The sequence below is a fragment of the Corylus avellana genome, chromosome ca2, assembly GCF_901000735.1.
Source record: "Corylus avellana chromosome ca2, CavTom2PMs-1.0".
Classification (NCBI taxonomy): Eukaryota; Viridiplantae; Streptophyta; class Magnoliopsida; order Fagales; family Betulaceae; genus Corylus; species Corylus avellana.
The window spans coordinates 40,597,021-40,719,854 of NC_081542.1; the positions used below are offsets into that span (position 1 = coordinate 40,597,021).

Sequence of the window (122,834 nt, forward strand, 5' to 3'; positions counted from 1 at the left end):
TTTGTAATTTTTTATTTTATTATTTATAATAAAAAAAGGATATTTTGAGAATTTGGCAGGATTAAACAAAAAAAAACTAGCGAAATGTGACATTGCAAAAAATTAAGAATTCAATACACTAAATTGAGAGTTTTTAAACTTTAGGAGAATACTTGCAAAAATGATAAAAGTTCATGAAAGTTAAGTGAAGTTTCTCCTAAATAATATCGATGTCCATCTTAAAAAATATTTACATTTTGTAAACCCCGAGCATATATATATATATATATATATATAAAAGAGACTTTTCTTCATCGGTTCATCTTAATCTTTATTTTTCTTGATAGTCATCTTAATTGCATGAATTGTTTTCATATGTTAAAATTATAATTTATCTAAAAACTTTAAATTGATAAGAAATAGTCGACTTAATCATTTCTTTCATTTTTTTTGTTTGACATATTCATACAAGAAGGTGGAGATTCAAACGAGTAACATTCACTTTATGAGACATGGTCGCCAATTGATTGAGCTACCCATCAATCTTCATGAACATTTTTCTTTAATATCAAGAGTAATGCTTGAGACAAAAAAATAATAATAATAATATAAAGTAATGCTAGGTAATGGTTGATTTTCATTACTACAAAATACGATTACACTCTAGGGAGTTAATTATCAAAATTAAAAAAAATGTGAAACACAGGGATTAAATTTAATTTTCTGTCCCTTTTATTCACAAGCCCTTTCATTTTAAAAATATATTTCCATTATCATGAGATTCAACATTGGTTGAACCAATGACGGATGACTTTTTATAAATTTTAATTTTTTATTTCTTTTTCTTTTTGCCACTGACAATATTGAGAAGTAAGTAAAGACTTGAAACATGGGCATCCCAGAAAAAAACAAATTAAGAGTTATTGGATTACGTAATAGATTTGATTACATCCCATTTCTCATCCAGACAAATAGGTGGGAACAGAAAAGAAGAGGTGACTAGAAAGGAAATAGGAAGAAAAACAATAAATATATATATAAAAAATAGTGCAGAGTTGCAGAAGATCCCACTCAGTACTGCAAAGATTTAAAGAGAGGGGGAGTGGGGCATGCATACGTATGAACAAGTGTTGAACTACTTTCTTGCTATCAATATTTTTGATGGGATTGTATTCCCAACTCTCTGCTCACTTTTCCTGTCTGTCTGCCCCACAGAAAGAGAGAGAGAAATACGACCTTTTTCTTTCTTTTTCCCTCAATTAAAAGGGTTCTTTTCTTTTTCTTTTATTTATTTAGAAGCTTGAATGCGAAGAACTTTATAAGGAAATGAAAATTAAATAGAATGGCAGAAAAAGAGAGAAAATGGAATTAAAAAAAATATATGGATGGTTTGGTGTTAAACACTTTATATTGACAAGAGATTATTATGTATGTCATTGATGACCTCTTTTCTTTGTCATGGGCAAAATGCAATTTACACATCATTGTAAAGCTGACTGTCGGCTTATCTTTCCTTAAATGTTTAAAAATAGACTGTTAAAACAGTTTTTTTACGTCTAATTCTGACCAAATTGTATTTGCACCAAAAAAAAAAAAAAAATTGTAAGTAATGAAACCGATTGGGATTGCGGGCAGGGATAACTCTAATGCTTAAAGTCAAAAATGTTTGAGAAATGTGAAATATAAATACTTTGAATTGGAGTTTTGAGTTAGGGGCCAAAAATCTCTCTTACGTTGAAAGGTGATTCTAGTGTAATTGTCTTCACTCGCGTTCCAACTTTTACTTTTGAGTGATCCCACGATGGCCTAGGCTTAAGCATCATGGATGTGAACACATTTACAATCCGGGAGCGCACTTCATTGTGTTGGAAGTGAATTCTCTGCTACACTGGTAAGATAGAATAGAGCCAAGGGACCGATGTTAATTGGGCCTCATCATATAAGATAGAGTAATTTTAGAAATCTCTCTTGTGTTACTCTATAAATGAGGTAATTTTTATAATCATTATTTGATCAAAATTTAATAATGATCAATCATAAGCTCAATGATAATTTTCGAAGCCACATCATTTTCAGAGTGATACAAGAGTGACTTCTAAACTGTGTATACTATAAGACAATTCTCAACCGAGACAATGCTACTTGACAAAAAGATCTCTGTTTTTTTTTTTTTTTTTTTTTTTTGTGAATCTCTTTTAGACATTGATTCAAAACATGGTTCATTGCTTGGCTAAAGAAAAAGAAAGAAAGAAGGAAAAAAAATACATGTTCCCTTTAAGCCCAAAGTACAAACATACAAAACGGTGTGTAATCAGACGACAAAATCTTCTTGAGCTTAATTACAATTAAACACTTTGATTAGCAAAATTCCAAAACCTTTACGTGTCTATATATGTGTGGCAGAGAGAGAGAGAGAGAGTCACAAAGGGAAGTTGCAGGAGAGTTGGTGGACAAAGGAGATTTAAAATATAATTTGAGTGATTGAGTAGATGGCACGCATGCACCCAACTTCGGTGTGAGCGTTGCTTTGCATATATGCATGTCGGAATCGCACCGACACCACTTAATTTTCTAGTCTCTTTCAAATCTCTCTAGCTAGCTACTCTTTGTATGGGGAGTTGGATACTCTCTCAACGTGAGTAATTTTAAAAAAATTTCTAGTGTAAAATTATTATTGAATTTACGATTGATTAATATTAAATTTTAATTAAATAATAATTTTAAAAGTATTTTATTTTTTTAATAGATACACAATAGTAACTTTTAGAATTACTCCTCCTATCATACACGCACGCCCAAGAGATTTTATTGTTTTATTTTTTTTTACAATATCCTCTCAGTTAAGCTATGAATTCAAATGAAGATAGAAGACAAGGTAAACATTATCCTGTCCACCTCAAGCTAGCTATTACCACTTAGTTCGATCGAGGATGGAGGTTGGAGCCACTATCGATCGCTCCAGATCCAGACTCTTCAAGGCATGGAATATGTAGGATCAATTGATCCTTGATTATACATAATCACCTCATCCTTAACAGAATTCATTTTGTCTCATGTTGAATGTACAACGTCCAAGGATGTGTGGTAGACCCTTGAACGCATGCATGTTCACATCCATGGATGTGTGATAGACCCTTCGAATAATTAATTAATTGGTAATTAATTTCACGGTTCGCCTTCCAGTTCTATTTTACGAAATAATAAAATCAAGGGATCTCTATCCTCAAAAAGAGGATATTACGTAGCAGAAACATATGATTTCTATTATTTTATTAACATTAATCATTACAACCAAAGTATTTATTAAGAATTATCACATTAACTGAAATTATACTATACATACCATCATTACAAAAAAAAAAAAAAAAAATTCAGAGTAAACTTTAATATATAAGCATGCTTCAAAACTCTAAGAGTCTACAATATCACTCAAAAGTATTAAGTATCATGAGCAGCCAACCTAATATCGCAATAAGTCTGTAAGCGTCCACCTGAACGATTTCATTACACCAACCAAATGGCTGCATCTGCGTTGAGGTCCATCTCGAATCCAACATCTAAAGGTAGTACAACTATAAAACAATACATGTTTCATAGGTAAAAAATATAAAAGTGTAAGTCCTTGACTTCGTGAGTAAGTACCACATGGAAATAAATCATGCAATAAGCCCTTGTAATATTTTACGGTTTGAGTTATTTAACAGCTGGATTAGCAAATGTTTATCACGTGTAATAATGAACTGGAGTGTTAGTTAAGCTGGTTAGAGAAATTGTTAAGTAGTTAATTTGTTTAACTGATTAGTCGATTGGTTAAACTCTCAGTTAATATGTTTTTCCTTTGTAAAAGCGTGTAGTATAAATACTGAACAAGTGTATATTTCTCATTAATGCAAATGATCAAAAAAGCTTTCACAGTTTTCTCTCGAGTTCATCTGCATTTACATATTGCACAATACTCTGTTTTGTGATATGGTATCAGAGCAGGTACTTTTCATCATCGTTCTCATGTGTTTCTTACTTCTTTCCGCTTGATTCTCATCTATTTTTAGTTCAATCTTCTTTGTTCTTCAATATTCGTTTCAAACTTCTATTCTTCATTCAATATGTTTGTTCTTTGACAATGCCTTCGATTCCTTTTAACACGGCTGTTAATACTTCTATTAACGCCCCTAGTGATTGTGTTAATTCTATGGACACTGTTCCACCAAATTTTTTTCCACCAAACTCTACGCATTCAGCTATAGAGTTTTTCAGTCCTTTCTATCTCCACCATGGAGATAGTTTAGGTACTTTACTTGTTTCCCAACCTTTGGTTGGAAACAATTACCATACTTGGAAGGGATCCATGTGCATGGCACTTTCTACCAAGAATAAACTTGGTTTCATTGATGGATCTCTGGAGAAACCAGTTGTGGACATTCCTGAATACTTTGCATGGGATAGGTGTAATAATATGGCACTTTCATGGATTCTCAACTCTGTTTCTCAAGAGATATCCTCCAGCATCATCTACATTGAGTCTGCTGAAGAGATGTGGGATGACATCAAGGAGCGTTTCTCATAGTCCAATGGACCTTGTATCTTCCAGCTGCAAAAGGCCATTTTTGCTCTTTCTCAGAGCAATAACTCATTGAGTTCATACTATACTTCTCTCAAAGGTTTTTGGGACTAATTGAACAATCATCGCCCCTGCCTTTGTGTTCTTATGGCACTTCACGAACTGTCCTTGAATAGCAACATCGTGAGTATGTGTTTCAATTCCTGATAGGACTCAATGAGTCCTTCTCCCACATCCAAGGTCAGATTCTGCTCATGGATCCGTTGCCATTGATCAACAAAATTTTCTCAACGGTTGTGCAAGAAGAGTGTCAAAGAGAGATCACTTCCACTTTCTTTGCTCCTCTGACTCATGCTCCGGCTGCAATGGTGATAAAGTATACTCCACTTTCTTCATCACGATATCAAGGTACAAGGACACAGTATCCTCGCAAGGAGCGCCCACTCTGCACTTACTGTGCTCTTCTTGGTCACACAATTGTGAAATGTTATAAGCTGCACAAATATCCTCCAGGGTACAAGTTCACAAAAGGGAAATATGTTCCATCAGTAAATCAGGTTTCTGATTCTCCCCTACCACACATTCCAATCACCTCTGAACAATGTCAACAAATATTGAACTTGCTCAGATCTAAAGCTGCTGATGAAGTTTCCTCCTTTGCTCAGACTGTTAATAATGATAACCAGGATCATTTGTTCCATGAGATGGCAGGTAATGCTTCGCATTCTTTTTGATTTTCATCATCTGTCAAAACATCTACTCTAGAAGAAAAACATTTTGTTTTTTCTTCAAATTCCCTTTTTCAATTAGTTGTTAAGAATGCTGCTAAGTATCCATGGATCATTGACACAGGTGCAACAGATCATATAGTCTATTTTGTTTCTTTTCTCACCACAGTTACTTCGATTGTTTCTAAGCAAGTCAGATTACCAAATGGCAATTCTCCTGTTGTCACACATATTGGCAATGCTAAGATTTCTGCAACTTTGACTCTGACAAATGTCCTATGTGTTCCATCTTTTTCTTTTAACTTGATCACTGTCAGTAAATTGTTTAAACTCCTGGTTCTTAATTTTTTTTGTCTGAATTTTGTTTCATTCAGCAATTGTCAGGCTGGAAGACAATTGGGCTAGGTAAGGAAGTTGGTGGCTTATATCACTTACTACTGCATAACTTGGAAGGTCTCACTATTTCAAGTGTTCTTATTTTAGATTTCCTTTCTGTTCCAATAAAACCAGTTTCCAATTTTGTTTTCAATTCTGTATGCAATTTGAATTTAGTTGCTTCTGTAAAAGTTTCTGCCAATGTTTAGCATTCTAGATTGGGAAATTTGTCTAACTCAAGATTGCAGTTACTTCAACATGTAATACCTGATTTCTCTTCAGCTTCAAATAAAACTTGTTCTGTTTGCCCTTTTCTACTCCTCCCAATAATTCTAATTTCTTTCTTACTATAGTTTTTTTTTTTATTATTCAAAGTGGGAGAAGGGGAATTCTTACTATAGTTGATGATTACAATAGGTTTACTTGGGTGTTTTTGATGCAAAATAAATTACTTGGGTGTTTTTGATGCAAAATAAATTTCAAACAAGATTACTCATCAAGTCTTTCTTTTACTTAGTTGAAACTCAAATTCAATCTCAAAATCAAATACTTAAGAACTAACAATGGCAGTGAATTTAGCATGACTGACTTTTTCTCTTCAAAGGGGGTTATTCATGAACTCACATGTGTTGAAACATCTCAACAGAATGCAGTGGCTAAAAGAAAACACCAACACCTTTTAAATGTTGCTTGTGCCCTTAGATTTCAAGCCAATTTACCTTTACATTTTTGGGGTGAATGTGTTTTAACAGTTGCATATCTTATAAATCGTACTCCCACTCCACTCCTTGCAAACAAAACTCCTTTTAAATGTTTCTATTCAATTCTTCCTCAATACACTCACCTAAGAGTTTTTGTTTGTCTTTGTTATACCTATACCATTTCTAGGGATAGATCTAAGTTTGATCCTTGGGCTCGTGCTTGTGTATTTCTTTGATACCCTTATGGTGTCAAAGGTTGCAGGCTGTATGATATTTCTCTCAACCAGTTTTTCAAATCCCGTGATGTTATTTTTCGTGAGGACATCTTTCCTTATTCTTCATCTAAGTTTTCATCTTAGTCCTCATGCTCAAACCATAATGTCATTCCTGCATTTATTCCTTCTATAGAAAATTCTGTTTTAACATCACATCCATCTCATTTACCAGATTCTACATCTTCTTCATTTTCTCCTTCATTACATGATGTATCACATCCTTCTCTTTCAACAGATTCTACATCTTCTTCATTTTCTCCTTCACTACATGATGATAGCATATCTTCCATACCATCTATTCCTCCTAGACCACTTCGCAGGTCCACTAGATCAAGGTTCCAACCAAGTTATTTGCAGGAATATCATTGTCAACTTGCTACTACTTCTATGCCAGCTCCATCTTCTTCCAAATCCATGACAATTGGTTCTACATCAGGTATTCCTTTTTGCTTATCATCTTTTATTTCTTATGATAAGCTTTCTTCTAATCAAAAGTGTTTTAGTCTTTCTGTTTCTTCACACTTTGAGCCACAGTTCTATCACCAAGCTGTCAAGATTCCTCATTGGTGCGATGCAATAAAAGCTGAGATTGATGCCCTTTAGGCAAATCATACTTGGCAGCTTACTTCCTTACCACTTGATAAGAATGTCATTGAATGTAAATGGTTTATAAGGTGAAGCTCAAGGCTGATGGTTTCCTTGAGAGATATAAGGCCCGGTTGGTGGCAAAGGGTTACACACAAAGTGAAGAGCTTGACTACTATGAGACTTTCTCACTTGTAGCCAAGTTAACCACTGTGAGGTGTTTGTTGACAGTGGCTGTAGCCAAGAATTGGCATTTGCATTAGTTGAATGTCAATAATGCTTTTCTGTACGGGGAATTAGATGAAGAGGTTTATATGGAGTTACCTCTCGGATTTGGCGATAAAGGGGGGTCTGGTCAAGTTTGCAGATTGACCAAGTCACTTTATAGCTTAAAACAAGCCTCCCGGCAGTGGTTTTACAAGTTTTCCAATACTTTGCTTCAGCTTGGTTTTATTCAGTCTAAGAGTGACTATAGCTTGTTTACTAGGTTGAAGGGTTCTTCTTTCATTGCCTTATTAGTTTATGTGGATGATATTGTTTTGGCAAGAAATGATTTTGAGGCACTTTCCCCTTTTACTCATCTTCTTAATCAGAAGTTCAAGCTCAAGGACTTGGGTGATATGAAGTTTTTTTTAGGGTTGGAAATTGCTCGGAATTCTACTGAAATTTCACTCTGTCAACGCAAGTATGGTCTTGAGATCCTAGAAGATTCTGGTTTGCTTGCTTGCAAACCATCGAAGTTGCCTATGGATCCTAATCTTAGACTTTCTCAACATGATGGTTTGTTATTGGATGATCCCACTACCTATAAAAGATTGGTTGGAAGACTTTTATACCTTTCACTTACTAGGCTTGACTTGGTCTATTCAATTCAGGTTTTAAGTCAACTTATGTGATCTCAACCTCGACAACCTCATCTAGATGCTGCTCACAAATTCCTTCATTACATCAAATCCGCTCCAAGCCAAGGATTGTTTTTCCCTGCTTCCTCTGACTTCAAGCTCAAGGCTTTTTATAATGCAGATTGGGCTGCTTGTCTAGACACTAGGAAGTCTGTCACTGGGTTCTGTTTGTTTCTTGGTGATTCTTTCATTTCTTAGAAGTCCAAGAAACAACAAACCATTTCTCGTTCCTCGGCAGAGGTAGAGTATCATGCTATGGTTGTTGCTTGCTGTGAGCTTATGTGGATTACTTCTTTGCTTCATGATTTTCAAGTTCATTTATCTCAATTAGCTTTATTGTTTTGTGATTCAAAGGCTGCACTTCACATTGCTGATAATCCAACATTTCATGAGAGTACTAAACACATAGAAATTGACTGTCATTTGGTTCGGGATCAAGTCCAGAAGGGGGCTGTTCAAACATTGCATGTCAAGTCTGAACATCATTTGGCTGATATATTTACTAAACCTCTGGGTTCTCTTTCTTTTAATTCTATCACTTCCAAGATGAATCTTCTCAACATCTATGAAGCTTCATCTTGAAGGGGGGTTTTACAGTTTGAGTTATTTAACAGCTGGATTAGCAAATGTTTATCACGTGTAATAATGAGTTGGAATGTTAGTTAAGCTGGTTAGAGAAGTTGTTAAGTAGTTAATTTGTTTAACTGATTAGTCAATTGGTTAAACTCTCACTTAATCTGTTTTTCCTTTGTAAAATCTTGTAGTATAAATACTGAACAAGTGTATATTTCTCATTAATGCAAATGATCAAAAAAGCTTTCACAGTTTTCTCTCAAGTTCATCTGCATTTACATATTGCGCAATACTCTGTTTTGTGATATAATATGCTCAAAATGAAATTTTAAAACATCATGCCATTAGGGAGTTTTCACAAAGGTTTTCATAAATGTTTGCTAGAGAATGAAAAATGAGTGTTTGATAAAGTAAGGCGTGATTTGTGACATTTTCATCTTGAGGCATAAATACATTTGAATTTAAGTAAAGCAGTGTTCCATATATCATTCTTCTAATCGTTATTTTGTCATAATAGCATACCCGTATATAAATCCTCATACGGTGGAAGTTATTATAATTATAATATACCAGTACCCGCCCCACAAGGTAATGTAAACATATTTGTACTTTAACCCTTGTACAATTGAGGTTAGCAAAACATATCGGGTCCCTAATATTGGTGATCTGTAACATATCGTCACCCCACCACAAGGTATTGTAAACATACTTGTACCTTGCCCTCGTACAATTGAGGTTGGCATATATATATGTGTATGTGTGTGTGTGTGTGTGGGACAAGATTTAATAATTGAAATATATTTTGGGCTCTCAACATATTGAGAAAATCATCATATGTTTAAGAAAATCTATAGTTTTCATTTGCAATATAACAGAGTAAAGTTTTTAATCATTTCCATGGTGGGTTTTATTCATCTGGGTCGTAGGGTTCCTCTACAAGGTCCTCCTAAAGCTCCACACCTTCGAAACCTAACAAAGGACCTACCATTAGTTCTAACTTCTTTAGGATAAATGAGTCCTAATTCCTAATATGCTAAAAATAGGCTTACTGCCCGATCATCTAACATTCATACAAAAGACGCTGAACATCCAATACTGGACAGAAACTTATTCCGAACCAAAATCCCTACCCGACCTTATTCCGACATGACCTAAGGTCCTTACATGGTCTCTAACGTGGTAATAAATATCATTTTCGTAAGAGAAAATGGAAATTATTAATGGATGGGTCATATTGCAAATTTTTGATACTTTGTTGGGTACATTGTAATTTTGTAAACATTGAAGGTCAAATTGCAAATCGGGTGAAACTTTGGGAAGGGTAAAATGTCATTTTTCCTTAAAAGAAACATTATTTTATATCTTGTGTCGTCCAAATGATCTAGAGACTTATTTAATCATAATGAAAATTAATATTTAGAATTTTTTCAAATGATGATATGAAATTTGAGACCTTTTTGGGAAAAAGTCTTTCATCCGGAAAACGAAGAATCTTAGATGGACTAAATTTATATTAAGTAATGCTAAATATCCTTCCAATGTCCCTTCAAAACTGATGTGGCTTTTAAATTCAATAATAATCTATTACAAATTCAATGGTGATTTTAAAGACATCAGTTTTGAAGAAACAAAAGATTGACATAAAGATGACATCTAGCATTACTCTTTGTTATTTGTTATAAGTTCCTTAATATGTTTTGATTTATATTTAATTATTTGTTTCTTTATTTGATATGGACATTAAAGAAACATTTGACAGCATTTTAGAGTGCCACTTGTCGCAACTTAGCCTATTACATGATATGGACTCTCAATAATTCTCCATTAGCTAAAAGGCAATGGAGGCCTAAGCGTAGCGCATAAAACAATTTTGCCCTAAAATCAACGATGAATGCTACACTTACTCTCATTTCTTTATGTAATTTTTTTATACCCATATGTGGCTTTTAAAATTACCATTAGATCAAAATCCAATAAAAATCCATCTCATATCAAATGATGGTATTAAAAGCCACACACACACACACACACATACATATATATATATATATATGGATGTGAAAAAATTATGTAAAGAAATGAGGGTAAATATTACATTATTCAAAATTAAATACCTCTGTATGATCAGTTGTACAAGTTATTTTGTGGCTACATAAGCCTACAAAAGAAATTGTACATGCCTAAAAGACTAAAACGGTAAAAGCCTTAAAGAAAAAATAAAATTACAAAAATACACCATAGTTAATTATATTTATATATGTATTTGCTAAAATCATATACAATTCCAGTCAATGGGGTCTTCAGTGCCAAAAAGTATCGATCCCCCTAGTCTAGCTCTTATGTTAGGAATTAATTTAAAATTGGTACCGAACTTTAGGATTTATCGAGTAATATTGCATGCCCTTAATTTATATTAATTAATCATTACCAAAAGAAAAAAAAAAAAAAAAAAGTAAAGAAAAGAAAAGTTGATCACTTGATAAGCCTACAAGATAGGAAGAGTTTCTCTATCTATGCATTGATTTGAGTCTGTTGGTGCAAATTTGCTGTTTAATTTAAAAATTAATTATAGGTTAGCGGATTTTGTTTGATTCTAGAATGTAATACGTCATCTTTGACACTTGTAACTTTATAACTTTGGCTATGATTGATTAAGAGTTTTTGTTCTGTATTATTTTATCTTTATGTTCGTTTATCAATAAATAAAACTGAACTGATTCCTTTAAAAAAAAATAAAAAAGAAAAGAAAAGAAGAAGAAAGATTGGAAGAGTTTCATTGGATGACTTTTGGCCTCTCTTTTTTATGAATGCTCATAATTATTTCAATGTGTAGAGATGAAGTTAACATGTAAAATTCATTGATTGCTTAGAATTATAAAGTTATCATTTAAGGAATCATTTCTCCACCAACCCTAATAAAAACTGCCAAGTTTTTTTCATAGTGCAAACAATTATTCATGGTTTATTATTGGTCTCAGGTAACTAATTAGATCCTAGCTAGTGACATTATTATTTTTCAAGACTCAATACTCAAATTAAAAAGAAAAAACTTGGAATACATAATAATAAATAATGACCCTCGAGTCAATCCAAAACCCACCTTAGTTTGGCCAGAATAAGCTAGACCTGCAATTATGATCCCACCACCGAATTCCAATCCATTTCTACGTGCCCTTATTGACTTTCAAACACCCCCACCCCCCATTTATTCCTGCAACAACCGCTTCCCATTAGAATAATCCTCCAATTAATATCCCCTGCGAGCAACCCAAATGAAATGTCCAAAAGAAATCTAAAAAGAAAGGCGAAAAAGACAGTGATCAGAAGAGAAGAGAGAACCACCCCCACTTCTCTAAAGCTATAAAAACCTTAGCATTAACAGCTTCTCTGCCATCTCTGAAGAAGATTCTACTAAAGCCCCCAGCATGTGTTCCTTTCCATGTTCCCTTCGCTTCTCTTCCGGGGGGAAATGGCTTCTACTTTGAGCATTTATGTTTTAATGCGAAAGTGCAAGCAAGGGATGGGAGACAAGGTACCACCCTCTCTCCTCTCTTTAAATCTTTCTCCCCTTTTTATTTATTTGGGTTTCCTTTCTCGTATATCATTTCACAGGCGATTCCTGTTGTGGGTTTCGTCTCTTTTATATTCACATCTATTTTTTAATATTATATACTCTAATTTAATTATGGTGTACACTTTGGTAGGTGCAGATCAGGCTATAAGAGAAGTCATGTTCATGTTCCAAAAACAAGACCAACAAAAGGGCTGTTTCTCTTTTGGTTGGCTGCTTAATTAGCCATCATCATCATCGTCATCATCATCATTATGGCTTCATCTAACAGGCACTGGCCTAGCATGTTCAAATCCAAGCCCTGCAATTCCCACCACCAATGGCAGCAGGACATCAACTCATCTCTCATCACAAGTGGATGTAACAGAACAACCCCTTATACTAGCTCAGGTAATTAAAACCCTTTTCAGTTTTCCCTCTAGATCCCTCAAAAAAAGTTTCAGTTTTGGAAACTTTCGCGTGACTCAAAAGATAATTAATGCATTTGTTTTTTTCCAAACAGTTAGTGGGTGTGAGGAACGCACGCCGGAGCCAAAGCCGAGGTGGAATCCAAAGCCGGAGCAAATTCGCATTCTAGAAGCAATTTTCAACTCCGGCATGGTGAACCCTCCTAGAGACGAGATAAGGAAGATCAGAGCTCAATTGCAAGAGTACGGTCAAGTCGGTGACGCCAACGTCTTCTACTGGTTTCAGAACAGAAAATCAAGAAGCAAGCACAAGCTCCGCCATCTCCAGAAGCAAATTACCCAAAACAACCCTTCAGCTGCAGCCACCGCCGCACCTTCATCCTCGTCATCATCTTCCGAGAAATCATCTCCCAAGAGCACCACCTCGATGGGGTTTCCAAATGCTAGTAATGTTTCGAGCTCTCAAGGTGGCTCGGTGAACCACACCTATTTTCAGTCTCAAGGCGAGATTTTTCCAGAGCCTTTCTTCTTCCCGGTGCAACCGGCCGGAGGGTTTTCGTTTTCTGAGCTTTCGAATGTTGTTCAAGTACCCGAAAACACGGTTGGACCTTGCACCAGCCTCTTGCTGAGTGAGTTGATAATGAGCCATGGCGGTGGAGGTTCAAAGAAAGATGAAGAACAGAAAGCCATTAAAGTCCATGATCATCATCAGCTGGATTCCACTGTTATCCCTCCCTCTTCTACTGCTGCTACTGTTCCATCGCCCATCAGTCAAATTCCAGGTAAAAAGAAAAAGTTCAGTTTTCAGAGAAGCAATGAGAGTGAATATTTTACCTGCGGTGAAAACGGCAGTACATGTTGACAAGAAAAGTCTATACAAAAAAAAAATTACAAGCGTTTTTTCAAGTTGATTAAGTTATAGTCTGATTTTATTTGAATTTGACCACAAAACCTTCTATCCAATAAAGTATTAAGAGTTAACCCAAGAGTTCTGATTGATTATTTACACTAATCCCCCTTCTTCACTGAATAAATATATAAAATATATATAGTTAAGAGTAAACAAGGTAGAATGGAATATATGTTTGTTCTTGTTAATACAAAATAAAACACAGTGGCACATCGGATTAGGTGGTGGACGTGATTGATGTATGAGCTTACTGGTACGGACGAGGGAAGGACATGTTTGTCATATTAGGAATAAAGCGAGGATGTTCTGGTCTTTAGGGTTCCGGCATTTACGATCTGTGTCTAGATGGACGTGTGCATGGCTTGGGATTATTAGTCTTTCTCGCTCGCTAGTTGTTGCTTCACTGTTCCTCTGGGGTTTGTTTTGTTTTGTTTGGTTTTGACATACAAATTTGATTGTTTGTCGTGCTGACAGGTGTAGGTGGCCCGGCGAAATCAACGGTGTTCATTAACGATGTGGCCTTCGAGGTGGGCGCAGGGCCGTTCAACTTGCGTGAGGCTTTTGGCGGTGATGCGGTGCTAATTCACTCCACAGGTCAGCCGGTTCTCACCAACGACTGGGGCGTCACCGTCCAGTCACTCCAGCACGGCGAATTCTATTATCTGGTGCGTACGCCCTCCCTCGTATTACGATCATGCGCCTTAATTAACTTTACAAGTTTTAATTTTGGTAGTAATTATTAATTAATGTGTGTTTCTTGGGTTTGCAGATATAATACGAGAGTGTGGAAGGTGAAGAGATGGGAGTTGCTAATTATGCTACTAGCTATGGTTACTGTGCGTTTTATTTGTCTCATGTCTTTAATTTATTAGGGTTGAAAATAGGCCATGTTTGGATAATATGAAAAGTTGTGGACGGATCGGACTAGTGTTTAATGTTTATTGTCAAAGCAATTTAAATAGAATGGAATTTGCTCTTCTTTAATTAATCCTATATATATATATATATATATATATATATATATGAGAATCGAAAATTGGGTCATGAGTAAAGGAATTGAACACCTTTTATATATATATATATACGCAATAAATGCATGTGAAGTGAAATCCAAACGAGGTGATATCATTCATTCTCGCAAATTCCGCCAGCTTATGGGTTGTTCTACTTGTCGGCCGGAACCACCCGGTGGTTTAAAGATTTGGGAAACTCTGGATAACAATTGAATGTTTTATTTTTTATTTTTCAGACGGGAAAAGTGGAATTATAACCCGTGATTTTTGCCGCTCTTAATTATGAGAGAGACAAGGAAAGATGAATTTTTGAAAACGTACGCTTTCAAACATCAAATGAGAAGTAGTTCATTTAACAACTGAGTGTATAAATTGGTATATCTAAAGACCTTTGAAGAGGTCAAAACTTTAAAGAGGCTGAGCTACTCTCGGCTGGTCCTAGAACTAATGGCCTTTGTTGATGGCTAAAATGGAGGATAAGGAATCGCCTTAAAAAATGGAGGAGTAGAGCTGGTTGAACAAGAAGAAAGAGCAGCGGTGGCCTCCCCTACAAACACCTCCAAGTGAAACAATCTCTGAGTACGTGCTGCCACGATTCAACCACTATGGTTGCTAAGAACAACTGAAGCAACACAAAAAAGAGGACGAATCGTTACATCACGATTAACTTTAAAAGATCCAAGAAGAGAAGGAATCCAATGCGATGCAAAGAGAGTGTCCCGAAGTTTGAAAGTTGCATTGAAACAAGTGGTCGTCATTCTCTTGATGTGACACTATATTTGGCATGTCAACCACTATAAAATTAGGTTAAACTGTTATACTTGTTACAATTTATAGGGTACTTATCATGTTTACAAACTAATATTATATCAGTTGATATGACGCATTCGTAAAATATTGGCATACAAATAAATTTATTACATAAAATCATCTTAATATATACATGCCTCCATCTTGCATAAAAAGGGTAGTGCCATAGTCTATAGATATAGAATATTTGTGGATACACGTATAAATTATATATTTGTTGGTCTAATAATGTGGACATGCAAATGGACCGATATATGGCAAGTTCTTCGTTGAAAAAGTAAACAAAAATCTAAGGAAATTAAAAAGATGACATTATCCTTATTTATCAAAAATGATATTACTTTTGAAACAATTTCCCATAACATTAATATATTTATGAAGAAGGGGGTGATGAATCTAGTAATTAAGATTAAGTAAATTAATAAATGATGTGATTGATATATGAAGGCACTAGCCAATTAATGTAAGCATAGCCTCGAAGTGTCTTCTTTGCTGATGGTCAAATCTCATGACCAGGCTCTTTCACCGAGCCGATTGACGACACTTCTACGTTAAAAACTAGTGTTGTCTTTACGTCTTTCCTCAATGTCTGATGTGTGTGTGTATTTATATATATATATATATTTTCTTTGTTCCAAAGCCAACATTCGATTGAAGGAAGCGAAACAGAGAATGTGTGATGTATTTCCACTGATGATCAGTTCGCAGGGATGAGAAGAAGAAGAAGAAGCAAACAATGCATGCATAAATACTCAGGATAATAATAGGTTGTTCCATTAAGGTACAACGTCTAAAACATAAATAGCTCAGAAAAAACAAAAACGAAAGGAAGAACAAGACAGTAATAGTCATGGAATTGCGGTGTCTGATCCCATCAGTGCTGCCATTGCTTGCACGAATCAGATGAGCTGACCCAAAACGGAAAAGTACTAAATGTTTGAAGACAATGAGCAGTTGTTTTAGGCATTTAATAAGGCAAATCTTCCCGGCTGCTGATCTGAAAATATATATGAGATAGGAGTGGTCATTGAGATTGCAGATTAATTACGTGCACACTGGTGTCAACAGTGTTTTACTATAACTCCGATTTGACTGAGCGATTTGGATTTGTCAAAATTCCTCTCTACGTCACACCCATTACTGTGGATTTGCATGAACCATCACGTTTGATAATCATCACTCCCTCTCTCTCTCTCTCTCACAGGTGTTTGTTTAGAATCCGGAGAAGAAGAGAGTTGCAGAGGTGAACATGGCAGATTTGGAGTCCTTGAAATGGTTACGTGGCGTGAGATAAGTGGGTGGATGCCCATCTGCGTGCATGTGATCCCACGAGGGGATTAGGTATTGGAATAGTCACCTTGATGGGATTGTTCTTGTCCTCCAGATCTGATTAATCTGCAATATTTTTTTTGTTTTTTCTGGACGAAATGTGATCATTTGATATTAGAACGCCAGCCTAGACACCTTCTTTTGAATCCCAGTTTTCGTAATTATTTGTATGGATGGTTATTAGTAATTTTATATGAAATTTATTTATTTGAGTAGGTGATTGAGCATTTTAAAATTTATTTGATCACATAAATCTTATATATATATATATATATATATTTATTTATTTATATATAATTTTTCAATGTACTTGTTAAACTACCATTTATTTTAAAAATTTAAGTTTATAGGAAGAGATAAATTTAATCACTTACTTTAACACTCTCCCTCACGTGTATGCTTAAACTCGCTTTTTAATAGATAATGCCCAGCATGTGGAATATTTAATTTAAATAGAGGTGAATTGACGAAGTCAATGTTCGATCTTAAAACAATTGGCTCTGATACCATGTAGTAATTCGTGAGTCTAACTCATCTAAAAAAATCAGTTCTATAGGAGTGAGTTGTTCATTCTTTTATAAACATGTACAAGGTCTTGTCTACAAACAATATTTGATTATTCCTCAACAATACCTATTCAATTTAATTGTAATTCAAGCATGTAATTGCTATAGATTCTTATTCCTTAACCTTAATTAAAGGTGGAGAATGGTATTATCTTCATTTTGAATGAAAATATTTAATGGTTGAAGTTTTGTTTTGTTAAATTTAACGGTATATACAGAATAATGTTATTAAAAAATCTAAATAATGCGACAATGTATTCACCCCCGATACTTATTGGGGGTGGCCAAGACCACCCTTGGTAAGAATCTGAGGTGGCCTAACCACCCCTGATAAGGGTGGTTGCGACCACTCTAGAGGGCTTTCAAGGTGGCTAGGACAACTCAAATTCTTATCGGGGGTGGTCTTGAATGGAGGTAGCATAGCCACCCCCACAATTTGCTGTGGGTGACCGATCACCAATTTAACCAACTTTTTTTATTTTATTTTTAAAACCTTATCTATTCTGTCAAAAATACGTATTTGTCTTTGTAAGTGAATAGCTTAGAATAACTATTCTTAAGAATAGAACGTAACTAAACAAAAAAAAATGATTATTCCATAAAATTAATCATTATAATTTAAGAGTCTATTCTGCAAACTTTTTAATAGACAAAAACAATGCCGTACAGACTTTAAGAAATAGAAAGTGTGCATTAAATAGGTAAAATCAATTCTAAAGAAATGGTTTTTTGTTTTTAATCTGAATCCCGAGTTAAAGAGTCTAGTATTATCCATTAACTAATTATCCTTGTCCAGGGAAGTGTAGACCCAAGCCCATATATAAACAAAAATCATTTGCATACGGTTTTGGGCCTAGGATTGGCTGAACAATGCAGACCGTATTAAGAAAGGCAACAACTGTATTGTACAGTGTTGATATAAAGCAAAATTAATTTCTACATTAAAAACATTTTTCAATTGAATTCCTTTAACAAAGAAACCCATGCACCACTTCCATCTTAATTTACAATGGGATTAAAGATTTGGCCATTCCCATTACTTGCTATTGTCAATGCTCCTATAGCTAGGGTTGTGCAAAAACCCGCCCAACAAACATCTACCTTGCCCCTAACCCGGTTTCAATCGGCAAATTCCAAAATGTCATATTCAAATGTTGGAAGAAATTTTAAAATTTTTAATAAAGTCGGGTTAAAAGTTGGAATAGGATAAGATTAATATATTTAGGATAAATTATAACTTGAAACGGTGTTGTATTGACACACCTATAAAACCATCACTTTCTCACATTGTTCTTGCTAAATATTTTTCGCGATCAATAAGGATTTACAAATTGGAATAATTAACACCGATCACATGTAATTATTGATACTAACAATTAGACAACAAGTTATTGTCACTGATAATGTTGTCATTGATTATTACTATTGGCCAGTATGATGCTTAAGTGTTTTGGTCTATGCCTGAGCCAACCCTAGGAACGATGCCCGTGTCGTATTGTCATTCAAGCACTGTGCTAACTCCAAAACCATGTCTGTCCCATGGAATAGGATCCCCTCCATTTCAAGCTTGTTTGTTTAATTTTTTTCAAACACAGGCTGAGCTTGAGCTTATCATCAAGCGAGATGATCATCTATTAAAGCTCAATTCATGTAATTTTCAAACGAATTTAAGTTATATATATTACATTACGAAAATAATTTATTTTGAGAAATGATATAATTTATTTTATTTTTAACCATCTCCACAGTAAATTGATGAACACATCATTGAATTTGTATAGAATCCATATGAATCCACAAATCTAACAGTTGATATATTGAATTTTTATGATGAAATAAGAACAATATTGACGTGAATCCTCATTTATTTTTATGTTTTTAAATACTTAAAAGATGTTTGCAATTAAAAGTTAAAAATAAAAAATAAAAAATAAAAATACAGTTATACGAATTTATACAAATTTGACTCGTTTAATAAACGAGCTTAAATTTTTGTTCGGGTCGGTTTATATAAAATGGAGCTGAAGCTATTTATAAACATTTTGATTAATTTACGTGTCTGTCCAAAATTAGCATAGAAAACTACCAAAGGTGAAAAACCAGATGAAGAAATGCAACTGAAAAATGTTCCATTGCCGGTAAAAACAACTGAAAAAAGTTCAAAAAAGTAATTTACCAAAAAACCATTTTGCCAACTAAGGAACCCCATATTTCCAGCTCCCTCTTCTTCTCAGACTCTCTCACCAGGCCACCGCTTTTCACACAAAGAATGCTTCTTTGACACCAAAACCCAATTTTCCCGGAAAAATCATAACTTACTGCACAGCGATTTTCTTTCTTTCCAAACGGCTTTTAAAGAGAGAGTTTGTGCAGGAGATGGGGGCGTACAGATCAGACGATGATTACGACTACTTGTTCAAGGTGGTGTTGATCGGGGACTCGGGTGTGGGCAAATCGAACCTGTTGTCGCGGTTCACGAGGAACGAGTTTAGCCTCGAATCCAAGTCCACGATTGGCGTCGAGTTCGCCACGAGAAGTATTCGGGTCGATGATAAGGTCGTCAAGGCCCAGATTTGGGATACCGCTGGCCAAGAAAGGTTCTCTTCTCTTCTCTTCTCTCCCATTTCATGTCTCGGATTCTCTTTTATGGATTTGGGTTTTTCTGTGGATCTTGAAATTGCATTTGGGTCTTGAATTTTTGGGTGTTTCGTGGATCTTGAAATTTCCTTGGATATTGTTACATGGGGTTATATAGCGTATATGGATTTCATGTGGCTACCATTTTTCTTTCGTCGACACTTTTTTACACTTTCTGAGAAAATTGAGGGAAGGAGAAGAAATGGCAGCTGGAGTTTGCTAATTAGCACAAAGGAAATTTTATTAACTTAATAATTGTGCAAGATTTAACTGGGTTTTTTACGATTTTCTATATGGAACCGATATGCAGCCTTTACAAGACAAATGAAAACACATTATGTTACTTTCTCCTGTTCGGATATGAATATTTTCTTGTCATGGAAATCCGTGTTCAGGGCATATTTTCGATATTATATATTGGTTGGTGGCATTGTTGCATGAAATTCTTGTTCATATAGACTGGATCCAATTGTAAGGTACTAAATTGAAAGAGTAGAGGAAATAGAGAAATGGAGGCTTGATTCTGGAGTAAAACATAAGATATTTCAATTCCTCCTGTTCCCTACTGCTGAGACTAGTTAAAATAATACTCTAATTTTCAACAACTGCCCACTACAGGTTAGCTGCCCATAAGCAATAAGGCCCATAACATACACCACCCCTTCAAAGCACCTTGCCCACAAGTTCATAAGCTCAAGAAGATTGTCCAATTCACTCCCCATCTGGCAGGAGGTCTCTACCATTTGTGCTTGAATACTGAGTCTAATCTTCATACAATCTCAAATTTGGCTCAATTGTCGGGCGAATTCCTCCAATGTCTGCCTAATTTCTGGATTTCCTTCTTCTTGTCATTCTGTTTTCTAGTTTTCCTTGATTTAGATTCTTTATGGTGTTTGGTTGCTTAGGAAACTGACTATACGAAAGAGCAATTAATTCTTTGGATCTATGGTTGATTTTGTAGTTTTTGGTTTTAGGAAAGCAAATATCTTGCATAAGCAAAGCCAAACATTGAATCTTTTTGTCTGTTTTCTTTATGGGATTTTGTGTAAATTAATAAAAAGCTCCTAACAAAGCTTAAAACTAGCAGAATCGTATTCTTTTGAACATGAACTTGGGTGCATCGTTCTATATTGAGTTGGTTGAATCATAACACTTGAATATATTCATCTTATTTCACATTTTCTCTGCTAAAGGTATCGTGCAATCACGAGTGCCTATTATCGAGGTGCTGTGGGTGCTTTACTAGTCTACGACGTTACCCGACATGTTACATTTGAAAATGTGGAGAGATGGCTGAAGGAGCTTCGGGATCACACTGATGCCAACATTGTGATCATGCTTGTAGGAAACAAGGCAGACCTGCGGCACCTGCGAGCCGTTTCCACCGAAGATGCCACGTCTTTCGCTGAACGGGAGAGCACCTTTTTCATGGAAACATCTGCTCTCGAGTCCATGAATGTTGAGAATGCATTCACGGAAGTGCTGACGCAAATTTATCATGTTGTAAGCAGGAAGGCCCTTGATGTTGGGGATGACCCAGCAGCCTTGCCCAAAGGAAAAACAATCAATGTCGGATCCAAGGATGATGTATCAGCTGTGAAGAAAGTCGGATGTTGCTCTGCTTGAGCATGGAGAGGAGATGTAAAATTTTATTATATTTGAACTTCTATGCCCTGTTCATATCTTTGTAGAGGTCAGCTGACTGAGCAAAAGTGCTGTCAATAGATCATTTATTTGTTTCAACGTTATTTATTTCTTGGAAACAAGAGAGAACATGTCTATGTTTTCATTAACTATTTGCACTTCCTTTTTGTATTAATAGGATTACTAAGCTGCTTCGATTTAATGTCAAGTATGGTTTGTTGCTGAAAAGATAAAAACTAGTTTCTTCTTTTCTTTTTTTTTCATGAGCTTAATACTGGATTATAAACTTTGTTGAATTCAATAAAAAAATAAAAAAATAAAAAAAATAATTCAATGAACTCCAAACCGGGATTGAAACTTTTTTGCAAAAGAAATATGAACCTTTGATAGGACACCCTATCGTACAATTGCTCAAGATATGAGCAGTTATATACATCACACGGGTGTGCATGATACACGGGAATGCATGAACAATCATGCACGTCCGTGTTTAATTTTTTTTTTAGAATTAAAATATTAAAATATAATATTTTAATTATATTTATAATTAAATCACACGGGCGTGCAAGAACAGTCATGCACACCCATGTTTAATTTTTTTTTTTTTTAATTAAAATATTAAAATATAATATTTTAATTATATTTTATAATTAAATCACATGGGCATGCATGACTGTTCATGTACGCCCGTGTGATATATATAACTACTTCTCAAGATGAGCAGTGATATACATCATGTGTGCCTGTGTTTAATTTTTTTTTTTTTTTAATTAAAATATTAAATATAATGTTTTTAATTATATTTCTCGATGATAAATCAGCGCGTCGTGGCCCATTCGTGCGTGTCAGATATTGATATCCTATCTTAGCGATTGATGCCACATGTACGAAACGTCGTAGGGCAAATGAAGTGAATGGGTGTTCATTTATTATTATAATTAAAATGATAAAATGTAATATTTTAATTATATTTTATAATTAAATCACGGGGGTGCATGGCGTTTCAAAAGTACGCGTAGGTGTGATAATATCACTACTCCTCGAATTGGTAGTGATATGCATCACTGCGGCGTCGAACGGTCATCTACTTGCTCCGATGTTTATTTTTTTTTTTTTAATAATTAAATCACATTGGCGTGCATGATTATTTATGCACACCCGTGTGATGTATATCACTATTCCTCCTGTGTGATATGTATCACTGCTCCTCAAGTTGAGTAGTGATATACATCACATGGGCGTGCATGAACCTGTGTTTAATTTTTTTTTTTTAATTAAAATATAATATTTTAATTATATTTTATAATTAAATCATGCACGCACGTGTGATATATATCACTGCTCCTCAAGAAAAAAAAAAAAAAAAACTGAAATCTGAAGACTATCAGTATCCACAACATTTATTGCTGCACAACCTACAAACAGATCTCTCCCATTACTTGAAAACGAACCATGTAATGTAAGATACCTTACCAAAAAAAAAAAACACACCACAATACTTTGAAGACACTGTACACCAAAACGAATTGAAGGTTCAGGTGTCAACGGATTGAATGGCTCTCTGCAATCATCTGCAATCTGCAATTATTCCATATGAATAGAGTAGCATGAAGAGCTATCATATGGCACATTTTGTAGCAGTTCTATTAGATTCAAAGAAATAATTTAAAGCTGAGGTGGGCTTATTCTTCTGCAACCTATTTCCTAAACATCCATCGGAGTTTTGCTCTACTAGTTGCAGTACATAACTGCTCAATTTTATGGGGGCCAAAGGACCATTTCTATTCTAAAATACGACCATTGAAACAGAGGTTTGGAGATGCAGGAAACAGGTTGGAAAGAATATCTTGAACTAACCAAAGTAGATATCAGAGGAAATAAGATAGCATATATTACGACAAACACCTGAAATCAGGTCTATTCCGTTAAAGAAGGTCTCTCTCGTGGGACAAGCATTGATAGTGATTTTTTTTTTTCTTTTGAGTTAGTTATGATTACTCACTCAGACATGCAGTCTAATAGCTGGAGAGCAATAATTGACTGCCATTTTAAACACTAAACTTTGATCAAAAACCCATTTCAAAGCATTTAACAGAACAATAACCAGTATCAGTGATGTTTTATGTGAATTAGTTATCTGTAGAAAATGGAACCCAACCTCATCCTGTTAGTAGGATGACAGCACAAAAGTTACTGGAGAATCCTCTGTACTAACATCTCACCGGTAATGTAAAGGAAGAAAGAAGAAAAAACTTCATGAAGAAAAGTCAATTGGCTGGGGTGCAATAGTCGCTCTCTGCATCAACAGAGATTTTCTAATATCTTCGTCAGAGTAGCAGTCCCATGAAATAGATGGTCAATGAAGAAAATGAAGATCAATCACTCAATGATATATTACAGAACCAGCATGACAATGGTTAATTATATATCACAGTAGACAGAAAACTCCTCAATCTGTCAAGCAGATGATGGATGCCTGCACCATCGCTTGTGTTTTGAAATGATTCATGTATAGTGGCAACCCTCAAATTCAAGACTGGTAGCAGCAAGACTTCAAGCTGTAAATCCAACTCAACCTGAAGAAAATTGCTACTTCCCATCTAAGACTAACGCACCCAGAAAACATATGGAAATCACATAGACTACCAAACCAGTAGACAACCAACTAGAGATAGAGTGATATGATGCAAAATTATATTATTGACCTTTCAAAACCTATGATGTCTTCAGCTGGACACAACAGAGGGAGTAATTCTAAAAGTCCTCTTGTCTCCCTCAAAAAATAAAGTGGCTTTTAAAATTACCATTTGATCAATCACAAGTTCAATAGTGATTTAAGAGCCACGTCATTCTTGGAGGGACACAAGAGTGACTTGTAGCATTACTCCAATAGAGGCCTACATAAAGGTACAAGACTCACCCCCCTATACCTTAATACAGAAAAGTGACTAGTATCTAAGATAAGAGACAGCTGCACCAGGCAGGATATCCAAGTCCATACAAAGTGTCTTTAGGTACAGAGTAGTGGCAAGAATGGCTACCATTTCAAACTCAACAATTTAAATCAATCAATTATATGTGTGCAACTAATTACAAAAGCTCTACAGGCCATACAAACCCTCAAGAAAACAAGCAACTGTTGTAATCAAGAGGTTTGGATTCATGTAACAAGAGAAAGGTTTTCCATTCCTTAGCTGAATGCCACCACCACGGGCTACTGACTAGTAAGTCTTGTTCTGCAACAGTATAATAAAATACTCCAGAAATTAGCTGTTACTCCCCGTTGAAATTCTATGGATCTACCTCATTAAACAAATGGTAGTCATACGCTGATGCATCAGGGTTTCTCTTTTTGTTAATCTCCATTAATCTCAATTAAAGTAATAAGATTTCATAACAAATCTCCTAAAGCCACAATTTATCATCACCATGGAACTTCACAGGAATCTTAGTGGCACTTTACAAGCTTCAATAGGCATTTTAGTACATATAAACCTAGTGGAACACGTATGCAAGTGGGCACCTATCTGGGGCGCAAGATTGCTGAAATACCAGACACACACCTTCACATATCAAACCTTAAACGGTTATCAGCAGTCACAAAACCGACACATGTCATTGGTAGTCTATGCCTTTAGGCTTTAGCATCATCCGCATGCTCTATAGCTAATTAGATAAAGAGGCCCTCACTCTTAAAACTAAATGCCTACAACTTTTGAAGAATTCAAACAAACACGGAAACCACCTTAAACTATTCGACAAAAACCAATTCAATCTGAAATGGGGATAGCCATTTTCCCAATCCCAAAATTCGATTTTTTATCGAATTAAAACATCATAATTCACAGGATAGCTAACATAAGATTCAAATTTCAAAGAAACCCAGCAAAAGGGTCCTCAAAGCCCATAAACTCCCATAAACTCAGACCCCAAAATCATCAATTTAGAACAACTGAACAAGAACAAAAAGAAAAAAACAGAACTCACCCACTTTATCAGCGAGCTTCCTTGGCATCATCGGTAGAGGAGGAAGGAGAAGAAGAAGAAGAAGAAGTGGAAGGCTCAGGGGGCTTATCGTGGAAAGAAGGCAGGGGATTGGAGCCCTTGATGATCCAACCGAGGGCGAAGAAGGAGACCCCGGCCAGAATGGCAGTGCCCCAGGCGTGGGAGTACCACTTGCTGTACTGTCTGATGGCAAACCTCCATTGCTCACGGAGCGTCGCCGGGTCCGGGTTCGTAGTCTCCGGCGGGTTCGGGTACCGAAACTTTTGGCCCGAGAAGTTGGCGTCGTTGCTGGGAATCTTATCAGAAGAAGAAGAAGATGGCAGATCTTGAGGCTTATTGGGGTCTTGGTGGTGATCAGTCATGGTGGGAAACTCTTGGTTTTCTGGGTTCCTCTCAGACACTCTTCAACGGTGGAGAGTGAAATATGAAGTGAGTTGAATGGTTTGATGTGCCACCAGTTCATTTGGGGGACAATACACGTGGCCGCCTCTCCTTTCAATCTCAACTTCGAGAGAGTTTTTTTTTTTGATAAGTTACTTCTTCAAGAGTCTTCGGATCAATTCAAGTCTTTTGAGTTTATAAAAGGATATAATTATGGAAAATAAAAATATGTAATTTATCATTTACAATTAGCTTCCTATAATATGTCTATATATATATATATATATATATATATATTTTACTTTCTAGAGTCAAATTCTATTTATTAACTTAACAAATTTCGTTAGTATGAAATATTGTGAACGGACTTTGACCCTAAGGAGTAAAGAAGTGTTTTTTTTTTTTTTTTTTTTTTGCATTCCTTAAAGTACCTTCAAGTTTATTTTATTTTTTTGCATTCCTTAAAATACCTTCAAGTTTATTTTGATACCATAATGAACTAAATGCAAATCATATAAACCATATAAACTAATTTTGCATTTTTCCTTTAAATTCTATCTATTTGATTTTTCAAAAAAATTAAAAGAAGTAATAAAAAACCTTAAAAATTGAATAGAATTCTTATGGACATATTTGGTGGTTATGTATGTTGTGTGTTTTGGTTTAAAAGTAACGTTTTAACGTAACATTAAGGTGAAAACATTTTTAAAAGTGTATTGACTTCTAACAATGTGTTTTTTATAAGTAATGCTAGGTACCATATTTTTATCCTCATAAAGTTAATATAACTTTCATAATTAACATTGGATCAAAATTCAAGTATGATTAATCTAAAATTTAATGGTGATTTTGAAAGACACATCAACTTTAGGAGAATTTTAGAAGGATAAAAAAAGGGTACTTAGCGTTACTCTATAGAGTACATATGCTTATTTTGAAAAAATAAAAACTCAAATAGTTGTAAAATCCTTATTTATAAATTTTTTAAAAAAAAATCAAAAAAAGTAGGATAGCTGTTCCATAAAAGGCAATCTTTGAATGAAATAAACGCCAACTCAAACTCAAATGGTTACTTCCCGGACCCATAGAATGTCAATCTAGGAGACATGCTATTCGGCATCTCCCTGCCTAACTCTTGCAAATATTTGCAAGAGTTGGACCGGGGGGGGAAGACCAATGGAGAAAAAAAATAATAAAAAATTTTCATCAATCTAGAGGGGAAAAAAGGGGAGGTGTCAGAAATTGCTTTAGGTTTATGCCCCATTCCATACAAAAGAATTAAAGCAAGGTGAAAAATGGTAGAAGTGGCAAGCATCATCATGGAATCATTTCTGTGTCAACTCAAAACAGAGATCCCTTTGCAATAAGCAGACCCAGATCCAACATAAATATTCATGGAACTCTGTATGATACTACATGCCCAGCATTGGTGGCAGACTAAGTATGGGACATGAGATGATGACACAATTAATACCACTTGTATCATATTAGCATCAATGTATCACTGTATAACGTTCCCAGTAGACAGTAATATGGAACGCATTCTATACAAATAGAAAGGTTAAAGCTTCTGAAAAAAAAAATATATAGATATCTATTTGCTTCAAGACACTACCATGGTCAAATTACTGAGAGAAAATAGGAACACAATTGTTTGGACAAATACCAACATGGAATAATAATGTTCATTATAAATGTACTAACAAGTAAAACAAAGAGCAGATATTGTTTTGGGCAGCACAACTTTACGCAAAACACTCTTCAGGAAGGTCATTTGCGAGCTTCAGCTTTCTTCTGTTCTTTGGCTGAAACAAATTGACTCATTATCAGATTCAAGATGTTAATGTTATGAAACAAAAGACAAGGCAACGGATAATGGTCTCAAAATTTTACCAGCTTTTTCTTCATCTCGCTTTTTAGCAGCTTCTGCCCTTTGTTGACGAATAAGGGACAAACGCTCTGCAAAAGCAACCAAAACAATGGCATTAAAAAGTGGTACATTGTCTATTCATGACCTGCATGAGGAACAAAGTGAGGTCGCAACCTAAAAATTATTTTCCAATTGGTAAAGTCATGATCTTGAGGCACTCTCTCTTTTTTTTTTCAAAAAAAAAAAAAAAGTGTTTTTCTAAGTTTCTTTTTCACTTTCTATTTTTTCATAACTGAGATTGCATTAATAAAAGATAAAATAATACACCCATCAAAGACCCCACTACAAATATCACAATGCAAGAAAAAACCTAACATCTAAGAATGAGCCAAATAAATAGTCCAGCCCAATAGTTTCTTGGAACACAGGCCAAGAAAGAGGCTGCCACAAACGATGATTTTTGAGGCAGTCCAATAGTTGGGTTACCTATGACTACTGCGACAACAAAAGAACTTGGTAGCAACAACACAGAGGATAATGCTGATAATGACTAAACTAGAGATGCAATAGAGGAGCACCACAGCAATGTCCAGTGAAGGAGGGTGCTTGACGATGGACCCTTAGTGGACATCACATTTGGAGCTAGAAGTCTCCATAGGCAAAAGGGGGGTGGGCACCAGCTATGAAAATTCAAAGGAGAAGGTACAAGGGAACCAAGGATCTGCCACAAGAAACAAAAAATATTGTCGGCATATGTAGCGCACACATGCCAGGGCGGCGCATGGGTTGCACTTGCAGTGGATGGAGCAGAGGCCAGTGAAGATGGAGTAGCGCGTGGACGGAGGAGGGGACAAATGTGCAATAGATCTTGCTTCCAAGAACGAGAAAAAAGAGGATAAAAAAAAAAATTAAATAAATAATTAAAAAACAAAAAAAAAAAAAAAAAGAGAAAAATGAAGAGGATAAAGGAGAAAGGAGAAGGGAAGAGGCAGTGCTCTTCCCTCCTCTCCCCACACACACTAGGGAGAGTCTTCATAAGAAAATAGGAAAGGAAGGCTCCAAGGGGAGTGGGAAGACTTGGATCAATCATGAGGGGCCACGAGAGGAGGACGGGGGGAGGAGCTGGAGCTCTTCTCTCGTCCCCTGTTTGCGCTCACTAGGAAAAGAAAACTTCTCACTAGGAGCTATAGAGAGTCTCCACTAGGGGAGACAAAAGGTAGAGCTGTTAATTCTTGATCCTTCTCTCACTTTCTATTTAATCTTAGTCAATCAGCCATCAAGATTCAGTCAATTTTAAGCAACATAGAAGCATGAAAGGAGGAGGTAATAAAAGTATTTGTAACTACAATACAATCTTATCAGTTTGTATTTGATGAAAAAAATAATTTTACAAGCCAAGTTTTATCTGTATATTTAAAAATAATATCCATAACCTACATTACACACACCACCACTTAGAACCGACAATTAAAAGTGAAAAAGGAGTAATTTATCATGATTTATTACCTAAATCTTTCTTAGCTTGTTCTGTTTTCCCCTGTTCTTGCAATTTCATATATCGCTCATGAGCTTTCTGTTTCTCTATCTCCTCTCTGCATGATACACAAAAGTTGATAATAAATACAACTGCTTTACATGCAAATCTGTTAAAAGTATAAAGAAGTATGTACTCCACAGAAGATTTGTGTCATAGGACTGAAAAAGAATCAAAGAAAACCACAAAGATAGATTTAAAAAAAAAAATGGACTCCCACTTCGAAATAGAACATAAATTGCCCTCTTGAAGAACAAAAGTGACCATTAACAAACCTTTCACGCCTTGAAAGTTCAGTTGTTTTCCCCAACTGCACAGGAAGAAAAAACATTACTTCTTTTTTTGGCATAAGTTAATAAATGAAAGAATGCATGAGAAAATTTGGTGGAACTTACATCGATATCTCTGGCTTTCAAGGACTTTGGCTTTACCAAATTAGGATTTTCAATTTGGATAATACCTTGAGTGCCTTTCAGCTTCTGCTAAACATTAATTGAGAAAAAGATAATGGAATCATGTTGATGAGCAACACCCATAAAACAATCCAAAACATAAGCACAATAAAGCCATCAAAGTAAAAGCTGGTCATTATTACTAACTTCATTATTTCCTTCAGATTCTTCTTCAGATCCTTCTTCAGATCCTTCTTCCTCAGATACTTCCTCTTCATATTCAGCTTCTTGCTAATTACATCAAATTTATGGAAAAGGTGATGCATAAGAACATAAAACAACTCAATAATAAGAAACAGGAAAGGTAACCTATTCCATAACAGACTCTTGTTGCAGAATCAATGGCACTTTCAATTAATCAATAATCTGCATTGCTACAAAATGTGTGTATGAGTGTGTGTGTGTATGTGAGAGAGAGAGAGAGAGAGAGAGACCTTTCTGAAAGTGCGAGGACGGGAAGAAGTACCAGCAACTGCAATAATTGAATCACACAAAAAAATATTTGATGTCAGCAAGACTAAACTTTACCCACCATTAAATTATTACTTATCTCAGATTGAAATTGCAACCAAAAAACAAATGATAACCTACATCATTAGGTTAGAGTCCTTCAGTTTTGTGCATATATATATATATTCCTCTTTCTAAGGTTCCACGTGAACTTAATAGGAAAGAAATTACACTAATTTGTAATGACCATGAAGCAGGCGTTCACATCATAATAGGAAGCACTTGCACGGGTACTTTCAAGTTACTTTTTACTCTACTCAAATTCTCCCTCTCCTCTCTCTGTCAAGAATAGAATAAAAGTGGGACTCTTACTTAAAGTAGTTGAACGTTTAGAACCATATTCTTTCACTTGCTATGATGTCTACCAAACCGTGTTGAGGCCCAAGAGAAGAAAAAGGACGGAAAAAACAGTGCCAAATGTCAATATCAACAAAAGCAAGAATCTCCTCAACATATATTTGACAAATTCCACAAGAACAAATTCAGTCCTTCTTTCTTTGGGATTTTTTAAGAATATCTAATAAATCATAATCCTCTTTTATCTCACACTAGAATGTTTTATTGAATATGTTTATCTTATTCAAAGCTTGTGCTCCTATCCCACTTCAGCAAGCATGTTGACAATTATCACCAATCGTTGGTAGCAACATAGAAATTCATACTCTGTGATCAACTCAGAGATCATTTCAAAATTCACAAAACAACACAAACTCTTATTAATTGCACCTAATGCGAGCTATAAATGACTTCTTCCTCCCAAATCCTAGGAATAAATTCAAAATATTTTAATCAACCTAACAAATCATCAAAATTCAGTTAAATCATTCAGAAAATACAAATGGGAACAAAATACACAAAGCAATTGAAGTATTCAGGAACCCACCCAATCACTCACTCAACCCCGATCTAAACCCCAGAAAATTAACAAATTTTAACAAAAAAAAAACTAATTTTCTGATTGGTTAGAACCAAAATCCAAAACTGCCCATATGCTAACCATACTAAGACAGAAATTCTCTCGGGAACCAAACGGAAAAGGAAAATTAGGGTTTGGTGTGGTGCTTACGCATCTCCTCGGGAGTGGAGAACTGGCGCTTCCCCGTGGGCTTGTTCTTGTACTTTCCTCGTCCCATCGTTTCGAAAGTCAAAAGTTAGAAGCTGAGGATGATTTCCGCTTAGAAGCCGATCCGATGAGAAGCTACTTTTGGTCGTCAAGCCGTTTCGCTCGCAAATGATTTCTTTCTTCTTTCTGGGTGTTCTGTTTGGGCGCACAGAGCTTCCCAGTCGGAAAAGTCTAAAAAACCCTACGTTCTGATTCTCTGCGGCGTGGTACAGAGGGCAAATTATACGGTGTGAATGCTCAGATGGGAGAGATACAGAGCGATGCGACTTTCTGAGTTCTTGGTTGACAGGTTGTGATAACTGGGTCCAACTCTTATCGTCTCCTTCGGTTTTGACCCGCTTGTTTCTAATGGGCTTGGGTTTCACCAGCCCAGCCCAGCCCAGGAAAAGACTGTCTGCCCCCACCCATTAAGTTAAACCAAGATAGTCATTCTCGATGAAATCATTGAAAACTTTTTTCTAAAAAAAAAAAAAGAAAAACTTTTGGTTTGGAAAATTGATATTTCATCGATTAACCTTAATGGGTTGGCTCAAGTGGTAAGGGTCTTGGTCTTGGTAGCATTTCTATCCGGTCTAATGTCCGAATCCCCTTAAGTGCAAACAATTCGTTGGGGCTAGTTCGCCGGTGAAACCAAAGTATTACTCGCCTCTCTCTATCTCAACCCAAAACAAATATAGACCGCACTTATAGCTTGGCACGGGTCAAAGCTTCTCAAAATTTCGGCCATTCTGAATTCCGGCCCGTGGTGGTCGGAGTTGGAATTTTGATTTCCCGGTTGCTATTCAATTTATCTCCTTTTTCATATTTTAATTTTTGTTTAATAAAGTAAAAATTACTTTTTAATTGACGTGACAAAATTGTTTATGTGACATTAATCCGATTAATATCATATAAACATTTTTGAACGGAAGTGAAAAATGTGAGGAAAAAAAATTTAAGAAGTTAAAAGTGGGATTTAAAAATTGATGGAGTCAATTGAAATCGGAGGATTACTCATGATATACTATTATGAAATTTTCCTTAATATATTCTTAATTACCCAATAAATATATGAAAGACAAAATAAACAATTTTGTGTAGATCAACCTAAAATTTGAAAGTCTGAAACTAGATTATTATTATTATTTTATTTTTTTAAGCAAATAAGGAAAGTGTTACAAAGAAGGAAATGACCCTCTGTTGATCTGAAAGGAAGAGAGAATGAGGTGGTGTTGGACAACCGGGTGGAGAGTGGCTAGATACTATACATTCTCGGTAAGGGTGCTTTGTAAATGTAACCTATCAGCAACCCATTTATGAAATTATCATTTGAGCCTTTGTTTTTTTTTTTTTTTTAGCGCACTGCTTTGCCCTCAATCTTCTCACTGTTACAAGTTGTCTTTTCCCTCATAGTTTCGAGTTGTCTTCTCCCCTTTGAGCTCTCTGTTATGTTCTCTCTGATCTTTCTTTCTGTGTTGGGATTGCCATAAAGTTTTCTGCAGCTGTTGGATCTCAAACCCTGGGCTGATTCGCAAGCTTTGTCACTGTAAGTATAAACAAAGATTACAAAATCCAACACTTTGCGCTACTACTAGGTCTATTTGCTTGCCGAGAAAATGAGGGAATTTTTTGAAAGAAAATGTGTTACCCCATTTTTTGCCTTTCGGTTATAATTTCTTAACAACTTTAATAATTTTCCATGAAAGAATAAATTCTCACCTTTTTTTTTTTTCTTTCACTCGCTCACACACTTTCCCGAATTCTCACCCAAAATTTGTTTTCCTAGTTGGCAGGATCTCTATTCAATTACCCGTAGAATCTCTCGCATTAGATTGGAGAAGGAAAGGAAAGGAAAAGCAAGAAATGGGCAAAACAGCGACGAGCAGAGACTGGAGCCAGATCTACGCAATCTATAGCGTGGAGCAGTGGCAGACCTTGGTGTTCCTCCTCCTCCATGCCCTCCTTCTCGACGTCCTCTCCGTGCTTTACCTCCTCTACTTCGACTCCATCCACTCCTTCTTCGAGTCCATCCTCTCCGTCCCCATCTCCCTCCCTTGCAGTGCCGCCCGATTCGCCGCCAAAATTCACAGGCTCCGTCACCGCCCTCTCTGTTGTATGCCTCTAATTCGGTGCCGCCAACTTCTTCTACTCTGCCGTGCCCCTCCACCATGCCATGGCTCTCCGCATGCTTTGCTTCGTCGACAACTGTGGACTGGACGAAAAAACAACAAATTAACAAGAGAAAGAAGAAATTGGAAGGAGGGTAAAATCGTCAATTTGCGTTGAGAAAAAGTTGAAAATTCAACTTTTTTGGTCCAAACGCACAGATGGTCAGATGCGTAAACATTATCTAGGCATTTGACCCGGTTGCCAAACAAAGCCTGAGAGACCAGTTAAGAATGCTTCCAAACACAAGCTTAGAAGCGGTCCATCTAATTACACACTGTGCACTAAAAAGTGTACTACAATTAAAGCCAATAACGAACAAAAAAGAAAAAACGTAAATCCAGTCTTGTGATGCTAGCGGCATAGCAGAGACTTTACAAGAAACAGCAGAATATGAGTGACACGTGGTGGCAAGGTGGATAATTTTACTCCTAGAGAATCTAAGAACTACGACAACAACCATGATTTGTGCTTGTTAGTTGGTTGGTTGTTGAAGGAGGACGAAGACTCCGCCTTTTTGATGTTTATGTTTTTTTTTTTCCTTATTTAACTGTGTTCTTACACGTGGTTAGTATAATAAAATGGTCCAGCTTGGTTTAACAGTTCGAAGTAAGAGCAAAAGTGGGATATAAATTGACAAAATGGCATGTGGGGCGCACGCGACGGGTTGACCGACAAAAGGGGGTTTGGTAAGAAAATGGTAGTTTGATGGGGTCGGATAGTAAGGTTGGTAGTTCATAGGTGAAAATTGACAATGCATAATAGTTGATGGGGAAAAAAGTAATTACTAAAAAAAATCTTTTTTTTTTCTTAGTCGTTAAGTTTCATATAATTGAATATATATACTTCCCGCCTTGCAATCTTTCCTTCAACTAGTTTTATTTTCATATAAATATAAAGAACGTTAGGGATCATTTTGCTGACACTGAGGATGATCAAACAACTCTAGGTAAGGGAGATAAACCAACCCGGTGTATTTCTGTGGGGGAAGGGGGAGTCTTTTGATGATCACTAATACGTCATGTTCTTTTCCTTTTGAGGGACCAAGGTGATTTGCATATAATCATTTTTTATGAAATTGATGCTATTTGTAAGATCATTCTCGGCCGCTACCCAACCATTTTCTCTATGTTTAAAAGGATCCAAACTACTTTTTGCTTCCTTATGTACAAAAACTCCACAATAGCTTTCCTTTATCATTTCCTACATTATTAAAATATTATTTTCATTTTCATTAAAAATAATATTTTCTTTTATTCTAAAAACATTTTTCGTTTTCTTTTCATCTCTCTCATCTCCGCCTTCTTTCTCTCCCTGTTCACATCTCCCTCTCTTTCTCTCTGTTTCCTTCTTTTCTTTCCCCCCAGCCGCACCTCTCTCCCTTTCTCAATCTCACTCTTTGCCTCACTTTCCCCCCAGCAGATTCTCGCTCACGAAGACAGACAGGGAGAATTTCTGCTATGCCGAATGGTTTCTTCTATCTCCTTCTTTCTCCTTATATTCTTATCCACTCACCCATTGGGGAGGATTGATTTTGTGAGTTTTATTTGTTGTTAATTTTGGGTGTAAATCCTTTGAGTGGCCGTGAGAAAATGGCTTGTGTCCAGATGAAGTGCAGAAGATGAAGAGGGTAGAGAAGAAGAACGAAGAAAAATAATGGAGATGACTACGGGAAAAGATGTGAGAGGAGAGAGTTTTTTTTTATGATTATAATAATCACAAGGACTGCTACAGTAGTTCCACTGTAGTGATCCTCATAGTTGAGGCTCATTTAGGGAGTTTGCTGGGAAACTTTTTTGTGATTTTTTGGACATATTCCCTACACATAGGGAACATACTCCCTTTTTTGGTTGAGGCTAATATAGAGAGTCTGTTGGGAATGCTCTAAAAGGTAAGTAAATGTGAAGCGAGTATTTTTGTCTTTTTGACAAAACTTTAGGGTCATTTTCATCTTTTTGCTAACTTTGGGGATTGAAGGCTAAACATTGACAATTTTTTGGTACTTTGAGGAAGACATTGTCCTAATTGAAAATTTGAGAAGAACATTATCAATTGAATTATGTGAACTTTTTCCTTTTATTTAGGGCTAATTACCTTTTGGTCCCATGAACTACAGTACCTTGGTAGTTTCCCTCCATGAACTACCAAATATGACACCTGACCCCATCAAACTACCATCTTATGACAAAAAGCCTCATTCTATCAGTCAAAGGGATTAAAATTGAAGGTCAACGGTCATGTACAAGTCATGTGTCATTTTAAATTTTTTTCTTTCACTTTTGCCCTCATTTTAAATTGTTTTCATGTGTTGGATTAGGGTTTAGGAGGGTATAAGCGTCATTTTATCGGTCTAAAGTGAGGGCAAAAGTGGAAGAAAAAAATTTAAAATGGCACATGATTTGCACATGACCGTTGACCGTCAATTTTAACCTCTTTGACTGACGGAATGGGGCTTTCTGTCATAAGATAGTAGTTTGATGGGGTTAAGTGTCATAGTTGGTAGTTCAAAGGGAAAGTGCTAAGGCACTGTAGTTCATGGGGGCAAAAGGTAATTACCAATTTTATTTAAAACCTCTGTATTCTCCATGTGCAGTAAAGAGGATCGACTAGAGGTGGTACATGAGCTAATGATACTATTGTAAACCAGCTTCTTACCAAGGTTAGTATATATATATATATATACTAGAAAGAGAAACAAACAAGAAAATCATCTGAGCTAATTGACAGATGGAACACATACGTTGCAGTCCAAAGATACAACGTGTGGAAAAAGCGAGGCCCTTTCCAAATCCTCAAAAGCTTCTATCATTCATTTTCCTCCATAAACACCAAAAGAGGCAAATAAGCATCATTTTCCACACACTCCTCAACTTTCTAGAAGACCACCATTCATGCCTAAAAATATTTATTTGAACGAAACTAAACTTAAACATATGCATGACATGAGCAGTAACATTACCTATATAGGCGTAAGAATTAACAGCTATGGTCTATGCATCTTATACACCTATAATACAATTAAGATGAAATTAGATGAGCAGAGAATGCAGCTTTTGAACAAAACTATCAATGTAGGTGTTCTCAAGCCCTTTGCTCAACAAGAAGTCTCTCCATTTAGCATGGTTGGCTCTCACCTCTTTCCCCACATCACTATTTTCATCCATGGTAGCCATCACTGCCTTGCACACGCTCTCCCTTGTAAACAACCCGTCTTCTTCACCTTTCTCAACCATAACCCGAACTTTCAAATCTCCACCCATCAGTCTTATTGAGAATATAAGCAGAGCAGCCAAGCAACTTACCTTGCTTCCACATCAGCATGCAACATACTTCATGATTGTAGGAGGAGTTTAGTTATTAAGTTGCAAGTTTATTAGTTAGCTTTCAGTTGTAAGTTGGTTGCTGTTAGTTAGCATTTAAAGTTCATGTGTTAAACTAATTCTGTTTTAGACTAAGCTCAAACAGACTTAGTATATATGATGTACATGCTATTCTAATGCGAAGTTAAGTTGATTTTTCTCCAAGTTTGAGCATTCTCTTCCATTTCCAACATGGTATCAGAGCATTTTCTCTGAATTCTCCGCATCTTCTTCATTCTTTTCTTCCTATTTTTTCATAACTTCTTGGTTCATTCCTTCAATGGCGATTCCTGAAATCAATACTGTTGCTCCTTCCAATACTACTTCTTCTTCCATATAAATGGATTCTTCTAGTCCTTTCTTTCTTCATCATGGCGATAGTCTAGGCGCCATGATTGTTTCTCAACAGCTCAACGGAGAAAACTATAATTCATGGAAAAGGGCGATGATGATGGCTCTCTCAGCCAAAAACAAGCTGGATTTTGTTAATGGCACTCTGTCTAAGCCCTCCAATCTTGCTGATTCCACTGGTTTAGCATGGACTAAGTGTAATAATATGGTTCCGTCATGGTTATTGAACTCTGTTTCCAAGGAGATTGCCACAAGTATCATCTATATTGATGATGCTTCTGATATGTGGAATGATCTTCAAGATCATTTTTCTCAGCACAATGGGCAACGTATTTTCCAGTTCCAGAAGGCTATTTCCTCTCTGTCACAAGAAAATAGCTCTGTGAGTTCTTATTTTACTGCAATGAAAGGTTAATGGGATGAACTGGGCAATTATCAACCAATTCCTACATGCACCTGTGGAGCTTTGAAGACTATCGTGTCTTATCATCATGAACAGCATGTTTATCAATTCCTGATGGGATTGAATGAGAGTTATTCCCATGTTCGAGGACAGTAGTACATACATTCCAGGGAAGAGTTGGTGCGTGGTGGCAACAACTGAAGAGAACTAGGAAGCAGGAAGGCAAATTGAAGATCAATAGTTGGGAGAAACTATTAAAATATATGCACGTTGCTTTCTTGCCCCATAGTAATATCATGGGTCAAAAGTCACAAAATTGGAGACAAGGGTCTATGGCTGTGACAAAGAAAATAAAAAATTCCTACAAAAAAGAGGTATTTAGGGAAACATGGAGTGAGGTGAAGAGTCAAAGACATGCCAATTAGACCCTTACTTGCCAACCACAAATCCATAAACCGAATCCATATTCTGTGGAGGAGGAAAAAGAATCTGTGGATGAGGAGTTTCAGGAGTCCGAATTCATTGATGAAGAGTTCAGACATGAAGATGTTGAAGATCCTTCGTAAGGATTCATGGATTGTGATTCCCCACCAACCTATGATGACGATGTCAATGAGGAAGAACCGATTGAAGGACCTTTGGCATCCGACCTAGAGGACGAGTACGAAGAGGATGAATTTTATCCCATGCTTGACGGCTTCTACGTCGAAGAAGATGACCAAGAGGAAGGGTACAAAGAAGATGGTTTTTCTCCCATGTTTGGTGGCCTCTACCCCAAAGATGATCTGGAAGAGGAAGAGCCCACGGATGACATCGACAATTATGAAGAGGTTGATGAAGACTTTTCAGGTGAAGTGTTTAATTATAATGATGAAGAGGGTTATGTTGATTTTCTTGGTGTTGAAAGTATTTTAAATTCTCCTGACAACAATTGTGATGAGTTCTATGCGGATGAGGAGAATTATATGTTCACAAGGGAAACAATGGTTGATCCGTCCTTGAGTATCTTCATAGCACGTGAAAGGGAGAAGGAACGAGAGAAGAACGGCAAATTTGTAGTATCGCCAAGTGGTGTGTGGGGCTTTCATGACAACCATCAAGGCATTTCGATGATGAGAAGTGTCATGTTTATTTTGGAATGGTGCCTTGTTTTGATCTTGAGGAAGGGCGAGTGGAATGAGTTGACTGGACATCCGAAGGACCGTGGAAAGAACCGGCCAAATTCGAGGGTGAATTCTCTCCAACAAGGGGAGAATGATGCAGATCGTAGGTCCCTTGGGAGTGCAATCGATCGCACATGTACCTGCGATCGAGCGCAATTCTAGACATTTGCGAACCAAGTCCCTGGAATTGTGATCGATCGCACTTGTACCTGCGATCGATCGCACACGGAGCTGCTTATGTTATATTCCGCATTTTAATTAGGTTAAGCCGTCTTTATTTCCTTGTTTTAGTAGGATTAGAGTTTTGAGAGTCAATATTTCGTTATTTTATTAGGTTTAGGGTTTTGGGGCTATAAATATATGCTTATAGCCTCCAGAGAAAACCGTTGTTGATTATTATTGATTTTGATTAATGAGAATACTCAGAGTTGAGTTTATTCCTCTTTTCCTTTAAACTTTAGAGAGTATCTATTGTTTTTAGAAGAATTCTTAGATCATTGATAGACTCAAGATCTTGAATTAGTTATCCGCTGCTTTATTGTTGTTTTTCGCTGCAGCCTACTAAGTCACGCTGTATCAGCAACCAAATAAAGAATTAGCAGGAACAACAAAATGCACGCAACAATTAAAAGAAGGAAAAAAAAAAAAAAACAGCAATGCAATTCAGCCTAAAGAGCCTAGTCTTCTTCCCCAAAGTTTTCTGCCAGACATAGACTCTTCATCAAGCAAGCAAGTTAGAATTTCAATCAATGGAAGGATCGTTAGAGTATATGCATAAAGACAAGAAAAAATTATTCTAAATTTCTTTATACATCTATTGTAGTGCTTTAATAATTACTTTTATTGCTATTGCAAGTAAAAGACAACGACAAAAATGCTAAATGTTTTAGGTATTTAACTTTCAGTACAGAAGAGTTACAAAGGGGCTACAAAGTTTTTAATTGAATACTAGTAAGATATGCAGAAGACAAGGCATCAGCCAGTAAAAAAAAGCCAAGAGTTTCTTAGAGAGCATGTTTTGGCATAAACCTTCAATTGCAAGCTTTAAACTGCACTTCAGGTGAAAAATTAGATTGAAATTTATAGTATGCATCGTGAAAGAAATTGATTCTAAAATTATTCATAGAAGAACAAACACTCTGAAACACATGATATAGTCCTATGTGTAAAGATTAATCTACTATATGAATAAAACAACATGAATATGGTAGAATCGGTCTTGCACTTAGCCAAAGCTCTTCATCTTTTTAACCCTTCTGTCCAAAAGAGTAGCAGCTTCCAAACCTTTTTGTTTAGCTAAATATGTTGAAATAAAGATTACATAAATTCCTATAAAAACAACTCTTTGCTATTGCTCTCAAGTGATGTACTTTATCGTGCTTCAAACACTGAACTGGTGATTTCATTAGCTGAACATGTTATATGCTTTCTAGATGAAGAATCTGCTTTAGGTGAATCTATGGAAAAGAAACCTGGCTGTTTTGGCTTAGGCAATAAACTCTCACTGCTCAACATTTGAACAACAGATGACATGTTTGGTCTATCTTCCGGTCTTTGTTGCACACATAACAAACCCACATGAATGTGTCGTAATACACTCAATAGAGTGCACAAGTTACCTACCAATTCATCGATCAATTCCATTGGCTTGTCTTCCATCCATAGTTTCCACGCCTGAAAGAAATGAAAGCCAAAATTTAATGGGTCGGACTGCATGCCTTCAAATTGGCTGATGAATATTAAAAAAGCATTATAATAATAGGGGCATCATAAGACCCGCTATACTGTCAGGAATTGCATTGTTAGTGAAACTCGAAGAAAAAAAAAAAGTAAATTAGTAGGATATGTCACTCTTTGAGCTTACATGTCCAAGAAGATTAAGGTGGTGGTCTGGGTGACAAAATCCCTTGTTCTTCTTTCCACTCAATATTTCTAATACTAAAACTCCAAAGCTAAATACATCAGATTTTATTGAGTATTGTCCATGCATTGCATACTCGGGAGACATATAACCACTGCCAAATATCATTGTAAAGAAAAGAAGTTAAAAACAGCTGAACTTAATCTATAAAAGAAGTTTAAGCATACTTACTATGTTCCAATAATCCTATTGGTCTCGGAATCAATTTGATCTCCCCCGAATGATTTAGCAAGGCCAAAGTCCGAAATTTTTGGATTCATGTTATTATCAAGAAGGATATTGCTAGCTTTGAGATCTCTATGGATAATTCGCAATTTAGAGTCTTCATGAAGATAGAGGAGCCCTTTAGCAACACCACGAATAATATTAATGCGCTTATGCCAATCTAGTAATTTACTCTTTGCTTGATCTGTGCAATTTCACACTCATGTTAGTACAATCAATTTCATTAATTAAAGAGGATAAGTCTAAACATGAATGCTCTAAATCAAGTCAAGGTCAAGGTTCAAACCAAAAATAAAGAAGTCCAAGCTTTTGTTGGGCATATATTCATAGATTAACATGTTCTCATTCTCTTGAATGCAACAACCAAGAAGCTTCACAAGATTACGATGTTGAAGTTTTGCAATCAAAATAACTTCATTTTTCAACTCGTTCAATCCTTGTTTAGAATTCTTTGAAAGCCTCTTCACAGCTATATCTCTTCCATCTGGCAATTTACCCTGAAAATGAAAGAGTGTGTATAACTTGGACACTACAAAAAACACTAAGGATGGTGACGCCTGGCTTAGTGTCGTTTTAACAAAACAACACTAACAGGCGTCTCTTCAATATGCAAATGACAACTCTCAAAAAGAGATATCGTTTTAATAGTGCAATGACGCCATAGATGGTGTCATTACTATGTAAACGACACCTCCTTTTGAAAGGTGTCATTTTAACAAAACACCACTAACAGGTGTGCCTTCACTGTGCAAAGACACCTTTCAAAAAGAGGTATCATTTGAACAGTGCAACGACGCCATAGATGGTGTCGTTACTTTGCAAACGATACCTCATTTTGAGAGGTGTCGTTTCAATAGTGGAACGACTTCACCCCAGTGATGCCAACCACTGTAGAAACAAGGTCACCCTACTGGGCAACGTCATTTTAATAGTAATGCACATATGTTGTTATATAGCGTATGTTTCAATAGTAACACACGACGTCGCCCGGAAAATGAAAAATATAGCTCTTCGATTTACGTTGTTATTTACCTTGTACACAGGTCCAAAGCCACCTTCTCCCAGCTTCTTGTTGTTTGAAAAATTATCTGTTGCATTAGTGATGGCTGCCAAATCAAACATCGGTAACTCCATATCTTCCTTCCCATGACTTATTTTTCTTGTTCCTAAAATAACAAGAGATGTATGGGCATGAAAAAAAAATCTTTGATAGTTCTTTTATCCAAAGTGAAATACTTACCCCCAAATATGTTCTTCTTGAAAGGCATATTTGGGTTTTGAGTTTCTACCTTGGGTTTTGAGTTTCTTCTTCCATGAGACTAGTGCAACTATTGTCACTCCCACAAATAGTAATGCTGAGCTGACTATAATTCCTAGTACTTTCTTCTCACCGGAGCGCCTTTTTTTCTCAAGATGTTCTGAAAGACCAAAACAGAGTCAGGTATCTAGACGGGAAATGGGTGCGAATAAAGTGGATGAAGCAGTTGATCTCAACACTCCCACTTTCTAGTTTTCCAAGCATTACAATTTGTCTAGTTGTTGTATGATCACCTTATTAAGCAAGTTTTATAAACTCTATAATCAGGATTTCAATTCATGAGCTGTGCTTTGATACCACCTTAAATTATTATTTATCCAAAAACTTAACATGGAAAAAATTATAAACTTTATCATTTAATTAGTAGTATATCGTCATTTCTACCTCATAAAATGAACAAACATGTAAAAATTGTACTTTCGCCGTTAGAAAGCCGACGACATAGTTTTCCATGTCTTATTTAAAAGGGGTAACTTCACTGAAGACTCATGAATTTCTACCCGATTTGATAAATTCCCCTTCCCCCAAAACTTCAAAATCTCTCAATTTAGTCCCTTGAACTTTCAATTGCAATCAATTTAGACCGCTCCGTCAAATTTCAAACGTTAAATGACGTTTATACCCCTGACTTTTTTTATAAAATTCCAACTTTACCCTTAATTCCAAAACGGTTTTTTTATTTTTATTTTTATTTTTTATTATTATTATTTAAAAAAAAAAATGAAAATCAGGGATATTTTTGTATTTTTTGGTATTTCTAACGGCTAAATTTGATTGAAGAATTCAAATTGAGAGCAATTAAAAGTTTATGAGACTAAATTGAGAGATTTTGAAGTTTAGGAGGTTTTGTCAAATCAAATGGAAGTTCATGAGTCTTGAGTGAAGTTACCCCTATTTAAAATATAAGGAAAAAAAAAAAAAAAATCAGCAAAATCCAAAGAGAATAGAAGTGAAATCGTACCCAATTCTGAAATGGCCATCCTTAAATAGAGGTCTTGCCCACCCTCAGAGAATTCTCTTATATCAATTAGGCTACCAAACCAAAGCACGCAGCCACTTCCTCCTCCCCTGACATCTAAACTTGCATATGCTGTGCAGTTGCAATTCTTCAAACACATTCCTTCGCATTCCTTGAGGCTCATGCTCTTGTTATACCAGGAAGAAGACGTGTCCGGCAATTTCACCCCCGTGCGCTTTAGGAATCCATCTCCGTCATTGCATTCCAAAGGAGTAGTTCGAACACACCCATCAGACCAATCTATCGAATCCCAATATTTTGGAGACTTGGGTAAGAATCCTTCCAAGCATGAACATACTGGAGACCTATTCAAGTTGCAGGTAGCATATGCACCGCATAAGCCATAATTTTCGCATTGATCTGCCTGGGATGTAGAGAAGAGTCCCCAAGTATGTGTCCGATCCATCCATGTGAATCGCTGCCCAACGCCTGATGGGATTACCACATATCTTGAGAAAACAGAAGTGTTAAGGAGTTTGAACTCGTAATAGACCTCCTTCTCATTCAACACAAATTCATACTCAAATATTGTATTCGGTCTTAATTGAGGATATCCCGTAAAAGAAAGGCCATTCCATGACCCTGCTCTAGCCTTTATTGAATCTCCCTCCATTTCAAACATTTGCGGAAGCCCACGAGGATCTAGCCGTATTGAAAACTCACCTTGAGTAGGATCATCCGTGCTCTTCCAAGATGATAAAAACCTCTCTAGACCAGTTACAAAGTTCCATCCAAGCTTCATTTCTGGTAGGAGCGTGTCACAAGGATAGTCAAAACTCTGCCACAAAAATTTCTCTGGGTCGCCATCGTTTCTATCTTTCACAACGAGATTTCCGGTGTGCAAGAGCTGCGCAACTGGATTTTCTACGGTTCTTGATGTATTAGATGACCAAACAACAGCACTCGTGCTATTAAGAAGCACAAGAATTCCATCATCAGTGACCTTTAAAACTCCCGAGTGATCGCTAAGCGGAGCTTCTCTGTTGGCTACCCACACAACTGTCTCCGAAGACACTGTGTACCAAATTCCCACATACCGACCATTGGAGTTACCTGGGCAGAAGAATCCCAACTGGAATGATCCGCCAGCTGAAACTAAAGTAGTGCCATCGTCTCTGATTGACTGAGATGGAGTAATAGAGTCTTGTGTAATGGAGATTCTAAACAGAGAGAAGAAGAAAGAGTAGACGAAAAGATGGGTAATGGCGTCCATTGATTTTCTAATGGTTTATCTTTTCTTCCTTGGAGAAAGTAATATATGTATGTGTAGTATATCCATACAAGTCAAGACTTAAGCAGAGCACATTAATTAAGGAGTGTCTTCTTCGGGACACTCCCCTTCAATCTATTTTCCTTTTCAACAAGTTCGATCTGGATCCCCTGAGTGTCAATAAATGCCTCCGTTGATTTTCTACTGCATGGAAGTCCTATCACGTTACTTGCAAACGGGGCTCATGTGATTACTTTGTCTTTTTCCTTTTTGTAAGTTATGTGATGACTTGAAAGCCCAACATGTAAAAATTGAAACAAGTCTTTTCCTTAAAATAGAGACACTGATGTTTGTAATTGCCGCATGAGGACTTGGTCCTCTGTTCTATTTATCATAAAAGTACAAACAATAAAAGCAGTTTCTTACAAGAACCAAAAAAACAAGAAATTTAGAGAAGAGGAGGTATGGTGATTTGAGTTGGTATGGTGTCTGTAGACCTGACCCGGTATGGTGGTGTAACTTGAGCTGGAGCTTTGACCTTTCGTGTAGCTAAAGAATTCAATTCAATACTCCCCCTCAATCCTAACAGTTGAGAACAAACGTTAAGATTGGTACAAAGGTGAGCAAAACGAGCATAGACCAGAGGCTTAGTAAGAATGTCGGCCAATTTATCTTTGCTAGAGAGAGATTTAACAAGAAGTCTTTTTAGCTACCCGATCCCATACAAAATGACAATCAATTTCAATGTGTTTTGTGCAGGCATGATAGGCAGTATTTGAAGTTAAATAGGTGGCACCAATAACGTCACAATAAAGAATGGGTGCTGCCGAGAGAAAGACCCCAAGTTCTTTGAGCAATGATTGAATCCAAATCAACTCTGCAGTGGCATTGGCTAAGGCCTTGTATTCAGACTCCGTACTGGAAGGAGACATAATAGGTTGTTTCTTGGCTGTCCAACTTTCGTCATGATTTCAAGCTGATTAATTCTTTTTTCCACCACCATTTTGTTTTCTGTAAATAAGAACCATCTAAGCTTCCTTCATTATGTAAACAGTCATCTTGGAAAGAACCAGCTGTCGGGCACAATTCTGCCTCAACTTTTCAGCTCAAATATGAATGCCATACATGTGTAAGCTCGATTAAACTGTCCATTTTCAAGAACTTGTAATTATAGCTTAAGTTGCTGACAAAAACCAGAGTAAATGTCTTCAGTATGGAAATTGAAGAATGGGACTTTTTGTTTCAATATCTAAATAGTTATACGAACACTGTCAGTTATATACATTAATTTTCTACCTGGTTCTTTTTTTGGGCAGGCTTTTTGATAACAGACGCTTGGATAGAAATTCATTAAGTGAGTCTGTGCCTTCCAGCATCAGTAATCTTGCAAATCTTCATGAGCTGTAAGCAGACAAGATAAACATACCAATTAAGGCTTTAAACTTGTAGCTGAGGAGTTTTTTCACTTATTAAGATAGGCGTATTGTTATCTGTTTGCAGGGCCTTGTCCAACAACAGCCTGACTGGCCCCATGCCCAACCTTACTGGCATGAACCTGCTGAACTATGTGTAAGTAGTAATAGTTATACTGACTGAATTTTACAGACACAAATCTGTTATGATAACTATGTTTACTATTTTTGTTATCAATTTCATTCTTAGACTGAAACGTAATTTGCAGGGATATGGGCGGGCAATAACAGTTATGATAACTACGCAAGAACAAATAATGTGAGAATTGATTTTCACTTTGTACGTGATAAGGTTACAAATAAATCTCTTAAAGTTTGTTTTATTCCTAGTTCTGATCAATTAGAGAATTTGCTAACCAAGCCTATTGTCTTTACAAGATTTCAACTACTACATTCCAAGTTAAACGTGCATTACTCCTCGTTGAACTTGCAGGAGGATGTTGAAGCTACCAATGAAGATAAACAACAACCCAAGTCCAACTCAAACTCAAGAGGCATGAATATAAACATAACCACCCATAACCAAGTCAAAAGAAACCATCCATAACCATGTAAAAAACAAATGCTAGAACCACAATGACATCACCAATTCCTGTTGATAGTACTAGAAAACCATATGTTATTAACTTCCAACCCCCTCTGTATCCTAACATACCAGGTGTTTTATTTGGAAATTCTTATTTCGCAAAATGTGATACGTTTTGATCTAACAAATCCTGTAAAGCACACAAAATAAAATTCCTCAAACTATCCACATTAGCCTTATACAACTCTGTATAGCTTCTTTATTAATAGTAGAAGGCAAACCAAGTTTACAGGATCAAACCATGTCAAAGACTTTCCAAAAAACGAAGCCAACTTGAAAAGCCTCAAACAGAAATGAAGCTTTGAACAATTCTAAAAAGGGCATGTATTGGTTTGTCACATAAAACTCTGTTTTACTTACCAAAGAAAATCAAGAATAAATCACAGAATCAAGGAAGTGAGATGCAGTGCAATGCTTCATGTCCAAAAACATCTGCAATCGTAATCGTTCTGGATATCATATCGACTCAATCAACTTTGCAATTTCATCTGGGTTTTCATAAACAGAAAGTGAAGGAACAAAAATGAGTCAGAGAGCAGGCAAGCCTCCCTGCATAGATATATATAAAAAGAAAAGAACTTCCAATCTTCTACTGCAGCATGGTCCTTCAGTCCTTCAGTCCTTCAACTTTATGTTCTCCTACGTGAGAAATCACAGAACCTCCTAATCGAACCCTACAAGTTGTCAATCTGCTCCAGAGCAATAATCTCTCATCCCTCCAGCATTGAGCAATCTGCCAAAAAGGCTCTTCACATGTCTTTGTTTGTAGTGAATAGATTAAGCATTTTGACTCTCTCATTACAGTTGGTCGTAATACCAACTACTCACGGGCTCATTATATGAATAATGCTTCGGATGCCCTTCATGGAGTACCACCTAACACTATTGATGCTTTTGTTGAAGCTTCTTCCCACTTCCCAAATTTAGCTCCCATTGATTCTATAATTTTCCTTTGTCTTGCAATTCTCTACACTCATTCACTCTCTGTCATAGCTCAACCAACAAATCCAGTCTCCCACATCACCGTAATGGGTGTTGTTTATTGTGATATCTGCTCCAGCAACACTTTATCTAGACACAACTACTTCTTGCCAGCCTGCCAGGTAATTATCCCTTAAGACAGAAAACTAATCTACAGTTTTCATTCCCTTGTCCCAAATTTTCTAAGCAACCAAACATAGTTTTCATCTGCGGAACTGCAACTTTCTTAGCAACCAAATAAAGAGCTAGCAGCAACAACAAAATGCATCCAACAAGAAAAAGAAGGAAAGAGAACAAAAAAAAAAAAAAAAACATTACATTGCCAGAGGCCCATTATCTTTATGTTCAGCTAAATAAGCTGAAACCATTATTACATAATTCATTAAAAGAATAAAAATGAAATCTCCATTTTTGCTCTCAATTTCATGATATTTACCGTGCTTCCAATAATGAAATGGTGAATTTGTTTCCTGAACAAGTTGTATGCTTGACAGATGAAGGATCTGCTTCAAATGAATCTGTAAAGAACCCTAGCTGCCTTGGCTTAGGCAGCAAACTCTCACTGCTCAACATTTGAACCACAGACGACATGTTTGGTCTATCCGTTGGTTTTTTTTGCACACATAACAAACCCACATGAATGTGTCGTAATACATTAGATAGAGAGCACAAGTCACCTGCCAATTCATCGATCAGCTCCATTGGCCTCTCTTCAATCCATAGTTTCCATGCCTAAAAGAAATGAAAGCCAAATTTTTGTGGGTCAGACTGCATGCCTTCAAACTGGCCCATGACTATTAAAAGAACATCAAAGTAATATGGGCATCATAAGACCCTATGTAGTGTCCGGAACTGCATTCTTAATAAGAAGTTTCCCAAAAAAAAAAAAAAAAAAGTAAATTAGTAGGAATTGTCACTCTTTAAACTTACATGTCCAAGAAGATTAAGGTGGTGGTCTGGGTGACAAAATCCCCTGTTCTTCTTTCCACTCACTATCTCTAATACTAGAACTCCAAAGCTAAATACATCCGATTTTATCGAGTATTGCCCATGCACCACATACTCAGGAGACATATATCCACTGCGCGCGCGCCAAATATCATTGCAAACAAAAAGAAGTTAAAAACAGCTAAACTTAACCTATAAAAGAAGTTGAAGGATACTTACTATGTTCCAATAATCCTATTGGTTTCATAATCAATTTGATCTCCCCCAAATGATTTAGCTAGGCCAAAGTCCGAAATTTTTGGATTCATTTTCTTATCTAGAAGGATATTGCTAGCTTTAAGATCTCTATAAATAATTCTCAGCCTAGAGTCTTCATGAAGATAGAGAAGCCCTTTAGTAACACCACGAATAATGTTGATGCGCTTACTCCAATCTAGTAGTTTCCTCTTTGCTTGATCTGCCCAATTTTACAATCATGTTAGTACATACCTAGTTAAATTCTCAGCAAACAATTTCATTTACAAAATAGGATAAGACTAAACATGAATGCTCTGAATCTAGTCAAGGTCAAGGTTCAAACCAAAAATAAAGGAGTCCAAGCTTTTGTTCGGCCTGTATTCATAGATTAACATGTTTTCATTTTCTTGAATGCAACAACCAAGAAGCTTCACAAGATTGTGGTGTTGAAGTTTGGCAATCAAAATAACTTCATTTTTGAACTCATTCAGGCCTTGCCCAGAATTCTTTGAAAGCCTCTTCACAGCTATATCTCTCCCTTCTGGTAGTGTACCCTGAAACTCAAATAGTCGGTATATTTTGAAAAATAATAAAATACAACTCAACTAGTTATATTAACATTTACCTTGTACATAGGTCCAAAGCCACCTTCTCCCAGTTTCTTGTTGTTTGAAAAATTATCTATTGCATTAGCTATGGTTGCTAGATCAAATATCAGTAGCTCTGTATCTTCCTTCCCGCCATCATTGTCACAATCCTTCCTCTGATGTGTTTTTTCCATTCCTGAAATAACAAGAGATGCATGAGCATGCAAAAATCTTGAATAGTTCTTTTATGAAGCAAATTACTTACCCCCCCCCAATCTGTTCTCTGTGAAAGACCTAGTTATTTAAATTTCTTAGATATAAATCTACCCAAATCAATTATTAACATAGTTAAATGTTGAGAAATCTACCTTGGTTTCTTAGTTTCTTCTTCCATATGTATGAGACCAGTGCAGCTATTGTCATTCCGATGACTAACAATGCTGAGGCAACAGTAATTACTACTTGTCTCTTCTCACTGGAGCGCCTCTTTTTCTCAAGATGTTCTGCAGGATCAAAACAGAGTCAGGTGACACTGAGAATAACTCCTCTTGCCCATACTCTAGAAGGGGAAATGGGTGCAGATGAGATGCATGGGCGTGAAAAAATCAGCAAAATCCAAAGAGAAAAATAAAAGTGAAATGGTACCCAGTTCAGTAGTGGCCATCCTTATATAGAGGTCTTGCCCACCCACATCGAATTTTGTTATGTCAACAAGGCTACCAAACCAAAGCAAGCAGCCGCTTCCTCCTCCCCTGACATCTAAACTAGCATATGCTGTGCAGGAGCAGTTTTTCAAACACATCCCTTCGCATTCCCTAAGGGTCATGCTCTTGTTGTACCAGGAAGAAGATGTGTCGGCCAATTTCACCCCCGTGTGCTTCAGGAATCCATCTCCGTCATTGCATTCCAAAGGTGTCCTTCGAACACACCCATCTGACCAATCTACTGAATCTGAATATTTTGGAGACTTGGGTAAGCATCCATCCAAGCAAGCACATAGAGGAGAGATATTGACATTGCAGGTAGCATAAGCACCGCATAAGCCATAATTTTGGCACTGATCTGCCTGGCATGTAAAGAAAGGCTCCCAACTCTGTGTCCGATCCATCCATATGAATCGTTGCGCAACCCCTGATGGGTTTAGCACATATCTTGAGAAAACAGAAGTGTTTAGGAGTTTGTACTCGTAATAGACCTCCTTCTCATTCAACACGAATCCATACTCATATGCCAGATTCGGTCTTAACCCTTGACCCGTAAAACGAAGGCCATTCCATGACCCCGCTCTAGCCTTTATTTTATCTCCTTCCATATTAACCCACTGTGGATAACCACGAGGATCTATGCGTATAGAATACTCACCTGCAGAAGGATCTTCCGGGCTCTTCGAAGATGATAAAAACCTATCTAGACCAGTTACTAAGTTCCATCCAAGCTTCATTTCCGGCAGGAGTGTATCACAAGGATAATCAAAACTCTGCCACAAAAACTTCTCTGGATCATCATCATTTCTTTCTTTCACAACAAGATTCCCGTTGTCCAAGAGCTGTGCAACTGGATTTTCTGCGGTTCTTGATGTATTAGATGACCAAACAATACCGTTGGTGCTATTAAGAATCACAAGAACTCCATCATCAGTGACATTTAAAACTCCCGAGTGATCGTTAAGCGGAGCGTCTCTGTTGGCTACCCATGCAACTGTCTCTGAAGATATTGTGTATCATATTCCCAGATATCGTGTATTGGAATGACCTGGGCTGAAGAATCCCAATTGAAATGATCCGCCAGTTGAAACTAGAGTGCCACCGTCTCTGAGAGATTGACTTGGAGTAACAGTGTCTTGTGCTGGGGAGGTTCTTAAGAGGGAGGAGAACAAGAAAGAGTAGAAAAAAAGATGGGTAAAGGCTTTCATTGATTTTCTAATGGTTTAGAGTAATGCATAGAAATCAAGATTTAAGCAGCCTTCTTCTCGGTTTTCTAGCATATGTTCATTATTCTAACTGTTTATCTGTTCATATTCGGAGTCTACGTACCCTTCTTCTCGGTTTTTTCTTTTTCCACTTTTGTGTAATTTCCACGAGTCTGGATCTTTTTCAATCCATCTTTCCTATATGAAGCCGACCAAAAGTCACTCATCGGGCCTAGACTGAATTGGACTTACTGTTCGACGATTCATTGGAAGCTGCAGCATTAAGTCTTAATATTTTTGTTTTCTGTTTTTTCTTTCCTTATCCCAAACCAATTTTTTTTTTTTTTTTAATATCTCTTCATGAAATGCGGCAAAATGCTTGATCAGTACAATGTCAAAGATACAATTTGAAATCTCTACAACCCAAACAGTATCTCTGACACACACAATAGGTGACTCTAGATGCTGCCCCATCATTAATTTTTAAGCTTTTTCGTCTCTGCTATAAGTGCATTTTCAAACGCAATTTCCTTTACTTCTTCTACCAAAGTGACAATTCTTTTATATGCCTGAAAACTTCTCCTCATCGGTCAATCATGTACTTATGTGCACGGTTTAACCTAAAACACAAGCAACTAACCAATGGAGTAGCGCTAGAGGAAAGTAAATCTATCTTCGAAATTTCAAGCATGACAAGCGCTTGTCATGCTGGGTTAAGTGTAGGAAAGTAAATCTATTTTCGAAAGATTTTGTGCTGAGGACCTTGACAGATGTAGTGAGAGACACAATAGAGATAGTAAAAAATCGGTGTTAACTATGGTGAGGGATTTAATATGTGGGATAGGACTTCAAGACGGGTAATGCTTTCCATGAAGCAAAATAGTGCCTCAAAAGAAGCGGAAAGAAAGACCTCCAAAGAGGTGAGAAGGGGAGGAGAGAAAGGAAGAATGGAGTAGAAGGGAGGGAGGTATGACATCTCATTTCTCACTCCTCTTTTTGACCGCTAGAGAACAAACCCTAACAGAAGTCTTGCATAAGTTTGTCCCCATAACAAAAATATTAATAAGAATAATTCAAACACAAAACTTTTTTAAGAATTAAAAAATAATTTTTTTCTTTTATATAATAAAAACTCTCTAAATCTTTAGTCCTTTTTTTTTATAAAATAAAATAAAAAATAAATAAATAAATTTGGTTCATCCAATTACAACGATAGGAGTTAAATAAATAAAAAGTGGTCCAAAACTTCATAAAGATAAATGTTAGGAGTTAATAAGTTCCTTATATTTGACCCATATTTTCTTATTAATTCAATAAATCAACCATTAAAATTTGATAATGGCAATAACAAGTTTCCTAAAAATGACAGTAATTAGTTGATCCCAACTTCAGTCTGTCAATTCACCACATCAGCAAAAATAATAAAATGACCAATCCCACCATAATGCCATATTGAAGGTGACATGTTATTTATTATTGCCACGTGAATTCCACTTCACCTTCAACCGCCACGTCAGCAAGGCAAAAAAAAAAAAAAAAAAAAAAACTTACCATCAATACTTAATCACCCTCATCTGCCAGTTACCCACAGCTCGACCTGATGCACCGTACTAGGTATGGTGAATTGCAATTTGCAAAACCAAACAATACAATATTAACAACTATTCCCTAAACAAAAAATTAAATCAAGGAATTGACGCAAGATAAAAGAAAATTCAACATTTAAGTATTTCATAATGAAAACTATGAAAACTAAGAGAAAAATAAACGAAACCTGGCCTTTTATTAAAACTGTAAAATATTTTTCAAGTTTGAGATTCTCTTCTCAAATCGCTAGAGTCCGGTAGACCATCGTTAGAAGCTGTCAGACCACAGCCAGAGGTTGCAAGAAGTTGCTGGTTGTTTTTCGCGCTGTCTCTTTTTCTGTACAAGTCAAAAGAAAAATATTTTCAAAGAAACAGTTTTTCTAAAACGGTTAAATTTACATAAAACATGTAGACCAAGAAGTCAACCAAACGTGATTTGGTGAATTACGAATTAGTGGAATTCTTTCCTTACAAAGCATGCATTTGAATTCTGTCCATTCACACAAGGCAACACCATTCAACAATGGCAATAGTCGCTAGCAATGGAAAACGTAAAGACCACATCAACTTATAAAGAAATCGTGGAGACCAGACCAATAGTCTACTGCTACTCAAAGGAAAAGATTGCATATAATTGATTCTTGTATAAATGACAATTTATACCCTCCTTGTAAATCAACGTATCTATATGCTGCGTATATATATAATCCCTAGAGATATCAATGTATTGTATCGAGTGAAAGCCTTCTTGTTTAACAAAATTTAGGAGAAACTGACCTTAATTATAAAGTACTCATCCATGGATGGGTTAAGAGGATGTTGATTGTTGGGAGAAGAGGCATATCAGTGAGTATCACTTGGTTACACGTTGAATGGCATAATTCACCTTTTGAAGTCATCCATGGATGGCTTAACAATTCGATCAATATTCTTAGAAACATGTATTCCTTCAATCTTCATAAGGATAATGCGTTCCTTGTTTAGTTCAAATGTGCTCCAGAACAAGGTTTCACCAATGGAAGCAAGAATGAAGATCTAGAGCCACCATTATTTGGAAATTTAGGAGAAACTGACACCTTGCATGTGTAAAAATCTTGTATTACAAAGAAGATTTCTTGAATAATTACAAAGAGATGTATTCACCAATATATACAGCAGGTGTACATTAATTAAATGCAGAAGAAAGAATAACGAATACAGAAAATAAAATCATGTTTCCTTTGCTGTCTAACTTCCTTTTCTACTTGTTTTCCTTCTTTATATGCTGCGAGATATTTCTTTGACAAGTTTAGCCAAACTTTCCTTTTCTACAATTTATTTCCTTGGCTGTCATTGCCGTTTCTTCATGATTATCATCATGATTCACGGCATCTACTCCACCATTTAGTGCCTTGGATGTCATTACCGTTGCTGCATGATTCACGGTAGAGATACCTTGGTTAACATCCCCCCTCAAGCTTATGGGGAGGGGATGAACCATAAGCTTGACACGCAAAGAGCTGAAACGAGCAGATGAGAGGCCCTTTAGGAAAATGTCAGAGGGCTGTTCATGAGTGGAGATGTAGCGGGCAACTATGTCTTTATTGAAAATTTTCTCTCGAATAAAATGATAATCCACTTCAATGTGCTTAGTCCTGGCATGATACACAGGATTAGAAGAGAGAGCTAAGGCACCAATATTATCGACCCATAAGCAAGGAGCCGAAAGAAGAGGAATATGAAGTTCCTTGAATAGCATCCTTAACCAATACATTTCAGTCACAGTGAGTGCCAAAGATCGATATTCAGCTTCAGTGCTTGATCTTGCAACAACAGGTTGTTTCTTGGCAGCCCAAGAAATTAAGCAAGGTCCCAAATAAATACCATAGCCAGTTGTGGACTTTCTATCATCAGGCTCCTTGCCCAATCAGAATCACAGTAGCCATTAAGTTGCAGAGTACCTTTTGTGTAATACAAACCATAGTCCAATGTTCCCTTGAGATAACGTAAAACACGTTTGGCAGCAGTGAGATGGGTGGACGTAGGGGAATGTAAAAACTGACATAGCTGATTTACGCTGTAAGATATGTCGGGACGAGTCAATGTGCAGTATTGCAAAGCCCCAACTATGTGCCGGTACTCAGAAGGATCAGGTAGACTTTCGCCATCATTTCTAGACATTTTGCTACCTGTTACACAAGGTGTAGAGGCAGGCTTGGCATCGGCCATTTTTACTCTATGAAGTAGCTCTGTGATATATTTCCCTTGGTGGAGATGAAGTCCATGCTTGTCACGTGATGCTTGAATTCCAAGAAAGAAGGAAAGAGGACCTAAATCCTTCATAGCAAATTCACGTTTGAGATTTGTAATAAGGCTATCAATTGCTGCAGGAGAGTTATTGGTGACAATAATGTCATCTACATACACCAAAACAAAAATACAAATAGACAGTTGATGAAAATAAAACAAAGAAGTATCCACACTAGAACCTGAAAATCCTAGTTCTAACAATGCTTGAGAAAGACAAAGGAACCAAGCTCGTGGAGCTTGCTTTAAGCCATAAAGTGATTTGTGTAATTTACACACATACTTCGGATGAGTAGAGTCTTCAAAACCTTTAGGTTGTTCCATAAAAACCTCTTCTTCCAAATGCCCATGGAGAAAAGCATTAGAAACATCTAATTGGCGAAGACACCAATCATAATGAACGGCCAAGGCAAGAACTAACCGAATGGTTGCTGGTTTGATAACTGGACTGAAAGTCTCGGTAAAATCAATACCAGTTTCTTGATCAAATCCCTTTGCTACTAACCGCGCTTTGTAACGGTCAATGGTTCCATCTGATTTTTGTTTGAGTTTGAAGACCCATTTGTTGCGAACAACCCGTTTATGAACAGGACGTGGGCATAAAGACCAAGTCTTATTTGCAAGTAAAGCATCAAACTCAGATTGCATCGTCTATTCCCAATTCTGGTTTCCCACAGCCTAATTATATGTCCGTGGCTCAAGTGGAAGCACAATGGTAGATAAGGCTTGGAGAGGGTGTTTGGTGGAGTAATAAAGTTGGAAATTGGGAAATTGTTTGGGCTTAAGAGAATTGGTTTGGGAACGAGTGACAACCTGAGGCGGTGGGGGAACACAATTACGGCTGGCAGGGGAAGACACGGGTTCAACTTCTAAAGTAGGAGAAGGAGACAAGACATTTGTTGCACTGTGTGGCTCAATGGAGGTGGAGACAGGTGGTAATAGTGGACTAGGACATTCACTTTCAGTGGGTAATGTAGGACCCTGACTCTCTATAGGTGTAGGTAAGGTGGGACCATGACTTTCTGTGGGTGTAGTGGGAGATGAGTTGGGAGTGTCTGCATGACTTTCAGTAGGGGAAACAATAGCAGGGTGACGTGTAGGACTAGGAGGTAACGTGTGATCATGAGAAGTCTCATTAGATGCAAGAGATAAAGGTAAATTAAAATGTAAGGAAGGATTGTTACCTGCTAGGGAAGGAAATGCAGACCCAGTGCATGGTTCTTCTGATTGGGGAGTGGCAGCAGATATATCCCTAGCTAGAAAGAGTGTTTCGTCAAAAGCCACATGCCTGGAAAGATAAACACGGTTTGTATGGGGATCCAAACACCTATAACCTTTATGATTGTTGCTATAGCCCAAAAAAATACATTTCTTACTAGAAAAGCCAGCTTGTGAGAATTGTATGGTCTAAGAAGTGGAAAGCATGCACACCCAAATGATCTGAGGATAGAATAATCTGGTTGATGTTGAAAAAGAGTAAAATAAGGAGATTGAAATTGAAGCACTGGCGTCGGCATTCTGTTTATTAGATAAACAGCCGTTAAAAATGCATCAACCCAGTAAGTGGTAGAAAGTTTGGATTGAGCTAAGAGAGCCAAGCCAGTTTCTGTGATATGCCGGTGCTTTCGTTCAGCAATACTGTTTTGCTCAGATGTGTGAGGGCAAGATAATCGATGTAATATGCCATGTGTTTCAAGAAAATTCTTTAAATTGTTGGAGATATATTCACCTCCATTATCGGATTGTAGTTGTTTTATTTTGCAAGATAGCAAATTTTCAACTAGATTTTTGAATTTAATGAAACACAAGAAAACATCAGACTTATTTTGGAATGGAAACATCCAAGTGAACCGAGAATAATCATCAATAAATACTACGTAATACCTACAGCCACCCATTGACATAACAGGAGAAGACCACACATCAGAGTGAATTAATTCAAGTGGGGTTGTGGAGACTCTAGTAGACATAGGAAAAAGGAAGTTTTCTGCACTTTGCTACTTGACAAGATTCACAAATGTTAGAAGATTGGATAGGACCTGAGACAGACAACAGAGAATTTTGAAGCAACTTCTTGATTATTAAATATGATGGATGGCCAAGGCGAGAATGCCACACACGAAGAGGAGCAGTAATGCCAATCATTGCAGTGAATGACCGAGCAGAACCACCTTGAAGGGAATTTTTATTGGCATGAAACTGCCTTAAGTAGATGGGATATAACCCTACTTCACTAGGCCCTTGCAGAAGAATTTGATGAGTCTGCATGTCCTTTATAACAAAATAGGAAGAGATGAGAATGAAATAACAATTGTTATCACAACAAAATTTTGGAATGGACAGTAAATTAGAGGAAGCATTTGGACAATGTAAAATATTGTGCATAAGCAAATGAGTTTTAGGAGTAATAATCAGGGAAGAACCAGTATTGGAAATAGACAATCCTCCTCCATTGCCCACTGTCACGCTCTCTTGGCCTTGATACGGTTGCTGGAGAGATAGATTGGCAAGTCCAGGAGTCACGTGATTGTTAGCACCACTATCTGTTGGGTGGTCCCTCTTATGTGGGGACCACAAGGACTATAACAAAACAAAGAGTTTTGTTTGTAGTAGACTTCTAACACATAGTGAGTGTGTTTAAGTGAAACACGTGAGACAAAAAGAATAAAAGGAGAAGAAAAAGAAGCAGTGCGGCGCATATAGAGAAAAAGAAAGAGTACGGCGGTGTAGAGAAGAAAAAGAAAAAGAAGAAAAAGGGTTTTGCCTATTCACATCCGTCAGAGATTGGAGTTTCATTTGTGGTCCGATCTTGATGTAATTTTAGAGTGTTGCTCCTGACGACGAGTGCTACGTATTGACTGGTGTCGATCGTTGGAATTCTTCTCCAATTGCTTGGTTGCTAATACCTACTTGGTGAGATCTTTCTTTATTATTGTTGAAATCCACTTTAGGGTGATGAATTTATGTTTAATCCAAGAATGCATGTATTCTTGATGTGGTGATAACCTCTAGATATTTCTCTAGGGAAGACAAATTGTAAACTCATTATTGTTGATAGTGGAAGATTTAACTGGACTAGGTCCCGTGGTTTTTACCTTCGCATTGGAGGGTTTTCCACGTAAAAATCTTGGTGTCTTGCTTGTGGGTTTGCTTAATTATTATTTTGTTATTGTGTTACTATTTAATTTGCATAAAGAGGGGTAGATTAATTCCGCTGAGCATCTGAAATTGGTGTTCACCCCTAACACTATCCAGGTACCATGGTTGTTCTATGTCTGGCACAAGGTGTGTAGGGGCTGCCATGGCAGCCAATTATGATGACAGACGACTCCTTTGATAAGAGAAATTCATACAGTGATAGCAATCCAAGGCTTGGTGATTGGACTTTCCACAAATCTGACAAGGAGATTTGTTAGGAGCAGCAAATGTAGGAACATGTATAGAATTTTTACCATGAAGACCACGCTGAGGTGGAGCAGCAGAGAAACCCAGTGCAGCACGAACAAGGCTCGACTGGGCTAGCTGACGGGACTGTAGGTGTTGTGGGCTCTTTGGTTTCTTGTAGTATTTTTGTTTTTGAGAAAAAAAAAAAGGCAATCTGACCAGTCACGGGTTGCACCTTTTGAGTGTGAGCATCAAGTAAAAGCTCATGGTTCAGCAATTCCATCTGGAAGTCATCAAATGAAATGGCAGAATTTCTTGTGGCCAAGCTCAATGTTGTGACGAATGAGTGGTATGAAGGATTAAGACCACCCATAACATATGAAATTAAATCTTCAACGTCGACAGTCTTGCCAGCAACAGCTAATTGATTAGCTAAATTCTTTGCTGTAAGAAGGTAATCCGAGCAACTTTTAGAACCTTGTTGAAGGGTTTGAAGTTGACGTCTTAAATGAGAGATGTGAGATAGTGAGTGTGGAGCAAAACGATTCGCTAGATAATTCCACACTTGATGAGAGGTATTTTGCCCATACACTGAGGACAAAACTTTTTCAGTTAATGTGGCGTTTAACCAGGCCAAAATAAACTGATCTTTCTTCTGCCATAGAAGATACTCTGGATTTATATCAGAGGTACGTTTGCCTTCTGTATCAAGAATAAATTTAGAAGGACAAATTTCTAGCCATCAACAATACTCAGAAGATCATGGCTACGAAGTGCAGGAAGAAATTGAGTGATCCAACTAATATAATTAGGACCAGAAAGTTTGACATAAACTAGAGAAGCGATATTGGGAAAAACAAAGGTAGAAGAAGCTGCGGAATTAGAGGTTGCCATGAGGATCAAAACAAATTGAGAGGTGTTAGCCAAAAGGCTCTGATACCATGTAAAAATCTTGTATTACAAAGAAGATTTCTTGAATAATTACAAAGAGGTGTATTCACCAATATATACAGCAGGTGTACATTAATTAAATGCAGAGGAAAGAATAACGAATACAGAAAATAAAATCATGTTTCCTTTGCTGTCTAACTTCCTTTTCTACTTGTTTTCCTTCTTTATATGCTGCCAGATATTTCTTTGACAAGTTTAGCCAAACTTTCCTTTTCTACAATTTATTTCCTTGGCTGTCATTGCCGTTTCTTCATGATTATCATCATGATTCACGGCATCTACTCCACCATTTAGTGCCTTGGATGTCATTAACGTTGCTGCATGATTCACGGTAGAGATACCTTGGTTAACAGCATGTACATATATTAATAATTAACCAAAAGGGATCAGTTTTTTTATTTTTTTTATTGCTGAAATAGGAAAGTAATATCTGCACAACTATAGTTGATTTCGTTGTTTATAAAGTCATCCACGTGGAGGGATGAGTCTTTTCAACATAAAGAACTCCTTCAGCCATTTATAAGTATGAATGCATGTCATCCCTTATTCTTCTGAGCATTTGTGATTGATACAGAGCATGATATTCAGGGCATTTCAGAAGAGAGGCAAGAAATAGCTTTTAAGAGGCTTTCATCAAAATCAAGGACTCCAAGAGTTCAAGAATGAAGTTTTTAGCATTGTGAAACTTCAGCATAGAAACCTTGTGAAGCTTTTAGGATGTTGCATTCAAGAAGAAAAAAGGATTCTGACATATGAGACATGGTTCAGCCCTAAGGGATGGAGAGGGGGAGATTCAAAACAACAACATCCGCTTATGAGACATGGTTCTTAGTCACTTATCAAGCAATCTCTTGGGGTTTCAGTATATTCTCTTTTCTCCCTAAACTTCTTACAAAATGGTCTAATTTCTTCTAGGCATGGACACCATATAAAGAGGACAGAGCATTGGGATGGGTAAAGTGGCTACTGAGTTTTTAATTGAATACTAGGAAGACATGTAGAAGACACGACATCAGTCGGTAAAAGAAAGCCAAGAGGTTTCTGGAGAGCATGTTTTGGCGTAAACTTCCAATTTCGAGTCAAAAATTAGATATAAATTTATAGTATGCATTGTAAAAGGAATTGATTCTAAAATTATTCAAAAAAGAACACACTCTGAAACACACGATACTAGTCCTATGTGTAAAGACTAATTCACTAAATGAATAAATAGCATGAATATAGTAGGGTCGGCCTTGCACTAAGCAAAAGCTCTTTATCTTTCCGACCTTTTTGTCCTAAAGAGTAGTAGCTTCCAGACCTTTTTTGTTTTGCTAAATATGCTGAAATCAAGATTACATAAATTCCTATAAATAAAAACTCAGCTTTTGCTCTCAAGTGACATACTTTATCGTGCTTCAAACACTGTATTGGTGATTGTGTTGGCTGAACAAGTTTCATGCTTGCTAGATGAAGAATCTGCTTCTGGTGAATCTGAAAGGAAACCTGGTTGTTTTGGCTTAGGCAATAAATTTTCACTACTCAACATTTGAACAACAGACGACATGTTTGGCCTATCTTCTGGTCTTTGCTGCACACATAACAAACCCACATGAATGTGTCGTAATACACTTGATAGAGTGCACAAGTTATCTACCAATTCATCGATAAGTTCCATTGGTTTGTCTTCAATCCATAGTTTCCATGCCTGAAAGAAATGAAAACAAAATTTTTGTTAGTCGGACTCCCTTCAAATAGGCTCTTGACTATTAAAAAAGCATCAGAATAATAGAGGTATCATGTGATCCTCAGTACTGTCAATAACTGCATTGTTAATACTTACATGTCCAATAAGATTATGGTGGTGGTCTGGGTGATGAAATCCTCTATTCTTCTTTCCACTCAATATTTCTAATACTAAAACTCCAAAGCTAAACACATCAGATTTTACCGAGTACCGTCCATGCACCATATACTCTGGAGACATATAACCACTGCAAAATACCATTGCAAAGAAAAACTAAGTTAAAAAACAACTAAACTTAACCTATTAAATGAGTTTAAGCATACTTACTATGTTCCAATAATTCTATTGGTCTTAGAGTCAACTTGATCTCCCCCAAATGATTTAGCCAAGCCAAAGTCCGAAATTTTTGGATTCATGTTGCTATCTAAAAGGATATTACTAGCTTTTAGATCTCTGTGGATAATTCTCAGTCTGGAGTCTTCATGAAGATAGAGAAGCCCTTTAGCAATACCACGGATAATGTTGATACGTTTATGCCAATCTAGTACTTTACTATTTGCTTGATCTGTCCAATTTCATATTCATGTTAGCACATACTTGGCTACATTCTTAGCAAACAATTTCATTAATAAAAGAGGATAAGACTAAACATGAAAGCTTTGAATCATGTCAAGGTCAAGGTTCAAACCGAAAATAAAGGAGTCCAAGCTTTTGTTGGGCATGTATTCATAGATTAACATATTTTCATTTTCTTGAATGCAACAACCAAGAAGCTTCACAAGATTACGATGTTGAAGTTTGGCAATCAAAATAACTTCATTTTTGAACTCGTTCAGCCCTTGTCTAGAATTTTTTGAAAGCCTCTTCACAGCTATATCTCCGATCCCTAGTAGTATACCCTGAAAGAAGGAGTTGATATAATTTTGAAAATAAAAAATATAGTTTTCCTAGCTATATTGTTATTTACCTTGTACACAGGTCCAAATCCACCTTCTCCGAGCTTGTTGTTATTTGAAAAATTATCTGTTGCATTAGCGATGACTACCAAATCAAATATCGGTAACTCCATATCTTCCTTCCCACCTTCATTGTCATAATCCTTCCTCCGACTTCTTTTTGTTGTTCCTACAAGAGATGCATGGGCATGAAAAAATCTTGGATAGTTCTTTTATCCAAAGAAAAATACTTACCCCCCAATCTGTTCTCCACCATCATGAATCAAATTATTATCATAGTCAAATTTTAAGAAATCTCTACCTTGGTTTCTGAGTTTCTTTTTCCATATATATGAGACCAGCGCAACTATTGTCATTCCCACGACTAATAATGTTGAGCCGACTATAATTGCCACTAGTTTCTTCTTGCTAGAGCGCCTCTTTTTCTCAAGATAATCTGAAACACCAAAACAGAGTAAGGTGACTTTGAGAATAACTCATCTTGCACATAGTCTAGATAGGGAAATGGGTGCAGATGAGGTGGATGAAGCAGTTGATCTCAGCACCACCACTTACAAGTTTCAATGGCATTACAATTTGTCTAGGTTGTGGTTGTACGATCAGCTTATTAAGCGAGCTTTTAGAGGTATCATACAGTGTCTATCAATGTTGTTTATACCCATCTAAATTATCACTTGTCCCAAAAAATTGAAGTTAGAGAAAAATAATAAATATAATCATTAGTTCGTGGAATATTCAATTGAAATGAGAGGTAAATTAGGGAGAGACGATTCGAAGTCAAGACCTTAGCTGATAAGAACGTGAATTTAACCATTTTATGATTTTTTTTTTTTTTTTTTTTTTTTGACATGTCCTTACAAGAGGGGGAAGAGAGAACTATTTTATGATTTTTCTAACATTCAAAACTCTCTCAATAAATAAGGCCCAACACATAGAATATTTATTGAAATGTGATAAATTCTAGAATTATGGTTTCAATTCATGAACTCTGCTTTTATACCACCTTAAATTAGTACTTATCCAAAAATTTGAACTTTTTTGAAAAAAAAATAAATCTCATTATTTAATTAATATTATAACGTCTCCTAGCTTTAGCCTCATAAAATAAACAATCACATAATAAGCTACTTTTGCCAGTTAAAAACCAACGGATATGGTTTTCCATATGTCCTATGTATAATAAAAATAAAAAAGTAAATGTAAAATCTCAGCAAAATCCATGAGAAAAATAAAAGAGAAATGGTACCGGCGAGTTCAGTAGCGGCCATCCTTATATAGAGGTCTTGCCCAGGCTCACCTAATTCTCTTATGTCAACAAGGTTATCAAACCAAAGCAGGCAGCCGCTTCCTCCTCCCCTGACATCTAAATTTGCATATGCTGTGCAGGAGCAGTTCTTCAAACACATTCCTTCGCATTCCTTGAGGCTCATGCTCTTGTTATACCAGCTAGAAGATGTGTCCGGCAATTTCAACCCCGTACGCTTCAGGAATCCATCTCCGTCATTGCATTCCAAAGGAGTCCTTCGAACACACCCATCTGACCAATCCACTGAATCCCAATCTTTTGGAGACTTGGGAAAGAATCCTTCCAAGCATGCACATACAGGAGACTTATTGATATTGCAGGTAGCATATGCGCCACATAAGGTATAACTTTCGCACCGATCTGCCGGGAATGTAGAGAAAAGATCCCAACTCTGTGTCCGATCCATCCATCCGAATCGCTGCACAACGCCTGATGGGTTTAACACAACTCTATAGAAAACAGAAGTGTTCAGGATTTTGTACTCGCAATAGGCCTCCTGATCATTAAACACAAATTCATACTTCAATAGTGGATCCTCCGATCTTAACCGACGACCTGCAGGATGAATGCCATTCCATGATCCTGCTCTAGCCTTTATTTTAGATCCCTCCTTAACAACAACTTGTGGATATCCTTGAAGATCTATCCGTACTGAAAACGCACCTTGAGCAGGATCATCCGTGCTCTTCCAAGATGATAAAAACCTCTCTAAACCAGTTACAAAGTTCCATCCAAGCTTCATTTCTGGTAGGAGCGTGTCACAAGGATAATCAAAACTCTGCCACAAAAACTTCTCTGGGTCATCATCTTTTCTATCTTTGACAACAAAATTTCCGGTGTCCAAGAGCTTTGCAACTGAATTTTCTGCAGTTTTTGATGTATTAGATGACCAAACAGTACCGTTGGTGCTATTAAGAAGCACAAGAACTCCATCATCAGCGAGCTTTAATACTCCCGAGTGATCGCTAAGCGGAGCGTCTCTGTTGGCTACCCATACAACTTTCTCCGAAGATATTGTGTGCCAAATTCCCACATATCGGCTTTTGGAATTACCTGGGCTGAAGAATCCCAATTGAAATGATCGGCCAGCTGAAACTAAAGTAGTGCCACCGTCTCTGATTGGCTGAGTTGGAGTAATAGAGTCTTGTGTAATGGAGATTCTAAACAGAGAGAAGAAGACAGAGTAGACGAAAAGATGGGTAAAGGCTGCCATTGATTTTCTAATGGTTTATCTTCTTTTATTCGGAGAAAGTAATATATGCATGAAAGTAAAGAATTAGGCAGATCTAGAGCGCATTATTTCTTCGGACCCTACCCTCCAATCTATATTGCTTTTCAACAAAGTTGAATTCAGGAGAGTCAAAAAAACACAATAAGACTATTCCTATAAATTTGAAAAAACAAATATTAAAAAAATATTTTTATTATTACGGAAGACATTGATAATTTTTAATTATTTGGACAAAACATTGTCTAAATTTAAAATTTGAGAAAGTATTATCAATCAATTAAATTACCTGACTTTGACGTCTTTCCCTTTTGACTCCTTTTACAAAACCTACCCTCCAATCTATATCGCTCGGTTGTTCGCTTGGAAGCAGCACAAAATAGACTTCAATGAATTTTTTCAGCCGCCACTCTTGCACCCCCACACAATTTTCAATCTTGTAAACCGCATGACAAAAAAAAAAAAAAAAAAAATTACGGGAAACAGTGGTGTGAACTCAGGGAGCTTTATGGAGGTGGAAGAAGAGGAATCAGAGCCTGGGTGAGACGTTTTCTGATACTGGAAAAGGGGAGGGGTTGAACCGATCGATAATGGAGGGGAATCTGTTTTGAAAGGTGAAAAAAGAGATACTTATTATGAGAACAGAGTTTTATAAACATCTGGAAAAAAGCAGTATGAAAAGAGGTGGAAGAGATTGGTGGGGTCCAAACAAATTGTTTAGGACCAATAAAATGGAAGGAAATTGATGAGATGTTGAAACTTTAGAAGCATTCCAAGCTTGAAAATGTTGAAGCTTGAATAGTATGTCAGAGATGATGGGAGCTAAGGTTCCAATATAAGAGAAGAGGGAGCTGGTTGATAGCCAAAATAAGTCGCCTACAAGCAACAGAGCAGAAAAGCCAAAAGAGAGGTCAAAATTGATCTTCAAGGAGCCTGGAGGAGGGGGATGCCAAATGAAGAGACCAAAAGGAGAGGACTTCCAGGCTGTAAGGTGAGTACGGATCACAATAGCAATAGTCTTCAAAGTCATCCATGGATGGGTATCATGGGTTAACACTTCAATATTCTTAGAAACATGTATTCCTTCAATATTCTTAAGGATAATGCATTCCTTGTTTAGTTCAAATGTGCTCCAGAACAAGGTTTTACCAATGGAAGCAAGAATGAAGATCTAGAGCCACCATTATTTGGAAATTTAGGAGAAACTGACACCTTGCATATACATATATTAATAATTAACCAAAAGGGCTCAGCTTTTTTTGTGGTTTTTTTTGGCGGAAATAGGAAAGTAATATCTGCACAACTATAGTTTATTTTGTTGTACGTTTATAAAGTCATCCAGGTGGAGGGATGAGTCTTTTTCACAAAAAGAACTCCTTCAGCCATTTATAAGTATGAATGCATGACATCCCTTATTCCTGAGTATTTGTGATTGATACAGAGCATGATATTCAGGGCACTTCAGAAGAGGGGCAAGAAATAGCTCTTAAGAGGCTTCCATCAAAATCAAGACAAGGACTCGGTTCAAGAATGAAGTTTTTAGCATTGCCAAACTTCACCATAGAAACCTTGTGAAACTTTAAAGGATTCTGATATATGAATACATGCCGAACAAGAGCTTGGATTCCTTTCCCTCTATGAATATCTAAATAATTCATGGCTCCACCATGTATTAACTTGGTTGTAAAACATGCCTATCCAAGGCAAAACAAATTATTAGATTGGCCTAAGCACTTCGACATTATCAGTGGGATTGCTTGGGAGCTACTTTATCTTCAACAAAAAGCCAAACTGGGAATAATTATATCCATAGAGATCTTAAAGCTAGCAAATAGCAATGTTTAACTGTATAGTAAGATGAATCCGAAAATTTCTGTCTTTGGCAAAGTAAAGCAGAATAGTTGGAACATAGTAAGAATCTCTATATATTTTGTTACTTGAACCTTTGTCCATAAATATGTTGATTTCATCAATGATTTCCTACATGGGTTACATGTCTAAGGACTACGCACTTAACGGACTGTTCTCATTCAAATATGATGTATTTTGCTTCGATGTTTTGGTAATTAGAGATAGTGAGTGGCATGAGAAACAGGGGATTCATTCATTTGTGTCAAGCAATATATTCTCTAATTTTTTTTTTTGGCCGCTAGGTTCAGCCCTAAGGATGAAGAGGGGGAGATTCAAACCAACAACTTCCACTTCTGAAACATGGATCTCAGGCAATCACTTGGGGTTTCAGTATATTCTCTGTCCTCCCTAAACTTCTTACAAAATGATCTAATTTCTTCCAGGCATGGACACTAAATAAAGAGGACAGAGCATCGGGATCGGTAAACTGGCTTCTGAGTTTTTAATTGAATACTAGCTAGGAAGATATGCAGAAGACAAGGCATCAGTCGGTAAAAGAAAGCCAAGAGGTTTCTGGAGAGCATGTTTTGGCATAAACTTCCAATTTCGGGTCAAAAATTAGATATAAATTTACAGTATGAATTCTAAAATTATTCAAAGAAGAACACACTCTGAAACACATGATATTATCTGCAATACATAATACTAGTCCATGTGTAAACACTAATTCACTATATGAATAAATAAAATGAATATAGTAGAGTCGGGCCTTGCACTAAGCCAAAGCTCTTTATCTTTTTGACCCATCTGTCCTAAAGAGTAGCAGCTTCCAGACCTTTTTTGTTTAGCTAAATATGTTGAAATCAAGATTACATAAATTCCTATAAATAAAAACTCTACTTTTGCTCTCAAGTGACATACTTTATCGTGCTTCAAACACTATTGGTGATTGTGTTAGCTGAACAAGTTCTATGCTTTCTAGATGAAGAATCTGCTTCAGGTGAATCTAAAAAGAAACCTGGTTGTTTCGGCTTAGGCAAGAAATTTTCACTGCTCAACATTTGAAGAACAGACGACATGTTTGGTCTATCTTCTGGTTTTCGCTGCACACATAACAGACCCACATGAATATGTCGTAATACACTAGATAGAGTGCACAAGTTATCTACCAATTCATCGATAAGTTCCATTGGCTTGTCTTCAATCCATAGTTTCCATGCCTGAAAGAAATGAAAACAAAATTTTTGTTAGTTGGACTCCCTTCAAATTGGCTCTTGACTATTAAAAGAGCATCAGAATAATAGGGGCATCATGTGAGCCTCTATATTGTCAATAACCGCAACCACATTGTTAATACTTACACGTCCAATAAGATTAAGGTGGTGGTCTGGGTGACAAAATCATTTATTCTTCTTTCCACTTAATATCTCTAATACTAAAACTCTAAAGCTAAAAACATCAGATTTTACCGAGTACCATCCATGCACCATATACTCTGGAGACATATAACCACTGCAAAATACAATTGCAAAGAAAAAACTAAGTTAAAAAACAACTAAGCTTAACCTATTAAATGAGTTTAAGCATACTTACTATGTTCCAATAATTCTATTGGTCATAGAGTCAACTTGATCTCCCCCAAATGATTTAGCCAAGCCAAAGTCCGAAATTTTTGGATTCATATTGTTATCTAAAAGGATATTACTCGCTTTTAGATTTCTGTGGATAATTCTTAGTCTAGAGTCTTCATGAAGATAGAGAAGCCCTTTAGCAACACCACGGATAATGTTGATGCGTTTATGCCAATCTAGCACTTTACTCTTTGCTTCATCTGTCCAATTTCATATTCATGTTAGCACATACCTGGCTACATTCTTAGCAAACAATTTCATTAATAAAAGAGGATAAGACTAAACATGAATGCTTTGAATCAAGTCAAGGTCAAGGTTCAAACCAAAAATAAAGGAGTCCAAACTTTTGTTGGGCATGTATTCATAGATTAACATATTTTCATTTTCTTGAATGCAACAACCAAGAAGCTTCACAAGATTACGATGTTGAAGTTTGGCAATCAAAATAAATTCAATTTTGAACTCATTCAGCCCTTGTTTAGAATTCTTTAAAAGCCTCTTCACAGCTATTTCTCTCCCGTCTGGCAATTTACCCTGAAAATGAAGTAGTATGTATAACTAGGACAATACAAAAAATACTAAAGATAGTGATGCCTGGCTTAGTGTTGTCTTAACAAAGCAACACTAACATGCATCCCTTCACATTGCAAACGACACCTCTCAAAAAGAGGTGTCGTTTGAACAGTGCAACGATGCCACAAATGGTGTCGTTAACAGTGGAATGACGTCACCCTAGTGACATCAAGAACTATAGAGACGATGTCGCACAGTAGTGCGATGTAGTTTCGATAGTAACACACGTATGTTGTTATATAGCGTATGTTTTAATAGTAACGCACGACGTTGCCCGGAAAATGAAAAATATTGCTCTTCGATTTATGTTGTTATTTACCTTGTACACGGGTCCAAAGCCACCTTCTCCCAGCTTCTTGTTGTTTGAAAAATTATCGGTTGCATTAGCTATGGCTGCCAGGTCAAACATCGGTAACTCCATATTTTCCTTCCCATGATTTATTTTTGTTGTTCCTAAAATAACAAGAGATGCATGGGCATTAAAAAATCGCTTATAGTTCTTTTATCCAAAGTGAAATACTTACCCCCGAATATGTTCTTTGTGAAAGGCATATTTGGGTTTTGAGTTTCTACCTTGGGTTTTGAGTTTCTTCTTCCATATGTATGAGACTAGTGCAACTATTGTCATTCCCACGACTAGTAATGCTGAGCTGACTATAATTGCTACTAGTTTCTTCTCACCAGATCCCCTCTTTTTCTCAAGATGTTCTGAAAGACCAAAACAGAGTCAGATATCATTGAGAACAACTATTTTTGCCCACCTATGCGGCGAAATGTGTGCAAATAAAGTGGATTAGGTAGTTGATCTCAACACCCCACTTCCTAGTTTCCAAGCATTACAATTTGTCTAGTCGTTGTATGATCAGCTTATTAAACTAGTTTTATAAGGCTCAATACTTAATGAAAGTTGATAAACTCTATAATCAGGATTTCAATTTATGAGTTTTGCTTTGATATCACCTTAAATTACTATTTATCTAAAAACTTAATATGTAAAAAATTATAAACTTAACATAGTTTTCCATCTCTTATTTAAAATATAAGAAAAAAAATTCAGAAAAATCCATAGAGAAAAAGTGAAACGGTACCGAGTTCTGAAGTGGCCATCTTTATATAGAGGTCTTGCCCACCTTCGGAGTATTCTCTTATATCAATTAGGCTACCAAACCAAAAGCACGCATCCGCTTCCTCTTCCTCTGACATCTAAACTTGAATATGCTGTGCAGTTGCAGTTTTTCAAACACATTCCTTCGCATTCCTTGATGCTCATGCTCTTGTTATACCAGGAAGAAGAAGTGTCAGGCAATTTCACCCCCGTGCGCTTCAGGAATCCATCTCCCCCATTGCATTCCAAAGGAGTCCTTCGAACACACCCATCAGACCAATCTAGTACTGAATTCCAATGTTTTGGAGACTTGGGTAAGAATCCTTCCATGCATGAACATACAGGAGACTTGTTGATGTTGCAGGTAGCATATCCACCGCATAAGCCATAATTGTCGCACTCATCTGTGTGGTATGTAAAGAATAGCTCCCAACTTTGTTTTCGATCCACCCAATTGAATCGGTTCGCAACGCCTAATGGGTTTAGCAGTAATCTTGAGAAAACGGTAGTGTTATGGAGCTCGTACTCGTAATAGACCTCCTTCTCATTCAACACGAATTCATACTCAAATACTGTATTCGGTCTTAATTGAGGATATCCCGTATAACGTAGGCCATTCCATGACCCTGATCTAGTTTTTATTGAATCTCCCTCCTTATTAACCATTTGCGGAAGCCCACGAGGATCTAACCGTTTTGAAAACGCACCTTGAGCAGGATCATCCGTGCTCTTCCAAGATGATAAAAACCTCTCTAGACCAGTTACAAAGTTCCATCCAAGCTTCATTTCTGGTAGGAGCGTGTCACAAGGATAATCAAAACTCTGCCACAAAAACTTCTCTGGATCATCATCGTTTCTATCTTTCACAACAAGATTTCCGGTGTCCAAGAGCTGCGCAATTGGATTTTCTGCTGCTCTTGATGCATTAGATGACCAAACAACACCACTCGTGCTATTAAGAAGCACAAGAATTCCATCATCAGTGACCTTTAAAACTCCTGAGCGATCGCTAAGCGGGGCGTCTCTGTTGGCTACCCATACAACTGTCTCCGAAGATGTTGTGTACCATATTCCCACATATCGACTTTTGGAAATACCTGGGCTGAAGAATCCCAATTGGAATGATCCGCCAGCTGAAACTAAAGTAGTGCCACCGTCTGTGATTGACTGAGTTGGAGTAATAGAGTCTTGTGCAATGGAGATTCTAAACAGAGAGAAGAAGACAGAGTAGACGAAAAGATGGGTAATGGCGTCCATTGATTTTCTAATGGTTTACTTTTTCTTACTCGGAGAAAGTATATGTATATGGTGTAGTATATCCATATAAGTCAAGACATGAGCAGAGCGTCTTGTTTCTTCGGGACACTCCCCTTCAATCTATTTTGCTTTTCAACAAAATTGAATTCAGGAGTGTCAATAAAGGCCTCCATTGATTTTCTACTGCATGGAAGTCCTATCACGTTACTTGCAAACGGGGCCATTGACATTTAAAACTCCCGAGTGATCGCTAAGCGGAGTGTCTCTGTTGGCTACCCATACAACTGTGGCGGAAGAAATTGTGTACCATATTATTCCCTGATATCGACTATTGGAATTACCTGGGCCGAAGAATCCCAATTGAAATGATCCGCCAGCTGAAACTAAAGTGCCACCGTCTCTGAGAGATTGAGTTGGAGTAATAGTGTCTTGTGTAGTACTGGAGGTTCTTAAGAGGGAGGACAAACATAACGAGTAGACAAAAAGATGGGGAAAGGCTTCCATATGCATTGATTTTCTAACGAATGTATGCGCGCAGGATATGAACAGAGAAGTCAAGATTAAAGATACAGCGCATTATTTCTTTTTGGCTTTTCTACAAATTTGAATTTAGGATAGTCAAAAATATTACTAATAATGCATACAAGTCCTACCGTGGGGCATAGAAGTCCTTCCCTTTTTATTTTCTAATGCATAGAAGTCCTATCACGTTATTTACTAACTGAAATCATTTTTTATACTATTTTATTAACAATGCACTGTCATACACGTTAATATAGTAAAATAAAATGAGGAGAAATAATAAGGGTACTAATTTTATTTTACTAACAGAGTTTTAATAAACTAATGTCTAGCTCATTCATTGATATTTGTTACATTTTTTTTTTAATTAATTGTTTTGTTTTTCTCCAATAAATAAGCTAGCATTTACAATGGAGGAGCCAAATTTTTATGAAAAATGACTACTTAAAACTCACTTTTATCTAGTTTAACCAATGAATTTTTAAATGTTTCTACATCCAATTAGCTATATTTCTATCTATTCTATTAAAATATTATTTTTTTTACTCTTTATTGGGAAAAAGTTTTGGGAAAAGTTAATGGAAAAAAATGGGAATGAGAGAAAACATGTGAGAGAAACAATAAAAAATAAAATGGCATGCTTGAAAAGTGCTGCTACATTTAGCTTCTTTTTTTTTTCTTTTTTTTTTTCCGCTCTTCCAATCAAATATTAATTTTACTCTTTTTTTTTTTTGCTAATCCAATGTAGGGGTTTTTTACAAATCTGATTAGTCATTTTAGATAAAAGTAACATTTGGCTTTTTCATTGTGAATGCTCTTAGTACAAGAGTTAGTACACCTAGCATTTCTCTAAAATGAGATACAAAAAATGGTGTATGATTTTATTTTTTATTTTTTTTGCCTAAAAAAAAAAAAAAAAATCTTCCAGTAAAAGACGAGCAAAAACGCTTAGGCTATGTTCGCAAAGGCCAAAAAAGGCCCAATATTATTCCTTAAAAAATTAAACTTTTTAACATTCTTACTTTTTATATCACATCAATCAATTTTTACTATTATTTAAATAAAAAAATCACTACAAAATAATTTTTTTTTTCTTTTTCATACCAAACATGCTTACTTTTTCTCAAATCAATCAATTTTTACTACAATGAAAAGGTTGAAGGCCTTTGTCAAACCAGCCCTAAATGTTTTAGGTATTTAACTTCCAGTATAGAAGATTTACAAAGTGGTTACTAAATTTTTCATTGAATACTAGTAAGATAGGAAGAAGACACACATAAGTCGGTAAAAGAAAGCCAAAGAGGTTTCTGGAGAGTTTGTTTTAGCATATGCTTAATCAAAACTTTCAATTGCAATCTTTTAATTGCATTTTTGGTGAAAATTTAGTTATAAATTTATAGTATGCATTATAAAAGGAAATTATTATAAAACTATTAAAAGAAGAACAAACACTCTGAAACACATGATATAGTCCTGTGTGTAAAGACTAATCCACTACTAGATGAATAAACAACATGAATACAATAGGATCAGCCTTGCACTAAGCCAAAGCTATTTGTCTTTTTGCCCCTTCTGTTCTAAAGAGTAGCATGCAGCTTCCAGACTTTTTATTCAGCTAAATAAGCTGAACCCATTATTACATAAATTCATAAAAACAAAAACTCCAGTTTCGCTCTCAATTTGATGATAATTACCGTGCTTACAAGAATGTAATGGTGACTCCGTTTCCTGAACTAGTTGTATGCTTGCTAGATGAAGGATCTGCTTGATGTGAATATGTAAAGAAATTTGGTTACCTTGGTTGAGGCAATAAACTCTCACTGCTTAACATTTGAATCACAGACGCTATGTTTAGTCTATCTTCTGGTTTTTGTTGCACACATAACAAACCCACATGAATCTGTCGTAATACACTAGATAAAGTGCACAAGTCACCTACCAATTCATAGATTAGCTCCGTTGGCCTATCTTCTATCCATAATTTCCATGCCTAAAAGAAATAAAAACCAATTTTTTGTGGGTCAAACTGCATGCCTTCAAATTGGCCCATGACCATTAAAAGACATCGGATTACAGGGGCATCATGTGACCCTCTATATGGTCTCAGAATGAGTAAATGACAGGCTGAAACTCTTCCTTTGGAAAATTGCTTGGGACATAGTCCCCTCCAAGATTAGGTTAAATGCTATTTTTCCCATACCTCCTGCCAATTTAATTTGCCCTCTATGCAATGTGGAAGAGGATTCACTTTCTCACCTCTTCTTCAGATGCTTCTTTGCTAGAATATCTTGGAGATCTTCTCATTGGCCTCTAGACTCGTTAAAATGGTCCTCTCTCAGTCTTCCAGAATGGATAAAAGGTATTTTAACTCCTCATAGTTCTTTTGGTATTCCTCTTGCAGATTCACATTTGTTCCAAAGCTATGCTGCTGTCTTTTGTGATTTGTTTTGGTTTTCCAGAAATCAAGCAGTCCATAATGGTGTTATCCCTGAAGCCTCCCAGCTGGCTGCAAAAATCAATCGGATTTCCTTGGAACACCATGCAGCTTGGACTCCTTCCTCTAAACCAGTGAGAGAGCTTTGGTCTCCTCCTCCAACAGGCATCTTCAAGGTGAATTTTGATACAGCCATCAAAGAGAGTTTCTCTGTGCAAGCAGCTGTTTGCAGAAATTCTAATGGGCAGATTATCAAAATCCTCTCCCAAGTCAAGCCCCCTTGTAATCCTACTTATGGTGAAGCTCAAGCAGCCCTTTTGGCAACTTCCTTGGCAGCTTCTATGCATCTTGATAATTTCATTTTAGAAGGAGACTCCTCTATTGTAATCTCATCTTTACAGCATCCTTCTATAGTCTTGGATTGGCATATTGATCATGTAATTATTGACACTATTTCTCTTATTCCGGCCTCTTCCCTTTGGGAGGCCAGAAAAGTCAACAGAAGTGCAAACTTCTGCGCCCATCATGTGGCATATAGGGCTGCAGCAAGAGTTATCTCGGGCTGCATTCCCTCCTTATTTTCCCCTCCTCTCTCTATTCCCATTTGTAGTGGAAAAGATCCACCCCCTTCTCTCCCCTCCTTGTGAGGGTTTTGTTCTGTTGGTTCTTTTCTATGAAGTGGTTTGTTACAAAAAAAAAAAAAAGAATGAGTTTGATCTCCCCCGAATGATCTAGCAATAATCCTATTGGTCTTAGAATGAGTTTGATCTCCCCCGAATGATCTAGCAAGGCCAAAGTCAGAAATTTTTGAATTCATATTGTTATCTAGACGGATATTGCGAGCTTTGAGATCTCTATGAATAATTCTCAATCTAGAGTCTTCATGAAAATAGAGAAGCCCTTTAGCAACATCATAAATAATGTTAATGCGCTTATGCCAATCTAGTAATTTACTATTTGCTTGATCTGTCCAATTTCACATTCATGTTAGTGCATTCTAAATTCTCAAAAAACAATTTCATTAATGAAAGAGGATAAGATTAAACACGAATGCTTTGAATCAAGACAAGGACAAGGTTCAAACCAAAAATAAAGGAGTCCAAGTTTCTATTGGACATGTACGTATTCATAGATTAATATGTTTTTAATTATTTTCTTGAATGCAACAACCAAGAAGGGTCACAAGATTACGATGTTGAAGTTTGGCAATCAAAATAATTTCATTTTTCAACTCGTTTTGTCATTGTCTAGAATTCTTTGAATGCCTCTTCACAGCAATTTTTTTATTTTTTTAATTTCTTTTTGTCTGTTCTTGATAGTCAATTTTAGAGAATGGATGTAAGACATTTATTAAGGATCCATTTAAAATCGTGATTGGAGGCCGGAATCTATCACCTTCAAGCATAGACTTCATGGAATAGAAACGATTGATTGTTTCTGTATCAACATTGACCGCACGCCAAGCACTAGAAGGAGACTGAAAGGAGGACAAAAGAGGTTCATTGGTACGTGGGCCTTGCATTTCTTAATTTGTATGAATTAGTGCCCTTGCATTCCTCACAGCTATGAAGTAGTGCCACTTACGTATTTAATAATTGATAAAATTATTTAGTCTTTTTAGACAACTATATTTCATAATGCTAATGCTGGGTTCATGATTGCAGACAGTAGCATATGAAACCTCAAAATGGAAAAAAAAAAATAGTAAGGACCATAGTTATAAGTAATTCTAAAAGTTTCTCTTATGTCACTTTTGTATTCATCTAAAAATGAGATGACTTTTAAAATCATCATTTAATCAAAATTTAATAGTGATCAATCACAAGCTTCATGGTAATTTTAAAAACCATATTATTCTTAGAGAGTCATAAGAGTGACTTCCAACATTACTCTCATAGTTATCTCTGTATTATCTTTTGGAACGGCTTTCCTAGGCCTTTGCTTGTTATTTGTCTTAAAGAAGCAGCGGAAAAGAGAAGGTAACAGATTTTTTCGTAAAAAAAAAAAAAAAAAAAAAAATCCAAAACCAAAACCTATTTGATCAGTGAAAAATTTAGTAAAAGAAAGGATGACTGGTCTTAGAACAGCTACCCAATCTAGGATGTTTCTGCTTCTTTTATCATGCCTTGCATTAATCAGTGGGGGGATCAATGGGTAAAATTACTTCTTTTAGGATGTTGCATTCAAGAAGAAGAAAGGATTCTGATATATGAATACATGCCGAGCAAGAGCTTGGATTCCTATACTTCTATGAATATCTAAATAATTCATAGCTCCACCATGAATTAATTTGGTTGTACAACATGCACATCCAAGGCAAAACAAATTATTAGATTGGCCTAAGCACTTCAACATTATCAATAGGATTGATTGGGGGATAATTTATATTCAACAAGAATGCAGACTGGGAATTATCCATAAAGATCTAAAAGCTAGCAATGTTTCACTCAACAGTAAGATGAATCCGAAAATTTCAGACTTTGGCATGGCTAATATATTTGAAGGAGATGAAACTGAAGCAAAGTAAAGCAGAGTGAATGGAATGTAAGAATCTCTAAATATTTTGTATATTAAACTTTGTCCATAAAGCAGTTAAATGTCTTCGACCTACGCAATTAATGGACTGTTCTTAGTCAAATCTAATGTAAGTCTTTTGAAAACTAGAGATAGCGAGTGGCATGAGAAACAGGGGATTTATTTATTTGTGTCGAGCAATATATTCATGCATGGACACCATATAAAGAGGAAAGAGCATTGGGAATCTGGGATCAGTAAAGTGACTACTGAGTTTTTAATTGAATACTAGTAAGATATGTAGAAGACACGGCATCAGTCGGTAAAAGAAAGCCAAGAAGTTTCTGGAGATCATGTTTTGGCATAAACTTCCAATTTCAGGTCAAAAATTAGATATAAAATTATAGTATTGTCAAAGGAATTGATTCTAAAATTATTCAAAGAAGAACACACTCTTAAACACATGATATTAGTCCTATGTGTAAAGATTAATTCACTATATGAATAAATAGCATGAACATAGTAGGATCGGCCTTGCACTAAGCCAAAGCTCTTTATCTTTTTGACCCTTCTGTCCTAAAGAGTAGTAGCTTCCAGACCTTTTATGTTTAGCTAAATATGCTGAAATCAAGATTACATAAATTCCTATTAAAAATAAAAAATAAAAACTCGTTGTTTTTGCTCTCAAGTGACATACTTTATCGTCCTTCAAACACGGTATTGGTGATTACATTAGCTGAACAAGTTCTATGCTTCCTAGATGAAGAATCTGCTTCCGGTGAATCTAAAAAGAAACCCGGTTGTTTCGGCTTAGGCAATAAATTCTCACTGCTCAACATTTGAACAACAGACAACATGTTTGGTCTATCTTCTGGTCTTCGTTGTACACATAACAGACACACATGAATGTGTCGTAATACACTAGATAGAGTGCACACGTTATCTACCAATTCATCAATAAGCTCCATTGACCTATTTTCAATCCATAGGTTCCATGCCTGAAAGAAATTTAAAACAAAATTCTTGTTAGTCGGACTCCCTTCATATTAGCTCTTGACTAAAAGAGCATCATGTGACCCTCTCTATTGTCAATAACTGCATTGTTAATACTTACATGTCCAAGAAGATTAAGGTGGTGGTCTGAGTGACAAAATCCCCTGTTCTTCTTTCCACTCAATATCTCTAATACTAAAACTCCAAAGCTAAACACATCAGATTTTACTAAGTACCATCCATGCACCATATACTCTGGAGACATATAACCACTGCAAAATACCATTACAAAGAAAAATAAGTTAAAAAACAACTAAACTTAACCTATTAAATGAGTTTAATTAAGCATACTTACTATGTTCCAATAATTCTATTGGTCTCAGAGTCAACTTGATCTCCCCCAAATGATTTAGCCAAGCCAAAGTCCGAAATTTTTGGATTCATATTGTTATTTAAAATGATATTACTAGCTTTTAGATCTCTGTAGATAATTCTCAGTCTAGAGTAGTCTTCATGAATATAGAGAAGTCCTTTAGTAACACCACGGATAATGTTGATACGTTTATGCCAATCTAGCACTTTACTCTTTGCTTGATCTATCCAATTTCACATTCATGTTAGCACATACCTGGCTACATTCTTAGCAAACAATTTCATTAATAAAAGAGGATAAGACTAAACATGAATGCTTTGAATCAAGTCAAGGTCGAGGTTCAAGCCAAAAATAAAGGAGTCCAAGCTTTTGTTGGGCATGTATTCATAGATTAACATATTTTCATTTTCTTGAATGCAACAACCAAGAAGCTTCACAAGATTACGATGTTGAAGTTTGGCAATCAAAATAACTTCATTTTTTAACTCGTTCAGCCCTTGTCTAGAATTCTTTGAAAGCCTCTTCACAGCTATATCTCTTCTGTCTGGCAATTTACCCCGAAAATAAAGTAGTATGTATAACTTGGACAATACAAAAAATACTAAGATGGTGACGCAGGGGTTAGTGTCGTTTTAACAAATCGACACTAACATGCATCCCTTCACGTTGCAAACGACACCTCACAAAAAGAGGTGTTGTTTGAACAGTGCAACGATGCCACATTGGTATCGTTACTGTGCAAACGATACCTCTTTTTGAGAGGTGTCGTTTCAACAATGAAACGACATCACCCTAGTGACGATAACAACTGTAGAAACAATGTCGCCCAGTAGCGCGATGTCGTTTCGATAGCAATGCACGTATGTTGTTATATAGCGTATGTTTCAATAGTAATGCACGACGTCACCCTGAAAATGAAAAATATAGCTCTTCGATTTATGTTGTTATTTACCTTGTACACGGATCCAAAGCCACCTTCTCCGAGCTTCTTGTTGCAAGAAAAATCATCGGTTGCATGAGCTATGGCTGCCAGATCAAACATCGGTAACTCCTTATCTTCCTTCCCATGATTTATTTTTGTTGTTCCTAAAATAACAAGAGATGCATGGGCCTGAAAAAATCTCTGGTAGTTCTTTTATCCAAAGCGAAATACTTACCCCAAAATATGTTCTTTGTGAAAGGCATATTTGGGTTTTGAGTTTCTACCTTGGGTTTTGAGTTTCTTCTTCCATATGTACGAAACTAGTGCAACTATTGTCATTCCCACGAATAGTAATGCTGAGCTGACTATAGTTGCTACTAGTTTCTTCTCACCGGAGCGCCTCTTTTTCTCAAGATGTTCTGAAAGACCAGAACAAAGTCAGGTATCATTGAGAATAACTCTTTGCCCATACTCTAGACAGGGAAATGGGTGTAAATAAAGTGGATGAAGCTAATGATCTCATCACCCCCAGTTCCTAGTTTTCCAAGCATTACAATATTTCTAGTGGTTATATAATCAGCATATTAAGCAAGTTTTATAAGGCTCAATACTTATTGAAAGTTGATAAACTCTATAATTAGGATTTCAATTCATGAGCTTTGCTTTGATACCACCTCAAATTACTATTTATCCAAAAACTTAACATAGAAAAACTTACAAATTTAAACATTTAATTAATAGTACTTTCGCCGACGACATAGTTTTCCATGTCTTATTTAAAATATAAGAAAAAAAAATTCAGAAAAATCCGAAGAGAAAAAGTGAAACAGTACCGAGTTCTGAAGTGGCCATCTTTATATAGAGGTCTTGCCCACCCTCGGAGTTTTAGTATTCGCTTATATCAATTAGGATACCAAACCAAAGCACGCAGCCGCTTCCTCCTCCCCTGACATCTAAAGATGCATATGCTATGCAGGAGCAGTTTTTGAAACACATTCCTTCGCATTCCTTGAGGCTCATGCTCTTGTTATACCAGGAACAAGACGTGTCCGGCAATTTCATCCCGGTGCACTTCAGGAACCCATCTCTGTCATTGCATTCCAAAGGAGTTGTTCGAACACACCTAACAGACCAATCTATCGAATCCCAATATTTTGGAGACTTGGGAAAAAATCCTTCCAAGCATGAACATACAGGAGAGTTATTGATGTTGCAGGTAGCATATGCACCGCATAAGCCATAATTTTCGCATTGATCTGCCTGGGATGTAGAGAAGAGCTCCCAAGTAAATGTCCGATCTATCCATACGTATCGTTGCGCAAAGCCTGATGGGATTACCACAAATCTTGAGAAAACAGAAGTGTTAAGGAGTTTGAACCCGTAACTGACCTCCTTCTCATTCAACACGAATTCATACTCAAGTACTGGATTTGGTCTTAGTTTAGGATATCCCGTAAAACGAAGGCCATTCCATGACCCTGCTGTAGTCTTTATTGAATCTCCCTCCATATTAAACATTTGCGGAAGCCCACCAGGATCTAGCCATTCTGAAAACGCACCTTGACCGGGATCATCCATGCTCTTCCAAGATGATAAAACCCTCTCTAGACCAGTTACTAAGTTCCATCCAAGCTTCATTTCCGGTAGGAGTGTGTCACAAGGATAGTCAAAACTCTGCCATACAAACTTCTCTGAGTCATCAGCATTTCTATCTTTCACAACAAGATTTCCGGTGTCCAAAAGCTGCGCAACTGGATTTTCTACAGTTCTTGATGTATTAGATGACCAAACAACACCACCCGTGCTATTAAGAAGCACAAGAATTCCATCATCAGTGACCTTTAAAACTCCTGAGCGATTAAGCGGAGCTTCTCTGTTGGCTACCCATACAATTGTCCCCGGAGATGTTGTGTACCATATTCCCAGATATCGACTTTTGGAAATACCTGGGCTGAAGAATCCCAATTGAAATGATCCGCCAACTGAAACTAAAGTAGTGCCACCGTCTGTGATTGACTGCCTTGGAGTAATAGAGTCTTGTGTAATGGAGATTCTAGACAGAGAGAAGAAGACAGAGTACACGAAAAGATGGGTAATGGCTCCCATTGATTTTCAAATGGTTGATCTCTTCTTACTCGGAGAAAGTAATATATGTATATTGTATATCCACATAAGTCAAGACTTGAGCAGAGCGCACTGTTTCTTCTGGACACTCCCCTTCAATCTATTTTGCTTTTGAATTCAGAGTGTCGGTAAAGGCCGAGGAATGCTTTTTCATTCTACCAACCATCTACTGGATGGAAGTTCTATCACGTTACTTGCAAACGGGGCCTTATGTGATGTGACTTGAATACCCAACATGTCAGTGATGGTGCCGAAAGATTGAAAAAAGTAGCTGATATTTGTCCTTCCTTTTTGTTGGGCGACATCTTTTCCTATCATATTTTACCTGGCCGCCTTCGACTCTTTAGACCATTCCCATTTGTTGAAGTTACGAATGAAGACAAGCCATAATCCAAGTCCTACTCATACTCAAAGAGGGGTGAAGTAAAATCTCACTTAGCACGCTGGTAAAATTTTTTTTTTTTTTTTTTTACATTAAAATATTCAAAAAAAAAAAATTTCTGCACAGCGTGCTAAGCACGCCGTGTGCTCTCAATCACATCTCCTCAAAGAGATAAGAATCTTAAGAATAAGGAAATTGATATAAAATCTAGGCTCCGTAAAATAGTTTTCTTCGAAAAATATTTTTAAGAAAGTCATTTTTCTTGAAAATATTTTCCATCAAAAATATTTTACGGCGTTTACTTTGCACACAGACAATAATTTTTGTTTAATATCTTTTTTTATATATATTGTTTCCAATAAGGTCCCCACCAAGACCTGCACGGGACTTGTTTGAGACCCCGCAGAGTGCATAGGACTTGTTCGAGACGCCGCAGGGACCTACCCAGGACCCTGCCGGAACTTAACCGGCACTTGTCCAGGACCTCGGCGGGACCTACCCGGGACCCGCCCGAGACCTGCCGAAGACTTGATCGGGACCTAACCGGGACTTGCTCCGGACCTACCCGGGACCCAGCTGGGACTTGACCGGGACCTTCCCGGACTTGCCCGTGACCCTCCCGGGACTTACCCAGGACCTCGCCGGAACTTGACCGGAACCCGCCCAGGACCCGTCGGGACTTGACAGGTACCCGCCCAGGACTTGCTTGGGACCTCACTAAGACTCGCTCGGGACTTGCCCAAGACCCGCCTTGCCCGGTCGGGTCTCAGGCAAGTCTTAGGCGGGTCCTTGTCAAGTCCCGGGCGGGTCCCATCGGGGTCCCGGGAAAGTCCTAGGCAGGTCGGGCAAGTCCCGAGCGGGTCCTTGTCAAGTCCCGGGCGGGTCCCGGTCAAGTCCCTGGTTGGTTCCGATCAAGTTCCGAGCAGGTCCCGGGCGGGTCCAGGTCAAGTCCCGATCAGGTCCCGGGCAAGTCCCGGTTAGGTCCCGGTCAGGTCCCGGTCAAGTCCCGAGTAGGTCTCGCCAAGGTCCAGGGCGAATCCCGATCAGGGCCCGGGCGGGTCCCCGGTCAAGTCTCGGGCAGGTCCCGGTTAGGTCCTAGGCGGGTCCCGGGCAAGTCCCGGTTAGGTTCTGGGCGGGTCCTAGTCAAGTCTCGGGAAGGTCCCGCCGAGGTCCCAGGCAAGTCCCAGGCGAGTCCCGATCAAGTCTCAGGCAGGTCCCGGTCAAGTCTCGGGCAGGTCCCGGTCAAGTCTCGGGCAGATCCCGAGTGGGTCTCGGCCAAGTCCTGGGAGGGTCCCGGTCAGGTCCCAGGCAAGTCCCAGTTAGGTCCCGGGCAAGTCCAGAGCAGGTCCCGCCCGAGTCCCGGGCGGGTTCCAGTCAAGTCCTAAGAGGGTTTCGGGCGGGTCCCAGGCAAGTCCCGATTAAGTCCCAGACAAGTCCCAGTCTAGTCCCGGCAAAGTTCTGGGCGGGTCTTGGCAAGGGGGGGATTGAGCCACCCCTTTGGTTTTTTTTATTTGCTTTGCTTTTTTGTTTTAATTGTTTAATAGTTTTTGTTTTATAATTATTAATTGTTTTGTAATATTTAATTCTTAATGATTTGTTTATTGTACTTTTTTAAAAAAACCTATTAAGTGGGTGGAGCCCACTTAGAAGCCGAATCCCAAATACTTAGCTGTAAAGTTTATCTTGCATCTTGTAAATGCTTATCTATCTTAATGAAAACCCAGTACACGAGTAAGGAAGGAAATCACGTTTAATCAAGAAGTTTGTGAGTATCACTTGGTTACACGTTGAATGGCTGAATTCACCTTATGAAGTCATCCATGGATGGGTTAACACTTCAATATTCCTGAGCATTTGTGATTGATACAGAACATGATATTCAGGGAGAAGAGGGGCAAGAAATAGCTGTTAAGAGGCTTTCATCAAAATCAAGACAAGGAGTCGACGAATTCAAGAATGAAGTTTTTAGCATTGCCAAACTTCAGCAAAGAAACCTTGTGAAGCTTTTAGGATGTTGCATTCAAGAAGAAAAAAGGATTCTGATATATGAATACATGCAGAACAAGAGCTTGGATTCCTTTCCTTCTATGAATATCTAAATAATTCATAGCTCCACCATGAATTTACTTGGTTCTAAAATATGCATATCCTTGGCAAAAAAACATTATTAGATTGGCCTAAGCGCTTCAACATTATCAATGGGACTGCTTGGGGGCTACTTTATCTTCAACAAGAATGCATACCGAGAATTATTCATTGAGATCCAAAAGTTAGCAATGTTTTACTATACAATAAGCTGAATCCGAAAATTTCAGACTTTGGCATAGCTAAAATATTTGTAAGAGATGAAACTGAAGCAAAGTAAAGCAGAGTGGTTGGAAGATAGCAAGAATCTCTATATATTTTGTATACTTGAACCTTTGTCCATAAATATGTTGATTTCATCAATGATTTCCTACGGGGTTACAAGTCTAAGGACTACGCAATCAATGGACCGTTCTCAGTCAAATATGATGTATTTTGCTTCGATGTTTTGCTAACTAGAGATAGTGAGAGCAATGAGAAACATGGGATTCATTCATTTGTGTCAAGCAATATATTCTCTAATTTTTATTTATTTTTTTGTTGGCAGCTAGGTTCGGTCCTAAGGGATGGAGAGGGGGAGATTCAAACAAACAGCTTCCACTTAGGAAACATAGTTCTCTGGCAATCTCTTGGGGTTTCAGTATATTCTCTGTTCTCCCTAAACTTCTTACAAAATGGTTTAATTTCTTCCAGGCGTGGACACCATATTAAGAGGACAGAGCATTGGGATAGGTAAAGTGGCTATTGAGTTTTTAATTCAATACTAGGAAGATATGTAGAAGACAAGGCATCGGTCCATATAACAAAGCCAAGAGGTTTCTGGAGAGCATGTTTTGGCATAAACTTCTAATTTCGGGTCAAAAATTAAATATAAATTTATAGTATGCATTCTAAAATTATTCAAAGAAGAACACACTCTGAAACACTTGATATTATCTGAAATACATGACACGGTTATCAAAAAAAAAAAAAAAAAACATGATATTAGTCCCATGTGTAAAGACTAATTCACCATATGAATAAATAGCATGAATATAGTAGGGTCGGCCTTGCACTAAGCCAAAGCTCTTTATCTTTTTGACCCTTCTGTCCTAAAGAGTAGCAGCTTGCAGACGTTTTTTGTTTAGCTAAATATGCTAAAATCAAGATTACATAAATTCCTATAAATAAAAACTCAGCTTTCGCTCCCAAGTGACATACTTTATCGTGCTTCAAACTCTGTATCGGTGATTGTGTTAGCTGAATAAGTTTCATGCTTGCTAGATGAAGAATCTGCTTCAAGTGAATCTAAAAAGAAACCTGGTTGTTTTGGCTTAGACAATAAATTTTCACTACTCAACATTTGAACAACAGACGACATGTTTGGTCTATCTTTTGGTCTTCGCTGCACACATAACAGACCCACATGAATGTGTCGTAATACACTTGATAGAATGCACAAGTTATCTACCAATTCATCGATAAGTTCCATTGGTCTGTCTTTAATCCATAGTTTCCATGTCTGAAAGAAATGAAAACAAAATTTTTGTTAGTCAGACTCCCTTCAAATTGGCTCTTGACTATTAAAAGAGCATCAGAATAATAGGGGCATCATGTGATCCTCTGTATTGTCAATAACTGCATTGTTAATACTTACATGTCCAATAAGATTAAGGTGGTGGTCTGGATGACAAAATCATTTGTTCTTCTTTCCACTTAATATCTCTAATACTAAAACTCCAAAGCTAAACACATCATATTTTACCGAGTACCGTCCATGCACCATATACTCTGGAGACATATAACCACTGCAAAATACCATTGCAAAGAAAAACTAAGTTAAAAAACAACTAAACTTAACCTATTAAATGAGTTTAAGCATACTTACTATGTTCCAATAATTCTATTTGTCTTAGAGTCAACTTGATCTCCCCCAAATGATTTAGCCAAGCCAAAGTCCAAAATTTTTGGATTCATATTGTTATCTAAAAGGATATTACTAGCTTTTAGATCTCTGTGAATAATTCTCAGTCTAGAGTCTTCATGAAGATAGAGCAGCCCTTTAGCAACACCACAGATAATGTTGGTACGTTTATGCCAATCTAGTACTTTACTCTTTGCTTGATCTGTCCAATTTCATATTCATGTTAGCACATACCTGGCTACATTTCTTAGCAAACAATTTCATTAATAAAAGAGGATAAGACTAAACATGAATGCTTTGAATCAAGTCAAGGTCAAGGTTCAAACCAAAAATAAAGGAGTCCAAGCTTTTGTTTGGCATGTATTCATAGATTAACATATTTTCATTTTCTTGAATGCAACAACCAAGAAGCTTCACAAGATTATGATGTTGAAGTTTGGCAATTAAAATAACTTCATTTTTGAACTCATTGAGTCCTTGTCTAGAATTCTTAGAAAGCCTCTTCACAGCTATTTCTCTCCCTTTTGGCAATATACCCTGTAAATGAAAAAGTCAGTATAATTTAGAAAATAAAAAATATTGCTCAACCAGTTTTTTCTTTCTTTCTTTTTTTTTTTTTTTAATTTATTTTTTATTGTTTGTTATTTACCTTGTACACAGGTCCAAAGCCACCTTCTCCCAGCTTCTTGTTGCTTGAAAAATTATCTGTTGCATTAGTTATGGCTGCCAGATCAAATATCGGCAACTCCATATCTTCCTTCCCACCTTCATTGTCACAATCCTTCCTCTGATATCCTTTTGTCATTCCTGAAATAACAAGAGATGCGTGGGCATGAAAACTCATTGACAATTCTTTTTTTTTAAAAAATAAATAAATTACTTACCCCCAATATGTTCTTCGTGAAAGACCTACTTATTTAAATTTCTTAACAATAAATTGACTATCATGTATCAATTATTTTCAGTGTCCATTTTTTACAAATATACCTTTATTTCTGAGTTTCTTCTTACATATGTATGAGACCACTGCAATTGTTGTCGTTCCCACGACTAAAAATGATGAGCTGACTATAATTGCTACTTGTTTCTTCTTGTTGGAGTGCATCTTTTTCTTAAGATGGTCTGAAAGATCAAAACAGAGTTATGTACTAAATCTTTGTGTGTAAGAAGTGTTTCCTGAGAATAGAACAAGAGAGACTAGGATAGACCAAAATTGTAGTGAAGCTTGTTGAACAGGAACCATTACAAACATTTAAAAACGGATCAATAAACAAAGACATTGAAAATTTGAAAATACCATTGTATTACAGGTTGCCGGATAATCGATCTTTGCATGATGAATAATGCGTGTTGCCATATCTATATTAGCCAACTTATCAACAGAAACATGACAAACTCCTTCTGCATGTTAAAAATAGCAACTTTACTCGAAGCTATCTTTATGTAAATAAAAATTAGTCATTTTATTCCTCTTACCAGCATGACCAAGCTAGAACAGGAATATTTGTCGAACTCTTGGGATCCGTTTGTTTCGACCTAAAATATTATATATCCAACGAAAAATGTTTTTAGCGGAAAATATTTTCCTGAAAAACGATTTCCTGGAAAACATTTTCGGTGTTTGTCGCATATAGAAAATCACAATCTTTTTACATATATTTTTCATTTAATCATATTAAATTTAAATTACAATAATGTCCTAACCGAGTTCTGGCAAAGTCCTGACAGTGGTCTGGTTGCGTACTAGCGAATCCTTATTGGGTCTCGGCGAAGTCCCAACGGTGGCTCAGTCGGGTCTAGGCAAGTCCCGCCAGTGTCCCGATGGTGGCCCGATTGCGCCCCGGCGAAGTCCTGACAAGTCTCGACCAGCTCTTGGCAAAGTACGGGTTGTGGCTCAAGGAGTCCCAACTAGATCCCGACGAAGTCCCAACCGGGTCCTGGTGGGGTCTCGATCGAGTCCTGGTGGTGGCCCAACTAGGTCCCAGTGAAGTCTGGGAGATGGCGTGGATGCGGACAGTAATCACTTTATCCGCGGATGTGGATGTAGATAATGCTAATAACAGTATCTACATCCACATTTTCACCCCTAAATCATATTTGTGATTGTGTCATTATATATATTCATAAATGTACAGTAACATATATATAACATTTAGTGTATCTTTTTTATTGAAAGAGACTTGAGGGATATTTTTTACACTTTTTTTTTTAACTTATACCGAAAATTACGATGGATGTGTTAAAGTTTTGAAATTAAATTATATAACTAAGATGCTAGTTTAAAATAAAAGAAAAAAAATAAAAATCAACAAAATCCAATGAAAAAAATAAAAGAGAAATGGTACGTACCCAATTCAGTAGCGGCCATCCTTATATAGAGGTCTTGCCCACCCTCAGCGAATTCTCTTATATCAATTAGGCTACCAAACCAAAGCAGGCAGCCGCTCCCTCCCCTCCTGATATCTAAACCTGCATATGCTGTGCAGGAGCAGTTTTTCAAACACATTCCTTCGCATTCCTTGAGGCTCATGCTCTTGTTATTCCAGGAAGAAGATGTGTCCGGAAGTTTCACCCCCGTATGCTTCAGGAATCCATCTCCGCCATTGCATTCCAAAGGAATCCTACGAACACACCCATCAGACCAATCTACCGAATCCCAATCTTTTGGAGACTTTGGTAAGAATCCTTCCAAGCATGCACATACAGGAGAATTATTGATATTGCAGGTAGCATATGCGCCACATAAGGCATAATTTTCGCACCCATCTGCCTGGAGTGTGGAGAAAAGCTCCCAACTGTGTGTCCGATCCATCCATGTGAATCGCTGCACAACGCCTGATGGGTTTACCACATATTTTGAGAAAAATGAACTCTTTAGGATTTTGTACTCGTAATAGACCTCCTTCTCATTCAACGCAAATTCATTCTCAAATAGTGGATTTGATCTTAACCCAGGATTCGGTCTTGTTGCTGGATATCCCGTATAACGAATGCCATTCCATGACCCTGCTCTAGCCTTTATTTGAGATCCCTCCATAGCAACCAATTGTGGATACCCACGAAGATCTTTTCGTAATGAAAACGCACCTGGAGAAGGATCTTCCGTGCTCTTCCAGGATGAAATAAACCTTTCTAGACCAGTTACTAAGTTCCATCCAAGCTTCATTTCCGGAAGGAATGTGTCACAAGGATAATCAAAACTCTGCCACATAAACTTCTCTGGGTCATCATCATTTCTATCTTTCACAACAAGATTTCCGGTGTCCAAGAGTTGTGCAACTGGATTTTCTGGTGTTCTTGATGTGTTAGATGACCAAACAGTACCATTGGAGCTATTAAGAAGCACAAGAACTCCATCATCAGCAAGCTTTAAAACTCCCGAGTGATCGCTAAGCGGAGCTTCTCTGTTGGCTACCCATAAAACTGTGTCCGAAGATACTGTGTACCAAATTCCCAGATACCTACCATTGGAACTACCTGGGCTGAAGAATCCCAATTAAAATGATCCGCCAGCTGAAACAACAGTAGTGCCACCGTCTGTGATTGACTGAGTTGGAGTAATAGAGTCTTGTGTAATGGAGATTCTAAACAGAGAGAAGAAGACAGAGTAGACAAAAAGATGGGTGATGGCTCCCATTGATTTTCAAATGGTTTATCTTTTCTTACTCGGAGAAAGTAATATATGTATGTGGTGTGGTATATCCATACAAGTCAAGACTTAAGCAGAGCGCATTAAGGTGTGCCTTCTTCGGGACATTCCCCTTTTCAACAAATTTGAATTCAGGAGTGTCAATAAATGCCTCCGTTGATTTTCTACTACATGGAAGTCCTATCACGTTACTTGCACACGGGGCCTATGTGGTGACTTTTTCTTTTTTTCTTTTTGTAAGTTATGTGATGACTTGAAAGCCCAACATGTCAGTGATGGTGCCCAAAGATTGAAAAGTCTTTTCCTTAAAATAGAGACAATGTGATATGTTTGTAATTGCCGCAAGAGGACTTGGTCCTCTGTTCTATTTATCATAAAGTATGTACGAACTACAATGAATATAAAATTACAAACAATAAAAGTAGTGTCTTACAAAAACCAAAAAAAAAAAAACAAGAAACTTAGAGAAGAGGAGGTATGGTGATTTGAGTTGGCATGGTGTCTGTAGACCTGACCCTGTATGGTGGTGTAACTTGAGCTGGAGCTTTGACCTTTCGTGTAGCTAAAGAATTCAATTCAATACTCCCCCTCAATCCTAATGGTTGAGAACAAGTTAAGATTGGTACAAAGGTGAGCAAAACGAGCAGAGACCAGAGGCTCAGTAAGAATGTAGGCCAATTGATCTTTGCTAGAGAGAAATTTAACAAGGAGAGTCTTTTTAGCTACCCGATCCCGCACAAAATGATAATCAATTTCAATGTGTTTTGTGTGGGCATGATAGGCAGGATTTGAAGTTAAATAGGTGGCACCAATATTATCACAATAGATAATAGGTGTTCGCGAGAGAAAGACCCCAAGTTCTTTGAGCAATGATTGAATCCAAATCAACTCTGCAGTGGCATTGGCTAAGGCCTTGTATTCAGACTCCGTACTGGAATGAGACACAGTAGGCTGTTTCTTGGCTGTCCAACTTTCGTCATGATTTCAAGCTGATCAATTCTTTTTTGCACCACCATTTTGTTTTCTGTAATTAAGAACCATCTAAGCTTCCTTCATTATGTAAACAGTCATCTTGGAAAGAACCAGCTGTCGGGCACAATTCTGCCTCAACGTTTCAGCTCAAATATGAATGCCATACGAGTGTAAGCTTTATTAAACTGTCCATTTTCAAGAACTTGTAATTATAGCTTAAGTTGCTGAGAAAACCAGAGTAAATGTCTTCAGTATGAAAATTGAGGAATGGGACTTTTTGTTTCAATATCTAAATAGTTATACGAACACTGTCAGTTATATATAGACGCTTGGATAGAAATTCACTAAGTGAGTCTGTGCCTTCAAGTATCAGTAATCTTGCAAATCTTCATGAGCTGTAAGCAGACAAGATAAACATACCAATTAAAGCTTTAAACTTGTAGCTGAGAAGTTTTTTCACTTAGTAAGATAGGCTTATTGTTATCTGTTTGCAAGGCCATGTCCAACAACAGCCTGACTGGCCCCATGCCCAACCTTACTGGCATGAACCTGCTGAACTATGTGTAAGTAGTAATAGTTATACTGACTGAATTTCACAGACACAAATCTGTTTTGATAACTATGTTTACTATTTTTGTTATCAATTTCATTCTTGGACTGAAACGTAATTTGCAGGGATATGGGCAATAACAGTTTTGATATTTCTGAGGTTCCTCCTTGGCTTTCTTCCTTACAATCTTTGACAACATTGTATGTTTTACTCAGCCCTCCTCCATACTCTATGTTTGTTTGTGTGTGTGTGAATGCAATTAATAATTTGGTCAAGCAAAAAGGAGTTTGAAAGTGTCAAGTATTCATAAACATACTGACCTTGTATGGCAGAATGATGGAACACACACAACTTGAAGGACCAATTCCTGCTAACCTGTTCAGCCTTCCCAATCTACAGACACTCTGAGTATCAGCTTAATCTCAAGTATTACCACCATTCAATTTTATTGTTGTTAAGACTCGATTGTCTGATATGTGGAACAGGGAACTGAGCAACAACCATCTCAATGGCACCCTGAATATTGGTACAACATATATCAACCTATTGCAAAGCATCGATTTACAGAACAATTCTATCACCAACTTTAATCCAATAACTGGAGGAAACAACATCACGATATTGTAAGCCCTACAATTATCTTGATCATTTCTTCTTTGTTACAATGTTAAAGAACTGTAAGCTCTTTGATTACTTGCATTTATCTGAAACATTTTGCAGACTTGAGGGTAATCCAACTTGTGAGAAGACAGATCAAAAGACAGAGAATTACTGCAATTCTTCCCAATCAAGTTCCACAAATTCGATGCCACGAAACAACTGTTTGCAAGTTTCCTGCAGTTCGGATCAGATTGCCAGCCCCAAGTGCAGATGTGCCTATCCGTACAAGGGCACTCTATTCTTCAGAGCTCTTTCCTCCTTAGACTTGGGAAATTCAAGTTACTATGTAGCTGTAGAGGAGTCACTCATGCAAACTTTTAAGTCCTATGATCTTCCTGTGGATTCAGTTTCTCTGAGTGATCCCATCATAGACTCATTTGGTTACCTTGGATTGAGCCTGGAAGTTTTCCCATCAGGAGATGACCGTTTCAATAAAACCGGAATTACTATGATTAGATATGTTCTTAACAACTTGAGTTTCCGCCCTCCACGTCTGTTTGGATTCTATTTTCTTATTGGATCTACATATGATTACTACAAAGGTAATTCGGAGTTTGACAGTGAACTGAAAATTATTAGTCATGATGTTTGCTGATTGCATTTTTCATGCTTGTTCAATCTTATCATGATGCATTCTCTGTGTCTCTCTCACACGAACACATCATTGTGGTACATACAGTATCAAATAAAAAGGTAAGAGGTGGCATTATAATAGGAGCAGCAGTTGGTGGTTCTATCCTCCTGTTATTACTAGTCATTGCAGGAGAATATGCTTTCCACCAAAAGAAAAGAGCAAAAAGAGCTACTGAACAGAATAATCCCTTTGGTAAGATAGGCATAATTTTAGAATTAGCACCTTGTAGTTAATCATGTGGATTTTCTACAGACTTAATTGTGCTATAATGTCACACAAATGCAGCAAATTGGGATATGAATATGGGAAGTGGTAGTGTTCCCCAATTGGAAGGAGCCAGGCGGTTCTCTTTTGAAGAGCTTAAGAAATACACCAAAACATTTTTGGAAGCGAATGGTATTGGATCTGGAGGTTATGGGGAGGTAGATTTTCGTTGTCTCTCATCAGAATCAAATCATTATTTACAGACTACTTGATTCCTTAGAAAAGGAAAAAAAAAATTAAAAATTTGATTTTCAAAGAACTTTTTCTAGTTAAAACAAACTTACAAGTTACAACCTTCTCACTATATTCTGGCTATTTTTAAGATACTTGGCATTTGTATGTGATGACATGAGTGACGGAACCTAACGGAGCTACTAAGTTGGTCTTTTCCCATAAGTCAAGTATCATTTGTGATAAGATTTGAACCACCACCTCCACCTCCACGCCCACCATTACCCTCTCCAACCTACAGAATTTTGTTAATCTCACAAAGGATAATTATCCTACTTGCAAGACCACCATTCTTCTCTACCTCAATGGCAATAATGGAGTTCAATTCATTGATGGTTTTACAACCCTACCTTCAAAAACCATGTCAAGTGCTACCTCAACCTCTAAGGCACCATTTACGATCACAAATCTTGCATTTAGCCTCTGGTATCAACAAGACCAAATGGGACTAAGGTATCCTACGTATCACTCATCAACGATGAAAATTCCAGAATTAATAGAGACTAGTCATGCTAAACGAATTTAATGCCTTGTTGCAGAATAAGACTTGGACTCTAGTACCGTCATCTGCTGCCAATAATATAGTGGGATGAAGTGAGTGTTTAAATTAAAAAGGAAAGCGGATGGTTCATTTGAACGACATAAGGTGAGTCTTGTTGCAAAAGGATTTCATCAACAAGCTAGGATTGATTTTGGAGAGACTTTTAGTCCAATTGTGAAGCATAAAACCATCCGTACAGTGCTCTCCTGTTGGTCTATGTGCCAAATAGATATTCAAAATGTCTTTCTCAATGGAGTGCTATCTGAAGAAGTTTTTATAAGCTAACCACCAGGATTTGTTCATCTGGGCTTTCCATCACATGTTTACAAACTTGATAAAACCCTCTGTGGTTTAAAACAGATACGTTGTGCTTGGTTCTCAAGACTAAGTGGTAAGCTCTTGACCTTTGGATTTGCTGCATCCAAGGCTGATCCTTCACTGTTTATATATAAAATTGTATCTCTCACAATGCTCATACTCATCTATCTCGACGACATCATCATCACGACTTTAGTCCCATCAGCCATTGATGATCTCCTTCACCAACTACAAAATGACGTTGTTATCAAGGACCTTGGCTCACTCAATTATTTCTTAGGCGTCGAAGTTTTATAGCTTATATCTGGACTATTGCTCTCTCAACGCTGTTATATATATTTTGGATCTTCTCAAATGCACGAACATGTTAGAGGCCAAACCAATTTCATCACCTATGTCCTCATCTCTTACCCTCACGACATTTGAGGGAGATCCAATTGAGGATCCATCTCAATTTAGGAGTACTGTTGGCTCCTTATAGTATTTATCACTTGCACGACTTGATTAGGCTTTTTCAATTAATCGTATGTTAGTTTATGAATCGTCCTACAAAACTTCATTGGCAAGCAATGAAACGTATACTAAGGTATCTCAAACATACAGTGCCACATGGGTTACTAATTAATCACTCCCAGTTCTTCTCTTCGGTTAGAATCTTTTTCAGATGCAAATTGGACTGGCTACCTTGATGATCGCAAACCAACAGGTGCATATTGTATTTTCTTAGGATTAAACTTAATCTATTGGCACTCTCACAAACAACCTACAGTGTCACGTTCAAGTACAGAGGTTGATCACAAAGCCTTGCTAACACGTTGGCAGAACTCTCATAGATACAATATTATCTATTACGTGATCTTGGTGTGGTCCTTCAATCTCCACCAAAATTATGATGTGACAACATTGGTGCAACTTATCTCTCTACTAATCCGATATATCACGCAAGAACAAATAATGTGAAAATTGATTTTCACTTTGTACGTGATATGGTTGCAAATAAATCTCTTAAAGTTTGTTTTATTCCTAGTTCTGATCAATTAGAGAATGTGCTAACCAAGCCTATTGTCTCCACAAGATTTCAACTACTACGTTCCAAGTTAAACGTGTGTTACTCCTCGTTGAACTTACAGGAGGATGTTGAAGCTACCAATGAAGATAAACAACAATCCAAGTCCAACTCAAACTCAAGAGGCATGAATATAAACATAACCACCCATAACCAAGTCAAAAGAAACCATCCATAACCATGTAAAAAGCAAATGCTAGAACCTCAAAGACATCACCAATTTCTGTTGATAGTACTAGAAAACCATATGTTTGTAACTTCCAAGCAGCCTCATGTTGTCCCCCCTCTGTTTCCTAACATACCAAGTGTTTTACTTAGGAATTCTTATTTCGCAAAATGTGATACATTTTGATCTAACGAATCCTGTAAAGCACACAAAATAAAATTCCTCAAACTATCCACATTAGCCTTATACAACTCTATATAGCTTCTTCATTAACAGTAGAAGGCAAACGCAGTTTACAGGATCAAACCATGTCAAAGACTTACCAAAAAACGAAGCCAACTTGAAAAGCCTCAAACAGAAATGAAGCTTTGAACATTTCTAAAAGGGGCAAGTATTGGTTTGTCACATAAAACTCTGTTTTACTTACCAAAGAAAATCAAGAATAAATCACAGAATCAAGGAAGTGAGATGCAGTGCAATGCTTCATGTCCAAAAACATCTGCAATCGTAATCATTCTGGATATCATATCCACTCAATCAACTTTGCAATTTCATCTGGGTTTTCATAAACAGAAAGTGAAGGAACAAAAATGAGTCAGAGAGCAGGCAAGCCTCCCTGCATAGATATATACAAAAAGAAAAGAACTTCCAATCTTCTACTGCAGCATGGTCCTTCAGTCCTTGAACTTTATTTCTCCTACGTGAGAAATCACAGAACCTCCAAATCGAACCCCACTAGTTGTCAATCCGCTACAGAGCAATAATCTCTCATCCCTCCAGCATTGAGCAATCTGCCAAAAAGGCTCTTCACATGTCTTTGTTTGTAGTGAATAGATTAAGCATTTTGACTCTCTCATTACAGTTGGTCCTAATACCAACTACTCACAGGCTCCTTATATGAATAATGCTTCGGATGCCCTTCATGGAGTACCACCTAACACTATTGATGCTTTTGTTGAAGCTTCTTCCCACTTCCCAAATTTAGCTCCCATTGATTCTATAATTTTCCTTTGTCTTGCAATTCTCTACACTCATTCACTCTCTCTCATAGCTCAACCAACAAATCCAGTCTCCCACATCACCGTAATGGGTGTTGTTTATTGTGATATCCGCTCCAGCAACACAGCTACTTCTTGCCAGCCTGCCAGGTAATTATCCCTTAAGACAGAAAATTAATCTATAGTTTCATTCCCTTGTCCCAAATTTTCTAAGCAACCAAACATAGTTTTCATCTCCGGAACTGCAACTTTCTTAGCAACCAAATAAAGAGCTAGCATGAACAACAAAATGCATCCAACAAAAAAAAAAAAAAAAATTACATTGCTAGAGGCCCATTATCTTTATGTTCAGCTAAATAAGTTGAAACCATTATTACATAATTCATTAAAAGAATAAAAATGAAATCTCCATTTTTGCTCTCAATTTCATGCTATTTACCGTGCTTCCAATAATGAAATGGTGAATTTGTTTGCTGAACAAGTAGTATGCTTGACAGACGAAGGATCTGCTTCAAATGAATCTGTAAAGAACCCTGGCTGCCTTGGCTTAGGCAACAAACTCTCACTACTCAACATTTGAACTACAGACGACATGTTTGGCCTATCCGTTGGTTTTTGTTGCACACATAACAAACCCACATGAATGTGTCGTAATACATTAGATAGAGTGAACAAGTCACCTGCCAATTCATCGATCAGCTCCATTGGCCTCTCTTCAATCCATAGTCTCCATGCCTGAAAGAAATGAAAGCCAAATTTTGGTGGGTCAGACTGCATGCCTTCAAATTGGCCCATGACTATTAAAAGAACATCAAAATAATAGGGGCATCATTAGACTCTATGTACTGTTGGGAACTACATTCTTAATAAGTTTCCCTTAAAAAAGGTAAATTAGTAGGAATTGTCACTCTTTAAGCTTACATGTCCAAGAAGATTCAGGTGGTGGTCCGGGTGACAAAATCCTCTATTCTTCTTTCCACTTACTATCTCTAATACTAGAACTCCAAAGCTAAATACATCAGATTTTATTGAGTACTGCCCATGCACTGCATACTCAGGAGACATATATCCACTGCAAAATACCATTGCAAAGAAAAACTAAGTTAAAAAACAACTAAGCTTAACCTATTAAATGAGTTTAAGCATACTTACTATGTTCCAATAATTCTATTGGTCTTAGAGTCAACTTGATCTCCCCCAAATGATTTAGCCAAGCCAAAATCCGAAATTTTTGGATTCATATTACTATCTAAAAGGATATTACTAGCTTTTAGATCTCTGTGGATAATTCTCAATCTAGAGTCTTCATGAAGATAGAGAAGCCCTTTAGCAACACCACGAATAATGTTGATGCGTTTATGCCAATCTAGTAGTTTCCTATTTGCTTGATCTGCCCAATTTTACAATCATGTTAGTACATACCTAGCTAAATTCTCAGCAAACAATTTCATAAACAAAATAGGATAAGACTAAACATGAATGCTCTGAATCTAGTCAAGGTCAAGGTTCAAACCAAAAATAAAGGAGTCCAAGCTTTTGTTGGGCATGTATTCATAGATTAACATGTTTTCATTTTCTTGAATGCAACAACCAAGAAGCTTCACAAGATTACGGTGTTGAAGTTTGGCAATTATAATAACTTCATTTTTGAACTCATTCAACCCTTGTCCAGAATTCTTTGAAAGCCTCTTCACAGCTATATCTCTCCCTTCTGGCAATGTACCCTGAAAGAAAGAGTTGATATAATTTTGAAAATAAAAAATATAGTTCTCCTAGCTATGTTGTTATTTACCTTGTACACAGGTCCAAATCCACCTTCTCCGAGCTTGTTGTTATTTGAAAAATTATCTGTTGCATTAGCTATGGCTGCCAGATCAAATATCGGTAACTCCATATCTTCCTTCCCACCTTCATTGTCATAATCCTTCCTCGAACTTCTTTCTTTTGTTCCTACAATACATGCGTGGGCATGAAAAAATCTTGGATAGTTCTTTTATCCAAAGAAAAATACTTACCCCCCCCCCCTCCCCCCAATTTGTTCTCCGCCATCATGAATCAAATTATTATCATAGTCAAATTTTAAGAAATCTACCTTGGTTTATGACATTCTTTTTCCATATATATGAGACCAATGCAACTATTGTCATTCCCACGACTGATAATGCTAAGCCGACTATAATTGCTACTCGTTTCTTCTTGCTGGAGTGCCTCTTTTTCTCAAGATGATCTGAAAGATCAAAACAAGAAATTATAAATTTAATTATTTAATTAATATTATAACCTTTCCATTCACCTCATAAAATAAACAATCATATATTAAGGTACTTTTGCCAGTTGGAAACCAACGGATATAGTTTTCCATTTTAAAAAATAAAAAATAAAAATAAAAATCTTAGTAAAATCCAAATGAGAAAACTGAAAGAGAAATGGTACCCAGTTCAGTAGTGGCCATCCTTATATAGAGGTCTTGCCCAGCCTCACCTAATTCCCTTATATCAATTAGGCTACCAAACCAAAGCAGGCAGCCGCTTCCTCCTCCCCTGACATCTAAACTTGCATATGCTGTGCAGGAGCAGTTGTTCAAACACATTCTTTCGCATTGCTGTAGCGTCATGCTCTTGTCATACCAGGAAGAAGATGTGTCCGGCAATTTCAACCCCGTGCGCTTCATGAACCCATCTCCATCATTGCATTCCAAAGGAGTCCTTCGAACACACCCATCAGACCAATCCACTGAACCCCAATGGTTTGGAGACTTGGGTAAGAATCCTTCCAAGCATGCACATATAGAAGAGTTATTGATATTGCAGGTAGCATATGCGCCACATAAGCCATAATTTTCGCACCGATCTGCCGGGAATGTAGAGAAAAGCTCCCAACTCTGTGTCCGATCCATCCATCCGAATCGCTGCCCAACGCCTGATGGGTTTAGCACATATCTTGAGAAAACAGAAGTGTTTCGGAGTTTGAACTCGTAATAGACCTCCTTCTCATTCAACACAAATTCGTACCCAAATACTGGAGTCGGTCTTACCCCATGACCCGTAAAACTAAGGCCATTCCATGAACCTCCTCTAGCCTTTATTTTAGATCCCTCCATAGCAACAAACTGTGGATATCCTCGAAGATCTATCCGTAATGAAAACGCACCTTGAGAAGGATCATCCGTGCTCTTCCAAGATGATAAATACCATTCTAGACCAGTTACTAAGTTCCATCCAAGCTTCATTTCCGCTAGGAGAGTGTCACAAGGATAATCAAAACTTTGCCACATAAACTTCTCCGGTTCATCAACATTCCCATCTTTGACAACAAGATTTCCGGTGTCCAAGAGCTGTGCAACTGAATTTTCTGCAGTTTTTGATGTATTAGATGACCAAACAGTACCGTTGGTGCTATTAAGAAGCACAAGAAGTCCATCATCAGTGACCTTTAAAACTCCCGAGTGATCGTTAAGCGGAGCGTCTCTGTTGGCTACCCATACAATTATCTCCGAAGATATTGTGTACCAAATTCCCACATATCGGCTTTTGGAATTACCTGGGCTGAAGAATCCCAATTGAAATGATCCGCCAGCTGAAACTAAAGTTGCACCGTCTCTGATTGATTGAGTTGGAGTAATAGTGTCTTGTGTAATGGAGGTTCTGAAGAGGGAGAATAAGAAAGGGTAGACAAAAAGATGGGTGATGGCTGCCATTGATTTTCTAATGGTTTATCTTCTTTTATTCGGAGAAAGTAATATATGCACGAAGGAAAGTCAAGAATTAGGCAGAGCGCATTATTTCTTCGGACCCTACCCTCCTATATATATATATATATATATATAGTCCTAAATTTTTTTACTAAGACTTAATTATTCCTATAAATTTGAAAAAACAAATATTAAAAATATTTCTATTATTACGGAAGACATTGATAATTTTTAATTATTTAGACAAAACATTGTTTAGATTTAAAAAAGTGGACACATGTCACTAGATGAGTAGACAATGGTATATGGTAAATAAGAGCTACAAAAAATGGGGCCCAGTTGGGAGAACATTGTTTAAATGACAATTTATACTCTCCTTTGTAAATCAACATATATATATATATATATATATATAGAGTAATGTTATAAGTCTTTCTAGAGTCATCTCAAATGTGATGTGTCTTTTAAAATTATCAATTAATTAAAAGTCAATATATAATATCTCAAATTCAATGGTAATTTTAAAAGTCACATCACATTTGAAAGGACACTGAAAAGACTTTACAAGAACTTATAAGGTTACTCATATATTTTATTGTATCTGGTAAAAGTATTGTTGTTTTACAAAATTTAGGAGAAAGTGAGAAACTGACCCTATGAAGTCATCCATGGATGGTTAAGAGGATGTTGGGAGAAGAGGCATATCAAGTATCACTTGGTTACACGTTGAATGGCAGAGTTCACCTTTCGAAGTCAAAACACTTCAACATTCTTAGAAACATGAATTCCTTCAATATTCTTAAGGATAATGCATTCCTTGTTTAGTTCAAATGTGCTCCAGAACAAGGTTTCACCAATGGAAGCAAGAATGAAGATCTAGAGCCACCATTATTTTGAAATTTAGGAGAAAATAATTAACCAAGAGGGCTCAGTTTTTTTTTTTTTTTTGTGGAAATTCGAAAGTACTATCTGCACAACTATAGTTTATTTTGTTTATAAAGTCATCCAGGTAGAGGGATGAGTCTTTTCCACTCAAAGAACTCCATCAGCCATTATTTATAAGTATGAATCAATGACACCCCTTATTCCTGAGCATTTGTGATTGATACAGAGCATGTATTAACTTGGTTGTAAAACATGCATATCCAAGGCAAAACAAATTATTCGATTGGCATAAGCACTTCAACATTATCAATGGGATTGCTTAGGCTACTTTATCTTCAACAAAAATTCAAACTGGGAATAATTATTCGGGTTAAATACCTTATTCATCAATGTGATTTAACTTCCTTATTTTTTTTACCCTTAGAATTTACTTTTTATTGCAGGAAGTCCCTCTGATTTGCCTAAAGACAGAGATGATCTCTACGTCCAAAATTTGACAGAACGCCACATCAGCACCAATCACGATTTGACAAGTGTCCATATAATTAATTAATTAAAAAATAATAATTTTTTTAAAATTAAAAACATTAAAAAATATATATTTAATTAAAAAAAAAATTGGGGGTGGCCGTAGCACCCCCTTTGGCCATTTGGGGGTGGCCAGGCCATAGGGTTGGTTCGGCCACCCCTAGACCGGGGTCTGACCGATCTGGGGGGTGGCCAAACCAACCCCCAAAGGCCTTCTGGCAAATTGGGAAAAAAAAAAAATCAATTGGTCTTTCGGGGTTGCTAAACCATCCCCAAGGGCCGTCACCCCCAAATATATTTTTTTAATAATTTAATTAAATATAATTTTTTAATGTTTTCAATTTTAAAATAAAATTATTATTTTTAAATTAATTAATTATATGAATACGTGTCAAACTGTGATTGGTGCTGACGTGGTGTTCCGTCAAATTTTGGACGAAATTTTGATGGAGGGATCATCTCCATCTTTAAGCAAACCAAATAGACCTCCTGTGATAAAAAAGTAAACCCTAAGAGTCAAAAAATAAAGAAATTAAACCACATGGGTTAATAAGGTATTTAGCCCAAATAATTATCCATAGAAATCTAAAAGCTAGCAATGTTTTACTAGATAGTAAAATAAATCTGAAAATTTCATACTTTGGCATGGCTAAAATATTTGGAGGACATGAAACTGAAGCAAAGTAAAGCAGAGTGGATGGAACATAGTAAGAATCTCTATATATTTTGTATTCTTCAACCTTTGTCCATAAGTATGCTGATTTCATCAATGATTTTCTACAATGGTTACATGTCTTCGGACTATGCAATTAATGGACTGTTTTGTTCTTAATCAAATCTGATGTATTTAGCTTCGGTGTTTTGGTAACTAAACATAGTGAGTGGCATGAGAAACAGAGAATTCATTCATTTGTGTCAAGCAATATATTCTCTTAAAAATTGCAGCATTTGCCCTTTGGTTAAGCAACACAGATTATCTTTTCCTCATAGTACTTTTGTTTCTAAACAACCTTTTGATTTAATTCATTGTGACATTTGGGGCCCTTTTTCTGTTAAATCTATTAGTGGATCTTCATATTTTTTTAACTATTGTTGATGATCATACAAGATTCACTTGGATCAATCTATTGCAACATAAGTCTCAAACCAGAAACCATATTCAAACTTTCTTTAATATGGTTGAAACTCAATTCAATTCTAAAATCAAATCTTTAAGATCAGATAATGGTGTTAAGTTCAACATGAGTGATTTTTATGCATCAAAAGGTATTCTCCATCAACTTAGTTGTGTAGAAACACCACAACAAAACTCAATTGTTGAACGAAAACACCAACACATTCTGAATGTGGCAAGATCTCTTACATTTCAATCACACTTGTCTTTAAAATTTTGGGGAGATTATGTTCTTACTGCAGTACATTTAATCAATCGGATTCCTACTTCTGTTCTGCATAATAAATCTCCTTATGAAGTCTTATTCAAATCAATTCCTTCTTATTCTCATTTGAGAATGTTTGGTTGCCTTTGTTATGCAAACACTCTTCTTAGAAATAGACACAAATTTGATCCTAGAGCTAGACCCTGCATATTTCTTGGATATCCATATGTCATTAAAGGGTACAAGCTTTATGATTTAACTCTTAAATCTGTGTTTGTATCAAGAGATGTTATTTTCCATGAAACCATTTTTCCTTATGCAATCAAATATCCTGATTCAAAATTTCATTTTAATGATTCAGTCATTCCTGATCAATGTTTACCTGAATCAGTGGCCAGTTTATCAAATCCTATGATTCCAACTTCATCTTCAAATTCTTTGGAGTCTAGTACTTATAACTCAGATCAAATTCCTAATGTTATAACATCTACTTCTGATTTTGCAAGTCCACATTTAGAAATTTCACAACAGCCACTTAGAAAGTCTTACTAGGGTAAAACACAGACCAGGATATTTGCATGACTATCACTGTCATATTGCTGCCTCCACTTCAGAACCCACAATAGCCTCTCCATCTTCAGGTATTCCTTCTGATCTGTCTTCAGTTCTTTCATACAACAAGCTTTCATCTAATCTGAAATCTTTTAGTCTTTCTGTTTCTGCTATTGTTGAACCCAAGCCATATACTCAAGCTGTCAAATTTGAGGAATGGCATGAGGATATGGATAATGAGAACAAGGCTCTTGAACTTAATAATACTTGGACAGTAGTTGATCTCCCTGCTTCAAAGCAAGCTATTGGATGTAAGTGGGTTTATAAGGTGAAGTTAAAGTCTGATGGGACTTTGGAAAGGTGTAAAGCAAGATTGGTAGTAAAGGGTTATAACCAGTGTGAGGGATTGGATTATTATGAAACTTTTTCTCCTATGGCTAAACTCACAACAGTGAGAACTCTTTTGGCAGTTGCAGCTATAAAGAAATGGCATCTTCACCAGTTGGATGTGAATAATGCCTTTCTTCATGGCAATCTTGATGAAGAGGTCTATATGTTATTGCCTCCTGGTTTTTCTAAAAGGAGGGAGTCCAAGGTATGTAAGCTCAACAAATCACTTTATGGTCTAAAGCAAGCTTCCCAGCTGTGGTTTGCAAAATTTTCTTCTGCTTTGATTGAGTTTGGATTTGTCCAATCTAAAGCTGATTATACATTGTTCACTAGAACTTTAGATGGTTCATTTATTGCCTTACTAGTATATGTAGATGATATAATACTTGCCTGTGATAATCCAGTTGAGGTTTCCAAGTTTACTAAAGTGCTTAATGATAGGTTTAAGCTTAAAGATCTTGGACAGTTGAAATATTTTCTTGGTTCGGAAATAGCTCGAAGTGAGCTTGGTCTCTCTATTTGTCAGAGAAAATATACTTTGAAGATTCTTGAAGATACTGGTATGTTGGCCTCAAAACCTACAAAATTCCCAATGGAACCTAATGTGAACTTCTCTAAAGATTCTGGTTCAATCTTAGAAGATCCTACTTCATGTAGAAGGCTTGTTGGTAGACTACTCTATCTCACCATAACAAGACCTGATATTTCCTTTGGGTTCAGGCTCTCAGTCAGTTTATGGACAAGCCTAGAGTTCCACACTTAGAAGCAGCCAATAGAGTACTTAGATATATTAAAGCCTCCCTTGCTCAAGAGTTGTTCTTTCATGTTACTTCTAGTTTACAAATGAAGGCATTTTGTGACTCAGACTGGGCTGGTTGCTCAGATACAAGAAGGTCTGTGATAAGGCATTGTATTTTTCTTGATAATGCATTAATCTCATGGAAATCTAAGAAACAGACAACCGTTTCCAAGTCATCTGCAAAGGCTGAGTACAGTGCCATGGCCTCCACTTGTTGTGAGGTTGTGTGGCTTAGAACTCTTCTCCAAGACTTACAAGTTCTCCTTCAAACTGCCTTGCTCTATTGTGACAGTAAAGCTGCTCTTCACAGAGTAGCAAACCTTGTCTTTCATGAGCGTACAAAACATATTGACATTGATTGTCATGTTGTACGAGAAAAGCTGCAAATGGGTATTATTCGAACTTTTCATGTTTCATCACATCATCAGTTGGCAGATGTCTTTACAAAAGCTCTTGGTTCTTCTTTATTTCATCCTTTGTTGTCCAAGATGAGTCTTCATTTACTCTTCCTGAGTTTTTTTATGAAATCTCATCTTGAGGGGGAGTATTAAGAATACAAGCAGAGCAACCAAGCAACTTACCTTGCTTCCACATCAGCATGCAACAGACTTCATGATTGTAGGAGGAGTTTAGTTATTAAGTTGCAAGTTTATTAGTTAGCTTTCAGTTGTAAGTTGGTTGCTACTAGGTAACACTTAAAGTGCATGTGTTAAACTAATTCTGTTTTAGACTAAGCTCAAACTGACTTAGTATATATAATGTACATGCATTCTAATGCGGAGTTAAGTTGATTTTTCTCCAAGTTTGAGCATTCTCTTCCATTTCCAACAAGTCTCACATTGATAAATTGATCCCTAAAGTGTAGCAGCAGCACCAATTGGCACTCAGTCACCATCGCTTCAGACAAAGAACCTGAACCGCAATGTGTCACGAAGCACCCCACAGAGGAGTGCCTCAGAATCAATTGCTGCTGAACCCAATCCCCATGAACAACCCCTTTTCCCTTTATCCTCTGTTCAAACCCTTCTGGCAATGCAGATTCAATTGTTTCTACAGTACCCATTGGTGGTTTTAGAGAAGTGAAAAAAGGCATGCCTGTTAGCTCAAAACCCAGAGCCAGTTCTTGAAACTGATCCTTCTTTAGAATGCATTCGCTTCCAAATGCACAAAATATCACAGTTTTTTCCTTGAAACTGTCCAGCCACTTTGCCCCTTTCTCATCTAATGCTGAAGTTGGTGGCTCTGGCACTACTGGCCCTGCAAGAATCACAGGCTTTCTAAATTGTCTTTCAACATAGTCACAGTAAGGCCCTTCCATCTCCCTACAAGCTTTGAAACTAATGGCATCAGAATCTTTTATAGAGATCTCTTGACGTTCCATGAATGATATGCCTCTGCCATACTCTTGCACTGTTACAAAGGTAAGTTGTTTGGTTTCATGGGCACCTAGCTTGATCAATGAAGGTGGGAAACTCGGCAGAGGCGCCTTAAGATCGGTCGGCATCAATGTTTTCTCATTGAGTTTTCTTTCTGGGCTTAGCAGATACCCTATAGCTGCTGGACTAATTGTGCAATAATGTATGGCCTTGATGCCTAGCCGGCCTACCAATGCTGGTAACCAGTGAGTGAAATCATAGAATACGAAATCCGGTTCAAATTCTCTAAGAGAAGCTTCGATTGCTGGTTCCGTAAGGTCTATGGCAGTCATGAGGAGGGAATGCAAAGGGAAGGGAACATCTGCGGTTGTTTCAGCACCGGGAGGGAAGCCATCTACATGTGGAAGGGTGATGGGGATGAATGAAATGAAGTTTTTGTGCAGATTGAAAGGCTCTAGCTTTGGTTGAATTTTTGTTGTCAAGAAGAAAGAGACTCTGTGGCCTCTCTCAGCAAGTTTGTTGGAGATGTGCAGGAATGAGGTTAGGTGGCCCATGGCAAACCATGGGTACATCACCATGTGAAAGCTTTTGTCACCCATATTTGCACAAGTTATAAAATCAAGAAGACAAATAGCTTATGTGCATAGCCACAAAACAGGAGGGAAAGCTCTTAAGTACCTGTAATTTTGCAATTTCAAATAAAAAACAAGTCAGGAAATTTGAAATTCATAATTTTCTTATTGGTAGCTAGAAACAAAATCTAAAACTGCCCATATTCTAATCATACTAAGACCAGAAATTTTCTTGGGAACCAAACGGAAAAGGAAAATTAGTGTTTGGTGTTGTGTTTGGGCGAACAAAGCTTCCCAGTCTTGTCTTGTTCCTTCTCCCATTTATGTAACTGTAGTCCATAACTGTTATTGTTACGAGTTTCTCGGGTGTTGTCTGTAATTTCTCGAACTGCAGGCCACGTGGCACTCATGCGCTCAATTTGGAGAAGTACTGGGAAGTAATTAAGAGGAGTTGTTGGAGAAACACGAATGGTTAGTGGCCATGAAGTTGGCACATTCATGGATCATGGGCCATTACCTCTACTAGATCCGGCTTAGGTGCTGTAGTTCAAAACTATCGCACTGTGCTGTAGCACAAAACGGTTTTGGGTTGTTTTGGGTAGTAAAAAAATAATATTTTTAAAGTAATAATATAAAATTAATTTTATATTATTACTTTAAAAATAATTGCAGAAAAACTAATTTTATATTATTACTTTAAAAAAAAAAAAAAAAATTATATTGCCCAAACTGGGTCGTTTTGGGCTACAGCACGGTGCGGTAGTTTTGAACTACCGCACCTAAGCCGGATCCACCTCTACCAGTTTCTTTTATGTTTGAGAAAAGTCCACCTCCAAAGTACCACTCAATTGATAATACTTTTTTTCAACTTTTTAATTGCAATAATGTTCATCTAAAGGGGAGAAAGAATTTTAGTTTTTAAGAAATAAGGGTATTTTAGGAAGAATGACATAAGTTGCTTAATTAAGTATTCCCAATGGAGGAGCCAAATGGTACTTTTATCTAAAATGACTAATCAGATTTGTAAAAAACGCCCATATTGGATTTGCCAAAAAAAAAAAAAAAAAAAAGGTACATGTAACAACACTTTTTAAGTGAGCAATTTTATTTTTTATTGTTTCTCTCACATGTTTTCCCTTTTTCCCAAAACTTTTTCCACTTTTTAGGGGATCATTATAAGAATATTCTTTTTCAATTTTAAATTAAAAGATATTAAAATTATACAGATAAAAATATAGCTAATCGGATGTAGGAGGCCTTTAAAAATTCATTAGTTGAACTAGATAAAGTGAGTTTTGATGAGCTATTTTGCAAAAAAAAATTGGCTCCTCATTGGGAATGCTCTAACAAAATTATAGTTTGATGTATCTAAGTGTCACAGCTGTCCGTTTGTGGGACTTAATTTAAAAATGGATGAGAGTTCAGGCAGGGCCGGTTCGATATATTTTGAGGCCTAAGGCAAAAAGTTTAGGTGTGGCCTTTTATATTTAAATATTTATTTAAATATTAATATTATATTTTTATTTAAAAATAACTCTTTTTGCTTTTTGAGATACAAAATTTATTGCTATTTGATTCCCTTATTTATTGCTATCAATTTTTTAAGGGGACAAATATAAAAAAGCCCTATAAACTAATAGTCATTTGCAATAGAGCCCCACAATGTTCAAAAGGTACTAAAGTAGCCCATCAAACTACCAAAATGTTAAAAAAAAAAAAAAAAAAAAAAGGTCACTTATTTTTTTATATTCCTATAATACCCCTATTCTTTTAACAAATAAAATAATAAAATAATTGTAAAAAAAAAAAAAACAATTTTTTAAAAATAAAAAAAAACAATGGGCGAATAAATACAAAAAAAAATATAATTTTTGGAATAAATAAATAATTAGTCACTGTAGTTGGCTTAAATTACAAATTGTTTCATGTCGTATGAAAGTAAAATCAAAGGTTCTTGAGATATTCCAAGAAAATAAAAAATTTAGTCATTGGAGTCAAATTCCGTTAAAAAATTGTTTTTATTCACCCTTTTTTTTGTATTTAAAAAAATGTTTTTTTTTTTTTTACAATTATTTTATTATTTTATTTGTTAAAAGAATAGGGGTATTATAGGAATATAAAAAAATAAGTGGCTTTTTGATACATTTTGGTAGTTTAATGGGCTACTTTAGTACATTTTGAACATTGTGGACTCTATCGCAAACAACTGTTAGTTTGAGGTTTATATATATATTTCCCTTTTTTAAGCCTTATTTATTTTGGAATGTTGAAGAATGAAATGATATTAATGCTTCTTTTTTATAAAAAAAAAAAAAAAAAAAAAAAAAAAAAAAAAAAAAAAAAAAATTAAGTAGGGGCCTTATTAAATTATATATATTTACTAATTATTGCAATTAGGTCTTTATTTATTTTTATTTTTTTTTATGTAAATTGTTTTATTAGGATTCATTAATTGGGAGCCTTATTCCTTCTCCTCAAAAAACAGTTTTGAGAGGAGATCGCTCCCTCCTCCTCTCTCCTTCCCCTTCTACTCCCTACTCCTACCATCTTCTAGATTTTTTTTCTTTTTTTCTATGTTTGTAGGTGTTTTCCGACCAAATCAACAACTTCGGCCTGTCTGCTACGCGTTTGTCTACCTTTCATCGTGTTGTGTCGTTCATCTCCTCCCTGGCTACTGTTGCTGCTTACTGGTTGTTTGTTTGTATTTTTTGTTTTGGTTTCTTTTCTCTAGATCTACCATCGTGATCGAGGAGGAATAATTAGGTGTGATGGGTTATTTCTCACGGCCTGGAGAGTTTCGGTGTGACGGGTTATCCCTCATGGCTGGTTTAAATAAATTTTGTTAGGAAATTTGTCTATCCATGTCTTAAATTTAGTCTGCTAGGAGTAGATCTACTCTTTAATTGTATTTGTACATAAGTTAGCGAAAGATTGAAGTCATAGATATCACTTGATTATAAGAATATTTGTTTGTATCTATGACTTTGTAACCCATAAAATGTGGCTATGATTTTGCAGAAATTTATGATTTGTGCTATAAGAGCTTTTTGCTTTGCTTTTTAAGACCTTTATGCTTATGATCTTTAATCAATGAAATCCTCAGATTTCCATTCAAAAAAAAAAAATGGGAGCCTTATTAAATTGGGATCGTTTTTAAATTACTTAATTACCATGATTAGGGGGGCCTTAATTAAAGAATATAGACCGTAATAAGGGCTTTAATTTTTTTTTTTGTGAAATTTTTTTATTAATATTTATTAATTGGGGGCCCTAGGCGGCCCCCAAATCCGCCTAGGGGTTGAGCCGCCCTAAGTTCAGGGGACCAACCGGTCCAACACCAAAAAGTGCTGGTCCTTTTTTTTTTCTTTTTTTTTGAAATGGTTATTTTTATATATTTTAAAATTTTTATTTATTAATAACTTCAAGGATTTTTTGGGGAGAAAAATGCAAAAGTATTTAATTTGGCACGCGATGGTAGTATGTGGAGCCTCGATATCAATTTTTAAAGTTAATAGGCATAATTGCAAAATGTGTGATAGTTCAAGGAGTTAAGATATATTTTCCCCAAATAAATAAATAAAAATAAAAAAGGACAAAACAACTCAAAGGTGGTTTGGCCACCTTAGATTTTTCTTTTATTTATTTAATTATTATTTTTTTTTAAAAAAAAAAAAAGTCTTTTTTTTACTGATTAATAATTTATAAAAGTAAATTCGTTTTTTCAAAGGTTAAAGTGAGGGTATTTTTGGAAGATTTTGGTCAAATTTGGTTTTTCCTTCCATTCTAATGGTTGACATTCACATAATGACATTTTTGCCACAAAATTGTAGTTTGATATATCCAAGTGTCACTCCTATTAGTTCGTGAGGCTTTTTTGAAAATTGCTAGTAGTTCAAGAGGCTTAAGTTTATTTAACCCTCTAAAATAAATTACACCATTAAAGCACATATCATTTGTGAAGACCAACATTTAATAATTGAAGGTTACGAATGTTTCCTTAAGGCTAATTACGTACACAAGTTTCATATACTTTATTTATTAAATCGTGGACTTACGTAGTTATTTCTTTCATTTGTAGAACACTTCAGTGTTTTGCAAATTAGCAAGTTGTTAGGTTGAAGAGCGAGAAATTTATTAGGATGAAAATGTCAAGCGAATGGCTTGCCTTGTGAGGTTTTGCATAGATCGTAATTAATTATTATGCTTTAGTAGTAGTGTCTCTTCGGAGCAATGTGTTTATGTTGGTGATGCATGAAGATGTTTAAGGATGTATTGTTAAATGTCTCATATCATTTATTTTCGTTTTCCGCCATGGTATACTTCGATAATTAGTTCGATGTAGTGGGTTTAACTAATTACCAGTTAATTAGTTTGAAGACAATATGAGTAACACTCCAAGTTAAGTAAATTTAATTATTTAATTTTATTGGCATTACACATCACAACGTCACCTACCAAATGTCAGAAAGTTAGCAATAAAACTCAAGCTCCTATCATGACTCTATTCCGCTGACATGATGCTGCGTCAAAAAGATCGATAAACCCAAGTGCAAGCTATCACAAGTAATAAAATTATCATTAAGACCGAGGTCGATCTACAATGAATGGTAGAGACTAAAATAAAAATTTTCTTATCGTGCAAAGAAAAATAAAATGATTTGGGTTTTGTTTTCCACTAAGAAGTTGAGCACTGAAGTGATTTAATTAATTAAAAAAAAAAAAAAAAACCAAAATCAAGTAAAATAAAGCAAGAAAAAATTAGTAGGAAAACACTAGGGCTTCAATGATCCACTTAATATTTTATTAAGTATTCTCGAGACATCTTTAACTCAATTAGGTAGAGAATCAATTCTCTTAGTCGAAAGATTTAACAATAAAGCACTAATTAAAAATAAAGTAGATTGAGCATGAGTTTAATTGAAAATTTGATTTCAATGACAAGTTAAAAGAGATTAAGCATTCATTATAAATTCGAATCATAACAAATCAAACGAAAAGTAAGCATTCATACAAACAAGAATGATAATGAATCAAAACAACTTGTCAATATGGAATCTTTCTCAAAATTTAAATCATTCAATATTAATCTATGAAAAACATAATCTCCAGCTGGTCTCACGTACTGCTGACTGAGTTCTGCATTTCCAGCATGGCTTTTGATTTCCTTCTTTGTAACACCCAAGCACTGAAATTTTGAAAGAAGAAGTTTTGTTTCCTCTTTTGCTTCTTTGTATTGATTTTCTGTAACAAAAAGATCTCCTCAGAGCTGGCTTTGATTTCCCACGCGCAGCCAGATATGGCTTCAGACAAGTCCTCCCCTTGTTTTCTTCTCTGCAGTCCTTTTTCTGCAGCTATGTACCCACGCCCTTTTGGCTCCTATGTATTTCTGAATACCGTGGGCTTCATGAGTAAATAATGAAGAAATTCATTTTTGCAAGAACAATATCCCCTCATCATTCAAATCCAAAATCATGGATTCATGCTAAACATATATATTTAAACAAACTTCAAACATGAGCAGTAACATTACAAATATAGGTGTAAGAACAGCTATGGAACATCTATGCATCTAATACACCTATAATAAAATTAAGATGAAATTAGATGAGCAGAGAATGCAGCTTTTGAACAAAACCATCAATGTAGGTGTTCTCAAGCCCTTTGCTCAGCAAGAAGTCCCTCCATTTAGCATGGTTGGCTCTCACCTCTTTCCCCACATTACTATTTTCATCCATGACAGCCCTCACTGCCTTGCACACGCCCTCCCTTGTAAACACCCCGTCTTCTTCACATTTCTCAACCTCAACCCCTACTTTCAGATCTCCACCCATTAGTCTTGCATTGATAATTTGATCCCCAGCGTGTGGCAGCAGCACCAATTGGCACTCAGTCACCATCGCTTCAGACAAAGAACCTGAGCCACAGTGTGTTACAAAGCACCCCACAGAAGGGTGCCTCAGAATCAACTGCTGCTGAATCCAATCCCCATGAACAACCCCTCTTCCCTTCACCCTCTGTTCAAACCCTTCTGGCAATGCAGATTCTATTGTTTCTACACCCATTGGTGGTTTCAGAGCAGTGAGAAAAGGCATGCCTGTTAGCTCAAAACCCAGAACCAGTTCTTGAAACTGATCCTTTTTTAGAATGCATTCGCTTCCAAATGCACAAAATATCACAGTTTTTTCCTTGAAACTATCCAGCCACTTTGCCCATTTCTCATCTAATGCTGAAGTTGGTGGCTCTGGCACTACTGGCCCTGCAAGAATCACAGGCTTTCTAAATTGTCTTTCAACATAGTCACAGTAAGGTCCTTCCATCTCCCTACAAGCTTTGAAACTAATGGCGTCAGAATCTTTTATAGAGATCTCTTGACGTTCCATGAATGATATGCCTCTGCCATACTCTTGCACCGTTACAGAGGTTAGTTGTTTGGTTTCATGGGCACCTAGCTTGATCAATGAAGGTGGGAAACTCGGCGGAGGCGCCTTAAGATCGGCCGGCGTCAATGTTTTCTCGTTGAGTTTTCTTTCTGGGCTTAGCAGATACCCTATAGCTGCTGGACTAATTGTGCAATAATGTATGGACTTGATGCCTAGCCGGCCTGCCAATGCTGGTATCCAGTGAGTGAAATCATAGAATACGAAATCCGGTTCAAGTTCGCTAAGAGAAGCTTCGATTGCTGGTTCCGTAAGGTCCATGGCAGTCATGAGGAGGGGATGCAATGGGAAGGGAACATCTGCGGTTGTTTCAGCACCGGGAGGGAAACCATCTACATGTGGAAGGGTGATGGGGAAGAAAGAAATGAGGTTTTTGTGCAGATTGAAAGGCTCTAGCTTTGGTTGAGTTTTGGTTGGCAAGAAGAAAGAGACTCTGTGGCCTCTCTCAGCAAGCTTGTTGGAGATGTGCAGGAATGAGGTTAGGTGGCCCATGGCAAACCATGGGTACATGACAATGTGAAAGGTTTTGTCACTCATATTTGCAGAGAAACTAAAAAAATACAAGTGAAAGAATCATGAAGAGAAATAGCTCCTGTGTTTGGCCATAAAGCAGGAGGGAGAGCTCTTAAATACCTGCAATTTTGCAATTTCAAATCAAAAAGAACTCTGGAAATTAATTTGAAATTGTCAACATGTAACAGTTGGTTGAAGATTTGGTAGTTCTGCTGTGAAAAGGCTATAGGGAATACTGCTTTACTAAATGGTTTAACGGTTTCAGAATGTGTGATTTAAAAAGATAACAATTGATATTTATAAAGATACAATTGAGCGTTTGGCAAAATCGTAATTCAATCTTTAAAATCACGCGTTATGTGACTCACTTAAAAACGCATTTTGACATGCAAAGTTGCAGAGTACGTGGACTATTTTTTGTTTATGTTACAAACTAAATGACTGTTCTGCAAACATTTCCTTCACGTATTTTTCTCAGTTTTTTCCATAATCTACACAAGCAATGATCTCGTGGTGAACCTATCCCTGCGGCTGAGGTGGTTGTGTCACCTGTGATAATGGCCTTTCATTCCCTAGTCTTCAGTGAAGCCTCCGTCAAATATGGTCCCCCAACTTGACCAATAAAACTTGTTAAAGGAATGAGGAATATTTTGACACTTGACCTAAAAATATCAGTCACTTTTTTAACAACCTTCACGAATTCTTGATGAATTCTTAAATTCTACTGAGGTTTGTCGAGCAAAGTATGTGATCCAATGCCATTTGAGGCACTTAAGCATAGATATTTAGCATTCAGAAAGAAAATGGATTTATAATGTTATAGTATGACTGGTTACTCTATATAAATATATACATATATAAGGAATTACATACAAAAAATAATAATTTATTTGGATTCAGTTTGAATTTTGATCAATTGGCATCTGCCTTGTTTAAGCATATTTTTGGACGGTTGGATTGGCGACAGGTCACCTGCATAACAAAGGAAAAGCTATCGGGGTGATGCCAATCAGAAGGGGGACCAACGGGGTCTTCCAATACTTAATTCAGTAGGATATTTTTAGGAGAAAAAACTAAATATAGAGTTTAGGGAAAGTGAGTCAATACTGCCTACCTAGGGGATGTACCTCTTTTAATGGGAGAGATCATTTGTACAGTACAATATGGTAACATCGATGTCAATGGTGTGTAATTTATTTGTGGGGCATGATTTTCCTTATTAATTGCATTAGCGGCCATTTGAGATTGATGATGGTGTATAGTTTTCATGTAAGAAAGATTCCTAGTGTGATTGATTTGTTTTCTTTTATGAGGGTGATTGTGTGATTTGATGGCCAAATTATTTCTATGTAAATGCTACTAGGGTGATTTGGTTGGTGTATCACTAGTGGACCATACCACCCCTTTGAGCCAATGGAGGTGGCCAGTTACCCATATTTTGGCCAATTGGGGTTGTTGAGCCACCTCAGGGCAGTTTGAAGGTAAGTCAACCATTCCTAAGGGCTTTAAAGGTGGCTCAATCACCCATTTTTAGCTTAAGAGTAGTTTTAGCCACACCTTACACTCGGTTTGGGGGTAACCTAACCATCGCCATAACCTTTTGGGTGGCTAAGGGACCAAACCCCTATTTTTTTATTTTTTTTTTGGCCTATGGAGGTTCGGTCACCCCAAGTAGCCAAACCCCTAATTGCTTTTCTTTGTAATCCTTGTTTGATGTACTAATTAAATAAATTTAAAAAATAAATAAAAAAAGAGAGAGAACAGGCAAAAAATGGAAGATGGTATATACATTAGTAGTTCACGAGGATGTTATATTGCTTTTGAGGAGTTAAATAGTCCTTGCTCGGAAAAAGATTGTCAATATAATCAGTAGACCATTTGAACAAGAAATTGTTTAGAGGGGAAGGCACCCTTTCTTTCCTATAATAAACTTCCAAAAACTCATTCAAATCACAAGGCTAAACATGCTAATGCCGGAGAGAACTTGGGCATTCCTTTGGTGTATAATCTAGCATCTACATTTCCAGGCAGCAGTCTTCACATACAATTACAAGGCAACGATCATCGCAATGGTCTGGCCAAAGCAAAACAGGAATCTGGATTTACTGACATGAGCAACTCCATTACCACAAGCTCATTGGGATGGTTGACCTTGGGACCAGGTTCAATAAAACCTGATCGAGCAAAGTCCAAAAGGGTAAGCTATGTTAACTCAGGAGCAGCCTTAACACACAATGACTTAATAGATAACAAAAGCAATTAGCACCTACCAGGGGAAAGCTTTCTCCCACCATACAACTCCTTTGCTAAGGGGTTAGCAGCCCAGTGATTAACAGCAACCCGGCTCAAAGGTTGAAACCCAACTATCTTTCCATCCGATGACAAAACCACCTAAATTTCAATAAAAAATGATGAATAAGCAAATTAAGAGTGAAGTAGCCCCAACAGAAAAGAAGGTAATCAAAGTTGTGAAGGCAAGATAATCAACAAAAGAGGACATACACACAAACAATGTTTTCCAAAATATGTCAAAGTCGAGTACTATTGTTGAACAAGTTTAATATATTTAATGTTCTTGAAAAATGATTTTTCCATCTAACGATCTCAATTAAAAAAGCATATATAAATGTCAAGCCATCCATAAGGTACACTTGATTTAACTTGGTAATGTATGAAAACTTTTACATGTTTATTAATTTAATTCATAATAACCACATGTCTTCATCAAATAGCATATATAAATGTCAAGCCATCCATAAAGGTACACTTGATTTAACTTGGTAATGTATGAGAACTTTTACATGTTTATCTAATTTAATTCAAAATAACCACATTTCTTCATCAAATAACATGTGTTTTTTTTTTTTTTTTTTTTTAAGGAAAATCAAATTTAGTCCCTAGGTCTTCACAGAATTTTAATATAGTCCCTAGGTTTCTAACTTCGACAAACATGTCCTTAGGTTTAGTACCAATTTCAAATAGGTTTCTCCGTCTGATTTCCGTCCAACTTACTAACCTTCCATCTGCCCCGTGTCACCCCTTTGACAAGCCAATGCACAAGCCATCATTGTCACGTCACTTTACCACCACATAAGCCCAACAACAACAACAAAAATGGGCACATAACATTGTTGAAGTGAGGTGGTGCCTCCTTAAAAATTTTCTTTGTTATTTGAGGGGTTAGCAAGAGATTTTCCTGTTTGTCATAATGCCAGAGCCACATAATTGGCCTGTTTGTCATAATAGCTAGTAGCGGGTATGCCAGTCAAAGCGGCAATACCAGTTTGAATAGTGGTGGGTCGGGGATTGATGGGATTGGGGAGGGTGAGATATTTGCACGAAATTTTTATTCAACTTTTATATCATGTGACATTTATATATGGTCCCGCCAAAGAAAAATAGTTAGTTGTGCTACTCGGTACACCCACACCAACAAATTTTGGTTATTTACAATACTAGAGCTTGAACGAAGCAAGAAATATCCATTTTCTCTCATTTGATTCTTAAATCTACAAGAGATCTCCAGAGTGATTTATGATCACTATTTACCACCAATGGATGTTATAGATAATTGAAATTCAAAACCTTTAGGAAAATTTAAACTTTAGAGTAGAAGAGACAACATAAAAGGAATTGGTGAAAAGACAGGTAAGGCTGAAAAATGTTGAAATTGTAGCAGTGAAGTAGAGATAAAGATCGACATGAATATACCCAGCTAAGAATATCTGGAGCAAAAACTTTTTGGCCAACACTAAGCGATGATGACCAACATGATTATGAAGCATATTAAAAGTGGTAGATAATTTTATTCACTTAACTAATTACAGAGTAATGTAAGGATCAAAAGAAATACAGAATTGGTGGTATTGACATACGTTAGTTCCATCAGGAAAAAACAGTTATGATGAGAGTAAATCCTTAAACCTATTCAATTGAGAAATGCTAAATCAAAGTTCAACGAACTATATGTGCCATATCAACCATGCTATCATTAGTGACAATATTTTCAGCAGCTCCCAGAAAACACTTGCACTTTCATCAGTGCAATAAGGAAAGCTGTTCATCAAACTAGATAAGTATTATACCCAGCTAGACCTGATAGAATAAACCAATCTAGAGAGACCCATGGGATTTATACATTTCCTTCGACTGTAAGTATTTAATTCTCTTCTGTTCTCAGCATTCACAAAACGCTACAGTGACTAAAATCACACAAACTATGATTATCCCCTCAACTTAATGCTCCTAAATTACAATACCATTCCAAAAGATGTAACTAGTGCAGATATCAGAATATAAAAATATCTAGGTTTTTGCTTTTATTCTATTGTTTTATTACTTTAAGACAAAAGCAAGTGCATGAAATAAAGCAAAGATTAATATATATATATATATATATATATATATATATATATATATATATATATATATGAAAGTTTACCTGATAACTAGCGATCTCTTGAGCAGAAATTCTCATGTCTTCGTCAATTTTATTTAGAGGGGCCACTGAATTGCCTTCACTATTGGAATCAGCTTCACCAACCATCCTCAAGTAGGATGGTAATTCCCCAGTCCAGGCACCGATGCTTGTTTCAGTAATTATATCACCGGGCCAACCAAAAGCATCCTTTATCTTTTCAACAATTGATATGCAAAATTCTTCCAACTATCCAAATGAAGTTTTAAACATTTAACTCTCATAGAGAAGGGAAATAAAAAGCTAGGGTAAAAAAGAAAAGAAAAGAAAAGATTGAATAATAAGAGCAATAAAGCACTAATTACCTCTACACATAAAGATTACCTTCTCACGCCATGCCCAAAGTTATTAACAATAGCTATGTACCAAACATAATTTAACAAAAAGGGCACAAGAAGTCCTCAACTTGGTAGTAGTTTTATATATTTCTATGGGATACACCAAGCACTGGCAAATTATAGCAACAATAGATTGCATGCCAAATGAGAAACAATATTAATAGGCAGCACATTGTACTCAATTAGGCCTGACCAGCAGACCTAATCCTGCATCTATACAAGCCCAAGGGAATATTTGACTAAATGGGTTTTATTTATAAATATATGGTTCTAGAAGTATGAAAATATTCCAAAAAATATAAATTAATTACTTAAAGTGGCCATGTGAAGGTAAAAGCATATCATTCTACCTCTCAAAGGTATGATCTAAGCCATGACGAAAAATGTACTTCAAACATATTTAAACTATTTGTGAAAGAGTGGTAAGCAAATTAAACTAACAGGGTTAGGATTTAATCACATATTGAACTATATTAAGAGTGTAATTAAGAAATTATAATAAACTGAAATGGTGAAATATACAAAAGAAGCATACTATGTGAAATGCAGCTCAAATATGGTGGTCACTTTTCTTAATTTTAATAAAATTAAAAGGAAATGCAAGCAATATGAGTTGAGGCATAAACAAATTTGCCACTTACAGTAAGCCATGGCTCACGCTTATACCAAATACACCCACCACTAGATAGACTACAAATGGCTGAATGAGTTTAAGCTGCCTCGCCAAGAGGGAAGCCTTAGCTGAACTTTAGGTAAAATTCTATGAGAGCTTTTCCTTCTAAAAATGTTTTATTTGATATACAGAAGTACGAATGAATAGACATAAGCTCTATATTTTAAGTGCACTTCTTGAGAGAGCTTGTAAGAAAACTTCCCGCTTCTCATTCTTCCATAACCTTGCCTCCTAATTTTGCATGAAATACCCCGTGTGGTTTAGTATATTTAAGCAAAAGCAAATTAAATACAACTAAATTACTTAAACAGATATAGTGTTCCAGTGGCCAAATACCTTTCTAGCATCCAGAGAAAGGTTTAGTGCACTGTCAACTTCAGATGATGGAAGAGACCTATGTTCTGCAGGGTACCTTCCTCTGCTTAGATAAGGCAAACCAAGTTGACTGAAAGCACTGATTAGAACCAGAAAAACTCCACTCGCAAGGCCAACAGATAGCATTTTCAACAACGAAGAGCTCCTCTGCAAGTCATGGAACCATTTCACTTATGCAAATGAACACAACTCAACTGAATTTGTTTTTTTTTTTTTTTAAGGGAAAAAAAAAAAAAAAAAGCTTCTTTGCAAGTCATGGAACCATTTCACTTATGCAAATGAACACAATTCAACTGAATTTTTTTTAAAAAAAAAAAAAAAAAAAAAAAAAAGCTTTACCTCAACTAAAAATCCAATAATCAGAGATTAAAAAATCAGTCATTTTCTTCTCCCAATTTATTCTCAAATCTCCCAATATCCAGAACATCAATTACCTTCTTATTTCTAAACTTCATTAAAAAAAAATTATCATTGCCAGAGGGCCTAGAAAACCCCATCTCGTTTTATTTAGAAAACCATGTAAAATCAATGCTCCAATTGTTAACTTTAACCAAGAGACAACATGAAAGCAATATTTGATTACCTTTTTGTTGGACAAGTTTGCAAAATTTGCAGGCAGGCCACATGATAGCTGTTTATTGGGCAGTGAGTAAATATCTTCATAGTACATATCTAAAGTGTCCGCCAATCCAACCTGCAAAATGTATATGCTAGAATTGAAACCAAAATAGAGTCAATGTGATAAAAACAATTTATACCCAGCTCATTGGGATTAAAGCGATTAAAATAATTCTGATCCTTGTAAAAACATATTACAAATGTGGCTTGATCGCATTTAATACTCATATGATTACCAAAAAGCTTTTCCCTCTTTTCTATTTTTAATATCTTTTTCTTAAAGAAGGTTGGAACTGGCAGCAGGGGGGCCAGGGTGGGATCTGGATACCTTTGGAATTTCTAGGGGAATTCCAAATTCTGGAATTAGGGATCCATGCTGTCCATTTTAATCCAATGGTTACTGTCCTGCCACGTGTCCCACTTATAATAAAATAATATTTAAATTTTATTATTTCTTTTATATTTTCTTTTTAAAATTTAAATATTATTTTATTATAAGTGGGACATGTGGCAGGACAGTAGCCATTGGATTAAAATGGACGGCCTGGATCCCTAATTCCATAATCTAGAATTCCCCTAAGAAGTGGGTGTGAACACTTCAAAAATGTATGAAATGCCTACATCTGTCACAATAGAAACAAAGTACTATACAGAGCCTAAAAGCCAAAAAAGTAAATAAAGAACAAATTACCATTTGGGAGTGGGTAAGAAGTACTTCCCACCGATTCTGTGCAGAATTTTTCCAGCCCTTAAATTTAATATTTCTGAGTCTATCGGTGTCAATCTGTAGCCTATAAGCAGGAACATACTCACTTGTCCAAGCACTGAAATCTGGACCACCAATCTTTTCCAATTCAGCGTATCCTAATGGCAGCCACCAATGGTGATTTGATTCTGTTTTCTTGGTCTTAAAGCTTTCCTTTGTTGAATTAAAATTTTCTAACAGAGTCTTGGCATTTTCAACTACATCATTCTCAAATAATTGGTATATGATGACCGAAGAATCCTTTGATGCAATCCTTTTGGGCTTTCGAAACCAACGGAAGAAATTACTTGAAAGATTACCCAATATATTATCAAGGAAATGCTTCTCAGTGCTTTGAAGAGCAGAAAGGCAAACAGCTTCTGCAAGTACAGAGATAACCCTTTCATCTGAAGAGGTGAGGCTAAAAGATTCAGGGACCTGCTGATACGAAAGGCATAAGAGAACTGAACCTATCAGTATCAATGTGGCACCTGCAGGACGGACATAATTATATGGTATCACAATTATGCAGATGCCAAAACATAAGAGCTCAATACATATGGAAGGATGACAAACCTCTCTCGGGTTTTCAAGATCCTCCATGTTTCTTTCTGAGCCAGGTCTAAAGACAACAAGCTCAAAGTTCCAAAGCTGCTGCAAAACTACTTGTCTAAATGTCATGGAAAGAATATTTCTAGATGTAGTGCTTGTCAGCATAACTTCTGGGATAGACCTTCTGAGCTTTTTGGCTTTTTCTTTGACTCTTTGAGCAGGCAAAAACTGTTAAAGAAAACGATAAAATAGCCTTAGACAACTATTCAAAAAAAGATCTCAAATATTGATTCATCACCTTGCGTGGTTATTAATGTCCACATAATCAACACCCAGAAAGGATCCTAGAATGGGTAACCAGACACCATGTAATTGATTTAATTTACACAAAAAAGACTTAGATTTTCATGGTCAACAAGAACCCATCAGGAATGAGAAACAAGACAAACCCAAACTAGGTAACTAAAATTCCCATTCAGATAGGACATACCAGGCAGTTTCTGATACAACCAAACGATTTATAAGGAGAGAGACAGAAGAACTAATCATACCAACGCAGTAGATGCATTACATACATGCTTCTACTGTTTTTTCAACTTCATTACAGCTAGAATCACGCCCTTACTAGGACCGTAGCTAAACCTTTCACCCTCTAAACCTGCTCTGCTTAGACGAAAACTTAGTAATGGCCTTTGTTCTCTCATTCGACTACAATGCAAGTCTCTCTCGTAAGTTCTCACTGTGTAGTTCAACATATGACCCAGATGGATGACTTGGTACAGGCCCGCTCAATTGTACTGATTCAGAACTACGCTATGCTTTCTATCATTCTATACTCTTAACTTTTTAAACAGCATCAAATTCTGGATAAGCTCAAAAACCCAGTAATCAATTCAGAAAATTGAATAGCATTTGAAAGATGGGCATGGAAATGGAACGGACCAGCCGGGTGGAGACGGTGCTGCGCTCGTCCGAAGGGCCAGGAAAGACGGTCTCGACAACCATAGCGGGCATGCCGGAATCGATGTGCTCGGCGGCAGCTTCACCGCCGTCAGCCGCTGCTGCGGTCAAGGCCTGCTCGAGGTCGACAGCTCCGGCCAGAACCAGCCGAGCCAAGTCGGTCTCGTAGGCTCTCACGCACGGTAGGGCCTTCTCGTCGGACTCCAACACGGCTTGGAGGAGCTCTTGCTCGGTGGCTGAGCATGAGAGCACTGAGAAGGCATTTCTAGGGTTCTTGCGGGTTAGTTTGGGAATGAAATCTAGGGGCTTTACGTGGGGGTGAAATGGAATGATAGGTTTGAGGTGAGAGAGGGATTGAAGCTGAAGGAATGGCATTGCTGGTTTTAGGGTTTTGAGGTCTGGAAGGAGTTGTCGTAGAGTCAGGGTTTATGCAGCAAAATGGAGATCGTTTTATGTAACTTTTTTTTCAGTTATTTTTTTATTTTTTATTTTTAATTAAAATTTGGAGAAAAATGAGGAGATTCAAACTATTGACCTCCGCTTCCTGAGACATGATCTATTACTGATTGAGCTACCCCTTAAAGATAATTCAGAAAATTACTTCTAAAATCAATTAAACATCAAAAAATTGTATATCTGTCTTCCCTATAAGGCTATAATTAAATATAGCTTTTTTTTCTTTCCTTTTTTTTTCGCGAGGGTGAAGAGAAATTAATATATAAGCTTAAAAAATTAAATATCTTTTTTTTTTTTTTTTTTTTTTTGGCTCTTCATATTTGGAGAACTTTATTGATCAAAACTAAATTTGAAATAAAGTACAAAGTTTGTTAAACGATAATTTTAGTGAATTGTTTTAAAGAATCAAATTTTAAGTGCTCAATGAAAATGGAGGAATGTTACGGCTGTGTTTGGCAATGTAATGAAAAAAGGGAATGGAGCGGTACTATAGCGGATTTGATTGATATGAGAGAAAAAAGTAAGAATGTTTTAAATAAAAAAGTGAAAAAATTTGTTTTGTAGTTATTTTTTTATTTGAATAGTAATAAAAAATTATTGATGTGATGTAACAAGTAAGAATGTTGAAGTTGATTTTGAGAAGAATTTTTTTGATTTTTGGGTTTGGTCCAGTCTGGCCCTTTGCCAAACACAGCCGACATTTCTCATATAAAAACAAAACAACAAAAACAAAAAAAAAACAAAATTTATTATAATCACATGAGATTGTGATTTATTTTTCAAAATTATAAAAAATAAAAACAAAATTTACTTCTCAAATGATGTGTCACAATCACATAAAATTGTGATTTATTTTTCAAAATAATATATTATATAAGATTGTGAGTCGAGAAGAGGGAGCAAATTCCCCTTCTTGTACGGATCCGGATCCTTAGAATTCCTAAGGAAATTTTGGAATTTCAAATCTTGGCCCTTCAATTTCATCCAAAGGCTAGTGTTTCGAGACATGCCACACTAATAATAAAATAATATTTAAAATTTTAAAAAAAATAATAAAAAAAATTAATTAATTTGGGGTGGCCATGGGGTAGCCGGCCACCCCATAT

At 36.6% G+C, this 122,834-nt stretch overlaps 10 protein-coding genes and 4 pseudogenes across 13 annotated transcripts; 3 read left to right on the top strand and 11 right to left on the bottom strand.

Moving 5' to 3' along the window:
• Positions 1 to 12,150: 12,150 nt before the first annotated feature.
• On the top strand, positions 12,151 to 14,481 carry LOC132172533 (WUSCHEL-related homeobox 9-like). The gene is made up of 5 exons (XM_059584047.1): positions 12,151 to 12,208; positions 12,381 to 12,637; positions 12,750 to 13,436; positions 14,039 to 14,229; positions 14,334 to 14,481. The coding sequence occupies exons 2-5, from the start codon at positions 12,502 to 12,504 to the stop codon at positions 14,337 to 14,339; spliced, it is 1,020 nt and encodes a 339-aa protein (XP_059440030.1). The 5' UTR covers positions 12,151 to 12,208; positions 12,381 to 12,501; the 3' UTR covers positions 14,340 to 14,481.
• Positions 14,482 to 19,501: 5,020 nt separating this feature from the next.
• Positions 19,502 to 21,765, top strand: LOC132170785 (ras-related protein RABA1f-like). Its single transcript, XM_059581888.1, has 2 exons — positions 19,502 to 19,879; positions 21,113 to 21,765. The coding sequence occupies exons 1-2, from the start codon at positions 19,659 to 19,661 to the stop codon at positions 21,543 to 21,545; spliced, it is 654 nt and encodes a 217-aa protein (XP_059437871.1). The 5' UTR covers positions 19,502 to 19,658; the 3' UTR covers positions 21,546 to 21,765.
• Positions 21,766 to 22,943: 1,178 nt separating this feature from the next.
• Positions 22,944 to 26,015, bottom strand: LOC132172979 (uncharacterized). Its single transcript, XM_059584546.1, has 2 exons — positions 25,551 to 26,015; positions 22,944 to 23,141 (listed from the first exon to the last, which is right to left on the bottom strand). Exon 1 carries the CDS (start codon positions 25,928 to 25,930, stop codon positions 25,559 to 25,561), a length of 372 nt encoding a protein of 123 aa, XP_059440529.1. The 5' UTR covers positions 25,931 to 26,015; the 3' UTR covers positions 22,944 to 23,141; positions 25,551 to 25,558.
• Positions 26,016 to 27,405: 1,390 nt separating this feature from the next.
• LOC132172908 (uncharacterized) lies at positions 27,406 to 31,727 on the bottom strand. 2 transcript variants are annotated; one of them, XM_059584469.1, is made up of 8 exons: positions 31,382 to 31,727; positions 30,240 to 30,277; positions 29,953 to 30,036; positions 29,749 to 29,835; positions 29,629 to 29,663; positions 29,326 to 29,411; positions 27,843 to 27,908; positions 27,406 to 27,754 (listed from the first exon to the last, which is right to left on the bottom strand). In XM_059584469.1, the coding sequence occupies exons 1-8, from the start codon at positions 31,446 to 31,448 to the stop codon at positions 27,720 to 27,722; spliced, it is 498 nt and encodes a 165-aa protein (XP_059440452.1). In that variant the 5' UTR covers positions 31,449 to 31,727; the 3' UTR covers positions 27,406 to 27,719. The 2 variants fall into 2 exon arrangements, with proteins under 2 accessions (XP_059440452.1, XP_059440453.1); XM_059584470.1 differs by having other exon boundaries at positions 29,749 to 29,832; positions 31,382 to 31,725.
• Positions 31,728 to 40,230: 8,503 nt separating this feature from the next.
• On the bottom strand, positions 40,231 to 51,274 carry LOC132172808 (uncharacterized; annotated as a pseudogene).
• Positions 51,275 to 60,602: 9,328 nt separating this feature from the next.
• Positions 60,603 to 71,615, bottom strand: LOC132172815 (uncharacterized; annotated as a pseudogene).
• A 5,594-nt stretch (positions 71,616 to 77,209) lies between these two features.
• Positions 77,210 to 80,975, bottom strand: LOC132172819 (G-type lectin S-receptor-like serine/threonine-protein kinase At4g27290; annotated as a pseudogene).
• A 3,500-nt stretch (positions 80,976 to 84,475) lies between these two features.
• Positions 84,476 to 89,000, bottom strand: LOC132172821 (G-type lectin S-receptor-like serine/threonine-protein kinase At4g27290; annotated as a pseudogene).
• A 1,141-nt stretch (positions 89,001 to 90,141) lies between these two features.
• LOC132172825 (leucine-rich repeat receptor protein kinase HPCA1-like) lies at positions 90,142 to 95,566 on the top strand. Its single transcript, XM_059584395.1, has 10 exons — positions 90,142 to 90,154; positions 90,282 to 90,384; positions 90,482 to 90,547; positions 90,660 to 90,734; positions 90,867 to 90,938; positions 91,020 to 91,157; positions 91,255 to 91,754; positions 91,874 to 92,020; positions 92,114 to 92,263; positions 95,277 to 95,566. Exons 1-10 carry the CDS (start codon positions 90,142 to 90,144, stop codon positions 95,564 to 95,566), a joined length of 1,554 nt encoding a protein of 517 aa, XP_059440378.1.
• A 149-nt stretch (positions 95,567 to 95,715) lies between these two features.
• Positions 95,716 to 99,154, bottom strand: LOC132170920 (G-type lectin S-receptor-like serine/threonine-protein kinase At4g27290). 2 transcript variants are annotated; one of them, XM_059582078.1, is made up of 7 exons: positions 97,846 to 99,154; positions 97,505 to 97,639; positions 97,205 to 97,353; positions 96,926 to 97,136; positions 96,565 to 96,802; positions 96,334 to 96,484; positions 95,716 to 96,147 (listed from the first exon to the last, which is right to left on the bottom strand). In XM_059582078.1, exons 1-7 carry the CDS (start codon positions 99,107 to 99,109, stop codon positions 95,848 to 95,850), a joined length of 2,448 nt encoding a protein of 815 aa, XP_059438061.1. In that variant the 5' UTR covers positions 99,110 to 99,154; the 3' UTR covers positions 95,716 to 95,847. The 2 variants fall into 2 exon arrangements, with proteins under 2 accessions (XP_059438061.1, XP_059438060.1); XM_059582077.1 differs by having other exon boundaries at positions 97,205 to 97,362; positions 97,846 to 99,153.
• LOC132169790 (G-type lectin S-receptor-like serine/threonine-protein kinase At4g27290) lies at positions 95,848 to 99,109 on the bottom strand. Its single transcript, XM_059580757.1, has 7 exons — positions 97,846 to 99,109; positions 97,505 to 97,639; positions 97,205 to 97,362; positions 97,004 to 97,136; positions 96,565 to 96,802; positions 96,334 to 96,484; positions 95,848 to 96,147 (listed from the first exon to the last, which is right to left on the bottom strand). The coding sequence occupies exons 1-7, from the start codon at positions 99,107 to 99,109 to the stop codon at positions 95,848 to 95,850; spliced, it is 2,379 nt and encodes a 792-aa protein (XP_059436740.1).
• A 5,218-nt stretch (positions 99,155 to 104,372) lies between the features above and the next one.
• LOC132169792 (cyanidin 3-O-galactoside 2''-O-xylosyltransferase FGGT1-like) lies at positions 104,373 to 105,611 on the bottom strand. Its single transcript, XM_059580758.1, has one exon. It carries the CDS (start codon positions 105,609 to 105,611, stop codon positions 104,373 to 104,375), a length of 1,239 nt encoding a protein of 412 aa, XP_059436741.1.
• Positions 105,612 to 110,648: 5,037 nt separating this feature from the next.
• On the bottom strand, positions 110,649 to 112,600 carry LOC132172292 (cyanidin 3-O-galactoside 2''-O-xylosyltransferase FGGT1-like). The gene has a single exon (XM_059583765.1). It carries the CDS (start codon positions 112,556 to 112,558, stop codon positions 111,185 to 111,187), a length of 1,374 nt encoding a protein of 457 aa, XP_059439748.1. The 5' UTR covers positions 112,559 to 112,600; the 3' UTR covers positions 110,649 to 111,184.
• Positions 112,601 to 114,298: 1,698 nt separating this feature from the next.
• LOC132172155 (uncharacterized) lies at positions 114,299 to 121,690 on the bottom strand. Of its 2 annotated transcripts, none has more exons than XM_059583607.1 (8): positions 121,255 to 121,690; positions 120,337 to 120,540; positions 119,707 to 120,198; positions 118,981 to 119,091; positions 118,359 to 118,544; positions 116,976 to 117,200; positions 114,805 to 114,925; positions 114,299 to 114,708 (listed from the first exon to the last, which is right to left on the bottom strand). In XM_059583607.1, exons 1-8 carry the CDS (start codon positions 121,645 to 121,647, stop codon positions 114,596 to 114,598), a joined length of 1,845 nt encoding a protein of 614 aa, XP_059439590.1. In that variant the 5' UTR covers positions 121,648 to 121,690; the 3' UTR covers positions 114,299 to 114,595. The 2 variants fall into 2 exon arrangements, with proteins under 2 accessions (XP_059439590.1, XP_059439589.1); XM_059583606.1 differs by having other exon boundaries at positions 119,707 to 120,201.
• Between the last annotated feature and the right edge of the window lie 1,144 nt (positions 121,691 to 122,834).

Bases quoted from the DNA above. Each gene is read 5' to 3' on its own strand.
- LOC132172533 (XM_059584047.1), top strand. From the start codon at position 12,502: ATGGCTTCATCTAACAGGCACTGGCCTAGCATGTTCAAATCCAAGCCC. The intron at 12,638-12,749 runs GTAATTAAAACC...TTTTCCAAACAG, and splicing joins AACCCCTTATACTAGCTCAG to TTAGTGGGTGTGAGGAACGC. The intron at 13,437-14,038 runs GTAAAAAGAAAA...TCGTGCTGACAG, and splicing joins GCCCATCAGTCAAATTCCAG to GTGTAGGTGGCCCGGCGAAA.
- LOC132169792 (XM_059580758.1), bottom strand. From the start codon at position 105,611: ATGGGTGACAAAAGCTTTCACATGGTGATGTACCCATGGTTTGCCATG.
- LOC132172908 (XM_059584469.1), bottom strand. From the start codon at position 31,448: ATGGGACGAGGAAAGTACAAGAACAAGCCCACGGGGAAGCGCCAGTTC. The intron at 30,037-30,239 runs GTCTCTCTCTCT...TGATGTAATTAG, and splicing joins GTCCTCGCACTTTCAGAAAG to CAAGAAGCTGAATATGAAGA. The intron at 29,412-29,628 runs GTTTGTTAATGG...TGTATCATGCAG, and splicing joins GAACTTTCAAGGCGTGAAAG to AGAGGAGATAGAGAAACAGA.
- LOC132169790 (XM_059580757.1), bottom strand. From the start codon at position 99,109: ATGGCAGCCATCACCCATCTTTTTGTCTACCCTTTCTTATTCTCCCTC. The intron at 97,640-97,845 runs GTACCATTTCTC...TTGATCTTTCAG, and splicing joins GATGGCCACTACTGAACTGG to ATCATCTTGAGAAAAAGAGG. The intron at 97,137-97,204 runs GTAAATAACAAC...TCTTTCTTTCAG, and splicing joins GATTTGGACCTGTGTACAAG to GGTACATTGCCAGAAGGGAG.
- LOC132170785 (XM_059581888.1), top strand. From the start codon at position 19,659: ATGGGGGCGTACAGATCAGACGATGATTACGACTACTTGTTCAAGGTG. The intron at 19,880-21,112 runs GTTCTCTTCTCT...TCTCTGCTAAAG, and splicing joins GATACCGCTGGCCAAGAAAG to GTATCGTGCAATCACGAGTG.
- LOC132170920 (XM_059582077.1), bottom strand. From the start codon at position 99,109: ATGGCAGCCATCACCCATCTTTTTGTCTACCCTTTCTTATTCTCCCTC. The intron at 97,363-97,504 runs GTAGATTTCTTA...CATGTATTGTAG, and splicing joins AAAGAATGTCATAAACCAAG to GAACAAAAGAAAGAAGTTCG. The intron at 96,803-96,925 runs GTTTGAACCTTG...AAAATTGGGCAG, and splicing joins CTTGGACTCCTTTATTTTTG to ATCAAGCAAATAGGAAACTA.
- LOC132172292 (XM_059583765.1), bottom strand. From the start codon at position 112,558: ATGAGTGACAAAACCTTTCACATTGTCATGTACCCATGGTTTGCCATG.
- LOC132172155 (XM_059583606.1), bottom strand. From the start codon at position 121,647: ATGCCATTCCTTCAGCTTCAATCCCTCTCTCACCTCAAACCTATCATT. The intron at 120,541-121,254 runs GTCCGTTCCATT...TTTCTTTAACAG, and splicing joins GCACCGTCTCCACCCGGCTG to TTTTTGCCTGCTCAAAGAGT. The intron at 114,926-116,975 runs GTAAACTTTCAT...ATTGAAATTTAG, and splicing joins AAGAGATCGCTAGTTATCAG to GTGGTTTTGTCATCGGATGG.
- LOC132172979 (XM_059584546.1), bottom strand. From the start codon at position 25,930: ATGACTGATCACCACCAAGACCCCAATAAGCCTCAAGATCTGCCATCT.
- LOC132172825 (XM_059584395.1), top strand. The intron at 90,385-90,481 runs AGCAGACAAGAT...TGTTTGCAAGGC, and splicing joins GCAAATCTTCATGAGCTGTA to CATGTCCAACAACAGCCTGA. The intron at 90,939-91,019 runs CTGAGTATCAGC...TATGTGGAACAG, and splicing joins CTTCCCAATCTACAGACACT to GGAACTGAGCAACAACCATC.